Source organism: Notolepis coatsorum (assembly GCF_963971535.1).
Source record: "Notolepis coatsorum genome assembly, chromosome: 8".
Taxonomy (NCBI): domain Eukaryota; kingdom Metazoa; phylum Chordata; class Actinopteri; order Aulopiformes; family Paralepididae; genus Notolepis; species Notolepis coatsorum.
Window position 1 is genome coordinate 152,426,560 of NC_140172.1, and position 144,179 is coordinate 152,570,738.

A 144,179-nucleotide genomic window follows, 5' to 3' on the forward strand; every position below is an offset into this window, starting at 1 on the left:
TAAGGAGAAAAAGTGGCAGTTTGTTTATTATTTGACATAATATAAATACAAATTTAATTTATTATTATTATTATTATTATTATTATTATTATTATTATTATTATTATTATTATTATTATTATTATTAAGAGTGGTTTTGCAGGTCTCAAGCTGCAGCAGCATGACATCAAATGTCATGCAAATCCATCAAAAGGGCATCAAATCACAGTACTGCAAGTGTTTAGCCGTTACAGCAGGTACAGTAATGTTAATAAACAGATGGATGATACTTGGCATAGTGAATATCCCAGGAGGATTCATTAATAAAGGACTTGAGTTGACTTGAAAACGACCACAATGTCATTGGATAGAATGTGCCTAGTAGTATCACTATGGAATTTGCGAGTGAATAGTGATTATTATTTAGCTCTTATCCTTATTAAGAGTCATAGTCCTAAGTGTTTATTATTAAGAGTGAAATAGTCATAACCGTTCTCAAGTTCACCAGCCGTTAGCCCTCCAGCAATTGGCATGTCTTCACTCTGAGTCTTCACTATTCGGACTGTAATGAAATGACATGTTTTCAGTTTGAGGACATTGGTCGTGGAGTTACTTACCTCGCCTACATTAAGTGCAGTTCGCTTGATTGTCCAGCTGGGGGAGCCAGGGCTCCTTGTGTATCTGCAACGTGAGAGAACATAACAGAAAAACAGGGAGAGATTGGATCGTAAAGTCAATTTGATGTCACTCGCTGATCGCTCGGTTGAGGTTATTCGTTTCCTTTGTCTATATGATTTAGATTCGTAGAAAATATATGCAACTCTTCCTCTTTTAGGTGTTTTTGAGTTTAGATATTTAGCTCGTATCCTATTGGAGGGTGGTTGCCACGTGACGCGGATGTGTGGGAAGTATACTTGAATAGCGTTACATTGTTCTTAAATAATTCCTCTACGGTTACATTTGTATAAATGTAAACATATCCATATATCGGGCGCTACACGCATGTTGCCTGGGAGTATTTATCTCACACGTTAAGAGATATTATGCATCATCTCTGCATAAACCCACCACGACCGAGAGTGAGTTGTCTGGAAATGACCTGGCTCCGCCTGAGAGTGTTTCAGTATGATCGCCCGCGCTTATTTTTTCGTAATCCAACTGGATTATTCCAATTAACAATTTTTGGAGCAGTTAACAACTGCGCATCATGTCAAAAATCAAGAACTTCCTCTCCCCCACCGCCCTTAAGTTTCATATTTGTTTATTATTTGCCAAATAAAATACCAGTACTTTAAGATTCATGCTTGTTTCTGTCTGAGCCCCTGAGTGTGCTACGTGCAGTATAAAAAAAGAAAGTAAGTAAAGGAATGTTCAGTCAATATACAATACAGAGTAAAATGAGTAACAGTGAGGTACAATGCAGAAATTTGTCATCATGCTAATTTTCTCACGACTGGACTGGTGTAGCGACTACATTATGGGTTCGTGTTCTCCTTTTACTGTGTTGTGTAGTGGGAGGGAACTACTGATCTGGCACTGCGGCCAGAGGGGACGTTTATTGCGGTTGCACTTCCTACAACAGTTCTGGCGATCTACATGTGCTCATGTTCTGGAAGTGACTGAAGTTGTTTTGTGGATTAAACAAGCATTACGTTGCCTACTTTATTCCTTTTTCCTCCGGCACTACACTACTGCAATTCCCTCTACTCTGGTCTTCCGGACAAAACCATCTTCCCCCTCCAGCGTGTTCAAAATGCTGCTGCCAGGCTGGTCTCCGGCACCAGAATGAGGGACCACATCTCCCCAGTCCTTGTCTCCCTCCATTGGCTCCCAGTGAGGAAGATAATCAAATTCAAAACCATGCTATTCACCTACAGCCCTCAATGGTCTCGCTCCGGCCTACATTGAGGAACTCTTGGTCCAACCCGTCAGCTCCAGGTCCCTCAGATCGAATGACCAACTATGTCTGAGGGTCCGGTTGGCCAAACTGGTGACAAAGCGTTTCCGGGCCTTTGCAGTGAAGCTCCCTCTCAACATCAAGTCTGCCAACACCGTACAGACATTCAAGGCCTTGCTTAAAACCCACTTTTTCACTCTGGATGATCACTAAGTTACTTTGCTGTTGTGTTGTGTGTCTGAGGTGTACTTATGTTCCCTGTCTCCATTGTCCTGTCCATTTATTCATATTATCCCCCCCCGGGGGGGGGGGGGGGGGGGGGGGGGCATTATAAATGAAAATATCATATTATATCATATCATACCAACTGAAGAACACAGCGAGAGCCCACAGTTTATATACTGGTACCAACTGAAGAACACAGTGAGAGCCCAGTTTATATACTGGTACCAACTGAAGAACACAGTGAGAGCCCAGTTTATATACTGGTACCAACTGAAGAACACAGTGAGAGCCCAGTTTATATACTGGTACCAACTGAAGAACACAGTGAGAGCCCAGTTTATATACTGGTACCAACTGAAGAACACAGTGAGAGCCCAGTTTATATACTGGTACCAACTGAAGAACACAGCGCGAGCCCAGTTTATATACTGGTACCAACTGAAGAACACAGCGAGAGCCCAGTTTATATACTGGTACCAACTGAAGAACACAGCGAGAGCCCAGTTTATATACTGGTACCAACTGAAGAACACAGCGCGAGCCCACAGTTTATATACTGGTACCAACTGAAGAACACAGCGAGAGCCCACAGTTTATATACTGGTACCAACTGAAGAACACAGCGCAAGCCCACAGTTTATATACTGGTACCAACTGAAGAACACAGCGCGAGCCCACAGTTTATATACTGGTACCAACTGAAGAACACAGCGCAAGCCCACAGTTTATATACTGGTACCCTGGTATACTGGTTGCTCTCGCGCCTTTTAATCAAATCAGAACATAAAGTGATTGGGCACAAAAATACCCAATATGCCACACATGGTAACAATTTATGAGCCAAATGTTATGATGGCAATATATAAAAAGCTGTCACGAAAATATGTAACATGTTGACATACATTTTCATGATCAATCACCTCTAATATGAAACACCATCTTCCTGACTGCTATTATGGAAAAATCACATGTTCTTCCTTGTGCAATATTTAGTGTAATATACCTTTACCCTTTAAAATATTAGGGACTCAGGTCCTGCTAGCCAGATCCAGTTTATCAGTATTCATCCCACACCGTTATCATATGAGAACTGCCTAACTTTTTTTCTGTATGCAAACCCTTGATTTATTTTCCTATAAGGCTGAAAGTATCCTTGGCCTCGTGGCTCACTTCTCAGATTGTCTACCGCTCTCTGTATCGAACTGAGACTATGTGCACAGAATAAACTATCTTTTTTCCTATCCGTTGACTCTATATTGACTGCCCCGTAGACTGCTTCATTGGTACACCTTCATTTATAAAGCAATTATTGGTCAGCTCCCTTTTTACCTCGGTTCATACCTCACCATCACATCAAACCCATCTTACAGCCTACGATCCCAGGACTATTTATATGCCTCAGTACCCAGAACCCGCACAGAGTTTGGGAAAAGGGCCTTCATGCTCTCTGCTCCCTCTGCCTGGAATGGACTTCAAAAAACGTTGAAACTGCAGGCCCTCACTACCATATCTGATTTTAAAGTTCAAATTAAGGGCATTTTAAAGAATGAGATGGGAGAATGTCGATGCTTCACTGCATAATGTGGTGTTATATTTTATACTTTTAACTTGACCTTCTCTGCCCCCAGCGACCTCCTGCGGAGCCTCACCTTCCATCCTCTTTCTACCTTTTTACCCCACCCTCCAATCTCCCCCCAATCCCATTCAATCTTGTTTGCTGCAGCTCAAATGTATCACCTTGCCCCACTTTGCCTTTTTATGTCTCTGTCTGTGTTTTGTGTATTTGTATGTTTGTTTTTGTTTTGCTGCCATTTTGGCCCAGGTCTTGGCCGAAAAAGAGATCTTTGATCTCAAGTGACTACCTGGTAAAATAAAGGTTAAATAAAAATATCAATTTCTCTTAAGTTCACCAGACTTGGGGGGGTTCCATACGGGGGGGGGGGGGGTCCTTTGGAACAGTTTGGAATTGACCACTGTGGTTCATACTGTAACTTGAAGTCTGACCAGATGGATTCTTGCGTGATCTCATGAAGCTGCCATGCAAGGTTAGGGGGGAGGGGCACCACACAGTACAAAATAAATAGATTTGACCCTTATTGACAACACATTGTGAAATGCTGTTGTGATTGACAACACATTGTGAAATGCTGTTGGTTGTGATTGGTGCCCGACCATCTGAGAGCACCACAGTCCGTTGAGGTTTTTAAAAGGGGCCTAAACACATTTATTTTTAACAAGGCATTTGCCTGAATTATTATTTATATATATATATATATTTTTTATTATTTATCTGTATGTTTCTTCCATTTTATTGGTTCTTTTATTCATTTAATTTTTTATCTTTATCTCCTGTAGCATGTTGAGATTGTCACAAATATAAAGTGCAGTACAAATTTTATTTAATTAAATTTATTATTATTATTATTATTATTATTATTATTATTATTATTATTATTATTATTATTATTATTATTATTATTATTATTATTATTATTATTATTATTATTATTATTATTATTATTATTATTATTATTATTATTATTATTATTATTATTATTATTATTATTATTATTATTATTAAGAGTGGTTTTGCAGGTCTCAAACTGCAGCAGCATGACATGCAAATCCATCAAAAGGGCATCGAATCACAGCACTGCAAGTGTTTAGCCGTTACAGCAGTAATGTTAATAAACAGAAGTATACTTGAATAGACTTACATTGTTCTTAAATAATTCCTCTACGGTTACATTTGTATAAATGTAAACATATCCATATATCGGGCAAGAGATATTATGCATAATCTCTGCATAAACCCACCACGACCGAGAGTGAGTTGTCTGGAAATGACCTGGCTCCGCCTGAGAGTGTTTCAGTATGATCACATCAAACAAGAGGTGGACGCGGGCAAATACTGCGGCATGGTCATGCTGGACCTACAAAAGGCCTTCGACACTGTCAATCACACCATTCTGATTGACAAGCTAAAAGCAATTGGTTTTGATAGTCTAGCAGTGAGCTGGATGCAATCCTACCTGGAGGGGAGAGAGCAGATGGTGGAGGTAAACGGTACCCTATCCCCCCCCCCCCTCACAGTAAACTGTGGTGTTCCACAAGGAAGCATACTAGGTCCGCTACTGTTCCTAATTTATGCAAATGACATGTCGTCAGCTTGTGACTGCAACTTGTTCCTGTTTGCGGACGACTCAGCCCTGCTGGTCTCTGACAAGAACAAATTACAGGTTGAAAAAACCCTCAGCTCAGAACTAAGCAAAATCTGCATATGGCTCGCTGATAACAAACTATCATTACACATGGGCAAAACAGAGTCCATTCTCTTCGGTTCAAATAACAAACTCAGCAAGACCGACGGCTTCTCAGTTACAGTGGGTGACAATATTGTCACAAGGAAAGAAGATATTACCTACCTGGGTTCCATCCTAGAGGCAAATCTTTCCTGTGACAAAATGGCATCCAATGTAATAAAAAAAGTCAACCAACGAACTCGTTTCTTGTACCGGATCTCCTCACTGGTAAACAAGAATACCCTGAAGACTCTAGCAGGAGCACTCATTCAAGGGTACTACGACTATGCTTGCACCTCATGGTACCAAAGCACCTCAAAGGCGCTAAAAACAAAATTACAAACATCTCAAAACAAACTGGTCAGACTACTGCTTGACCTTACTCCTAGAACCCACCTCACCCCTGCCCACTTTAACAACCTAGGATGGCTTAGAGTAGACGACAGAGTACAGCAACTTGCAATGGGCCTGGTCTACAAGATACACTACACGACCAAGGTACCCATGTACATGACTAAATACTTCCCAAAGGTCAGTGAATACCACGATCACAACACCAGAGGGAGCTCCACAAATCATGTTAAACCCAGATTCGGCTCAAACAAGGGACTAAACACGTTTCGCAATTATGCCACATCAATGTGGAACGCCCTACCCAAAGCTGTAAAGGAATGTGAATCACTACCCACTTTCAAAAACACTCTCAAAAAACACCTAAGGGAGACTGCAACTCGAAACTGGCCCCTGTAAATGTCCGAACACAACCCCCGCCAATGTACAGTAAATTACCAAGTATGGTCTTGTCAATAATCCAATGTACAGTGTTGTTTGTACAGTTGTACAGTGTCCCCCACCCACCCCTCCTACCCACCCCCCCCCCCACCCAACCACCTCCAATGTACAGTCCCCACCCACCCCTCCTACCCAACCCCCCCCCCCCCCCCACTCCTACCCAACCCCCCCCCCCCCCCCCCCCCACTCCTACCCACCCCCCCCCCCCCCCAACCACCTCCAATGTACAGTCCCACCCCCACCTACCCAATCCAATGTACAGTTTCTACGCCTAATGTATATACTCTTTTCTTTCTGGACTCTTTTTGTATCACAAATACAGTACTGTAATTGCAAATCTGGTATGTCATAAATGTATAGATGTAGCAGTACTGTCTATCTGTATGTCATGTATGTCATATATGTTACGATGAATTGGAAATGGGGGACCCTGGTGTAAACAAGACGAAAGTCTTTCTCTGGTCTGCATCCCCTTAACAATTGTATGTATTGAGCTGTACTGCACTGTACCCATTCTGCAATCTGTTAATAAAGTTTTCATTCATTCATTCATTCATCGCCCGCGCTTATTTTTTCGTAATCCAACTGGATTATTCCAATTAACAATTTTTGGAGCAGTGAACAACTGTGCATCATGTCAAAAATCAAGAACTTCCTCTCCCCCATCGCCCTTAAAGGGGAACTCCACTTTTTTTGGAAATTAGCTTATTTAACATCTTCCCTGGAGTTAGACAAGAAGATGCATACCTTTTTTGTCTCTGTGCGTGCATTTTAGCTTTGGGAATAGACGCTCCGTTAGCATAGCTTAGCTTCATCACTGGAAGTGAGGCAGGACAGTAGCCTTACAGTGTATTGCAAGGTCTGACATTGACCAAACTTGATATGCATGACCTTGGTGGGCTCTAGGTTAACTCCTGAAAAGGGGGTCAATGTCAGACCTTGCAATCAAAAGTTAGGGGGCGCACTGAAATTATGGCAAGGGTTATTAGCCCCCTAACTTTTGATTGCAAAGTCTGACATTGAGCCCCTGAGTGTGCTATGTGCAGTATAAAAAAAAGAAAGTAAGTAGAGGAATGTTCAGTCAATATACAATACAGAGTAAAATGAACCCGCACAGAGTTTGGGAAAAGGGCCTTCATGTTCTCTGCTCCCTCTGCCTGGAATGGACTTCAAAAAACTTTGAAACTGCAGGCCCTCACTACCATATCTGATTTTAAAGTTCAAATTAAGGGCATTTTAAAGAATGAGATGGGAGAATGTCGATGCTTCACTGCATAATGTGGTGTTATATTTTATACTTTTAACTTGACCTTCTCTGCCCCCAGCGACCTCCTGCGGAGCCTCACCTTCCATCCTCTTTTTACCCTACCCTCCAATCTCCCCTCAATCCCATTCAATCTTGTTTGCTGCAGCTCAAATGTATCCCCTTGCCCCACTTTGCCTTTTTATGTCTCTGTCTGTGTTTTGTGTATTTGTATGTTTGTTTTTGTTTTGCTGCCACTTTTGGCCAGGGCCCCGTTCCCCGTACCTGGATAACTGAGTTAGCCGGATAACTTTCGGTTAAGTCTGACTTAAGCCGGACTTTCCGGCTCCCCGTACCTGGATTGTCCAAATCACCATGACAACAGATCCAAAAGTTTGAGCCTGGTCGAAAGCAGGGTTTAAGTTCAAGTTAGCCGGATGAAGCACAGCCACGCCCCCGCAAAGAAAGTGACAGCGCGTTTCCTGAAATTATTCCCACAGTCTAGGATCTGCTTTATACCATTCTGAATTACGTTTTTGTGCTCCATTCTTCCAGAGGGGGCTTTTGAAATGTAAAATAGACCCAAAATGCTGATACTAAATTCACTTTGTCCTAAATAATGCACGTTATATATACCGTGGCGCTCGCTCGGTGCGATGTACACATTATGTGGTTATTTTAATTGTAACTGGGATTAAGATGTCTGATGAGATGCGCTGTTTGACGGATTTGAGAAATTGAATGAGCCGTTGACGTCACATTAATGAATGAGGATAAAGAGAGAAAACTTCATTCAAAATAAAGAATATTCTAAACACGGGTCTCTCGTTCATTAATGTATAAACAATGAATTTATCCCATCTGGCACAGTGGCGCAGCGGTAGTGCTCAATCCTGCCAACCCAGCGACCGGTGTTCAAATCCCCGTGTTTCCAATATAATTTTTTGGAATATAATATTAATGATTATAAGCCAAAGTAGCCTAGTTGTAAGTTAAAATATTATAAATCTACATGCATTGAGGATGTCATTCTTTATATAGCTCTCAACGTGCACCAAATTGAATTATTCCTACATCGCAAAAAGAAGGAAAAGACCGGGTTTCGAACCCCGGTCGTCTGCGTGAAAGTCAAAAGAAGAACCTGTTAGACCACAGTGGAGATAAGTAAAAGATCGACCATACATCAATCAATGGGAAGAGAGCCGTATCGTTATTCTGTATAACAGTTCAACTAATTATTTTCGCTAGCAAGATCTCATTTGATTATTCAATCCAGCAGGCAAGTTTAAAGAAATATAATCTGATTGATTGAGGTAATGAGGGACTTAAAATTAGCCTATAGATAACGCATTTAACTTGTCGGCGAGGCGATTGAGCCGTACTGCAATATGTTACTAAAGTTTTAAATCAATTAATCAATCAATGCCGCTAGAGAATCAGGATCTCTGCTCTCGACACTTGCTGCCTTCTCGGCTGAGGCGGGCACGCGCACTTATCCTGGGTCTCAAGTCTGGCTTGAGTTAACGAGACTGAATCCACCTTCGAGGAACAGGAAAATCCCGGCTTCAAACATCGGGTTAACTGAATCTGGATAATGACATCTTGATCGACTTAGTTGAACCAGTGGCGGCCGCTGGGTACTTCGCCACTAGGGGCGCTATACCAAATATTTTGTGAACATGTACAGTACAGTACTGTACCACGCAAGACTCATGGCAAGACGTGAGCGATTCGACTCACGCTCACGGCAATGAATCGGCTCTTATGAACGAGTCGCTCAGCTGTTACTACAACAACACACAACCAGTCAAATAAAGTATAGTCTAGACTCTAATTCACAACTTGAAACACAATATAAATAGAAAAGTTGGAAACAAAACTCGCCCGTCTCCAAACACAGGCAGATCTCTCCCTCTCTCCTTCTCTCTCTCACACACAGCGCGACGTGGAATCGATTCGTTACACAATCAGACCTATTATATACCAAGAATAACTTCAGTATGAGTACAGGGCTGTACACATATTTTGCATATTGTTAAACGAGCCAAGGCTAGCTATTAAACTATCGATATGAATCGAAAATCTGGGACCCTGATGTAAACAAGACAAACGTCTTTCTCTGGTCTGCATCCCCTTAACAATTGTGTGTATTGAGCCGTACTGTATTGTACCCATTCTGCAATCTGTTAATAAAGTTCTCATTCATTCATTCATTCAAACATAGACGATATTGAACAAGCCATAATCCACGTATTTTCAATCCGAGAGAGCTGCAGTAGTTAAATCAATGAGCCATCGATAAATAAACAATCAGCAATGTCTCGCTTCATGAATGGCCAGCAGTAGTACTGCTCCTAAAAAAACTATTTACAACCGTTAACGTTAAGAAGAGAGAGAGAGAGAGAGAGAGAGAGAGAGAGAGAGAGATTTCTTCAACCTCGAACCTAAATTCCTTAGCAACCCGTGTTACCAAGTAAACAAATCACAGAACGATAGCCAGTTAGCCCGCACCAGCCTAGTAGTACTACTAACGTTAGCTCCCAGAACGATAGCCAGTTAGCCCGCACCAGCCTAGTAGTACTACTAACGTTAGCTCCCAGAACGATAGCCAGCTGCCTAGTACTACTAACGTTAGAGAGAGAGAGAGAGAGACTCACTGTTTAGTTGAAACGTCCAGGGCAGGAAACGTGTATAATCCGCCATATAGCTTGTTAGCCAAGTGTTAGCTCAGCTGAGCTCGTCGACGTTAGCACAACACTCAACAAGTACATTCCTTTGTCCATTTCCGCTCGAACAGACTGCAAACTACCTGGCGTTCTATCGCCATGCTCTAAGACAAACTCTAACCTTAACCAACTTTGAAAGAGTGCCTAAGCTTAACAGTCTAAAGAACTTGCAGTCACAGCACGGCACGCTCTAAGACAAACAACAGTCCTAGTACCAGGAACCAAGCTAGAAGCTAGAATTGGAACATTAGAAATTGGATTCGGCCAATCAGAGATCGTCTCTGTGAAATTCTGCCATAGAAAAAAATACTGGCGTCGGCCAATCAGAAATGCGGCTATGGAAATTCTCACGGAAGTTCACGCTGCTTTCTAGACCGCTTCAAATCGCGCTCGGATTCCAACATAATAGTCATATTTCAACGCACAACGCCGTATGCACTGATTGGCTGTGACGGAGACAGCGATCAAACTGTGACGCGCAGTCAGAGCGCTATCGCTTCTTGCCCGGGCGAGAAATACGAAAAAATAAAAAAAAACGTCACTTCCTGCCCATGAAAACGCTGTTTTTTTTTATTTAGATAATAACGTTATATTGTGCATTGGAAATACAAACATACTTAAAATGAGTAAATATTATTCATTTTAAACATGTTTATATTATTTATAGGGCTATAAAACAAAAAACAACATTTTTATTTTTTTTCTTCTTCTCTCATTTAACAGGTGGGTCGGCGCCCTAGCGCCACCAGTGGCGAGCCGCCACTGAGTTGAACCAGGTACGGGGAACGGGGCCCAGGTCTTGGTAGAAAAAGAGATCTTAGATCTCAAGTGACTACCTGGTAAAATATAGGTTAAATAAAAATATCAATTTCTCTTAAGTTCACCAGACTTGGGGGGGTTCCATAAGGGGGGGGTCCTTTGGAACAGTTTGGAATAGGGATGGCACTTGGGATAGTATCTTTGCCCGTAGCCACCAGTAGTTCCTCAAATGACACTGGTTGGTCTGAACCACTGTGGTTCATACTGTAACTTGAAGTCTGACCAGATGTATTCTTGCGTGATCTCATGAAGCTGCCATGCAAGGTTAGGGGGGAGGGGCACCACACAGTACAAAATAAATAGATTTGACCCTTATTGACAACACATTGTGAAATATATATATATATATATATATATATATATATATATATATATATATATATATATATATTTTTTTTTATTTTTTTTTTTAATTATTTATCTGTATGTTTCTTCCATTTTATTGGTTGTTTTATTCATTTAATTTTTTATCTTTATCTCCTGTAGCATGTTGAGATTGTCACAAATATAAAGTGCAGTACAAATTTAATTTAATTTATTATTATTATTATTATTATTATTATTATTATTATTATTATTATTATTATTATTATTATTATTATTATTATTATTATTATTATTATTATTATTATTATTATTATTATTATTATTATTATTATTATTATCATTATTATTATTATTATCATTATTATTAAGAGTGGTTTTGCAGGTCTCAAGCTGCAGCAGCATGACATCAAAGTTCATGCAAATCCATCAAAAGGGCATCGAATCACAGCACTGCAAGTGTTTAGCCGTTACAGCAGGTACAGTAATGTTAAAACAGATGGATGATACTTGGCATAGTGAATATCCCAGGAGGATTCATTAATAAAGGACTTGACTTGAATTGAAAACGACCACAATGTCATTGGATAGAATGTGCCTAGTATCACTATGGAATTTGCGAGTGAATAGAATAGTGATTATTATTTAGCTCTTATCCTTATTAAGAGTCATAGTCCTAACAGTGTTTATTATTAAGAGTGAAATCGTTATAACCGTTCTCAAGTTCACCAGCCGTTAGCCCTCCAGCAATTGGCATGTCTTTACTCTTCTTCACCCATTCGGACTGTAATGAAATTACATGTTTTCAGTTTGAGGACATTGGACGTGGAGTTACTTACCTCGCATACGCTAAGTGCAGTTCGCTTGATTGTCCAGCTGGTGGAGCCAGAGCTCCTTGTGTATCTGCAACGTGAGAGAACATAACAGAAAAACAGGGAGAGATTTGATCGTAAAGTCAACTGGATGTCACCCGCTGATCGTTCGGTTGAGGTTATTCGCTTATATGATTCAGATTAGCAGAAGATATGCAACTCTTCCTCTTTTAGGTGTTTTTGAGTTTAGATATTTAGCTCGTATCCGATTGGAGGGTGGCTGCCACGTGACGCGGATGTGTTGGGAAGTATACTTGAATAGCGTTACATTGTTCTTAAATAATTCCTCCACGGTTACATTTGTATAAATGTAGACATATCCATATATCGGACGCTACGCATGCTGCCTGAGAGTATTTATCTCACACGTTAAGATATATTATGCATCAGCTCTGCATTAACCCACGACCGAGAGTGAGTTGTCTGGAAATGACCTGGCTCCGCCTGAGAGTTGCTCGGTATATGAATGAATGAAACTTTATTTTCATCAATTTTTGTAGCAGGGAGATTCAGTCGGTGTTATTCACAGCACTTTGCACTGTTTCCTACAACTGCGCATCATGTATACAATTAAGTCATTCCTCACCCCCAGCCGCGTTATTTTTAAACCTAGCCGCATTTTGCGGAGACGCTCTCTGATTGGCCACTGACATGTTTGCCCAATCGCGTGACAAGCTGTGTCTTTGCCCGTTTCCGGGTCTAACAGCAGCAAACCAGAGCCCTTTAATTGAGAGTTGCGACACGCTTTGATCTCGCCGACAGGATATCACGTGGTTCACGTAGCTACCTGTAGTTCCAATTTGACCTTCCTGTCAACTTGATATCAGCGGGACAGAACGGCAGAACTAATTATACGGCTCTGCTACTACTGTTACAGCCATTTTTGGTACTTATTAATACAATGTGCATTGATCACTGTTGCGATATATCATTTACATATCTGCTACTTTAATATTTACATTATATCACTAGGCGATGATGGCAATTTCGAACGTTAAATGCTAGCTGTGCTAGCTGACTTATTTTACATGAGCCATATCACCAGTTGTTACACAATCAAGCATCATTGTATTAATCAGCCCACATTATATGTGGGCTATTTATATTCAATATATATAATAGCATTTCAGGTGAGTGGCAGAGAGACTTGTGCTTCTACACATCCTAATGCTATCTATAATATAAGTATAGTATAAGACATTCATACATGCACATGTGAAAATGCAGTGAATATCATATCAAGCTGTTTACTCTGCATTTCTTAGCATTTACATTTCATACTGTAACCATTGATACTACTCAATTAAGCCAAGAAAGAAGTTTGGTCAACAGTACAAAATATACAAAGCAACCAATTGCATTCCACACATTTTTTATTATTATAGGCCTATAATATGTCCAATGTCCATGTAGAGGTCCAGTCTTCCACTCCTGTTGTTTGTAGTGCTAGGGCCTTTCTGTCACGACTGCTGCTCACCTCAGACTGGACACATGCACGTCATTATAGTGGTAATTTATCCTAGAAAACAAAACAGGGAGATAGTTATGGAGTTGCTCATGCACTCTACAACAACACACATCTTGTGCATAATCTTTCTATGGCCATAAAAACAGATAATAAACTATTCTATTTTTGATACAATTTGACTCATCTGAATGTCTACAGTTTCACTGTTTGACTCATTTAAAATATTCCACAACAGGTTCAATGTGTCCGGGTTCTTTGCAACAAGTGCTGGCCTGAAATTCATGGTGGAGCAGGAACAACGACCTCCATCTTACCAGACAACAGCATGGCTCCTGGAATTAATGAAAACTTTATTTAACAGGTTGCAGAATGGGTACAATACAGTACGGCTCAATACACACAATTGTTAAGGGGATGCAGACCAGAGAAAGACGTTTGTCTTGTTTACATTTTTATTTTTAAAATTGAGCTCACCACCTACAAGGCTTTAAAGGGTGAAGCCCCAAGCTACATTGCTGAGCTTATAACCCCTTACTGCCCTAATAGGGCTCTCCGCTCCTCCGACCAAGGAGAGCTCGTCGTCCCCCGGACCAAACTGAAAACCAAGAGTGACCGGGCTTCGTAGCACCCAAGCTATGGAATCAGCTACCTTATGAAATCAGGTCTGCTGTTAGTGTGCAGTCTTTTAAACAAGGTCTAAAAACCTTTTTATACAGTGAGGCTTTTAATTGATCATGTATGTGGTATAACGTGTGTATGTGTGATTGTATTTTACTTCATTTATTTTTTGAAGTATTCTACAATCTTGTATATGATGTAACATGTGTGGTTATTCTATTCTGATTAACCTTTTACTGCCTGTAAAGCACTTTGTGATTTTAATCTGGAAAAGCACTATATAAATAAAATTTACCTTACATCAGGGTCCCCCATTTTCAATTCATATTGACATTTATGACATACACAACATACATACACACAACATACTAGAGGCAAATCTTTCCTGTGACAAAATGGCATCCAATGTAATAAAAAAAGTCAACCAACGAACTAGATTCTTGTACCGGATCTCCTCTCTGGTAAACAAGAATACCCTGAGGACTCTGGCAGGAGCACTCATTCAAGGGTACTATGACTATGCGTGCACCTCATGGTACCAAAGCACCTCAAAGGCGCTTAAAACAAAATTACAAACATCACAAAACAAACTGGTCAGACTACTACTTGACCTGAACCCCAGAACCCACCTCACCCCTGCCCACTTTGCCAACCTAGGATGGCTTAGAGTAGACGACAGAGTACAGCAACTTGCAATGGGCCTGGTCTACAAGATACACTATACGACCGGGGTGCCCATGTACATGTCAAAATACTTCCCAAAGGTCAGTGAATACCACAACCACTACACCAGAGGAAGCTCAACAAATCATGTTAAACCCAGATTCGGCTCAAACAAGGGACTAAACACGTTTCGCAATTATGCCACAACAATGTGGAACGCCCTACCCAAAGCTGTAAAGGAATGTGAATCCCTGCCCACATTCAAAACCGCCCTTAAAGAGCACCTACGGGAGGCTGCAATTCTAAACTGGCCACCGTAAATGCCCAAAACCCCCACCACCTCCTAATAGACAGTCTCCTCCCCACCGCATGTATATATTCCCTCCCCGCCGTATGTATATTCCCCTCCCACCCACCCACCCCCTCCTAATGTACAGTCCCCTCCCCATCATATGTATATACTCTGTCAGGATCTAGGGGTAACAGTACTGTATATTTGAATACCGCCTATGTCACAAATGTATCAGTACTAAATACCTATATGTCCCTATGCCATAAATGTCATGTATGTTATGTATGTCATAAATGTCTATATGAATTGAAAATGGGGGACCCTGATGGAAACAAGACAAACGTCTTTCTCAGGTCTGCATCCCCTTAACAATTGTATGTATTGAGCCGTACTGTATTGTACCCATTCTGCAATCTGTTAAATAAAGTTTTCATTCATTCATTCATTCATGACATTTATGGCATAGGGACATACAGGTATTTAGTACTGATACATTTGTGACATAAATGGTATTCAAATATACAGTACTGTTACCCATAGATCCTGACAGAGTATATACATATGATGGGGAGGGGACTGTACATTAGGAGGGGGTGGGTGGGAGAGAAATATACATACGGTGGGGAGGAGACTGTACATTTCTACTAATAATATACAACCTACATATCTACTAATAATATACAAACTACATTACTACTAATAATAATCAACCTCACAACTCCAAATGACTGGGACACGTCTCTCATTAGAGTCAAGACCACGAGAGGAGAGCTAGACAGGTCTGTATCCACTGTGTTATTGTCTATATATTTTATTATGTAACCTTACTGTACCTTATATGAAGACCAGTCTATCTCGTGTCATGTGTTATTGTCTATATATTATAACCTTACTGTACCTTATATGAAGACCAGTCTATCTCGTGTCATGTGTTATTGTCTATATATTATAACCTTACTGTACCTTATATGAAGACCAGTCTATCTAGTGTCATTGTCTATATATTATAACCTTACTGTACCTTATATGAAGACCAGTCTATCTAGTGTCATGTGTTATTGTCTATATTATAACCTTACTGTACCTTATATGAAGACCAGTCTATCTCGTGTTGCTCACTTTAACAATAAATCTAATAAACAATGATAAACTAATGAAACCAATATAATAACTGCAAATAATTTGGTAAATATAACGTTAGGCCAACATCACGTCAGTATGGTAACGTTCTTAACTGCATTTAGAATCTAACAAGCTATTGATTGATTGATTGATTGAAAACTTTATTAACAGATTGCAGAATGGGTACAATACAGTACAGCTCAATACACACAATTGTTAAGGGGATGCAGACCAGAGAAAGACTTTCGTCTTGTTTACACCAGGGTCCCCCATTTTCAATTCATCAGGACATATATGACATACATGACATACAGATAGTCAGTACTGCTACATCTATACATTTATGACATACCAGATTTGCAAATACAGTACTGTTTGTGATACAGAAGGAGTCAAGAAAAGGGAGTATATACATTTGACGTAGAAACTGTACATTGGAGGAGGTTGGGTGGGGGGGGTTGGGTACACTGGGATATTGACAACCATACTGGGTAATTTACATTGGAGGTGGGTGGGGGGGGGGGGGGGGGGCACATTGTATAAACAAGCAAAACTGTACATTGAGGGGGGGGGGGGGGGGACTCTGTACAAACAAACAAAATTGTACATTGGACTATTGACAAGACCATACTAGGTAAATGACTGTACATTGGAGGGGGTTGGGTTAGGATATTTACAGGGGCCAGTGTTGCATTGCAGTCTCCCGTAGGTGTCTCTTGAGAGAGGTTTTGAAAGTGGGTAGTGATCCACATTCCTTTACAGCTTTGGGTAGGGCGTTCCACATTGATGTGGCATAATTGCGAAACGTGTTTAGTCCCTTATTTGAGCCGAATCTGGGTTTAACATGATTTGTGGAGCTCCCTCTGGTGTTGTGATCGTGGTATTCACTGACCTTTGGGAAGTATTTTGCCATGTACATGGGTACCTTGGTCGTGTAGTGTATCTTGTAGACCAGGCCCATTGCAAGTTGCTGTACTCTGTCATCTACTCTAAGCCATCCTAGGTTGTCAAAGTGGGCAGGGGTGAGGTGGGTTCTAGGAGTAAGGTCAAGCAGTAGTCTGACCAGTTTGTTTTGAGATGTTTGTAATTTTGTTTTTAGCGCCTTTGAGGTGCTTTGGTACCATGAGGTGCAAGCATAGTCGTAGTACCCCTGAATGAGTGCTCCTGCCAGAGTCTTCAGGGTATTCTTGTTTACCAGAGAGGAGATCCGGTACAAGAATCGAGTTCGTTGGTTGACTTTTTTTATTACATTGGATGCCATTTTGTCACAGGAGAGATTAGCCTCTAGGATGGAACCCAGGTAGGTAATTTCATCTTTCCTTGTGACAATATTGTCACCCACTGTAACTGAGAAGCCGTCGGTCTTGCTGAGTTTGTTATTTGAACCGAAGAGAATGGACTCTGTTTTGCCCATGTGTAATGATAGTTTGTTATCAGCGAGCCATATGCAGATTCTGTCTAGTTCAGAGCTGAGGGTTTTTTCAACCTGTAACTTGTTCTTGTCAGAGACCAGCAGGGCTGAGTCGTCCGCAAACAGGAACAAGTTGCAGTCACAAGCTGACGACATGTCATTTGCATAAATTAGGAACAGTAGCGGTCCTAGTATGCTTCCTTGTGGAACACCACAGCTCACTGTGAGAGGGGGGGATAGGGTACCGTTTACCTCCACCATCTGTTCCCTGCCCTCAAGGTAGGATTGCATCCAGCTCACTGATAGACTATCAAAACCAATTGCTTTTAGCTTGTCAATCAGAATGGAGTGATTGACCGTGTCAAAGGCCTTTTGTAGGTCCAGCATGACCATGCCGCAGTATTTGCCTGCGTCCACCTCTTGTTTGATGTGGTCATTCAAATAGAGAAGGCATGTGTCAGTGGAGTGGGATGTTCTGAAGCCAGATTGGAATTCGTAGATTAGATTTTTTTCCGCTAGGTACTTTTCGACCTGTTCGTAGACTATTTTTTCCATGACTTTCGAGATGGAGGTGAGAATAGAAACAGGGCGGTATTAACTTACGATCAACATTAACTAAAGCTTGCTACATAAAATACCAATATTGACTAAATCCATGAGTGGTCTGCTAATGCGTTAAAATGTACAAAGTAGTAAAAGTAAAGTAAACTTACAAGCGAGTGCCGCTCGGCAACAATGAAAATGCATGGCGTTGAGCTGAGACTTGAACTACGGACCACCCCTGAGGCGCTTTACTTCCGCATTCCACGATAACAACGAAAGTGGGTCGGAGTGGCGGAACTCTTAATTAAAGGGCTCTGCAGCAAACTACCTAACGCCTAGTTTATCACCGGTTAAGCTTAGGCGACTCTTTCGAAGTTGGTTAAGGTTAGAGGTTGGAATCAATGCTGGTGCTCTATCGCCATGCTCTAAGACAAACTCTAACCTTAACCAACTTCGAAAGAGTGCCTGAGCTTAACCAGTGTAGGAACAGGCGTCGGCCAATCAGAGAGCGTCTCCGCAAAATGCGGCTAGGTTTAAAAATACACAATAAAGTTTCAAATTTGTTTATTATTTGACATAATAAAATACAGAATACTTTATGATGAAATGCTTGTTTCTCTATGAGCCCCCGAGAGTGTGCTACATACAGTTAAAGTAGTAAGTAAAAAGTAAGTAAAGGAATGTTCAGTCAATATACATATATATACAATATACAATACAGAGTAAAATGAGTAACAGTGAGGTAGAATGCAGAAATGAGTCATCATCATGATAATTTTCTCACAACTGGACTACTGCAATTCCCTCTACTCTGGTCTTCCGGACAAAACCATCTTCCTCCTTCCTCCTGCACGATTACATTTGTATAAATGTAGACATATCCATATATCGGACGCTACACACATGTTGCCTGAGAGTATTTATCTTACACGTTAAGAGATATTATGCATCATCTCTGCATAAACCCACCACGACCGAGAGTGAGTTGTCTGGAAATGACCTGGCTCCGCCTGAGAGTGTTTCAGTATGATCGCCCGCGCTTATTTTTTCGTAATCCAACTGGATTATTCCAATTAACAATTTTTGGAGCAGTGAACAACTGCGCATCATGTAAAAAATTAAGAACTTCCTCTCCCCCACCGCCCTTAAGTTTCATATTTGTTTATTATTTGACAAAATAGAATACGAGTACTTTAAGATTCATGCTTGTTTCTGTATGAGCCCCTGAGACTGCTACGTGCAGTATAAAAAAAGAAAGTAAGTAAAGGAATGTTCAGTCAATATACAATACAGAGTAAAATGAGTAACAGTGAGGTACAATGCAGAAATTTGTCATCATGCTAATTTTCTCACGACTGGACTGGTGTAGCGACTACATTATGGGTTCGTGTTCTCCTTTTACTGTGTTGTGTAGTGGGAGGGAACTACTGATCTGGCACTGCGATGCTTCCAGCTGCAGCACGTCAGACCGCAGCGCTTACAAGCCCCGCGCTTACAAGCCCCGCACATAGCGACCCCTCGCTTCCATTGGCTGATTTTGGTCACGTGATTTGGGTCCCACCCAATGGCTGAGGTCCCCCGCGCTTAGATACCCCTCGCTTCCATTGGCTGATTTGGGTCACGTGATTTGGGGACCCAATGGCTGAGGTCCTCCGGCCGCTCGCTTCCATTGGCTGATTTGGGTCACGTGATTTGTGCAACCAAAACATTACGTGAAACTAAGTGAAGAAGAACACTAACAGATATAAAGTTTATAAACAAAATGGGCGCATCTTTCAACACAGTCTTTGGGTAAAGGAGTAACCTTAGCCTCCTTCCATCTCTTTGGACATAGTCCCACTTGTATACATCTATTAATAATATGACACTGGACTTGCTATGATCGTAGCAGTAATTCTCAATAATTTACTATCCAAGTTGTCTGTGCCAGCTAACTTGCTGTCAGGTAGAGCCTGGATTAACCTTTCAATATCACTAACCTCAACCTGTTGAAAATCAAATGTACACCCTTTATCTTTCATTATGATATTCTTAATTATGTCATTTGATTTTGTATTGTTTGAGATGTGCATTCCCTGCCTGAGCTGAGATATCTTACTTGCATAAAAATCATTAAAATGGTTGGCAATATCACATGGTTTGGTTAGGACAATTCCATATGACTCAACAAAAGGTGTACAGACATTGGATTTTCTACCCATAATTTGATTTAAAACATTCCATAGATTTTTACCATCATTTCTCACATCATATAACCATGGTTTAAAATATTCCCTTTTTCTCACCTTATTTAACTTTGTGACTTGATTACGTAAGGAACGGTACTTTTGTCTGTCATCTGCAGAACTGGAACACACTGATGCTTTTTTGGCTACAGTATGTCTCTCTCATTCATTAAAATTCATTAAAAGCTACTATCTATCCATGGGGCTGATTTGTTTCTGACATAAATAAGTCCAGTGCAACCTCTGGGTCATCCTCACAACATACCTCCTCCCAGTTTATACCCAACATTTCATTAATAAAACCTTCTACATTAAAACTCTTATATGACCGTGAGTGAAATTTCAGGGGAGCTCCCACAGACCGTAGTACAATATATACATACATGAAACACATATAACACTGTACATAACAGAATATTTTAAATAAAGTGCATGATGAGTGGTAACAGTGATTATCAAGTCCAGGTAAGTGCATGGTGCACGTGAGGGGACAGTCAATGAGCGTTTAACAGTCTGACTGTTTGGGGGAAAAAGCTGTTCTTAAATCTTGAACTCTTGGCATGTATGGACCGGTATCTCCTCCCTGGGGGAAGGAGCTGAAAGAGGTGATGTGCTGGGTGAGACTGGTCCTTGATGATACACTTGGAGCGGTGGAGGCAGCGGGAGGTGAAGACGGAGGTGATGTTTGATAGAGGAGTCCCGACAATCCTGCCTGCCGCCTTCACCACCCTCTGTAGAGCCTCTTGCTCTGCCTTTGTGCAGCTGGATAACCACACAGACTTCACACAGACTGTCTGTACAATACTGCTGTAGGCCTATAATACTTATGTAAATAAGTAAGGCAATTGAAATATATCTGCAGTACAGCTCAATACACACAATTGTTAAGGGGATGCAGACCAGAGAAAGACTTCCGTCTTGTTTACATCAGGGTCCCCCATTTTCAATTCATCATAAATGTACAGTTCCCTCCCCCTTGTATATATTTACTGTATGTCACAAATGTAACAGTACTGCATGGTCTGCATCCCCTTAACAATTGTGTGTATTGAGCTGTACTGCATTCTGCAATCTGTTAATAAAGTTTTCAATCAATCAATCAATAAATCAATCAATCAATCAATCAATCAATCAATCGGTCACTGTACCCATTATACAATCTGTTAATAAAGTTTTCAATCAATCAATCAATCAATCAATCAATCAATCAATCAATCAATCAATCAATCAATCAATCGGTCACTGTACCCATTCTGCAATCTGTTAATAAAGTTTTCAATCAATCAATCAATCAATCAATCAATCGGTCAGGTCACGTGTACCCATTCTACAATCTGTTAATAAAGTTTTCAATCAATCAATCAGGGCCTGTGGTGGTCACGTGTACCCATTCGGCAATCTGTTAATAAAGTTTTCAATCAATCAATCAATCAATCAATCAATCAATCCCGCAGTGCAACGTGACCCAAATCATACGGCAATCTGTTAATAAAGTTTTCAATCAATCAATCAATCAATCAATCCCGCAGTGCAACGTGACCCAAATCAGCCAATGGAAGCGAGGGGTATCTAAGCGCGGGGGACCTCAGTCATTGGGTGGGACCCAAATCACGTGACCAAAATCAGCCAATGGAAGCGAGGGGTTGCTATGTGCGGGGCTTGTAAGCGCGGGGCTTGTAAGTGCTGCGGTCTGACGTTCTGCAGCTGCATACTATTGGCCAGAGGGGACGTTTATTGCGGTTGCACTTCCTACAACAGTTCTGGCGATCTACATGTGAACACAGCGCGAGCCCAGTTTATATACTGGTACCAACTGAAGAACACAGTGAGAGCCCAGTTTATATACTGGTACCAACTGAAGAACACAGTGAGAGCCCCAGTTTATATACTGGTACCAACTGAAGAACACAGCGAGAGCCCACAGTTTATATACTGGTACCAACTGAAGAACACAGCGAGAGCCCACAGTTTATATACTGGTACCAACTGAAGAACACAGCGAGAGCCCCAGTTTATATACTGGTACCAACTGAAGAACACAGCGAGAGCCCACAGTTTATATACTGGTACCAACTGAAGAACACAGCGAGAGCCCAGTTTATATACTGGTACCAACTGAAGAACACAGCGCGAGCCCAGTTTATATACTGGTACCAACTGAAGAACACAGCGCGAGCCCAGTTTATATACTGGTACCAACTGAAGAACACAGCGAGAGCCCACAGTTTATATACTGGTACCAACTGAAGAACACAGTGAGAGCCCCAGTTTATATACTGGTACCAACTGAAGAACACAGCGAGAGCCCACAGTTTATATACTGGTACCAACTGAAGAACACAGTGAGAGCCCAGTTTATATACTGGTACCAACTGAAGAACACAGTGAGAGCCCAGTTTATATACTGGTACCAACTGAAGAACACAGTGAGAGCCCACAGTTTATATACTGGTACCAACTGAAGAACACAGCGAGAGCCCACAGTTTATATACTGGTACCAACTGAAGAACACAGTGAGAGCCCAGTTTATATACTGGTACCAACTGAAGAACACAGCGAGAGCCCACAGTTTATATACTGGTACCAACTGAAGAACACAGTGAGAGCCCAGTTTATATACTGGTACCAACTGAAGAACACAGTGAGAGCCCAGTTTATATACTGGTACCAACTGAAGAACACAGCGAGAGCCCAGTTTATATACTGGTACCAACTGAAGAACACAGCGAGAGCCCAGTTTATATACTGGTACCAACTGAAGAACACAGTGAGAGCCCAGTTTATATACTGGTACCAACTGAAGAACACAGCGAGAGCCCACAGTTTATATACTGGTACCAACTGAAGAACACAGCGAGAGCCCACAGTTTATATACTGGTACCAACTGAAGAACACAGTGAGAGCCCACAGTTTATATACTGGTACCAACTGAAGAACACAGTGAGAGCCCACAGTTTATATACTGGTACCAACTGAAGAACACAGCGAGAGCCCACAGTTTATATACTGGTACCAACTGAAGAACACAGCGCGAGCCCACAGTTTATATATTGGTACCAACTGAAGAACACAGTGAGAGCCCACAGTTTATATACTGGTACCAACTGAAGAACACAGTGAGAGCCCACAGTTTATATACTGGTACCAACTGAAGAACACAGCGCGAGCCCACAGTTTATATACTGGTACCAACTGAAGAACACAGCGCGAGCCCACAGTTTATATACTGGTACCAACTGAAGAACACAGCGCGAGCCCACAGTTTATATACTGGTACCAACTGAAGAACACAGCGCGAGGCTCCGCGAGCCCACAGTTTATATACTGGTACCCTGGTATACTGGTTGCTCTCGCGCCTTTTAATCAAATCAGAACATAAAGTGATTGGGCACAAAAATACCCAATATGCCACACATGGTAACAATTTATGAGCCAAATGTTATGATGGCAATATATAAAAAGCTGTCACGAATATATGTAACATGTTGACATACTCTAACATGAAACACCATCTTCCTGACTGCTATTATGGAAAAATCACATGTTCTTCCTTGTGCAATATTTAGTGTAATATTCCTTTACCCTTTAAAATATTAGGGACTCAGGTCCTGCTAGCCAGATCCAGCTCATCAGTATTCATCCCACACCGTTATCATATGAGAACTGCCTGACTTTTTTTCTGTATGCAAAACCTTGATTTATTTTCCTATAAGGCTGAAAGTATCCTTGGCCTCGTGGCTCACTTCTCAGGTCAGACGCTGGGTATGTTCAGCAACAGACATCTGGAGGCTGTCGAGTTTAGACTCAAGCGAGGCGGCGGACGCTCTGAATTTGAGGGTAAGAGATTGTTTGAGCTCTTCTATTAGCTTAGCAATGGGCACTATATCTGCAGGAGCATCATCCTTCTTGGTGTCCTTTCTTAATTTTTTTATCTACTTTTTCTCCTTTTTTCTGCGATTTTTCTCCTCATCCCAATTTACCTCTCGTGCCAATTCTCCCCTCCCCTGTCTTGAACGTTGCTTGCATATGACCCCCACTGGTCGGTTGTAGGGAGGATAGAAGCCTTGCATCACATCCACATGTCACCTCCAATACATGTGGAGGCAGCCTGTCATATCTTTTCACCTGCCAGCGCAGACTCTCATTGGCGAGGTGTAACGTGTGGGAGGCTCACACTACCCCCGCCACTTCCTGTTTCTGCTGTGCAGGCGTCCCCCAACCGACCTGTAGGAGTCGCTGTCCACAACGTTCAGATTACCACCCATCGACTTCCACCCGCTAACTCTGCCAATGAGTTAGTATGACGGCCGGCCCAAGCCGACAGCCGGAGTCGAACCCGGTGTCTTTTGCGTTGGTGACGAGCGCAATGTCCGCTGCGCCACCCAGCCGCTCTTGGTGTCCTTTCTTGATGATTTCGAAGCCATTACGCTTATTGGAGCCAAAATTGCATAGGTACAAATGTGTGCTGTCAATAGATTAAAAATAATTAACTAATTAATCTCACAATTTTCTGTAATTAATCTAGATTAAAAATAGCATTTTTCTACTTGAGGCCGAAGCTTGTAACAGATATTTACTTGAGTAAAATCATGGAATTAATGTAAAATCAACACAAAGAAAGTATATTTAGATTCAAAGACTATTTTAATAGCTTTCTTTGAATACAGGTTCTCTCCTGTGAAATACAAATGTTCAACAAAACCATCAACATTGACTCAGCTAGACCTCTCTCTTATATCCACAGCGCTAAGATTGAAGATTTTTCACTCCATAGATTAATTCATTTTAATGCTTTAAATAATTTAAATTAATCTCCAAAGTTAAAGCATTCATTTTGACAGCCCTAGTAAAAATATAAAGACTGTCAAAATAGTTGAACTGAATTGAAAGTATAAAAAAAATTGGCTTTTAGCGCAACATTTTAAAGTACAGGAGTTACATTGTGGTGAAGAGCGACTACTCCATCGGCGACCCGGAACCTGTTGTTTATTTTTTAAAGGAGAGGGTTAACGGACTCTTACGTTGGATGTCACATATCTCCGGCCACTGTGTCTGCTCCTCCAGCGTGTCCTTGAGCTTGGTGCACAAGGTGACGTGGTCTGTGTAGTCCAGCATGATGCGCACCACCAGACCGGACATGTGCTTGAGCACTACAATGGTTTTGTTCCTGGCCGCCATCTCAGCCTGTTGCTGTACACACCTGGTACAAGGTGCATCAGCAGGGCATCAACACAACATCCCTGGCCTGACCTGTGATGCCAGGGCCCAGGGAGAGACCACCACAAATGTATGTAGTTCTTACCTTGACTTTTTGTTGTTGCAATTATTTTGGCTTTTCTTGTACAATTTGTTGTAAATAAAAGAAAAAATGGATGTATGTCCATTGTTAACTGAATATGCCAGTCATTATTGGCTTCTCATCTTATTTCAGTATTTGCCATCCCCCTTGTTGATTACACCTCATCTCTATCATTAGGTAATCTACCACAGCTACTGTAGTCTTTGGTGTACTAGGCTAACCATCACTGGCTTTCTTTTCATGTATTACTTGTGCTAATGATGACTGCTCAACTGTTATGTGTATTTATCTGTTATCCGATTATCTACATGCTGTTCTCTTGGTCATGGTGAGTCATAATTATTTATTTTCATTTGCGGGGGGCGCGGCAGGGGTATTCTACCCACAGGTTTCATTGCCAATGGGGTATTTTCAAGACGGGAGCCCCATCATAATGGCTTAATTTAGTTCATTTCCCATGGGGTAATTCCAGATGGAGTCTAATTAGCCTCTTAAGCTGCAACGTTCCACATATGAGACACCTTTTGCAACCGTCACTTTGGCGACCCCTAGTGGCTCGGCTGTGCATATTTTGTAATACAATATATATATCGAATTGAAGGATTATTTGTTGCCTGTCGATAGCGACAAAATCCGTTCAGCGGTTCTTGAGTTACATGCCGGTATTTGAGGCTTGTGCAAAGTACACGGTATTGCGCAAAATACCACTCCCTACTCAGGCTGCAGTAGTTCCGTCAATCTAGATCCGATCTAGAAAATTATTGTGGATCGTTGTAGCCAATGAGTGTGGCTTCCAATGATACCCCATGTGGGGATGTGTGAATCAGGGATCTAGGTGAACTACATTCTTTAACAGAAAGCCAAATTAATTGAAGTTTATGAGAAAACTGAGTTTTTCTTTGTAGTTTACAAAATCACTCCTAATCACTCATTTCTGAATGGATATTTATGAAATTTGGATATGTACTACATAAGGCTTCAGGCTATGGCTCTGTCTGGATTTGTAAGCCATACCACCTTCTGGGGAAATACTACCTCTGGACTACTAACTACTACAGAAAAACTTGAGTAACAAGTCTTTTTTTAAACTCAAGTTCAGACCTATGGTACTCTATTACGTTAGCACTAAAAGTGAATTTTTCTTCTGGAATCAGAAACTTCAGAATGTCATCTTTCAAAAGAGACCAGGCTTCAAGAGACCAGGCAACGAAAATGGCCAGGAGACTCATTGCAGGTTAACTTTTATATTGCAATGTAATGTTATTCATCCATCACCAACATATTTTGTTCTCCAAATTGTTATTAAATGTTGTCATTCTGTCCATTGATATGCAGAGGAATGAATCAGTTAGCATTTGTATAAAATTACTTTAATGAGTATAAAACACCCCTTACTCCACAAACATATGTCAACCAACCATTGAACAATATAATGCAAAAATAATCTGTGAAAATACATAGTGAAAGGGTTAACCTTCCGTATTGTCGCAGTGAAAGGGTTAACCCTTTGGTAGTGTGGCAGTGAAAGGGTTAAGGTAAAAATATAAATGAAACTAAACTAAAATATCACCTCTTCACATCTGGTGTGCATATTTTCTGTGAGTTTCACATGTACACACATTAAGCATTTTTTTGCAGGGCACTGTGATTGATGGGCCTGGAACAATAACAAGACAACCTTTTGTGAAATCAAACTAATTACAATATGAATCTAATCTGGACGGGTCTCAGGGCTTGTTCCTTAAACTAAGACAATAAAATAAAAGACAATAAAAAGCCAACCAACCCAACATCCTTATTGAAGTGAACGGTATTTTGTGAACACAATATACTGAGTGATATTGCTACACTATCTCAACCAACAATTTTGAGCTAAACTGAACTTTTTACCATTATCTCGTAAAAAGCAGTGCCGCAGCCCCATACATGGGAGGGGCCTGTACTGTGCGTTGGGGGCCTGTACTGTGCGGTGCACTACTGCGCATGCGAGAAACATAGTAAAGTAATTCTAATCTAGTCTAAGGGTTAAGTTTAGGCCCTCATCCAGAAGAGGTTAAATTTAAAGCAGGGGTGGGCAATTACTTTTTACAGTCAGGGCTGGTAATCCAATTGATAAAAATTCTAGTCTATATACAATTGGTTGCATTGAATGCTTTATTTGGTTACTCCTAATCCAATTGATATTCAGTTTAAGATTTTTAATTTTTTTTGGACATTAGGTCCTATTTTCCGTATGTTACTTTATGTTCTGTATGTTACTTTATGTTTCTAGTGTCGTATATTATATGTTACTTTGTTTCTTGCATGCGCAGTAGTGCACCGCACAGTACAGGCCCCTCCTATGTATGGGGCTGCGGCACTGCAGTTTTACCCTACTCCACGTGGCCCTAAAACATCTGACAACCACTGGTAAGGGTTCTTAGGAGAATTCTCTTCTCACAAACTCACTGGTTATGGGTTATTAGGAGAATTATCTTCTCACAAACTCAATGTTTTAAGGGTCCTTAGTTTCTCTTCTCACAAACTCAATGTTTTAAAGGTTCTTAGGAGAATTATCTTCTCACAAATTCAATGTTTTAAGGGTTATTAGGAGAATTATCTTCTCACAAACTCAATGTTTTAAAGGTCCTTAGGAGAATTCTCTTCTCACAAGCTCAGTTTGGGCCCCATGATGAGAACGTTGAAGAGCCCAGGGGGTTCTCCTTCCTCTCTCTCATGAGAACGTCTTTGATTTTTAGTAAACAAATGGTGTGATTCTTGTGGTAGGTTGGTTGACCTCTCAGTTTGGTGAGCACCTTCCTTTGGCACATCTTCAGTCAAACACAGGGGACCAAGAACCACAGTCTCTCCTTCCTCCACAGTCTGTAGGGCTGTCAATATCTTCCTCCATCGCGGACTGCTCTGCAGAGGTATTGATCCCCATCACAGACTGGTCCTCAGTGGTATTAGGTTCCTCCTGGGGTAGAAGAACCACTCTCTCCTCTCCCTCCTGCATCCCATCTCTGGGTGGCATCATGAGGTCCAGACAAGTTGTATATTGTTGGCATCAGCAGACTCAACTGTTGAATGAAACACAATATGAGCATTTATGTCAGCGTCTAAATATTCCTTATAAATGTCATGGTATAATGACATTTGGTTTTCCAGTACCTATTGTAATATTATATATTTTTGCACATTACTGCTCAAGTGCACAGCCCTGTTAAATATTCCATCCCACTATTTATTGTAATTAGTGTATATTAAGGCTGAGACGATATGCCATTTGGAAGAATCGATAAATCGGGACAGAATTATCAATAAATATCGATATTTGTATTAAAACAATTTTTTTAGTTTTATTATTATTTAAACAACACATTTATGTTTATTTTGCAGCAATTCTTTGTCGTTGCCACCATATTTAGTGTTACAGATTTCCCCATTCAAAACTACCACAGTGATCCTTCTCATTTTATAGTCGGTGGTCTCTGGATGTGATGGAGGAGTGCACTGCATATTGAATGTGTAACGGATGGTACCGCGAAGCCCAGTCACGAAGAACTTCGGACGTTGTGAAGTGGCTGTGGCACGGTAGCGGTACCAGGAAGTAAAAACTCACTCCCCAGAGGCATCCAGACTGAGTGCTTAGAAGTGAATTCACCTCTTGATACAGAGGTCTGTGATGTCGCCCGCGGTGCGGACGCCCGGGGTTCGACTCCCACTCATGGCATGTTCAGATAGGAACCGGTTACAAATGCACAGTGCAGAGTTGCAATTCAACTGAATTTACATGAAATGGGGATGGTTTAACTAAAACATGCCACAAGACCTAGTATTTTAGTATAGTATAATGTATAAAAAATATAAAAAATAAACACATGCAAATAAATCGATAAGTGATTCCACTTATCGATTTCACAGTTATCGATAATTATCGATAAATCAATAAGTGGTCTCAGCCTTAGTGTATATACTTGACCACATCTTGCACAATTGTACAGCCCTGGCCTATTTTATTTTATAATTATATTACGCTTTTATTTCAATTTAGTTTATATTCCATTTTATTTTATTCTACCATAATTGTCTGTCCGTTAACACTCTGAGGTCCCAAGCTCCCGTCGGCGGGAGAACAATAGGCCTAAGAAGGTGTGAAAACGTCCTCATGTCGCCGAAAATGTTGGGATTCAGAATTAGGTAAAAAAAGAAAAGAAAAAGTATATTCGCAATTTCTAGTGCTTTGCAATGTTCTCTATCGGTTTCCTTATTTGCTAAATGTAATACGACTTGTAAATGGGTTAATTCTTGGTTAGATTGTATGGCTGTATTTCTCCGCAGTCTATCCAGAGAACTACAATGTCGAGGGGAGGGGTTACATTTCGCAGTATCGATGGGGGAGACGACACTCACCTAAATGTAAATGTATGTGTGTGTGTGTATGCGCCGGAAAAAGTGACCATATCGCAGATTCCGATTCCGATATGACGTCTTTTGATGTGCTTCTGTTGCAAATGCAACATCAATGTCATGGTATTAATGAATTCAAAATGGATTCAGACACCTTGCCACAGGGTTTTGGAACCGTAGTTAGCCCCATTTCTTACTTACAGTACCAATCACTACTCCCTCTGTACTCGCTCCGGCTAGTTAGCCACAAACCAATGCAAAGTCAATGGGGACGAGCTCCCATCTGTACTAGTTGACAGAGGCTCACTGAAATGTACTCCAGTCCACGCTGCACACAAAGTAGGTTTCCCCACGAATACAACAGCCTTTCAAGTAGGGATGGGCATGAGTAATCGATTACTCGTAGGTATGAGAAAAATCGATCATAAATTATTAATAATTTTTATTCATTTTTTTGTATTACATTTTTTTTCTACATATTTGTTTCACATGTATGTGTAAGATTATACCTGTTTGTTGGTTTCCTTAAACATATACGTGAATAAACAAAAATAAGTAAAAAAAAAACTCAAGTAATATATAGCATGCGATCAATCTATGTGGATTCTTCTTAAAAATGCCCATCCCAGGGGAGCTCCAGTAGCTCACCACGTACCTCGAGCGCTATTTCGGCGCCGGGGACAACCGTGCTCGTCACGGATCTGGGGTTTAGCGAGTTCGAATCCCGGACTGCAGCCGTGCCTTTCCCAGAGTGTCTTCCCCCCCATCTTAACCCTTTCAGCCTGTTTCTGTCGGTCATCCTTGACCAGAATAAATGCGATAAACGTATAAAAGAGCCAGGGGAATGGCCAAAGTTAAAAAAAAAAAAAAAATGCCCATCCCTACTTTCAAGTGTAGGTAGATTAATAGTTGTAGTTTACTTTTAGGTGTTCATCAAACATTATGTAACTCCCAATCCAAGTTAGATGCTGCATATCGATGCCATTGACAGAAATAAGTGAAAGTAAGTGTGATTTTTTACAACAAAAGGATGCAACATCTCTACTGCACAGTAGGGGCAGATTTCTTTTTTCTTTTTTGAATGATCTTTTTCCCCCTTCTTTTTCCATTTTTCTCCCCTCCCAATGTTAGTCGTTATGCCAATTCCCAATCCCCTTCCTGGTCATTGTGCACTCTACCCCCTACCGTCGGTCCGGGAGGGCGGAGACTATCACATGCTTCCTCCGACACATGTGTAGCCAGCCCACCGCTTCTTTTCACCTGGCAGCGCGGACTCTCACTGGGAGAGTGTAACGTGTGGAAGGTCACACTACCTCCCTCCAGATCCTTCCCTCGCTGTGCAGGCGCCCCGACCGACCTGTAGGAGTCGCTGTTTACAACGACCCGGACCCACCCACCGGCTTCCCTCCCGCTGACTCTGCCAATTGAGCCAGTAGGACGGCCGGCTTCGATACCAGTGTCTCTCGCGTTGGTGACGAGCGCTTAGGGCCTGCGTCCACCAATCTCACAAAAACACTGGCAGTGCGCCGGCAGTGCTGGCATGAAGCGCATCTTGTAGATGACAGAAAGAAATCTACAGCCATCCTTTTATCGTTTTTTCCTGCCGCAGTTTTGCACATATTATAGCATATTTTAATAACTTTATTGTATATTAATTATATATATAGTTATTGCCTGACACCACAGTTCGGCCTTTGCTTTTTATTAGCTTTTTAGTAGTGTATTCGTGTAGTTATTATTATTAGTGTATTTGTGTTTTGTCGCGAATCTCAATGGCCCGTCTACTGTGGGAGACAGCCAAGACAGGCAGGCAGCTCTGGTGTCAGGTTACAAACAGAGTGGTAGATATGAATGGCTGTGATTGGTTGTCTGAAAATGAGCTCAGCGCATCGCTCTGAAAGTTCAGAAAGTTTCAACTTTCGGCCGCACAAAAAAGCTGAAAAAAGAAGCCGACTGCAGCGCATTTCCTATAGGCGGCGCATGCGGCCGCATACGCTCTCTCCCCATTGGGATACATTGAAAAAAGACGCGTGCGGTCATAAATATGAGGCAGGTGGATCCGCGCCCTTAGTCCGCTGTGCCACCCAGCCGCCAGTAGGGGCAGATTTCTGAGTAAGTAAGTAAGTAAGTAAGTAAGTATTTATAAAGCACCTTTCATACATGTCATGTAGCTCAAAGTGCTGTACACAAACATAGGCATATATAACGATAAAAGCAATAAAGTCACAGTGATCAGTGACATGATTGATCATGTGATAAACATGATCAATGTTTAAAAAAAAAATTATAATAATAATAATAATAACGTAAAAATTAAAATAACGTAAAAATGAAAACATGAAAACAGTCATTTGCTTACCAGTTTGGGAGAACAGGTCCGCACAAACATGTCCGCTCAGTAGCAACCGGAAGTAGGAAATGCACTAAACCAATGCACTTGTACGGTAGTTAGCAATGTTAGCTCTTATAACGCTAGTGTAGTTACGTTTTTATTAGTGGTCAGAGTTGGGTCCATAGGACTTATCCAAGCCCCATGGATCCATCAATGGCAGTGTATTGTGTGCGTATGTACCCGTTCCCTCATCTAAAGAGTTGGGTCCATAAGGCTTATCCAAGCCCTACGGATCCATCAGTGGTCGTGTAGTGTATTGTGTGCGTATGTACCCGTTCCTAGTAGGGTTAAATAGTGGGGTTTAATAGTAGAGTTTAGTAGTATGGTTAAATAGTGGGGTTTAATAGTAGGGTTAAATAGTGGGGTTTAGTAGTATGGTTAAATAGTGGGGTTTAATAGTAGGGTTAAATAGTGGGGTTTAGTAGTATGGTTAAATAGTGGGGTTTAGTAGTATGGTTAAATAGTGGGGTTTAATAGTAGGGTTAAATAGTGGGGTTTAATAGTAGGGTTAAATAGTAGGGTTTAGTAGTAGGGTTAAATAGTGGGGTTTAATAGTAGGGTTAAATAGTGGGGTTTAGTAGTATGGTTAAATAGTGGGGTTTAGTAGTATGGTTAAATAGTGGGGTTTAGTAGTATGGTTAAATAGTGGGGTTTAATAGTAGGGTTAAATAGTGGGGTTTAGTAGTATGGTTAAATAGTGGGGTTTAGTAGTATGGTTAAATAGTGGGGTTTAATAGTAGGGTTAAATAGTGGGGTTTAGTAGTATGGTTAAATAGTGGGGTTTAGTAGTATGGTTAAATAGTGGGGTTTAATAGTAGGGTTAAATAGTGGGGTTTAATAGTAGGGTTAAATAGTAGGGTTTAGTAGTATGGTTAAATAGTGGGGTTTAATAGTAGGGTTAAATAGTGGGGTTTAATAGTAGGGTTAAATAGTGGGGTTTAATAGTAGGGTTAAATAGTGGGGTTTAGTAGTAGGGTTAAATAGTAGGGTTTAGTAGTATGGTTTAATAGTAGGGTTAAATAGTAGGGTTAAATAGTGGGGTTTAATAGTAGGGTTAAATAGTGGGGTTTAATAGTAGGGTTAAATAGTGGGGTTTAATAGTAGGGTTAAATAGTGGGGTTTAATAGTAGGGTTAAATAGTGGGGTTTAATAGTAGGGTTAAATAGTAGGGTTAACTAGTGGGGCTTAATAGTAGGGTTTAATAGTAGGGTTAAATAGTAGGGTTTAGTAGGGTTAAATAGTGGGGTTTAATAGTAGGGTTAAATAGTGGGGTTAAATAGTAGGGTTTAGTAGTAGGGTTAAATAGTAGGGTTTAATAGTAGGGTTAAATAGTAGGGTTTAGTAGTAGGGTTAAATAGTATGGTTAAATAGTGGGGTTAAATAGTAGGGTTAAATAGTAGGGTTTAGTAGTAGGGTTAAATAGTATGGTTAAATAGTGGGGTTAAATAGTAGGGTTTAGTAGTAGGGTTAAATAGTATGGTTAAATAGTGGGGTTTAATAGTAGGGTTAAATAGTAGGGTTTAGTAGTAGGGTTAAATAGTGGGGTTAAATAGTATGGTTAAATAGTGGGGTTAAATAGTATGGTTAAATAGTGGGGTTTAATAGTAGGGTTAAATAGTGGGGTTAAATAGTAGGGTTTAGTAGGGTTAAATAGTGGGGTTTAATAGTAGGGTTAAATAGTAGGGTTTAGTAGTAGGGTTAAATAGTGGGGTTTAATAGTAGGGTTTAGTAGTATGGTTAAATAGTGGGGTTTCATCAACCGAGTCTCCCGTTGGTACAGCAGCCCCTCTAGGAGCTCCGATGGGAAAATACCGCCCCCTATCATCTATCCCTGTGTAACTGCAGCCCATTCGATTAGACTGGTGGATGTGTGGGGGGGGGGAGCCTACTGGCTCCACTATGCTGGCGAGCCGTCTGATGAAGAGGGAAGTGATCACGAGATGGAAAGCAGCCTGAATATATATTTACAGCAGCCAATAATCAATCAATAAACGCGATCGATATTTGGAATGGCAATCAGGAATTGGAATAATCTTTTTGGAGAACATCTGATCTAAGGTAAGGAGTCTATGTTACCAGTTTTAGGATAATCAGAGCTGTTTTCACTGAGATAACAGCGTGTCCCGTATGTGTATATGTGTGTGTGTGCTGTTGAGGAAATAAGAGAATCGATTTCTCAGCTCGCTTCTATAGCGTGCATAAGTACACATATACTATCGATAATCTAGCGTTTATTTGAAAACTATTCATAAATAGGCCGACAAATGACAACGTGTCTAGTGTATTCGAGAATATTCCAATAAATGCCTTTTTTGACGGAATCTTTCTATTTTCCTGAAATTTCAGAGAAAACGATAGCTTTTCGAAATGCTATAAAAAGGATATGAACCGATTAAAAAACAATCCGTTTCGACAATGTTGACTGCAAACAAGTCATTGATAAGCGACGGGCAGATTAGACACATAGCCATCATTTAAAACATAGATTATGCGTTTTTAACGCTATCATTGAAGTGGATGCTGGCATCCAAGGACATTACCGGTAATCAACGTTAATGGCCGGCACTGAAAGTGTTAATAGTAGGGCTAAATAGTGGGGTTTAATAGTAGGGTTAAATAGCAGGGTTTAGCAGTAAGGTTAAGTAGTAGGGTTTAGTAGCTTCTATCTCATTATGGAGGCACAGGGATCTCAGACACATCCATGGATGTTTTGCTGCCCTAGTAGGGGTGTAACTGTACACAGAAGCAACGGTTCGGTACATACCTCGGTATTGGGGTCACAGTTCGGTACGATTTCGGTACAACAGAAAAAAAATATTTATAATAGTGAGAATAGTGTGTTTGTTGGCGACGCGTGTGTGTGTCTTTCCATTGGTTTCATTTGGTTGACATTATTGGGGCGAACAAGAAAACGCTGTGCACTTTCGCCCGCTCTGAAGTCGGACTCGGTGTGCCGCGCGCTGTTCTCACACGGACACGGAACCCGCGAGTGCCTGCATGCGCGACCGGTGTGTGTGTGCGCGCTGTGAGGCGTATTCTTCGTATGGCTGCGCGTACCGCAACGTGACTGCCGTACCGTAAATTCGCGGACGAATACACATACCGTTACACCCCTATGCCCTAGTGGTGATGTCAGCAAAGTCTGTACATCGGTACTCTGTACTTTGCTGTGTCTGAAACTCCCTGTAGTACAGTCTCTTCAGTACAGAGGTTCAGTATCTTAACTTCATGATGGTTTAGTAGCAGTACAGTCTCTTCAGTACAGAGGTTCAGTATCTTAACTTCATGATGGTTTAGTAGCAGTACAGTCTCTTCAGTACAGAGGTTCAGTATCTTAACTTTATGATGGTTTAGTAGCAGTACAGTCTCTTCAGTACAGAGGTTCAGTATCTTAACTTTATGATGGTTTAGTAGCAGTACAGTCTCTTCAGTACAGAGGTTCTGTATCTTAACTTCATGATGGTTTAGTAGCAGTACAGTCTCTTCAGTACAGAGGTTCAGTATCTTAACTTCATGATGGTTTAGTAACAGTACAGTCTCTTCAGTACAGAGGTTCTGTATCTTAACTTCATGATGGTTTAGTAGCAGTACAGTCTCTTCAGTACAGAGGTTCAGTATCTTAACTTCATGATGGTTTAGTAGCAGTACAGTCTCTTCAGTACAGAGGTTCAGTATCTTAACTTCATGATGGTTTAGTAGCAGTACAGTCTCTTCAGTACAGAGGTTCAGTATCTTAACTTCATGATGGTTTAGTAGCAGTAGTCTTTTCAGTACAGAGGTTCTGTAGTGTAGGTACATGGCTCACCGTGTCGGGCCCCGAGGTTATGAATCCCACACGCCGGATGAAGTTCAGTCCGATTCTCTCTCCCCGCTGTGAGATTGACCGGTTGTCTTTGACCTGTTGTGTGAAGATGAATATTAGTGAATGCTTGAGAATGGTACTTCATACAACAGTAGCTGTGAAGCAACTATTAAAGTGATTAGAATGGGGGGGGGGGGGGACATGCTTATCTGAATATGAATATATATTTAATTGGGATCATCATCATACACTATAGTATGTAGCATGGATAAATCATACAATACAGTACGTAGCATGGATAAATCATACAATACAGTATGTAGCATAGATAAATCATACAATACAGTATGTAAGATAAGATAAGATAAGATATTCATTTATTGATCCCCTTCGGGAAATCCAGGCATCATAGCAGCATGGGGGGAGGGGAGGTACAGGTAGTCAAAAGCAGTGTAAACAATGTAACAAAGCAATATACTTAACATAACATAATTAACTCTGGACATGTGCATAATGGTCAACAAGGTGCGAGATGAGGGTACCGTAATTCCTCTAATAGTAACCGGTATTCAATTAAAAACCGGGTCTCTATTAATGACCGGGTGCGCTCTTGAGCTAAGCAATTATAAGCCGGCCTCCTAATACAAGCCGGGTTTCATGTATATTAGAGGAATTACGGTATTTCCCTCAACGGATTTACCATAGGCAATATATTTAGTTATTGTTGTCATATGCTGGCCTGGCTGTGCAGTAAATACCATATAATGGTATGGTGTTAATGTTTACCAAGAGAGTAAGCCTACCTCAGAATTGTATAAAACAAAGTTATTATTATTATTATACCAGTATTGTGATTGCACTAATTTACTTTATTTGACTTTTTTTGACCACCTGTAATTGCACTGTTTACTACCGTATTTCATACAGTACTTGGTTTCAATAAATGAACCCAGTACATTTTACTGGGTTCAAACTGACACAAAATGTTGATTTATTCATTATGATCGGTTTGAAAATTAGAAATATAGGCCTCTCTCTTATACATGCCTCCTCCTAATACAAGCCTGGGCCCTCATTCATCAACGTGACGTGGAAAATGTTCTATTTCCACACGTAAGCACAGAATTTAGAATGAGTGCACGCACAAAATAAACGGGATTTACCACACGTGCGTACGCAGGTTCTACGCACACCTGTCATGATAAATATCACCTTGGCCCTGCGCCGAGGCTCGTGCACACTTTCACGTATTTGCATACCAGAACCGCCCCGATTAACCATATACGGTAATGGACCACCCCCATGAAATGTGGAAAAGTGGACTAAGCCGAGGGTGTTGTACACTGTCGGATATTATATCTATTAACTTCCTAAAAGACCATTGCTGCCTGGACACCGCAAACACTAATAAAGACCATTAACCACTGTTTTGCCGTTGCCCGTTAGTGTCATTAATGCATGCTGGAATAAGAATGCCTTTCTTAATTTATTTTTAATATTAATAATTATTATAATACAATAAAAGACAGCTCCGTCTTTTAATACACATATATTGTACAGTAACGTCAAATAAATACTACAGTCCCCGCTGAAATAAAGGTTCTGCACGCACATACCAGCAGTGATCTACAGCATAAAAGATAGCCACTTTATAATACTATTCTGAGTAGATAATTCATCTGTATCGCAACAGAGTCACGGATCTGGTCGGGGCAGGTAGCATTATGTCGGGAAAATCTTTATGAAATAAACAAAAGTGAATTAAGGAATTTAAAACGAAGTTTAGCATATTAAATCGTTTTATAAGCTTATAGCTTTTTTCGTGCTGATTGGAGAAGGGTCCAGCTGCAGAGCCGGAGAGCAACTCTCAGGGCCAAGATAGCACTTATACTATTTTGAGAGAGACAGCAGAGAGACAGACAGCAGAGAGACAGACAGACAGACACTGTTACACAGTGTGTGTGTGTGTGTGTGTGTGTGTGTGTGTGTGCGTGCGTGCGTGTGTGTGTGACTACTAGTCTAATAGTATAGACTCAGCCCCCCCCCTCTGGACCACCTCCTAGTAGAGACTTCTCTAGGAAGAAGACGAAGATGAGGATTAAGGCGAGACACTGCAGGTGAATAGGCAAATATACTTTTTTTGTTGATTTTGAGATTTTGTTATATTTTGCTTCCTAAACATGTCTTCTATGAAACTAGTGACAATAAAACGTCAATAACACACATTTAGTTGTTCATTTTACTTCATTTTGCCTTATTGCATCCATAAATGTCCACATATTTAATGGGGAAGTGCCTCATTTGCATATATAAACATAAATTTCAGAAAACTTGTCTCTACTAGGAGGTGGTCCAGAGGGGGGGGTCTCTACTGGGAGGTGGTCCAGAGGGGGGGGGGGGGGTCTCTACTAGGAGACTAGTGGTCACACACACACACACACACACTGTGGAACAGTGTCTATCTGTCTGTCTGTCTCTCTGCTGTCTGTCTCTCCGGCTCTGCAGCTGGACCTTCTCAAATAAGCACGGAAAAGCTTTTAAGCTCATAGCTCCAATTTGGGTCCCAAATTGCGGTACAAATGAAGGAGGTGTCTCGGGTAGTGGACTCTAGTTAATATTATGTTCTCTCTGCAATTAGACTGCCCCTCATTCATTCATTCATCCCTATCTGATGCTATCTCTGAAAACAGTTCCTGCGAGCGCAGTCAGTGCACCCGATAACGCTATATATATAAACCTGCATTCATTCCGAGAGAAAGACCTATTCCACATGCTATTTAGGGTTTGACAATAATTACACTAATATCGCTATTTCACAATGAACTATAATGAATTACGGGGGTCATACAGAACACGCGCCAGTGTCTTTATTTCCGCGTTGAAACGAATGCATATACTGAGGAGTGCTTGTGCCGTAGTAACGATATTCTACCACTGGGCGTCAGCTAAGTATGCTCAGAGCTGTGCGTACACATAAGCACAAAGTCAAGTTCAAGTTGAAATTGATGAATCCCACTCTTTGCTTAGAAATGGTCGTACGCACAGCTTAAGCACATATCTGTGCGTAAGTCACGTTGGTGAATGAGGGCCCTGGTATCCGCTACAGTTGAAACAAATACAAGCCGGGGTTACTATTAGAGGAATTACGGTATGTATGCATATGTAGCATGGATAAATCACACAATACAGTATGTAGCATGGAGAAACCATACAATATAGTATGTAGCATGGATAAATCATACAATACAGTATGTAGCATGGAGAAACTATACAATATAGTATGTAGCATGGATAAATCATAAAATACACAGTATGTAGCATGGATAAATCATACAATATAGTATGTAGCATGGATAAATCATACAATATAGTATGTAGCATGGATAAATCATACAATATAGTATGTAGCATGGAGAAATCATACAATACAGTATGTAGTATGGAGAAACCATACAATATAATATGTAGCATGGATAAATCATACAATACAGTATGTAGTATGGAGAAACCATTAGGGCTGACCTTCGAAGCTTCAAGATTTTTTTTTTATCTTATCTTGTGGGACTTGTACAGCACTTTGGTAAACTTTGTTGTTTTTAAATGTGCTCTATAAATAAAGTGGATTGGATTAATTAATTAAGTAGCCCCTTTCGTGACTGTGACGCAGCCAACAAGGTTTCACTCGGCTGCCCTGCCTGGGTGCAGTGGGGCTGCTCTCACAGCCAACGACATGACATTACATAATTATGTTGCAACCTTCGTCTATCAAGCAAACAATTATATAAATATTTATATGTAGTTGATAGCAGTGATGGGAATAACGGCACTATAAGTAACTTCGTTACTAACGGCGTTCGTTTTTTCAGTAACGAGTAATCTAACGGATTACTCTTCCAATCTTAATAACGTCGTTACCGTTACTACAAAAAAATGCGGCGCGTTACTATGAATGAACCTGTTTCTTTCATCAGACATATCTCTGCGCCGAGAGGCAATAATAATGTTCTTCCTTGTTTAGTGGACAGTGCGCGAGCCAAGCATACATGCTGACGATTGGCTGAGGTTGAATACAATGTCATGGTAAGCCAATCAGAGGTGGAGGTGGGCGGGTGTCTAAAGCATCCAGAGTCTGACACACAGCGCGACAAGACAAGCGATCACTGATCAGTCAGCATGAGACCGCGGTCCGTGTAGTGTACGTTTTGAGCTCAAAAACGAATCCAACGAACAACACAATGTCAACATGAGACCGCGGGTCCTTGAGCGTTTTGTGTTCAGTGTTCACTCTTTGCAGCGCAGGGCACTGAGTGGCTATACTGCAGTGCTGACAGCCTTATCAACAGTGCTGCACTTCCTGGTTTAATAGCACAGGCTTCAGCTGCTCAGAGATATATATATCTCTGTATGTCATGCATGTCTTAAATGTAATGATTAGATTAGTTTAGATGATTCGATTAGATTCTTATATCTGTATGTTGTGTATGTCATTGATTGATTGATTGAAAAGTTTATTAACAGATTGCAGAATGGGTACAGTACAGTACAGCTCAATACATACAATTGTTAAGGGGATGCAGACCAGAGAAAGACTTTCGTCATAAATGTCATGAATTGAAAATGGGGGACCCTGATGTAAACAAGACGAAACTCTTTCTCTGGTCTGCATCCCCTTAACAATTGTGTGTATTGAGCCGTACTGTATTGTACCCATTCTGAAATCTGTTAATTAAAATGTTCAATCAATCAGTATATATTTGTTATTTATTTTTGGTATAGTGCTTAACAAGCATAATTTTATTTTCCCCAGTTGTGGCCTGTTGAATAAATATCAAAATTCCAAAACATCTATTGTGGTATTTCATTTGTATCGATTCACTATATAAACATAGTAATTATAATAATATACATACATGGCATTTGATTGGAGGCTAGTCTCACTTTGTCCCACAGCAACATTAAAATAGTTTAGATTTGTGTACATTGTTTATGTTAATAATGTATTGTATTAAGTTTTCATTATAATATTTAGATTTATCATAAATAATTGAACATGCACATGTATTTTATGTTCCGTTAAAGAGGGGTGGAGGTCGGGTCACATTTGAGCAAAATTTTACTTGAAAGTAACTTAATAGTTACTTTCTGAAGTAACTAGTTACTTTTTGAAGAAGTAACTAGTAACTGTAACTAGTTACTTTTTGAAGAAGTAACTAGTAACTGTAACTAGTTACTTTTTTAAAGTAACTTGCCCAACACTGGTTGATAGAGACAAAGGCAGAATTCGACTTAATTAAGCACGTTTTATTAAGACATATTTTTATATGGGTCGGGACACGGGACACGTTAAAAAAGCAGCACAATGAACACAAATCTGTCCGACATAGTCTTAAATAACAAACGGCATTGCTTCGCTTCTTCGTCGACATGTCTGCTGCACATGTCCTTGTTGTTTTCCAACACAGATAATCTCCACGTGCTAGTTGTAGAGAGGTGGAGTCGAGGCGCCGCTTACTTTCGTTTAATTGGAATGGAGGCGGGAAGGCGCCGCTTACTTTCGTTTCATTGGAATGGAGGCGCAAGATTTGGGAGGCAAAAAAATAATTAAAATTTTAAAAAAATTTAAAGGGGAACTATCTTATAAATGGCCTTTTTGAGTGTTTAGCATTGTTTCCTAGCTATGTGAACTTATATTAATATGATCTATGTCTCAAAATTCTCATATTGGCGCATTCTTCCAATTCTCCTCTCACAATATTCACCCTCACTGAACTGAGTCATTTGAAAATGTGCGCGATATGTGATGTCAGAGAGACACTGCTGCATGTTAATGTTCAGGCGACGACGCCGCTGCGCAGTGGTTTAGGAGCCCAGGCTCAAAACGGCTCGAGATCTTGAGGTAGAAAAATGCTGTTTTTGAGGACTTGATTAGAAATACAAAACAATGAATAAAAAAAATATATATATTACAGAGGTGTTCCATAGACTCACAGGAATTGTGTAAAAGTGCCCAAATAGTGAAAGAAATAGTAAAATAGTTCCCCTTTAATATATATATATTTTTTTTAAGTTTAAACTTGCTTTGTTATAGTTTACACTGCTTTTTACTACCTGTACCTCCCCTCCCCCATGCTGCTATGATGCCTGGATTTCCCGAAGGGGATCAATAAATGAATATCTTATCTTATCTTACATAATGTATTGTATGATTTATCCATGCTACATACTGTATTGTATGATTTATCCATGCTACATACTGTATTGTATGATTTATCCATGTTACATACTATAGTGTATGATGATGATCCCAATTAAATATATATTCACGATTTTTTTTGTAATGTTCGAAGCTTGTGCCATCGAACGAAGCTTCGAAGTATTTAAGACAGCCCTAGAAACCATACAATATAATATGTAGCATGGATAAATCATGCAATACAGTATGCAGTAGGGCTGGGCGATTCTTGCTAAAATGTGAATCACGATTATTCTCTCTAAGAATTGAGATCACGATTCTCTCACGATTCTTATTTTTTCAATAAAATCATTTAAAAAGTAAAGTAAAAATTAAATTAAAATAAAATAAGTTTAATTAAAATTATTAGTTTTTTAGAAATGAGATTGCATAGGTCTATGAATCGAGATCGCGATATTTTTTTCCGGTTAATTGTGCAGCCCTAGTATGTAGCATGGAAAAATCACAAATCATACAATACAGTATGTAGCATGGAGAAATCATACAATACAGTATGTAACATGGATAAATCAGAAGCAGTCCATGTGTATAGTTACTTTTAATCTCGTGCGCCGGATGAAGTTCAGTCCAATTCTCTCTCCCCGCTGTGAGATTGACCCGTTGTCTTTGACCTGTTAAGATGAATATCAGCGAATGCTTGTGAATGGTACTTCATACATAGTCAACAACAGTAGTAATAATTAAAGTGATTAGAATGGGGGGAAAAAAACAACATGCTTAGCTGAAAATAACTTTTTTTGGGGATGTACAAATTGTTTCCCCATCTTTCACAGAAGCAGATGACCATCAAAGTCATATAGTGACATAGGGCGTGGATCCACCTGCCTCATATTTCTTGGCGCAAGCGTCTTTCTTCAATGTATCCCAATGGGGAGGGAGCGTATGCAGCCGCACGGCCGCCTATAAGGAAATGCGCTGCAGTCGGCTTCTTTTTTCAGCGCCTTTCAGCTTTTTTGTGCGGCCGCACATAGCGTTTAAAGTTGAAACTTTCTGAACTTTCAGAGCGATGCGCTGGGCGCATATTCAGACAAAGGCTCGCGCTGTGTTTATTTTTTTCTCACCACAAGCGCCTCCCCCCCAGTACTACCGGCGCACTGCCAGCGTTTTTGTGAGATAGGTGGACGCATGCCCTTAGTAAAGTAAATATTTCTTTGAATAATAATAATACTTTTTATTGTTGGGGTCTGGTAGTTGGAAGGTTCCCGGTTCGGTTGAGAATCATCGGTCTAATATTTACCTTAAAACATCCACTAAGCTTGGGCCTTACTTCTGAGGATTCCCGTTCCACTTCAGTATGCGGGATGTGCTGGTCTGATGATGGTTGTTCAGTTTGCAGCATGTGCTGGTCTGATGATGGTTGTTCAGTTTGCAGCATGTGCTGGTCTGATGATGGTTGTTCAGTTTGCAGCATGTGCTGGTCTGATGATGGTTGTTCAGTAGGCGGGATGTGCTGGTCTGATGATGGTTGTTCAGTATGCGGGATGTGCTGGTCTGATGGTTGTTCAGTTTGCAGCATGTGCTGGTCTGATGATGGTTGTTCAGTAGGCGGGATGTGCTGGTCTGATGAAGGTTGTTGTTCTTCAGTATGCAGCATGTGCTGGTCTGATGATGGTTCTTCAGTTTGCAGCATGTGCTGGTCTGATGAAGGTTGTTGTTCTTCAGTATGCAGGATGTGCTGGTCTGATGAAGGTTGTTGTTCTTCAGTCATGGTGTGGAGGACGGTGTTCCCTCCCTCACCGGTCCACCTGAACCTTTGCTTCTTTCCAAGTCGTCTGGAAGTAAGCTTGGGCCTTACTTCTGAGGATTCCCGTTCCACTTCAGTATGCGGGATGTGCTGGTCTGATGATGGTTGTTCAGTATGCGGGATGTGCTGGTCTGATGATAGTTGTTCAGTTTGCAGCATGTGCTGGTCTGATGATGGTTGTTCAGTTTGCAGCATGTGCTGGTCTGATGATGGTTGTTCAGTACGCAGGATGTGCTGGTCTGATGATGGTTGTTCAGTTTGCAGGATGTGCTGGTCTGATGAAGGTTGTTGTTCTTCAGTTTGCAGGATGTGCTGGTCTGATGATGGTTCTTCAGTTTGCAGGATGTGCTGGTCTGATGAAGGTTGTTGTTCTTCAGTCATGGTGTGGAGGACGGTATTCCCTCCCTCACCGGTCCACCTGAACCTTTGCTTCTTTCCACGTCGTCTGGAAGTAAGCTTGGGCCTTACTTCTGAGGATTCCCGTTCCACTTCAGTATGCGGGATGTGCTGGTCTGATGATGGTTGTTCAGTTTGCAGCATGTGCTGGTCTGATGATGGTTGTTCAGTTTGCAGCATGGGCTGGTCTGATGATGGTTGTTCAGTTTGCAGCATGGGCTGGTCTGATGATGGTTGTTCAGTTTGCAGCATGTGCTGGTCTGATGATGGTTGTTCAGTTTGCAGCATGTGCTGGTCTGATGATGGTTGTTGTTCTTCAGTCATGGTGTGGACGGTGTTCCCTCCCTCGCCGGTCCACCTGACCCTTTTCTTCTTTCCACGTCGTCTGTGTCCTACAGGCAATTCACTGTGTCCTGAAAGTGATCCACTGTGTCCTACAGGCAATTCACTGTGTCCTGAAAGTGATTCCCCGAGTATTTCTGCTTCACCATAAGCCCTAAACCCCTGCAAATAGTTTCTCAGATCCGAAATCCCTGCAAAAGTCGACGGACAAGCTTTGCACTGGCGTTTCCCGCTCTTCTTCAGGTGCCCGACTAAATGCCTCTTCATGCCAAGCGGTCCTCGCAGGACGCAACCACAAACGGGGCATCGCCTCAGGTTTGGAGTACAGTGAGCGTTAGTCATTTCGTGATATTTGAGATCCGGGTGCGTCTCGAAGGCACTTCCGCAACTAAAACACTTGAAAGGGGATTCTGCGTGGACGCTCTTAAGGTGCGAGATCAGCGCTGTTCCGTCGGAGAGCTCCGCGTAACACACGCGGCATTTCTGTTGCACGTGTTTGGGCGTCTGCGAATTGTAGATGAGATCAGAGTCTGGTAAGCAAGACTCACCATCTTTGCCTCCTTCGTCTGCACCTCCGCCGTCCGCCCCGCCACACGCGGACGGAACGTGCTCTTCCAGGGCAACGCCGTCCGCCCCGCCACATACGCGCTCTTCCAGGGCAACGCCGTCCGCCCCGCCACGTACTCGCTCTTCCAGGGCAACGTCGTCCGCCCCGCCACGTACGCGCTCTTCCAGGGCAACGTCGTCCGCCCCGCCACGTACGCGCTCTTCCAGGGCAACGTCGTCCGCCCCGCCACGTACGTGCTCTTCCAGGGCAACGTCGTCCGCCCCGCCACGTACGCGCTCTTCCAGGGCAACGTCGTCCGCCCCGCAACGTACGTGCTCTTCCAGGGTGACGGAACTTTCAAATTCTTTGTTCCACCGAGAGGAACACAGAGGAAAGCTTTGGTCGTCGTGCGTCTGCAAATGTTTCTGGAGGTCCAACTTGTCGATGAAAGTCTTGCCGCACTGAGGGCAAGCCGGGTGCCAATCCTGCATGTGCTGCTGCAGTTTCTCGTCCTCTCTGTAAAAGCACGGGCAGTGGCGACACTTTTTGATTTGGAAGGGCTTGGATGACGGTGCTGCGGAGAGCAAAAAAGGAGAATTTTTAAGGTTACTACGTCGTTGTGAATTGTTAACAAACATCAACTCTACTAAAGGAATGGAAAGCAGGACGGCACTACTTATGGTCATAGAAGAAATGATGATGCATAACTAACCAAAACAGGGAAATGTAAACTTACCAGATTTTCTGGCTTTTGGAAGAGCGCTTACAGGCTTCTTGTGCAATGGCTGTTCAGTACACCTGGAATCTTCCATTATGGTTTCACCATCTTATAGAAATGATAATTCAACATTCATCTTCAGTTATTCTCAGACATGGACATTTAGTCTTAGAGAACTTTCACAAAACCTATCTACCACATATCTCTCATCTACTTGCCTCACTGATATGGTATATTGACTTGAGGGAAACTGCATTTCATAACCAATAGGTCTGTGTATAGAAACTATATGCAAAAGCCTTGTGTACTTTTTAGCAGCAGAGTGGGTTTCAGTGCTAAATAAGGAACCATACTAGAGACAGTTGCATCAGATAACAGCAGAAAACAGTCAACCAACCCCCACTAACAAATGTACTCGGTAGGGATGCACCGAATGGGAAATTCTTGGCCGAAACCGATACCGAAAATAGGAAACAGTTGGCCGAAAACCGAATGCCGAAAGGCCGAAAATGATTCATAGAATACATTTGTTTACCAATGTTGTGGAACATTATGATTATGGAAAAATATATGATTATGGCAAAATTTAACTTAAATAATAAATAATCACTATTATGGGTCCATAAAACATTTATTCAGCACTTCTGAATGCATACAGTACATTAATTCCATCTTTTCTCTGGCTGCCGCGGCGGACATCTGTGCTCTACTGAGCGCACCTTTCTAGTCCCCAGATGAATGTGCTCTCTTGACTCGGCACAGTAGACGCGCGACGTGTATGCTCGAGAATGATAATAATAATGCTCTTCAGATTATATTATCAACGACAGACAGCGTCAATGTGAGAAACACAATCCCCCCCCCTCTCGCTCTGAAGAATATGCATATTAGATCACTCAGTGATTAACCGCGACGGGCATATAGTAAATAAGGATATAAAGCATGTTAAAGACGCATTTATTGGACGCGTTGCGCGAAGAGTTTACATAGAAACAGCGCGACTCCCGACAGCGCGACATCATCACAACAACACGCGTTAGGTTACAGGTTGTTTCTGTTTCGGTGATATATTTTCGGTGAAAAAACTCTTTCGGCCGAAAGCCGAAAGGCAATTTTTTGCCATTTTCGGCCGAAAACCTTCGGTGGCCGAAATTTCTGTGCATCCCTAGTACCCGGTACCCAGAACAAAGGGACTAAAATGTCACACCCAACTGTTAGCAAATTCAGCAGAGACAGCTGACAGGAAGAGCAGATACTGGCTCTGATAGTAAGACAGGAATAAAGATCATTAATCAATAAGACATGTTTCAAAGTGGAATGAAAAAGCATGATACTTGATTGGCTTTGATTGGATTGACAACTCTAAAGAAACCAAGAAAAACATCTATATAGATATTTAGAATTAAGAATCCTGGTATATTTATCACAGTTATATTACAAAGGTTCAGTCTGGTAAATACACGTATCATGATATCCTTAATCACTGTTTGGTATCAAAAGGTAAGCAAAGAGTAAAACTGTGATAATACTGGAAGTATGTAATTCATATACACGGGAGACACATCTTGTAAATGTCTATTGGGATATCCCTCTGTGGAAGAATGCCACAGCCCGACGGGGGCCATGGGCCCCCCCCCCCGTTGCTGCAGGAAACCACACGACGAGGAGGTCTTTGGGGCAGACAGCCCCCACAGAAGAACCTTCTGTTTTTAGAATCAAGACAACCAATTGGAACAAAACTCCATATATAGAATGTAACTATGATTGGTTGATGCAATAAGTATAAAAACCAGAACGCATTGTTAGAAAGGCCAGGCCAGACCCCACCCGAGGTCTGCGTCTCCAATGTTCTGCCAGAGCAAATGCTGTTGCCATATATGTGAGTAAATCATGGAACGCACTGTTGGTGTCGTTTAGTGTAAAATGTAAAGATCCCTATCTTTGACCAGGTTTAACCATGTATATTGCTCAGTATATTCTCTTTCCATTGACACAAACATGACTACTGTTTTGTGTACAGACTTGTTTGATGTGTAAATCTCAACAATCCTTTTGTACAGCATGTTTGATGTAATATGAAATAATCCCTGTATGTAAATAACCTTTTCTACACCTTTGGGCCCTGAGGCAATAAATATATGAGTTTGAATTAGAACTCTTGTTGTCTGACTACACCATTATTTCTCTGCTGGCTATTTGGAGTCAGATGAGGACCTTTTCTATCATTCTGCCTTTTTCCCTCCAGTTAGCAACCTGTGTGCACTGTGGCTAATCTAATGTATTGACTTAAGATACGACACTGAAACTTTGTGCACAGGAAGAATCAAGCTTTGATTATTGGCTAATTACTACTGAAACTTTGAAGCCCAAAAAAGTGGTAATTGGGACTGAGCCTAAATTAGGATATATAGTGAATTGTGGGGTACACAGGTGTATCATTATTTCAGTATGTACAAAAATAGTATGTTAAACTTGATCATCATAGAAATGCATTTAATTTATACAGATCATATAGACATCTGTAATATCGGTTATCGTCATAACAGAAATGTTCATATCGGTTATCAGTATCGACGAAAATGGATGCATCCCTACTTAAATATGTGGTAAATGTAAATGTATTGATGTATTGTATCACTGCACATATTATACTATATATATATCACAATTGCAATATCTGCTAAAATAATTTCAATATAATATTTAGTTTAGACCTTTTCTCATTAATGTGATAACTCCAATAGCTTTCATTCAAATCCTGTCAAATGTGCACATTAATAACCCTTGCAGGACAAACGCTATTGATTTTGGTGAACCCTCTAGCGCCACCATCAGTTCAAAACTCCAATAGCGTTCATTCAAATATTTTCAAACTAGTGTCACCGTCAGGCCAAACCTTACATTTTGGAATAAGTATCTTGAATACCCTTGGTTTGAATCTTTTAAAATTTGCAGTGCACATTAATGACCCCTAGAGGAAGAAGCCTATTGATTTTGGTGACCATGTGACCTTTCTCTAGCACCACCATCAGGCCAAATATTCAATACTCAATATTCTGATCTGATTTTCCACCAAACGTTGACTAATATTATGCCTTACCACAGCAAGGAGGACTGTAAGGTTCTGAGTCATCTGGCCTCATGGTGGCGCTATTCTCATCAAACTAAACCATTACCTACTCCCCAACAGCTTGAATTAGGGGCATGGTCACAAAAGGTGGATTGAGAATTTGGGGATATATGTTAGTCACCAACAGTACATTTGGATAAGGCCTTGAGAAACATCTTACCAGAACGTTCCCCAGTGATGATATAAAGGTCCTCTGCACCAGACCTGTTGGAACATTGAGTTACATCAGAAATGTGTATTCATATAAAACAACGTGGATCTTTAATCCCCTTGGGGAAATTCTAGAGTCATAGCAGCACAGAGGAGAGTAAGGGGGTACAGGCAGGGTAATAGAAATAGAAAATATAATAAAAAGTATAGTAGATAATAAAAAGATAAAAATAAAGATAAAGGTCTGATCTGCTGAACAGGTGAGACATTGATGTTACTCTATTTATAATATCACTATGACAGGTGAGACATGTTACTCTATCAGACAGGTGAGACATGTATACTCCATATGGATAATATCACAATGCATGTACGTACAAGCCCACCCTGGTATAATATACAGGTTCTATCCTAAATCAACCCCATGTACAAATATATATATACATAGCTAACCTAAATCTACTCTGTACAATAATCCATACGGAGCCTTAGTCTACCCTGGTATACAGAAACAAGATTAAGCGGATTATCAATACATGTAAATGTGAATAGACAAATAAAATGTAAGATGCTAATAAATAGATGATTGATGTTTGAGTCCTTGTGCAAAGTGTGCCAGAGTCCGTGCAGGATTCAGTAGTTAAGAGTCAATCAGTTCTAACAGAGTCCATGCAGGGTTCAGTAGTTAAGAGTCAATCAGTTCTAACAGTCTGTGCCGGGTTCAGTAGTTAAGAGTCAATCAGTTCTAACAGAGTCCGTGCAGGGTTCAGTGGTTAACTCAGGCTCTGGGTAGCGGACAGTGATGTGATTGGCTCTGTGGTTGTAGCTAATGCCTGCCCACAATCTACCTAGACTGACTACACAGCGAGTGGAAACCACTTCCTCATACTGCGGCAGAGTGAAAACCCACCTCTGCATGCACTCTGGAGGGAGAGAGAGAGAGAGAGATAGAGAGCATTCTGGAGCACTTGGGGGGGGGGGACCTGCCGCACGGCACACACCCCCTAACGGGAGAGAAAAAAAGAAAGGAAGAGAGAGGGAGGAAGGGAGGCCCCCCCCTCCCCCCCACAAGCTGCCGCAGCACACCAGAGAGGGAAAAAAGAAAGGAAGAGAGAGGGAGGGAGGGGAGGGAGAGAGGGGGCCTTATCAATAACGGCCTGCCTGTCTGTGCTCTCTCTCTCTCTCTCTCTCTCTCTCTCCAATAGACTCACAGGAATTGTGTAAAGTTGCGCAAATAGTGCTAGGAATAGCAACGCATGTCCCCTTTAAGAGTCAATCAGTTCTAACAGAGTCTGTGCAGGGTTCAGTAGTTAAGAGTCAATCAGTTCTAACAGAGTCTGTGCAGGGTTCAGTAGTTAAGAGTCAATCAGTTCTAACAGTCCATGCAAGGTTCAGTACCCTTAGGAGTCACGCTGGAGCTTTGAACCCGTCGGCGGACAACAAAAGAAATTAGAATCCCTCTTAAATGCTGAAAAAGGACATCTTTTCAGAAATCGATAAAAATAGAAAAATGGCCATTTCTAGTGCTTTGACATGTAAGGTATAGGTCCCCCAACTTGCTAAACCTAATACGACTTGTAAATACGTTTAATTCTTGCTAGATGGTATGCTTGTAATAATCTCCATTTGCGATAAGAACTACATCGCGCGTCACCAAGCGCACATACATGGGGCGCGCACACACAAACAGCGCATAGGTGTTAATCACTGAGTGATCTAATATGCATATTCTTCAACGCGAGAGGGGGGGGTTGTGTTTCTCACTGTCTGTCGTTGATAATATAATCTTAAGAGGTCCTGCATTATTATTATTATTATCGAGAATACACGGGACCCGACGGAACGTTAATTTATGTATTAAAAGTAGTCTAACATGCTTTCATCCTCGCCCGTGTATATACCCACGTCGCGCTAAAACAACATAAACTACTGTATGGCAGACAGAGTGCGTGTGTGTACGAGTTATGAGTTATCTCGCAGTTCATTCAAGCGCGCATCACAGTGATGACAGCTCTAGAGTAGAAAGGTGCGCTCACAGGGGCGTAGCTGGAGATTCTGGGCCCCATGAAAGAATCAATTTGTGGGCCCCCCAATCTATTAAAAAATGTGGGGCCCCCAATCTATAAAAAAAATTGGGGCATTTGCTGGGCCCTTGGAATCATCCTAACCCCCCCCCCCCCAGCTACTCCCCTGCACACACACACACACACACACACTCTCTCTCTCTCTCAAACAGAGAAATCAAAAGAAATCAGTACATGTGTGTGTGTGTGTGTGTAAAAAACTAATTAATAATATAATTATTATAAATGTCTCTCTGTATATATCTCTGTATCTCTTTCTTTCTTTCTTTCTCTCTCTCTCTCTATTACTATACTATTATATATCTATATATATATATTAGTGCTGTCAAACGATTAAAATATTTAACTCGATTAATCGCATGATTGTCCATAGTTAACTCGCGATTAATCGCAAATTAATCGCATTTTTTTTTTTTTTTTACCTTAAACAGATCTTTTTCAAGTTCCAAGTTTTAATACTCTTATCAACATGCAAGTCAACAAATGCTTGCTTTGTGCAGCCATTTAACACAAGGATGACCCTCATGCATTGCAAATTTGCATCAAATTCAAAACAGAGTGATGCACAAAATAACTTAAAAGAAAATAATAATTTAAAACAATAATAGGGGAAAGAAAACGTTAGGAACACACACAAGGGCTGATTAATCACACACCCCCCTCTCTCCCTCACACACACACTCTCCCAGCTCTTTTTCTCTTTTGCCCCTTCCTCATCTCTCTCACCCCCCTCTCTCTCTATATCTCACACACAGGGGAGGAAACTAACTTTTTGGCTTACCAGCCAACTGGCGAGTATCTGATTTTTTTTACCAGACAAACTGATTTTTTACCAGCCCAAAAAAATCGCTAATTGTGATAATTACTTCTTTGTATGTCTTTGTCTAAATTGATTTTCAATCATAGTAAAAATCACACCGTGTCTCTACTCTTTAAAATATTTATTAGCATAAAACATTAATAACAGTCTCTACTCTTCACAATATTAGCATACAACATGTATTAATCACACTGTCTCTACTCTTCAAAATATTAGGATATCACATATTAACATGAAAGAGGGAACTATTCTGGACTGGGTTGGGCTGAACTAGGCAGTGAAAGATGCTGGGCTGGACTGGACTAGGTTGGACTGGTCTAGGTTGGACTGAGTTGGGCAGTGAAAGAACCAAGCATTTCACTGTAATGTAATAGCTAAATAAAACAACTTGACTTGTTACATTTGCACTCTGGTTGGATGCCAAATGTATTCTGGTTGTACTGTACTTGTGCTGTAAGATGACAATACATTGGAACCGAATCGACAACGCTAGGGGTTCAGCAGGTGTATTCTGAATGCCAAGTATGACAACATCACCGTTGTGAAGGGCATATGGGCGAGTGGTGATATGGGGGGAAACCCGGTAATAATAAAATGTCACTCGGCTGCATTTAAGCAAAGCCGCTCAGTATAGTCCACTATGTTGAACGCGCGTTATGGTAGCTTGTTACATGGTAGGTAGCTAGCCGGCTAATGCTGGTGCCTGGTTGACTTGTCATTCTCATCCGACTCGAAGGAGACGCGTCGCATGCTATTGTTCGCCCCCATGTCAGACCGCACTGATATCCGAAAGCGACGACACTACATGTAATTATTTTCATCCACTGATGTGTTTTTGTCTAAGTTTGTCTACGTTGTCAAGCCGGTGGCAGGAGTCTGTAGGTCCGCGCGCAGTGATCTGTCCACTTCCCCTAGATGGGCGGCATCTTCTAGAAAATGAGTGTTCATTGGAGGAGCTTAGAGCGCATCTGTACAACGATGATGTTCATTGGTTATGGTTGGATTGAGGCGCAAATGGGAGGAATCAAGGGGGGAGTCAGAGTTCGGCTTGTGCCAGTGAGCGAATCAGCAGATTGCAGAATGATTTTTTTGTTTGTTTTGTAATTACAAGTACTCGCCAGACTGGCGAGTGCTCTTCATGAATTACTCGCCAAACGTAAAAAATACTCGCATTTGGCGAGTAAAGTGGCCTAATTTCCTCCCCTGCTCACACACACACACACACACACACACACACACACACACACACTTCAGAAACAAACATAGTATCAATGAGAGCATCAATAATACACCTGAGTGAAGTCTAGTAAAAAAAAAAAAAAAAAAAAAACATTTTTTTTTAGTTAATCTTGAGTTAAAAAAAATTAGTGGCATTAATAGAATCAGGAGTTAACGCGATATTAACGCGATATATTTGACAGCCTTAATATATATCTAAATGTCTAAACCTCTGTCTATCTAGTGTGTGTATACACCAGTATCACTGACTACCACGGCAAGCCCATAGAAAATGATTCTATTTAATAATAATAATAATAATAATTATTATAAATGTCTCTCTCTCTGTATCTTTCTTTCTTTCTTTCTTTCTTTCTTTCTTTCTTTCTTTCTTTCTTTCTTTCTTTCTTTCTTTCTTTCTTTCTTTCTCTATTATATATCTATCTAAATATCTAAACCTCTGTCTATCTAGTGTGTGTATATGCATGGCATCAAATCAAAGTGTGTGTTGCCTGTATTGATCAGTCACACTATACCCCCATTCAGCCGTAATTGTTCCCTGCTGGGCCTTTGTTTCATGGTGTGAATTAGTCATTGAAATTAACATTGACATCACATTGCATTCTGGGAAGGAGTGTAGTTCCCGTATCATTAGCTGAATTCACTGAATTCTCTTCAGAGCCTCCTGCTGCAAATTGGTAATGACTGTACCAGAATGTTTGATAGGACATTGATTGAAAACTATCGTCTCAAATTTGACAATTGATGGCTTATTTTGAAGGTATGAATCTGTAATTGTACATTATGTAACAAAAAAAAAAGAGAATATTCTGAGAAGGTGGAGCTAGAAACTCTAGACCTCAGGGGGTTAAGAGTCAATCAGTTCTAACAGTCTGTGCAGGGTTCAGTAGTTAAGAGTCAATCAGTTCTAACAGAGTCCGTGCAGGGTTCAGTAGTTAAGAGTCAATCAGTTCTAACAGGTGGGTTCAGTAGTTAAGAGTCAATCAGTTCTAACAGTCCATGCAAGGTTCAGTAGTTAAGAGTCAATCAGTTCTGGCGGCTAGGTGGTGTAGTGGGCAAGGCACTCGCCACCAGTGTGGAGACGCTAGGATTCGCGTGTTCGAATCCAGCTCTCCACATTGTTTTCAGTTTAGCTGGTCGTCCGCAGTAATACACATTGGCCGTATTACGGGGAGGGAAAACTGAAGGGTGGGGATCGAACGTTGTGAACAAGCGACTCCTACAAGTCGGTTGGTGCGCCTGCGCAGTAGAATCAGGAAGTGTCGGGGGCAGCGTGAGCCTCCCACGCGTTACTCCTCGACACTGAGAGATCGAGCTGCGCAGGTGAAAAGATGCGACTGCTGTTACCTCAAGTACCGGAGGGGACTTGTGCTATGTATGACTTAGTCCACATTGCAGCCGGCTTGTGGGAGGCAAGAAACAGCGTTCGTGACAGGGGAGGGTTGAATTGGATGATACGAAATTGGGATGGGAGAAAATATAGAAAAATGGGAGAAAAAGTGGATCAAAAAAAAATAGTCAATCAGTTCTAACAGAGTCCGTGCAGGGTTCAGTAGTTAAGAGTCAATCAGTTCTAACAGAGTCCGTGCAGGGTTCAGTAGTTAAGAGTCAATCAGTTCTAACAGAGTCTGTGCAGGGATCAGTAGTTAAGAGTCAATCAGTTCAGGGGTGCTCCAGTAGCACACCATGTTACCGCGCTCGCGCGGGACTCCGTGCTGCGTCACGGATCTGGTTGACTCCGAGTTCGATTCCCGGACCCGCCGTCATTTGCCGAATGTCTCCCCCTGCTCTCTCTCCCGTTTCACCCTGCAACTGTCGGTCATGCTTGACCAGGAAAGCGATAAACGCTAAAAAAAAAAGTAAAAAAAAAAAAAGAGTCAATCAGTTCTAACAGAGTCCGTGCAGGGTTCAGTAGTTAAGAGTCAATCAGTTCTAACAGTCCGTGCAGGGTTCAGTAGTTAAGAGTCAATCAGTTCTAACAGAGTCCGTGCAGGGTTCAGTAGTTAAGAGTCAATCAGTTCTAACAGTTCTCCAGCAGTTAGCCCTTGGGTTGTGGAGCCCGATGGCTACTGGCACAAAGGACTGAGCAATTTGTGGTGTGTGCTCCTCGTCTTAGCTAGCTCCTCATAGAGGGGATGAGTCTACGGCTGAATGGGCTCCTCGTCTTAGCTAGCTCCTCATAGAGGGGATGAGTCTACGGCTGAACGGGCTCCTCGTCTTAGCTAGCTCCTCATAGAGGGGATGAGTCTACGGCTGAACGTGCTCCTCGTCTTAGCTAGCTCCTCATAGAGGGGATGAGTCTACGGCTGAACGGGCTCCTCGTCTTAGCTAGCTCCTCATAGAGGGGATGAGTCTACGGCTGAACGTGCTCCTCGTCTTAGCTAGCTCCTCATAGAGGGGATGAGTCTACGGCTGAACGGGCTCCTCGTCTTAGCTAGCTCTTCATAGAGGGGATGAGTCTACGGCTGAACGTGCTCCTCGTCTTAGCTAGCTCCTCATAGAGGGGATGAGTCTACGGCTGAACGGGCTCCTCGTCTTAGCTAGCTCCTCATAGAGGGGATGAGTCTACGGCTGAACGTGCTCCTCGTCTTAGCTAGCTCCTCATAGAGGGGATGAGTCTACGGCTGAACGGGCTCCTCGTCTTAGCTAGCTCTTCATAGAGGGGATGAGTCTACGGCTGAACGGGCTCCTCGTCTTAGCTAGCTCCTCATAGAGGGGATTAATCTACGGCTGAACGGGCTCCTCGTCTTAGCTAGCTCTTCATAGAGGGGATGAGTCTACGGCTGAACATGCTCCTTGTTTTAGCTAGCTCTTCATAGAGGGGATGAGTCTATGGCTCACTATGTGCTTTTTTTTTTTTTTTTTATCCCACTGTTAGTTGTTATGCCAATTCCCAACCCCCTTCCTGGTTGTTGCGCACCCCCCCCCCTACTGTTGGTCCGGGAGGCCGGAGACTGTCGCATGCTTTCCTCCGACACATGCGCAGCCAGCCGGCAGCCAGCCTGGCAGCGCAAATTCTCACCGGGAGAGTGTAACGTGTGGAAGGTCACACTACCTTTCTCCAGATCCTACCCTCGCTGTGCAGGCGCCCCGACCGAACTGTAGGGGTCGCTGTCCACAACGCCCAGGACCCACCCACGGCTTCCCTCCCCCTAACTCAGCCAAACGAGTTAGTATAGCGATCAGCCCAAGCCAAGGCAATGCTGACTCTCCGGGAGCACTATGTGCTAGGGGTGGACGGTATGGTCTAAAATTTATATCACGGTATAATTTGAAGCATAGACGGTAACGGTATATATCACGGTATCTGTTGTGAAGGATCAGATTAAACCGAATATATATATTTATTTATGGATATATATTTAATAGTATTTGTATATCGTTTGATATCCCCTGTATATTCCTTGTACATATACACTGAATATCCCTTTAGTCTACTAACAGCCCATAATAGTTTCATTCTACCATTGGACGAGAACCTGGCGCCAGCAGCCAAGCCCCTTGGTTCAAGTTCAATCGTGCCGACGAACATGTCGTTACAAGCCCAGTTCCGCGTAGGAATACGTCTGGCGAAATACGAATGGTACTATTTGTTCACAGCGCATATATATATGGCGCAAGTAAAGTAGAACTTTCTTTTAGTCCATTAGTCCTTTACCCTCCAACCTAGTAACAGACGTGAAGCCTCACCCACGACGCACGCGTGGTGCAGTATGGCCTACTTGGCCTCAGAATAGGCATTGAGACATCGTGTGGATTAATAGTTGAATTGTCATAGTTTGGCACTATACCGTCGAGTGGGACGTATTTCTATTAAGTTAATAATAGTCTATTATGTATGGTGCATCGTTCGGTTAGAGTTATAAAGTGAGCAGTACCCCCATCGTTCCTGACGTTATCTGGAGTCTTAACCAGGCTGGGCAGACCACGTGTGGTGCTTGCATCCGAGGAGCTCCGGGCCAGGACGAGTGGACCTGTACATTGGATTACTTCACCCGGACGACGTCGAGCCCTACACGGCTTGGATTATCTACGTGCTTTGGGTGCTTTGATTATGCCATGGATAACGGCCAACACTGCTGAGTGTTGGAACTACCCCCCGAGAGGAGTCCAGGTGAGACGGCGCTCTACCCCGAGTGAGGTCGCCTCACGTCTCTTCGTTGTGGACCGGCAGCTACCATCCACCAGAGGGCCCAGCTGTATTCATCTGCGGACCGAGGTTCTGTGGGCACCGTGTTCAGCACTCTGAATTCTCCCAAGAAATCGTCGGCCAGATGGGATACCGCCAGCGGCTCTCCTAACCCCCCCCCCCCCTACTGACTTACAACCAGCGGGACCCCCCCTTTAGTGTATCCAGCTATAATCATTTAAGTACCATCGCTATAGTTCCCTAAAGAACCAGGTTGTATACTTGCTCCCTGCGTAACCAGAGATTGGACATTCAATGTTGATTTACCTACGAATACTCATTTGCCTTACAAGTGCATTTCAAATCATAAATGTCATTAAGTGAACGTTGTATATGAATGAATGAATGAATGAAAACTTTATTTAACAGATTGCAGAATGGGTACAATACAGTACGGCTCAATACATACAATTGTTAAGGGGATGCAGACCTGAGAAAGACGTTTGTCTTGTTTCCATCAGGGTCCCCCATTTTCAATTCATATAGACATATATGACATACATGACATACAGATAGTCAGTACTGCTACATCTATACATTTATGACATACCAGATTTTCAAATACAGTACTGTTTGTGATACAGAAGGAGTCAAGAAAAGGGAGTATATACATTTGACGTAGAAACTGTACATTGGAGGTTGGGTGGGGGGGGTTGGGTACATTGGGATATTGACAACCATACTGGGTAATTTACATTGGAGGTGGTTGGGGGGGGGGGGGGGGGGGGGGGGGCATACTGTATAAACAAGTAACACTGTACATTGAGGGGGGGGGGGAGGAGACACTGTACAAACAAACACAATTGTACATTGAACTATTGACAAAACCATACTAGGTAAATGACTGTACATTGGAGGGGGTTGGAATGATTGGGTTAGGATATTTACAGGGGCCAGTGTTGAATTGCAGTCTCCCGTAGGTGTCCCTTGAGAGAGGTTTTGAAAGTGGGTAGTGATCCACATTCCTTTACAGCTTTGGGTAGGGCGTTCCACATTGATGTGGCATAATTGCGAAACGTGTTTAGTCCCTTATTTGAGCCGAATCTGGGTTTGACATGATTTGTGGAGCTCCCTCTGGTGTTGTGATCGTGGTATTCACTGACCTTTGGGAAGTATTTTGACATGTACATGGGTACCTTGGTCGTGTAGTGTATCTTGTAGACCAGGCCCATTGCAAGTTGTTGTACTCTGTCGTCTACTCTAAGCCATCCTAGGTTGTCGAAGTGGGCAGGGGTGAGGTGGGTTCTAGGAGTAAGGTCAAGCAGTAGTCTGACCAGTTTGTTTTGAGATGTTTGTAATTTTGTTTTTAGCGCCTTTGAGGTGCTTTGGTACCATGAGGTGCAAGCATAGTCGTAGTACCCCTGAATGAGTGCTCCTGCCAGTGTCTTCAGGGTGTTCTTGTTTACCAGAGATATACCCTTTGCTATATAAAATATTCGATTTATACATTTGTGTGGACTTCGTTTCATCAGGTGGGAAAGTGTTCATCATATCTATATCATGTACTGGATGGCCAGAAGTTAAAGTACAAGCGGTAGTGGTTTAATGATACCATACTTATCAATACAGTCAGGGAATTGTACCCCTCAGTTACAATTGGTCCTTCGAGCCGGATGGTAACTAGTGTAATATTAATATAGTGTTATTAATATTGAAATGGCCTATGATGAACACTCCACGAAACGGTCCTCCTAACGTAGAACGCCCGCAGCGCAGACGACAGCCACCTCAGTACTTAGAGGATTACGCTGTCAGTCAACTACCTAGCCTTCGACAAACGGTAAACGCGGTAAAAGTAGAAAGTAAAATTATGTCTGACCTTAACGACCAGGTTTCCCCGACCACAGAGGCCCTAGTGGGTTCTAATGTAACTGACCAAGCTCACGGTGGGGACCAGGAGGGAGCTGACATGCCTTTACCCCCCGCCAATACCGAAGAAGTAGTCCCCGACCAGCCCCGGGAGGAAGACAACCCTACAGAGAGAGAACTCTGCACGGAAGAAGAGGAGGAGAGCGCCGAGGAAATAGAGCTCCAGGACTCCCCAACAAGTACAGCCAGGAGCGGCTCACCCAGGAGCGGCTCACCTCTACAACCGTCTTCCCCCAGCGAAGCGGAGAGGATGCTATCACAGGCGTTCCTCGTCAGCCTGACAGCCGCTACCGAACGCGATCGACTTCAGGGTGAACGCGATCGACTCCAAGCACAGATGCTTATCGAGCGCGAACAACTCCAAGCGCAGCAACGGAGCGAAGAAGAGCGCATACGCCTGGAGATGAGACGCCTTCAGACGGAAGAGAATATGGCAAGAGACCGGGCCGACGCCCAGCGCGCCGCTGCCGGTGCCCAAAGAGAAGCAGATCTCACCAAGCGCGAAGCCGAGCGCGACAAGTTACAAGCGCAACTAATGGAGCAGCTGATCCTCAAGGCAACACCCTCTCCCTCCGCCAGGGGTTCAAGGAACTCGTCGAGACAACAGTCAAGGGCAGCGTCTCCTAACCGAGCAAGCGACCCTGAACTTGACCAACAGACCAAGCCTATACCCCCCGCAGACCCCCTTCCCAGACCGGTCCGAGCGAGACCCAGCTACAAGGAAGGAGCGGCATACACTGCGGAGAAGCTAAATAAACGACTACAGGATCTAGAGGACCTGATAGAAGAAGAAGAGGAGGAGAACCAAGCCCGACGACAGCACAGTACTCCACCGGACCAGGAGGTCCAGTACAGCCCAGGCTATACCCCCGCGGCGCGGCGCTGCGCTACAGACCCCCGACTCTATTCACGGGTGAGCATGACGCACGACCAGCCCCGAGGAACAGCACCTGGACCAGCGGGCCATGGTACCCTGCCGGTACCAGCCCACAGAGAGGCGCAAGAGGAGACTCGCCTAGGAGGTCTCTCCCCCAACGCTCGCCGATGTATCAACCATCCACGGCGTCATACATTGCCATGCCGACGTTTCCAGACTTCACCTATGAGAATCGAGCACAGTACACGGAGCTCCGGATGTGCTTAGAGACAATGATGGTGGATGTCGCCGATGAACGCCACAAGTATGCAATATTACTGAAGCACCTGAAAGTACCGCGAGCGCACAATATAGCGCTAGCCTATGCCACCTCTACGACCCCATACACCGCGGCTCTAGCAGCGCTGGACCAGAGATATGGACGTATATGGGATTACGTAATCCAAGAGATAAGGCATATTGATCGCCTACCCCCAGCAACAGACAATCGCTCATTAGACGACCTGTCTATAAAAGTGCAGTCCCTGGTAGGGATGCTGGGAGCGCAACGGGAAAAGGGCATGCACGAGCTATACGCCAACTCTAACGTCGAGAGGATTTTAGAGAAGCTGCCACCCGCCAGACAAGAGCGTTTTAGGCGGCAGAGAGACCACCGTGATCCTAACGGTCCCGAACCATCCCTCCTCGATCTAGCCGACTTCCTGGCGAGAGAAGTCAGCAGCTTACGACTGGATACGTTCGTGCGGAGCACGCCAAGCTCCAGAGAGGGACCCAGGAGAATAAACGATGGAAGAAGATCGGTGACTGTCATGCACCAATCAGAGTCAGTACCGAGCAGTAAGAACCACAGTACCCCCTCGAGAAAAGAGAAGTGGAAGATGGTGTGCCCCTACTGCGAGAAGGAACACTGGCTGTCACAATGTGACCTGTTCACAAAGATGAATGCAGAAGAAGTGAGTCAATGGATAAAGTCCAACAGGCGCTGTTACCGATGTGCGCGCAGTCACATGGCAGCCGAATGCCGCCTAAAGAAGAGGTGCAGTCGGTGTGACGGAGCCCATCTAGATATACTACACGACAGTAACAGAAGAAGGCCTGCACCTGCACCATCGAGCGGCACCAGGGCAAGTGTCATGTACATTGACCCCGCCAGCAGCAGCGGCGCCCAAGTGCTCTTAAAGGTAGTCCGTGTGACATTGAGCTACCAAGATAAAGTCATGGACACTTACGCCGTCCTTGATGACGGGTCAGAGAAGACCCTTCTGCTCGCGTCCGCTGCGGCCCAGCTGGGACTGCGGGGGAGCGAGAACCAAATGACGATTCGGACAATAAGAAGAGATTTAAAGACGATAAAGGGCGAGAATGTCTCCTTCACTATCGCAGCAAGCGGGCAGCCAGAGCGACGGTATAGGATTACAAATGCTTTCACCAGCCAAGAAATAGGACTATCGCAGTACACCTACCCCATCGCCAAGCTGATGGATAAATATGTGCACCTGCGTCAACTACCTATCCCGCTCATAGACGGCGCCACCCCGACCCTGCTGATAGGCTCCGACCATGCAGACCTCATCGTCCCGATAGACCGGGTCCATACAGGACCCCGAGGCTGTCCTGCAGCAGTCGAGACCCGCCTAGGGTGGACACTACAAGGCCCCCTCGCTAAATCTCTCAACCGAACAGCAGCCACTAGCTGCCTCCACTCCAGAGCGACAGAAGAAGACACCACTCTCCTGCAGCATGTCGAGAGGCTATGGACACTAGAGACAATGCCCTTTAAGAACGAAAAGAAAGACATTCGTTCTAAAGAAGACATTTACGCCATCAACCTCCTCGAGCAAGGGACAAAGAGAGTCACAGTCGGCGGAGTGATGAGATACGCAACTCCACTCCTGAGGCGAGAAGGAATGCCCACCTTTCACGCAAAGAAAGACGCCACGGAGCGGTATCTACCTAGCCAAAGACCCCGCTCAAGAGAGTGTGTACCGCGCTGAGATTGAGAAGCTAATCACAGCGGGACACGTGACAAAGATTGACATTAAAGAGGCCGATCAGACGACCGAATCATGGTACGTGCCGCACCACAAGGTCCACCACAACGGCAAGGATCGCATTGTGTTTAACTGCAGCTACCAGATCGGATCCCAAAATCTGAATAAAGAGCTCTTGCCCGGCCCCACACTCGGCCCCTCTCTACTAGGCGTGCTACTACGCTTCCGCCAGGACAAGGTGGCTATCAGAGGGGATATCAAAGGGATGTTCCTGCAGGTGAGACTAGTGGAGGAGGACAAGCCCCTGCTGCGGTTCCTATGGAGAGAGAGGATCGGAGATGAGAACCCAGCCATCTACCAGTGGGAAGTCCTCCCCTTCGGAACCACATGCAGCCCGTGCTGTGCTACATTTGCACTACAGAAACACGTCGCAGAGGACCCAGCAGCAGATGAAGAGGTCCGACACAGTGTGAAGAACAGTTTCTACGTGGACAACTGTTTACAAAGCGTTTCGACTCAAGAAGAAGCCGAGGCTCTCCTAATCAAGCTACGCGCCTCCCTGATCAAAGGCGGCTTTGATCTCAGGCAGTGGGCCAGCAGTGACCCGCACGTATTGCGCAGCCTCTCCCCCGCGGACAAGGCTGCCAGCAGCGAGACCTGGATGGCGACCATCCCAGGAGAAGCCCAAGAAATGACACTAGGACTAGTCTGGCGCTTCAAAACAGACTCGCTCCACTATAGACACAAACCCCTGACCACGGAGCAGGGAAGGTCGACGGCGATACCGACCACCAGACGGAGTGTGTACAGAACACTCGCCAGACAATATGACCCGTTGGGATGTATTCTACCTTACACCACCAGGGCAAAGATGATTGTACGAGCACTATGGGACAAGGACCAGGGCTGGGACGACCCAATACCCGCACACCTTGCCTCCACATGGAGAGAGTGGGAGACGGAGCTCCGCTCACTCCCAGGCGTTAATATACGCCGCAGCTACTTCCCACCCACGGTGAGGCCAGAGACATGCAAGATGGATCTACACGTCTTCAGTGACGCCTCCGAAGTAGCCTATGGATCGGTGGCCTACTTGCGTGCCCAAGAGAAGGGAGGAGAGATACACACTGCTTTCATCCTGGCTCGCTCAAGAATAGCCCCACGAAAGCAACAATCTATCCCGCGTCTAGAGCTCTGCGCAGCCCTAGCAGGAGCGCATCTAGCCACGTTAATCCAACGTGAACTCACCATTCCGGTGCACAGAACAATCTTGTGGTCAGATTCCACGACAGTACTCACATGGATCAAGTCTGATTCATGCAGATACAAGGTCTTCGTGGGAGTCAGAGTCACCGAGATTCAAGAGTTAACAGAAGCAGCGAGCTGGCGGTATGTGGACACCAAACACAACCCAGCTGACGTAATCACCCGGGGAATGTCCCTGGATGACCTCACCCGTCGCAACATCTACAGTGACGGACCAGAATTCCTCAAGCTCCCGGAAGAAGAGTGGCCTACGCCCACCCCACGGGAAGCAAGTAAAGAGGAGGCTGAGAACAATAAACCTATGTTCTGTGGACTGAGCACAGTCGCCTCCACAGACCCCAACATAGATGATTGCATTACCCTACAGAGTGCGCAGCTAAAGACATTCCTGTGGCACCACCCAGAGATCCAGTCCACCACTGACATTTCAGCAGCTGACTACGAAGAAGCAGAACTTCTTCTACTACAACGAGCCCAGAGAGACTCGTTCCCCGATGAGCTAGACTGTCTACAGGGAGGAAAGCCCGTCCCATCAGACAGCAGATTGCTCCACCTGGCACCCGAGAGCGACGCCCATAATCTCATCAGAGTGGGTGGTCGTCTGCGGAGAGCCCCCGATCTACCGGATGACGTTAAGTACCCGATAGTCTTGAACAGCCGACACAAGGTCACAGAGCTGATCATAAAGAAATACGACGAGGACGTACACCACGCAGGAGCAGAGACAGTCTTCGCGGAGATCAGACGTCGCTATTGGATACTTCAAGGAAGAGAAGCAGTGCGACACTTCCAGCGAACCTGTCTAGACTGCCGAAAGTGGCGCGCGCAGCCCAGCATACCCCGGATGGCTGACCTACCTCCCTGTCGCCTCCAACTCGGCAACAAGCCATTCCACTCCACAGGCATGGACTGTTTTGGCCCGTTGTATATAAAGAGAGGAAGAGGAACCGAGAAGCGGTGGGGTATTGTATTCAAATGCATGACCACCAGAGCGATACATATCGAACTCCTTCCGACCATGAGCACAGACTCATTCCTTATGGCCTTCCGAAGATTCACATCACGGAAAGGAAAACCGTCCACATTGTTGTCTGATCACGGGACAAACTTCATAGGCGGAGAAAGAGAGCTGAGAGAGAGCTTCCAAGCTATGGGCCCAGAACTTAAGACCCACCTCGCTCCATCCCAGATTGACTTCCAGTTTAATCCCCCGAACGCACCCCACTTCGGTGGAACCTGGGAACGAGAAGTACGTTCTATAAAGACAGCCCTGTACGCCGTGCTTGGGGCCCAGACTGTGGCGGAAGAAGTCCTAATGACAGTCCTCACGGAGATCGAGGGAGTATTGAACTCAAAGCCCCTCGGTTACGTCTCCAGTGATGTAGCAGATGTCGACCCAGTCACCCCCAACACACTCTTGATGGGGCGGCTAGACCCCGCGCTACCCCAGACAATGTACAGGCCTGAAGAAGCGAACGGCCGAAGAATGTGGAGGTACAGTCAAGTACTAGCTGACAAGTTTTGGAACAGCTTTCTACTCCACTACCTACCGTCTCTACAGACCCGCCAGAAGTGGGTAAAAGAGAGAGACAATTTGACAGAAGGAACAGTCGTCATGATTATCGACCAGTCACTACCCAGAGCTATGTGGCCGGCTGGCCGCGTAAGCAAAGTGATCACCGGTGCCGATGGCAAGGTCCGAGCAGCTGAAGTACTCGTCCAAGGGCGAACTTACACACGACCCGTGGCGAGGCTAATAGAACTGCCCAGACTCCCAGACACTATCGATGACGACCATGACCCCATGACTTTGTGAGTTGACTGACCCTTACAGCGGACCTTGAGTGGTAGACAGTGCGGTTAATCTGTCTCTGCTTAGCTAATTAGGTGGGACTAATTAGGGGGCGGCTGTTGTGAAGGATCAGATTAAACCGAATATATATATTTATTTATGGATATATATTTAATAGTATTTGTATATCGTTTGATATCCCCTGTATATTCCTTGTACATATACACTGAATATCCCTTTAGTCTACTAACAGCCCATAATAGTTTCATTCTACCATTGGACGAGAACCTGGCGCCAGCAGCCAAGCCCCTTGGTTCAAGTTCAATCGTGCCGACGAACATGTCGTTACAAGCCCGGTTCCGCGTAGGAATACGTCTGGCGAAATACGAATGGTACTATTTGTTCACAGCGCATATATATATATGGCGCAAGTAAAGTAGAACTTTCTTTTAGTCCATTAGTCCTTTACCCTCCAACCTAGTAACAGACGTGAAGCCTCACCCACGACGCACGTGTGGTGCAGTATGGCCTACTTGGCCTCAGAATAGGCATTGAGACATCGTGTGGATTAATAGTTGAATTGTCATAGTTTGGCACTATACCGTCGAGTGGGACGTATTTCTATTAAGTTAATAATAGTCGATTATGTATGGTGCATCGTTCGGTTAGAGTTATAAAGTGAGCAGTACCCCCATCGTTCCTGACGTTATCTGGAGTCTTAACCAGGCTGGGCAGACCACGTGTGGTGCTTGCATCCGAGGAGCTCCGGGCCAGGACGAGTGGACCTGTACATTGGATTACTTCACCCGGACGACGTCGAGCCCTACACGGCTTGGATTATCTACGTGCTTTGGGTGCTTTGATTATGCCATGGATAACGGCCAACACTGCTGAGTGTTGGAACTACCCCCCGAGAGGAGTCCAGGTGAGACGGCGCTCTACCCCGAGTGAGGTCGCCTCACGTCTCTTCGTTGTGGACCGGCAGCTACCATCCACCAGAGGGCCCAGCTGTATTCATCTGCGGACCGAGGTTCTGTGGGCACCGTGTTCAGCACTCTGAATTCTCCCAAGAAATCGTCGGCCAGATGGGATACCGCCAGCGGCTCTCCTAACCCCCCACCCCTACTGACTTACAACCAGCGGGACCCCCCCTTTAGTGTATCCAGCTATAATCATTTAAGTACCATCGCTATAGTTCCCTAAAGAACCAGGTTGTATACTTGCTCCCTGCGTAACCAGAGATTGGACATTCAATGTTGATTTACCTACGAATACTCATTTGCCTTACAAGTGCATTTCAAATCATAAATGTCATTAAGTGAACGTTGTATATACCCTTTGCTATATAAAATATTCGATTTATACATTTGTGTGGACTTCGTTTCATCAGGTGGGAAAGTGTTCATCATATCTATATCATGTACTGGATGGCCAGAAGTTAAAGTACAAGCGGTAGTGGTTGTCGTGGAATATATTATCATGTCATTATGAGTCTCTGTTATTTTATCATGTCATACAGCTTGAGTTTCAGTCCAACCAGATTTACTGGTTAATGTGTGTATGTCTCTTTAAGATTACTCTATCATTCTCTCAGTCGTAACGAAGTTGCTGTTTCTACCAGCCATAGAGCCATAACCCAAGGTCATGGGAACTGTAAGATGGAGCTGTTTTCCTTCCAGGCTTAGCCATAACATAGTCGTATTATTAATTTCTCTAACCAGCCATTTTGTTTTCTTCTACGTAATTTCATGTATTCAATTGTATGTCTGACCAGGCCTCTAGGTCAGTCCCTGTCAGACGCTAGTGGGTAAACATGTCTGTCTCTGGCGGGTGACTGGCCTGGCAGCGTGGCCACGCTGTCATGAACTTTCTTTATTAAATAAACCTTCTTATTATTATTAATAATGACTCAGAATGATTAATGTAAACGGCTCATCGTTTGTCCTTTAATAATTCCCATTACAGATGGCGACGAGATGTTTTTTTAACCGATGGGTGTCGAGGTCGGCCGCCAAACGGACTCTGCAGAAAGGGTGAATCCTGGAATTCCGGGGGAGTGCTGTCTCGAGGCTCCTCCGTGCGAGACACCGAGGGGAGAGAACCAGCTGCGCCGTCCGCTTGGCTGTCACCTCCGGCATGAACCTTGGGGACGCGTGATGAGGAACACTCGGTGAGCTGTTGACATTCTGATTTCTGTTTAAAACATTTTTTGTTTTTAAATTTATAATTAGAGGTCTAAACTAGAACATGGTGCCGGTCAGAGCTATTTTTTAAATGTATATTACTATGTGCTCTGCAGTGGTTATTTTTTTCATTGTATTGGTGTATTACTGTGCTTGGTAGACTGGCGATGGTTTTTCTATAGTTTCTCAATCTTGGTACGTCCCGAATGTATTAGGCAGGGATTAGGCTCGTGCCTTATAGACGGGGTGCGGGGGCCTACCACGAGTATAATAAAATATGTTGACGACGAGAAGAATTATGGGGTATTTTTTTAAATTAGGTTAATATATATTTTAGAGCGATGGGGGTCGAGTTGGCCGCGAGCCGAGGCGCTATGCGGGCAGGTTGAAATCTTGGGTTTCAGGGAAAGCGCTTTCTTCTCCTCAATACTCCCCCACACATGGGAAGGGAGTGAGGAACCGCCTGATAGCGTCCGTTTGGCTGCCAACTACGGCTAGAATCCATGGGAGCGCGTGGGGGAGATATAAAGTGGCCATTCTGTTTAAAAGCGGTTATGTATAAAGTAGCCATTCTGTTTAAAAGCGTTTTTTGTTTCTATCTATGAAGTAATTATGCGAGTGGGGTATTGAATATAGGATAATGTGTGTAACCCCCTGTGTTTCCTTGAGTACTGTGATTTAAGGGGTATGTTCTGGCTGTACGCTGTTTACAGAGCTTTTTATCTCCGAGTGCTCAGGAGGAACCAATTTTTGGGGGCCACATAACTTGTACATAGTATTGTTTTTTTTGGGTACCTTTTTATGGTTTTCCTCTGGACACTTTAAATTAAGAGGTATGTTCCGATAATTAGGCGTGAATAAATGTACTGTGGTTATAGTGGAAGGGGAAGTTCATGCGAATAGTTTTAGGCACTGATTCTGGGTTTTTTGGTTGTTTTCCTAACAAAGAGGCGGGAAGTTGGACCGTGCGTGGGATGCCAAAAGATAGGGGGACAGGGGCTTATGTCGTGTGATTAGTTTTCCACTGCCTTATCTGGTCATACTACAGTTTTTCTGAAAAGAAATAAGATAGGGGCATTGTATCCGAAATAACAGGCGTGATACGCTACTCCACAGAGCTTTTTTCTCGAAAGTGTTCAGAGGAAACGATTTGTATGCCACATATTTTATTGTGGGCTTTTATTTTTTGTTTGGTTTGTGTTTACCTAGAAAATGGAAAATGTGGACAGTTTGGAGGGGCCAGAAAGGGGGGCCTGTGGGGTCATGACGGGAGAAGCTAAGAATCTGTTTTTCTGTCTTTTCTCCCACGGTGTGCCCGGGGCTGGATTTTGGGCTCGGTGTCTTTCCGTGTGCGTCACCGCCACCGGCCGTCCCGTCTCCTATCCGCTGGTCTCGCCGGCGACCATCAACTGCGGTGCGCCGGGCATTGGTATAAAGACTGTGCCTATAAGGAGGTGTTTGAGGGGAAAAAAGCACAATGGCGTGCGGAGGTGCAGGACGGGACGGGCCCACAGCGCATTGGCTGGACGCACGGCGGGGAGACATCGACCTGAGCTCAGGCAAAGTATAGCGCACACTCACATGCACGCACACAGATCGATAGAGATACAGGTACAGCAATATATTAAGGCCATGTGAACAAATCACTGACAATGGGCCTTCTGAAATTTGTATTAGTAGCTCCAAAGTGATCATAAAGTGTATAGGGTTTAGGTATACCTTTGAGACTGGGATTTAAATACATTTCAATATATACCCTGTTTTGAATCAACATAAAAAAAAAAGAGAGCAGCCATAAAGGCACAAATATGGGTAATTATTTTTATTAAATGCAGGATAGAATAGAAACAAGTGCATACTCAAGTTCAAGTTCTTTAATAGTTGTCATACAGAAGTACAGAATACTTTCATACAAAATGCTTCTTTCTGTTACGTAGCACAGGCTGTGCACGCTGTTATATTACATAGAAATATTTTCCTCTGTCTGTGTAGGCACACACACACACACACGTTTACATGCACGCACGCTGTGATAGGGGATAAACAATTAGCTATTTTATCTGCATCGTTTGTGTTTATCTGCATCGTTTGTGTTTATCTGCATCGTTTGTGTGTGTTGACATTGCCATGGGTGAATTTATGTCAGTTAGTATCTTGTTATTGACAGTAGAGCTGGACTGTTTTTGCTCATCATCACATTGTATCAGCCACCAAAATACTCATCAATATTTACATAGATTGACACTTGTGTCTGTGATCAATACATAGCTACTGCCGGAGAAATTGGGCTGCTAAATGAGGATTAGAGATCAGTAACGTTTTGGTGGTGTTCGTTCAGTGATAACAACATTGGCTAAATAGCTAACAAAATGAATACAACATATAGCGTGGCTAACGACACAGAATAACGTTAAAACAAGTGCATGCATGATTGTTTACAATAAGCGGGTGGTCAAAGGACTGACATAACGGGTAGATTGCCTGCACACCACGGGGCACACAGGGGTTCCGCGAGGTGCCTGATGGGAATGTTTCTTTAAGAACAACTATTGAACTAAACAAATAGTCTATCTAGTGCTTCATGTGTATACAATAAGGGCTTAATCTAATAACATGAACTAAAAAAAAAGAAGTCGATCAAAATGTCTTCACACGTTTCGTAAAGTTATTATAGGAACTTTATCAACTTGACGTCCGCGGCAGGCGTCATTGCTTTTACCAACAGGGTTCCCAACGCGGCTCTGGTTCGTTATCGTTTACAAGGGAATACAAAGCGGCTGTCGTGATAATCACACAACAATACTTCCGGTCCGGTCGGTGGGCTTCATAATAAAAGTCTAGAACACCGGAAAAGACGGAGCGGTGGGCTTCAAAATAAAAGTCTAAAACACCGGAAAATAAGTTTATTTTGTACAGCGTTTTCCTCCACGAGTACTCGAGTACATCATGTGATCAATCGATCTGGATTATTTTTGCCCATCCCTAGTTTATCCTGTGCTGAAGTCTCCATTCCAATAGAGATAGTGTATATTTTGGTCTTTATTTTGCTATACATTGCAGCAAGTCATATTGTTTATTGGTGAAAAGGATCCCCATTAGCTGTCGCCTAAGTGGCGAGGGGAAGCCACTGTATATATATATATGTATATATATATGTTATGTGTGTATATATATATATATATTGGGGGGAGAGACAGGTATAATGGGGGGGGCAGAAGGAAGGGGCTTCACTATGGAAATGTGCTTGGAAGACACAAAACATAACAACATGACAATCACAATTAACAATGTAGACATCATTATCAACATCAGCTCACATATTTAAGTAGTGCATTCTTAGGTGGTATTTGAAAGACACTTTACTATTCAATTTACTTATGTTCAGTGGGCAGTTATTCCAATGATTGATGGCACGATGAACAACAGTCCTCTTTAAAGATTTTGGTATTGTATGAGAGGGCGCTGTCATCAGATATCAACGTAGTATGTGCGTTTCTCTTTAAGAGAGGCACACATTAGCCAGTCAAAACAATTTGGTTATGATCTATGTTGATCCTTGCTATAAGGCCATAAGTGACATTGTTATGGGATCCGCTCTGTTTTCCTTATAGGCAGCCATAATAGTGATTTCAGCCAATCCTCTGGTGATGGTGTTGCAGCTCCTTCCACGTCGTATGTGTGTATTAACTGTCTTGCCGAACGAAAGATCGCTCTCACTTGGTGATCGGACATTTGTTTACATGGTCTGATTACCAACTGCGCATTCCTTATCAATTGATCAATGTGAGGAATTAAAACTATCTTCTATTCCTTATTTCAAACTTTGGCCTCAGAACAAGTTATTGCTCATAGATCCGTTTTGTTTTCCTTGTAAAGCAGCCATAGTAGTCAGCCTTGCCCGCAGAACAGTACATTTGTTCCTATAATTTGCCTGAAAGAAAGCCAATGTTGAGGGTCTCCAGGACGAACAAGGTCATCTAAAAAATTATTCGTTGATAAAAGATTTAAAATTCCTCCTTAAAACTGTGGGGCAATGGTCACTTAGGCCTAGGTAGAGAACCCCACTAGCTGAGATCCTGTCATATTTATTGAAAAGGAAAAAAAAAAAACTATCAAATCAATAAGGCTAGACCTAGAGTAATTTTTAAGGTTTGGTCTGGTGGGCTCAGTAATGAACTGGGAAAGCAGCACCACTCAACCAGTCAATATTAAAGTAGATTTATTGGGGAGTCAGAATCAGATTTCTTCAGCCAGGACAAGTACAGTAGGGCTCAATACACACGGTGATCGAAATGTGTTGGCTTAGCAAAGGGCGATAGAAGGAGTGGTTCAGAGGCAGGATGTTTAGCACACTGCCAGCGAGAGTGGGGTTTTATTTTTTGTCTTTTATTTTTTTTGTTTATTTGGTTTGTCCAGTTCTATTCATATCTGATTTGGCATAGTATGGAATTTTGCCATAACAATGACTGAATGGAGTATATTCTGATTTATGGAGTGATAAAAAGAGATATCCAAAATCCCCTTTGGCTCTAATATGTCGACAAAATGGAGCTATAATTTTGAAAATGGCTTTATCCAATGTTCAGATTTCTGTCCTGGAATTATATGCAAATTAGTGCATATTTAAGTAGATCAGGCCTCATGTGCATGTTTGAACATACAATTGTGATAAAAAAAAAAAAAAAAAAGTAGTGTCTTAATGTAAGTAGTGAACTGGGGAAGTTTCAGTGTGATATATATTAGTTCACCTGCAGTGTCTCCCCTTTAAGTTCAGTTCAGTCTTAGACCTGTCCTCTGGTAAGGAGGTGAGAACTACAACATGTCACCCCTGAGTGACAGTGTGATTGAATGACCTTCGTCCAGCTTCAGAATACAGTTTTTTTTATTATTAATTCTTTATTTTCTTTCTCTTTCTTTAATCTTATTCGTATGTCACAGGAGTGCACGTGATTGTGTTCAGTTGTGTTTGAGCCATGTACTGATAACATTACAAGTTATTGCTCATATTATATTATAAATCTCCCATAACAATAAGTATCAGAAAGCCTAGGTCAAAAACCTCAGTTGTATTTGAGCTATGTACTGATGGTTTTTTCTTTCTTTTTTCTGTGGTGGGGTCTCGCTGAACGGTCTCTTCACTCTCCTTGCGGTCCGGGCACCCATCTCTGACCAAGAGGAGGACGCGCAGAGGACCACTGTCTGTACCAGGCTTCTGCAGTTACAGCGGTGACACATGGACAGTACTCCGTGACCATCAGATCTGTGAGACGGTTTCCAGCAGAACCTGACGGGGGAACCGACTACAGCTGATTACGGGGAGACAAGCTGGCCCAGCTAATCTACTGGACCAGAGCTCCACTCTGCAGCTACAGCATGGACACTGAGACAGTTTCTAGCAGGCCTGTTCCATCAGGGCCACAACCAAGGGCCTGAGTGGGGGGACCGACTACAGCTGGTTTCTGTGAAAGTAAGCTGTCCCAATCTGCTCCAGAACTAGGAGGCAGAGGGCCTATCGGCTAGTGAACGATGGGGCGCTAAGACCATCAACCGACAGCTGACTCCAGTCTGATAGGATCAGTGGTCCTGAGATAAAGATCTTAGAGACAGTTTCCAGCAGGTCTAAGCCATTCACCGGACAGGCTCCTTGCATCGGAGGGGAGGATCATCAGGACCGAGCCACGGCATACATGGACTGCAGAGGGGGGTGCTTGGACCAGCGACCGGGGGAGGGAGAAGAGACCGTTTCCGGGATGAGGCAAGTTTTACCCACAATGCTTAGGTTTGAACCACAATACATGCAGATATTACAGTATCGTCCTAAAAGATGTTAGGTAATGATGTAATGAACTTTCTTTGATTCAGGTGGAGATTTTTTAATATGTTGTGCATTGCAATAGTAACCAGTTATTTTTTTCATTCTTTGTGAGGAGTCTGCAAATTGTTTTTGTTTTGTTTTGGCTATCTCCCGGAGAATGCAGTCACGTGTATTCTGTTTTCGCTATGTTATATTTCGTGAGCGCAGTCTATCTTGCAAGGTACTGCCCTGTGTTTTCTTTTGTGATTTCAATTTTTCAGCTTGGTGGTGGGAGAAGTATGGCCTTGACAAAACCAGAGGCTGGACTGTACCCTTGAGTCCTGCAACCACCGTCTGGGCATTTGCAAAGAGACGCTAATGATGGTTGCTGTTATGACAACTTCTCTTTTGCACGTGACACGGGGTCTATGCAGAGGACCTTTTGTTTTTTAGATAATAAAAATAGTTTTTGCTGGGTTATTATAATCTGTGTTTGAATGATAATATTTTTTGTTGTCTTTATGAAATGATAATGATTGTGATTAATAATTATCAAGAGGAGGGAACTGTCGTGGAATATATTATCATGTCATTATGAGTCTCTGTTATTTTATCATGTCATACAGCTTGAGTTTCAGTCCAACCAGATTTACTGGTTAATGTGTGTATGTCTCTTTAAGATTACTCTATCATTCTCTCAGTCGTAACGAAGTTGCTGTTTCTACCAGCCATAGAGCCATAACCCAAGGTCATGGGAACTGTAAGATGGAGCTGTTTTCCTTCCAGGCTTAGCCATAACATAGTCGTATTATTAATTTCTCTAACCAGCCATTTTGTTTTCTTCTACGTAATTTCATGTATTCAATTGTATGTCTGACCAGGCCTCTAGGTCAGTCCCTGTCAGACGCTAGTGGGTAAACATGTCTGTCTCTGGCGGGTGACTGGCCTGGCAGCGTGGCCACGCTGTCATGAACTTTCTTTATTAAATAAACCTTCTTATTATTATTAATAATGACTCAGAATGATTAATGTAAACGGCTCATCGTTTGTCCTTTAATAATTCCCATTACATGGTTTAATGATACCATACTTATCAATACAGTCAGGGAATTGTACCCCTCAGTTACAGTATCAGTGTTTCCGTTAGAATTTTTTATTTTTTTTGCCTGATAGGCAGGCTATATAAAGAATGACATCCTCAAAGCATGTAGATTTATAATATTTTAACTTAAAACTAGGCTACTTTTGCGTATAGTCATTATATTCCAAATAAAATAAGTCCCGAGTCGAGACTCCGTGCTGCTCCCAACGAATCCCAATAGTATGCAACTGCAGAGCCGCAGAACTTTCAGGTCCGGTCACAGGCCCACTCAACAGCGCCCCCCACCCAACGGCTGAATTGCCAATGGCTGAATTGGAGTATTGCACTGTGCAGGCACAGCGGCCCCGCTCTGCGGCTCTGCAGCTGCATGCTTCTCGCAAAATCCAGCATCCAGCTCGCGCTGCCCAGCCAGAACACAATCAGAACACTACACATATCATAATGTTCACAGCAAACTGTAGTTGATCACCAGGTATGTTTTATTAACGTAGAATAATTCATATAAGAAAAACAATAGGGAAATCTCTTACCTTTCTCCACTGGTTAAAAATGCCAGGAACTGAAAATTGAAACTTGCTGTGCGCCGCAGTGATATGTGTTTATTATGAAATGACAATTGCGTGTTGACACGCCCACTGCGCGAAGCCTCCTAAATAACTTTTTCCAGTTTGCACATATCTATTATCTATGACTAATTCTATCTATTTTTAGGGGCAAATGAGAGTGAAATAGTCGCGCTGTGGTTACATGACGTCATTGCTATTTTCGAGCTGCTCTACCGGTTACAAGGTATAGTCAAAATCCATACCGTAGAGCAAATTCATACCGTTTATACCGTATACCGTCCACCCCTACGCATGTGCTTCTTTGTCTGAGGGATTCAATTAACAGAATGGACACACCAATGTGCCAAACAAGGTGTACTTACTCGGTCTCCGAGTCCTGTATGGTTATGATGGTCTCCTCCATTTTGGAGGCAAGGCCAGAATGTTGCGGTTCTTCCCGGTCGGCCAGGTGACTGGTCTGCAGCGTCTCCTCCTGGCGACACGTCTGCAGCGTCTCCTCCTGGCGACACGTCTGCAGCGTCTCCTCCTGGCGACACGTCTGCAGCGTCTCCTCCTGGCGACACGTCTGTTGCTTCTCCTCCTGGCGACACGTCTGCAGCGTCTCCTCCTGGCGACACGTCTGCAGCGTCTCCTCCTGGTGACACGCCTGCATGTGCTGCTGCAGCTTCTCCTCCTCTCCGTGGAAGAAGTACGAGCAGTGGAGACACTTTTTAATCTGGAAGGGAGTGGATGATGGTGCTGAGGAGAGCAAAAAGAAAAAAAGAAAAAAAACAAATATTAGGGCTGTCAAAATGAATGCGTTAACTCTGGAGATTAATTTAAATGATTTAAAGTGTTAAAAAAATGATCTAGATTAATCTATGGAGTGAACCATTTTTGTTGAACATTTGTATTTCACAGGAGAGAAACTGTATTCAAAGAAAGCTATTAAAATAGTCTTTGAATCTAAATATACTTTCTTTGTGTTGATTTTACATTAATTCCATGATTTTTAGGGCTGACCTTCGTCATTTTTTTTGGCAATTGAAGCTTCGGGGCCGAGCTTCGATTTTAATTCGAAACTTCGAATTAAAAAAAAATTAATACATTTTTATTTTATTTTTTATTATTTTTTTTAATCTTATGTTGTGGGACTTGTACAGCACTTTGGTAAACTTTGTTGTTTTTAAATGTGCTCTATAAATAAAGTGGATTGGATTAATGAATTAAGTAGCCCCTTTCGTGACTGTGACGCAGCCAACACGGCTGTGTGATTTAATTCAAGGTGGATCGCTGTTGTCGTTTGAACAACTTCAGATTTCATGGGAACTACCAATCCCCCAAATCAAGAATGTTTAAGATGAATGAAGTAAGATTTTGATTATTTGAAATATGGCCTGTGTAGACTAAATTATGCACAGAATTATGTCAGTCTACAAGGTCCGGCAATGTAGACCTTGTAGACTCCACTACAGACCAATTATCAGTGAATGTTCATGCATTTTTAAGAAGGGCTACTTCCACAAAAAAACAAAGAACTCACCAAAACATCTCAGTAGCACCTTATCTAAATGTTCTATTTCATATATGGAGATTCATATTTATTTATGTATTGCATGAATTTCTACATTTTATTTCCTATTTTGTTTATTCATCCCAGTATCTTTCTTTCTTATGTGTGGAATTCTACAAGGCATTTACATTCACATTTACATTTAGTCATTTAGCTGACGCTTTTATCCAAAGCGACTTACAAGTTCTGTACGACAGGTCATCAGGAAGGATACAACTCTATCAGCTGAGTAACAATATTCATCAAAGTGTTGCGTGTTACAGTGTAGGTTAGTTTATTAAGTGCATGACAGTAAGGTTAGTTAGGGTTCGATTTATTTAATTTTTTAAATTTTATTTCAGATAATGGTTGAAGTGCGTCTTTAGTCGACGGCGAAAGATTGGACGGGATTCGGCTGTCCTAACTGGGGTGGGTAGTTCATTCCACCATTGTGGGGCAAGGACTGAGAATAGGCGTGTAGGTGGTGTATACGTGTTTGAGGATGATATCCTTCAAACAGGCAATAGTGATGATATAATTTGGGCAGTGCTGAGCTGGGTTACTTTCCTCCAGTGTATTTTTCCCCCGGCCCCACCCAATGGCCCCATTCACACACACACACCGAAGTAAAAAAATAATAAAAAAAAATTGATTTTTTTTTTTAAACTTCGATTTTTTTTTAATGTTCGAAGCTTGTGCCATCGAACGAAGCTTCGAAGTATTTAAGACAGCCCTAATGATTTTACTCAAATAAATATCTCTTACAAGCTTCGGTCTTAAGTAGAAACATGCGATTTTTTATCTAGATTAATTACAGAAAATTGAGAGATTAATTAGTTAATTTTTTTTAATCTATTGACAGCACAAGTCTCCCTCTGTAATTTTTCGGATCTTTACAGATTATGAAAGTACAGAATGTAAGCTTTCAAATGAAGATGTGCTTATTTGAATCTAGTCAAGTCTCTCAGAGCAGAGAAAAACTGAGAAAATCCATTTTAAAGTTTGGCTGTATTTTTTAACACCTTGGCAGTCAGGTACTAGGTGTCACAAACTGCCTTTTTTAAACAAAGTTTTTTATTTAATTTTTTTACTATTTAGAGATACTATAACTCTTAGCTGTTACACTAATCTTACACATTCAAACTGTGATAATAGGACAAATATATATATTTCAAAAATGTTCTCGCAATCTGACTGACTCTTTCCGCTGGGCACGGTGACACAGACACAATCATATTACCTGTCAACCCTCCCGTTTTTCCCGGGATTCTCCCTTATTTCAACCTTCTCTCCCGCCATCCTCCCGTTAAAATATTTTCCCGTATTTTTATTTATTTATACAAAATGGTTGCAATTCGCCTCCGTGACGACAGGTGGCAGCAGTGTAGATTACAGGGATTAAAGCAAAAAAGAATCTCCTGACTGAAACTTTTTTTCAGGCCAAGTCATATTCTTATTTTAACCTCCACTGTTTTTTTTTTTTTTTTTTTTTTTTTTTAAATAGCATTAGCGTTTTAACACATTCCCTGCCACTGGTTCTATCCATCAATATAGCCAGCCTGCCACCACTCTAAGCCTATGGAGATGTTCACCTTCTTTGCAGGGCTATAACTTTTTAAATTGTATTGCTAAATTGACATTACTATGGCCCATTCAACATCGATTATCTATCGTTCATGATGTAGGAACGTTACTTTTTCATTCAAACATTCATATGAAAATACCTTCTAGAATATAAGTATGTTTTTATCGTTTTCTGCAGTAATTCCTAGAACGCTAGTTATAGGCCTAAACGCATATATAGATTATCGATTGCTGTTTATTCCCGATACACGCTATATTAAAAAATGCAACTGTATATGATCCTATACGTTATGCCTCATCATGTGCGGATGAACGGGGGGGGGGCGTTTATAATTCCGTGATCGTCAGTAAATGCTTTATGTAGTATGGGTGATATATAGATCCGATCGGTTTGCAGTGAAATGAATAAACAATTGGGATGAAAATAGCGTCAGCGTCCTCTTACCGTGCGTCAATGAGACTGGCGGTGGTATAGGACGTCGATCGCCTAGGTCCATTTCCGGTTTGTATGTCGCAATAAACGCCGAAATTATATAGATTATTAAATTTATAAAGCGGTGCATTATGTACATAGTGTCTGTCGGGAGCCTTGCGACAATATCTGATGGCCGGATGAATTTAATCGACGCACAGCAGCCATATCCTGTTTACCAGTGTAACTCGCCCGACCATCCACCAGGCGGCGGTATTGAGCCGTCGTTGTATTGAGCCGTAGGGTCCAGCTTCAGCGCCGGAGGTGTATATATGGATTATGAATGCCATGGCGAAAAAATTAAATATTGATATCAATAACGCTGTACAGCGTGGTCTGGCAGGCAACGCATGGCCGGCAATAACGCTGTACAACGGGATTGGCGGGGAATGTGTTAAGGGAGCCTACTGTCCTGACTGTGACTATAGACCCTACTGTTGTGGTTGTTGTGCCAGGCAGGGAGGCTGTGTGCTGGAGAGCGTGAATGCAAGTCTTGTGGCTAGCTTCTGATTGATGGCGAGCTAGCACCCTTTTCCCATTACTTTGAACCATGAACTAAAAGGCTTGTTATCATACAAACAAGGGACTAAACACGTTTCGCAATTATGCCACAAAAATGTGGAACGCCCTGCCCACAGCCGTAAAAAAAATGTGAATCATCGGCCCCTCTAGGGGGGTCCGGTGGGCATGCCCCCCCCCCCCCCCCCCCCCAGGATTTTTTTTTTTTTTTTTTATGTTTTAAAGTTAAATGCATCAATCTGGTGCACTTTGAGAGCAAAATTAAGAGGCTAGAACTTTGTGCTCAAACCACAAAATCGACTAGACACTAGAGCATACATTTGAGCCATCAAAGAAATTAAGCAAAAGTGGTTACCTGTGTTGAACTAGTTTATTTTTTAGAAAATAAAAAAATAGACTGGATTACTATTACGACTACTACCTCTGCCAATACTACTGATACATCCCTATTGGCAAACTTCATATTAAAAAAAAATTTAAATAAATTATTTTTTATAAATATAAATCAAAATATTATATAAATATAATCAAATTGACGGAAATCCGTCTCAAGACGGAACGCTTTAATGCCTGAGATTAGAACATTAGCACAGGAAGTCAGACCGGAAGACGGTTGGCAAAGTGGGGTTCTTCTTCTTCTTTATGTTTTCCGGCAGTGGCGTATTACTGCCCTCCTCAGTTCTATACTACGCCCACAATTATAATAATAACTAAAATAACATTATATCCTCTGATACAACTCTGACTCATGCAGAAATGTCATCACTGCCTCTGTGATCAGCTGGTGATTCTCATTATTCAGGCCAAAGAAAGATTTTAGAGAAAGAAGAAACTCCCAATTCTGATAACCTTTTATAAAAGATGTCCCCTTCTTTCCTATACCTGTCACATTCTAGGAAAGCATGCTTGACCTTTTCAGGCTCTCCACATTCACACCGCCCATCTGGATGTTTTTCCACAATTCTTAAGGTACTGTTCAACCCACAATGTCCCATCCTCAATCTACACATCTTGACCCTATCGCTCCTAGACCCATATCCAGCCACGTTGATTTTGACTGGCTGCAGAGAGAAATAGTGCATCCCCTTGGTCCCCCTTTCCCACTCAGCCTGCCACTCAGCCTCTACTCCTTTCTTAATCTTCTCTCTGAGTTCAACTCTTCCCATTGAAATGCCTATCTCTTCTTCCCTTTCCAGGCTGTGTTTGGCAAGGGAATCAGCTGTCTCATTTCCCTCAATCCCAGCATGCCCCGGAACCCAGCAAGGCTCCACTGAACAGCCTGCCTTCTCAATCCTATATAAAACTAATATTATTTCCTGAATGAGATCAGGCCGAGCTTTGGACCTACCTGCAGTCACAGCCATCAGTGCAGCAGCTGAGTCAGCACATAATCACCTGGCTTGTTCCCGGAGAGCTCACTCTCGGCCGTGGTTTCTCAGTGTATAATGTATGGTGCTCTCCCTCAACATGTGAGTAGGGTGAGACAACACCATTCTTTAGTCCAAATAATACCCTACTTTATACTATATTATTGTCATTCGTTTAATGTAAAGTCAGTCTTACATTGGCTCTGCTTTAACGTTGCATTTACCTATAATCCATTAAGACCCGTGTGCCAGTATAACTTTTGTAAAGTAATGAAGCGCAAATGTAAAGTTAATCAATACACAATGAAACAATATCTTTATCTATATCACATGTCAAAACTACTTTAATAAAACAAGATTTCCGTTTTTCATTTCTACTCATTCATCCAAAACAAGACAGCAATTCTACTTCTGCATGCACCGGGAGAATTTAGCTAATAGCACAGATTTGGAGTTGATAGAATGGACATTGCTGTTCTAGGAAATGTTGCACATGGTGGAAATAATGGAATTAACATGTCTAACATAATTAATAATGTGCGCCATGGCAAGCTCTCTCTCTCGCCCTCTCTCTCTCTCTCTCTCTCTCTCTCTCTCTCTCTCTCTCTCTCTCTCTCTCTCTCTCTCTCTCTCTCTCTCTCTCTCTCTCTCTCTCTCTCTCTCTCTCTCTCTCTCTCTCTCTTCTCTCTCTCTCTCTCTCTCTCTCTCTCTCTCTCTCTCTCTCTCTCTCTCTCTCTCTCTCCCTCTCCCTCCTCCCTCCCTCCCTCCCTCCCCTCTCCCTCTCCCTCTCCTCTCCCTCTCCCTCCCCTCCCTCTCTCCCTCTCCCTCCCTCCTCCTCCCTCCCTCCCTCCCCTCCTCCCTCCCTCCCTCCCTCCCTCCCTCCCTCCCTCCCTCCCTCCCTCTCTCCCTCCCTCCCTCCCTCTCTCTCCCCCTCTCCCTCCCTCCCTCCCTCTCTCTCCCTCTCTCTCTCTGGACTGCCCAGTAGTAAAAAGCGATAAACGCTAAAAAATTAATCTTTAGTATGCTATTTATTCAACAACAGGTGATTGTATATATTTGTATTAGTATCATTAATCAATGAGTAGTATGGGGCTGCAGCACTGCAGATATACCCTACTCCAATGATCCACACGGACATTATTCGTTGCTGCACTTGCTTCCAGAAGGCTCCGTTGAAGTGCAGAGGATCTGTTGTGATTTTTGCACAATAAATATTCAACATTCTCTTTTGAGACTCCGCCTCAGACTCTTATGATTTGGCACTAAAAGCTAAACATTGTCACGATATGGCTGTCCGCAACATGTCATTATTGTGTACGCGAGGTGGTTCAGTGACAACGCTAACGTGAGCTAGGTTAGCTAGCATGAGCTACCGGGAGATGGAAAGACTGTAACGTTACTGGTGAAATGTGATTTACGTTGGAATACTCCTTTGCCAACTTGCTGTACTTTGCTTGCAGGTCTGCAGCCATTATTGCTGGATTATGAATAGCCCCAACTTTAGCCAAGGTAACGTTATGGCTAAACCTTTAACGTTAGTTAACGCTAGCTTTCGGTTAGCTGTTCAATGCTAATAACACCACCAAGCGAACCCATCAGAGCTCCCCGTCAACACCGCTCTGTCGGACGATGTGGCATTTAAGAAAGTATCTGCTGTTAAAATGACAAACAGCATTGACACTTTAATTCACGGTCGGTTAAACACACGTTTGTTTTATAATGCTCACAGCAGACCGCAGTGTTGTTGATAAATTACGTGGGGCCGGGGGGATTTAAGTTCTGCAAAAAAGGTTCCATACCGTTGCAATCGCTCGGTGCACAGCGCGTACTGTACCGGAAGACCACATTGAGGCGGTACAGTACGTATCCGCGTACCGTTACACCACTAATATATAATATATATACAAATATATACATACGAGGGGGAGGAGACTACATTGGGAGGGGGCGGGGGAGGGGGGGGGCAATGTACTGTAAGATAAAGAAAGGAGTTGAGGCTGAGTGGCAGGATGAGTGGGAAAGGGGGACCAAGGGAAGGCACTATTTCTCTCTGCAGCCTCGGGTCAAGATCAAGGTGGAGGGATATGGGTCAAGGAGTGATAGGGTGAAGATGTGTAGACTGAGGCTGGGACACTGTGGGTTGAACAGTAGCTTGTGCATTGTGGGCAAACATCCAGATGGGGTGTGTGAATGTGGAGAGATTGAAACTGTCGGGCATGTCTTCCTAAAATGTGAAAGGTATAGGAAAGAGAGGGAAATCTTTTATAAAAGTCTGGTAGAGCTGGGAGTCTCTTCCTTCTCTCTTAAATCATTCTTCGGCATGGATAATGAGAACCACCAGCTGATCACAGAGGCAGTGCTGACATTTCTGCATGCTTCAGAGTTGTACCAGAGGATATAGCGTTAGTGTATGTATTAGTATTGGACAGGCAAGAGGAGCAGAGAAGAAGGAGAAAGTGTGAGTTGAAGAGGCCTAAAGATGGCACACCACTAGTGTAGTATAAGAACTGAGGAGGGAAGAAATACGCCAAGAAAGAAGAAGAAGAAGAAGAAGAAGAGATCATCAAAAGAAGTGCGGAGGGCAGTAATACGCCACGATGCGTCTACACTGCCGGAAATTCAAAAGAAGAAGAAGAAGATGTTATCGATACGATTCCATTATCGATTCTGCTTATCGATCCGATTCTTTATCGATTCCCTTATCGATTCCTGATACATTTATAATTTACATAAATAAATTGGAAATGCAACAGAACTAAGCTGGTTAGAATAACAACATGCAACTTGACATTTCTGATTGTCATTTATTGTTGAGCCCCCATGTCAGATTTCTTTATTGTTGAGCCCCCATGTCAGATTTCTTTTTTTTAACTATAATAATAATAAAATAATGTATTTGAGATTATCTTAAAATCTATTTATTTTTAGAATTTTTTTTATTCTTAAACTAATTTAATCTATTGAATAACGTCCTGTTGAATGTAACTACAGTTCAATATCTTAAACTAATTTAATCTATTGAACCGTAGTTGCATTCAACAGGTGTGTGAAAGACCAGGGCCCTCATGCATCAACGTGGACGTAGAACTTGACCTACTTCCACACGTAAGCACGGAATGTAGAACTAGCGTACGCACAGGGAAGTCGGCATTCATCACACATGCGTAAGCAGGCTCTATGCCCTGCCGTGTTGATGAATACCACTTTGTTCTACCGTCAATGCTCGTGCATGATTATCCATATATGGTCATGAAAATGAGGAAACACCCCCCATGGGATGTGAAATAATGGACCGACCGACCCGAGCGGGACTCCGAGAAACTCCACGGAGAATTCACTGCTGTCGAACCAAGAAGACACTATCGCGTATTATGATTTATGGGATAAATAAAAGGCGGACTTGTAAACGGTGATGTCAGATATCAACGGCTCCCTAAGACCATTGCTGCAATTCTGCCTGGACAGCTCAAAATACTAATAAAGACCGTTCGTTGACCACTGTTTGGCGTTGGTTGTGTGTCATTATAACCGTGCTGTTATATGAATGCCTTTATTAGTTGTGTTCGATTGGCTATATGATTTTTAGAGGCATCTATTTTGTTGTCGGCTAATAAAGACCGCGCTGGAATATGACTGCCTTTTCCCGTGTTGTTTGATTAATACCCACGGATTAAAGTTCTCCTCAATTCTATTCCAAATCGCGATGGATCTCCCGTCAATTTTCTACCTGCTGCATATGATTTCTAGAGGCATACTACAATCTATTTTGATGTCAGTATTGGGTAGCCTATATAAACAATATAATACGAGAGCATATACAAGAACAATGAATCTCACTGCATGTATGATGTATCCTGCCTTTCAATACATGAACTTGAATTCCATCATGTTTGTGTGCGGGACTCAAGGCTGCTGTCACAATGGGTGGTACCGCCGTACAGTAATAATAACAGTCCACACAATATCACGATCCATGCCATAGCCTATGTTCCATTAGGACATGATCTGTGACGACAAATGTTCTAGAATGTTTGATTAAGATATCATACTCTGACAGCATGCCTATGACTATGAGCAACAAAAACGCGAACTTGAATCCCATCATATAGTCTGTCCACTATCTGCATGGTGTCATTGCAATGCGTTTTCTATTCTTTCTTGTACAGTAAAAAGGGGGAAGAACACTATATTCATATGACTTATTCTGCTTACAGCTTCGAAATTCCACTTGTTTCGTTTAACGTAAAGCCTTTTAAATATAATCAAAACGTTCCCGTGTTTCGGCGGTCTGTGCGCAAAATAATAACGAGTTGAGCTTTATGATTTATGATGAATTGAAAATGGGGGACCCTGATGTAAACAGGACGAAAGTTGGTCTGCATCCCCAATTAACAATTGTATGTACTGAGCTGTACTGTACTCATTCTGCAATTTGTTAATAAACTTTTCAATCAATCAATCAATCAAGCTACGCGGAGCGCAGTCAGTCAGTCAGTAGCCTACACCCCGTATATTCCGATAACGCTATATAAACCATGCTGCATTCATTCTGAGAGAAAGATCTATTATTCCAAATGCTATTTCTAGGGTTTTGACCATAATTACACTACTGTTGCTATCTTACAATGAACTACGGTTCATACAGAACATCCAGTGTTATTATGCACAGAAGCTCATTTCCTTGTTGTAATAATATATTCTACCACTGGGCGCGAGGTACGCCAGGTCTGACCTGTGCGTAGATGTACGCACGAAGTCAAGTTCAAATTGATGAATCCCACTCTTTGCTTAGAAATGATCGTACGCACGGGTTACGCACAGATCTGTGCGTAGAACACGTTGAAAACACGTTGATGCGTGACACACACACACACACACACACACACACACACACACACACACACACACACACACACACACACACACACACACACACACACACACACACACACACACACACACACACACACACACACACACACACACACACACACACACACACACACACACACACACACACACACACACACACACACACACACACACACACACACACACACACACACACACACACACACACACACACACACACACACACACACACACACACACACACACACACACACACACACACACACACACACACACACACACACACACACACACACACACACACACACACACACACACACACACACACACACACACACACACACACACACACACACACACACACACACACACACACACACACACACACACACACACACACACACACACACACACACACACACACACACACACACACACACACACACACACACACACACACACACACACCTCCCCGGTCCCCGCTCGCCCGTCCTGTAAGGTATTGGCTTGTGTTGCTACACGGACATGTTTGTATGTTGCACGGTACTTCCTGACTTAACGTTACCTACTAGTAAACAGACAGTCAACGTGATCACACGCTCTCCGTCTCTTATTATATGTGAACTAAAGAGTACAAGGTTTACACAACAGCCCCCACCCCTGTTTTTATTGTATTTGTACCTGTACTACCTGCTGTCAGCTGTTATCTCTCTCTGTGAGCTTGATTAGCTAGCATTAGCTAGCGTTAGCTCCGCGGCTAATCTTAGGTTACCCTGAATTAAATCAATGACTAGGTTCTAAAACATTAGAGTAGTTTTCACTGCAGATAGAAACAGCCAAACAGCGGGAGCATATGACCAAAACCCAGGCAATTTCGAGCCCTTAAGGAATCAAATAGTCTGCCATGGCTACATGCGTGGCGCTAATGTTATGCGCAACTGTAGGAAAAACCTGGCATCGATAGTCACGGAGGCATGCAATTCCAGGAATCGGACAATTAGGAACCGGCTCCCAACGGGAACCGGTTTTCGATTCCCATCCCTAGTGTAACACCCTCTACTGCAATGATGACTCAACCTGTTTTTGATCTTTACTGATTGGCTTTATTTCCGTTCGAAGAGAACATCTTTATTCCGAACCGTAAAACTGTGAAACATACATGAAATACAATAAATCACTTATCAAACCATAACAACAATCTACTTGTATAGGAGTGGCACCGGTCTTTGCATTCCCTCCTTCTCCGAGCTTCGATTCGCTACTGATAAATAGTAAAGTTAACCCACTGAACTTAACCTACAAGCACATTACGGCCCCAAACGTACCTTGTTGACTGCATGCAATACGAGAGGAAATTTAGGAGCTCTGGTGTCGGTGTGTCTCGGCTGATGGTTGTGGAGGAGTGAGGGATCGACCCTTGTAACTTCTCTCTATTTATACACTGTGGAGCGAAGTTCTGGAAGGTACTGCTATGACATCACTGCGGCATCCTCAAACTTCCAGAACGTTCTAGCCTGTTCTAACCGGTACTACTATGACATCATACTGAAGCGTAACTTGAATTACACTGTGACACGCCTGCAGTTACACCTAGTATATAATATATACACCTTGTCGAGTACCCCAATATTAACATATGGACCCTTAAAAAACGTTGAATAAAATTTTAATGACTAATAATTAGAGCTGTCCTCGACTTAAGAAATTCTTAAGTCATGGCATTTTTTTCCATTCATCGGTTAGTTGATTTAATCAACAAATCTGTAATTGCATAATGCAATCATGCAGAATTTACATTTAGTGCAAAAATGCATAAAAAACTAATCTACTAACACATTGTTTGTCAATGTAAGATCAAATGGGACGATTATATATATATGTGTGTGTGTGTGTGACCGAGCCCAGCAGCTCGTGGCACAAGTCTCCCTCTGTAATCTTTCAGATCTTTACAGATTATGAAAGTACAGAATGTAAGCTTTCAAATAAAAATATTTTAAGATATGCTTATTTGAATCTAGTTAAACATAAAGTCTCAGAGCAGAGAAAAACTGAGAAAATCCATTCTAAACCAAATCAAATCAAATGTATTTGTAAGGCCCGACAACACACGTTAATGTCCCCATGGGCCGGACACGTCTTCTTTAAACAAGTCAAGAAGAAACATCACAATAAGTCAAGAACAAAACAAGAGCACCATAAAGTCCAAAACATTTAAGATAAATGCAAAATAAATCAATTCTAAAGTGTGGCTGCAACACCTTGGCAGTCAGGTACTAGGTGTCACAAACTGCCTTTTTTAAACAACAGTTTTTACTATTTAGAGATACTATAACTCTTACACTAAATATGTTGTCAATGTAAGATCAAATGGGACGATTATATATATATATATAATTTTTCCAATGCGAGTGAAACGCTGTAGAGTCCTGGCTTTAGACAGATATCACCAACAGTGGTTTAAGAGAAGTTGTTTGTATTTCAAATGCGATTCATTCATTCATTGCAAATTAGTTTGATGACATGTTGCACATGTTATGACTTTCCACTGCGAAGACGGCACATACTGTAAGTAATGATGGTCATGAATATGCGAATCGACGAAATGTCATGAAATAAAATTTCGACAATTTGCATATTCATGACTCATCGATGCATAGATCGAGAGGGGGCTAAATGAAATAAATAAATGAGAAGGTCAATTTACCAGATTTCCGGGCTTTTGGAAGACCGGCAACAGACCTGGAATCTTCCATTGTCGTTTCATCACCTTTGCCTGAAACCAAACGGATGAGGTCATGAGGGACACACTACCGGATGAGGTCATGAGGGACACACTACCGGATGAGGTCATGAGGGACACACTACCGGATGAGGTCATGAGGGACACACTACCGGATGAGGTCATGACACACTAGAAAGCATTCAAACCTTTATTCATAGAGCATTTATAGAGTCAGCACCATCGCATTTATAGAGCACCGGTTTCAACTTGACAATATGAACATTGTAATGGACCCATGTTTATTTCCTGTTTCAGTGTTTGCTAATATCAATAGCTGAATAGGAAATCCATTACATTTACATTGAGTAATTTCGCTGAATGCTTTTACCTAATAAGTCAGCAGGAAGAGTACAACTCTGGCAGCTAAGGGTCAAGTAAAATTGTTCAGTTACAGTCTCGAGTGCATAGTAATATAGACAATATTAGCATAGTAGGTAGTAGTATAGACAAAGTAGATATAAGCTCCTAAGTAGCAGAGTGCAGAATAGTAAAAGACAGTATGAAGGTTGGTATTTTTTTCTCTCTCCAGATATTGACTGAAGAAATGTGTTTTTAGTCGACGGTGGGAAATTGGGCGGGTTTCAGCTGTCCTGACTGTGGTGGGAAGTTCTGTCTAGATCAGACTAGATCAGTGGTGCTCAACCAGGGGTCCATCAATCTCACCATATGGGGTCCTCAACACAGAACAGGTTGAGAACCACTGGTCTAGATAAATGCCTACTGTACTGCACTGTATCACAGTCGTTATGTATCACAATCATTATGCATCACAATAGTTACATATATATATTAATATCGGCTAAAATAATCGCAATATGACATTTTGTTCAAATCATTGTAAATACATTTTTCATACAAACTTAAGGAAAATCTTACCAGAACTTCTGCCTGGAATGATGTGAAGGTCCTCTTCACCAGACTTGCTGAAATATTGAGTTAAAACAGAAATATGTATTTATATATATATAGATTGGTGCTTGAAGATCAGGAAAAGGATTAATAGAAAACATTGTGATATCAACCCACTCTTCATCCTGATTTAAGGATCGAATGATAGATTAATAGTATTTTCAGTCTTAAGATGGTAGATTAGTAACTGTCGGTGTCATGGTGAGGTAATATACTCACTTAGAGTCATGGTGAGGTAATATACTCACTTAGTCATGGTTACAGTAGGTAATATACTCACTTAGTCATGGTGAGGTAATATACTCACTTAGAGTCATGGTTACAGTAGGTAATATACTCACTTAGAGTCATGGTTACAGTAGGTAATATTAGTGATGCACGATATATCGGCCGCCGATATAATATCGGCCGATATGGCCGTTTTTTTACACATCGGTATCGGTCCGATATCAAGATAGGGCCGATATGGGCCGATATTAAAAAAAAAAAAATTTGCATGTTTTGGCCTTAACACTGTTTTGGCCACGCCGTGTTTTCCTTTTTACCCCCTTGAATGCCACAGTCCACTCCCAATGTTAACGTTAACACTTTGGTCGCCAAAAACGCCTTACCACGTCATTCCCTGCCATGCTCATTCTGCCAAAGACGCCGTACCACGTCTTTGAGATCAATATTTCTAAAATCTGTGATCGCAATCATATTTCTCCCCCGGAGACTTGAGATCTACTGTTGATCCCCTCTCAACTCTCCAACGGTTCAAGAGCGCCATCTGGTGGCCGATCGGCGGATCAACTCAAACCGGAAACCGGAAACGGAAGCTGGTGCTCATTCCAATTCGGTCCGATCACTCGCTAATAATCCCCGGGACTCAAGCTAGACACAATGGATAGCATATTTCAACATCCCATAATAGGAATATTTCTGCTCCACGCTCATCGCCCAACGCTACGAGGAAGCTACGGTTAGTTTCAGCGTTATTTTTTAACGTGTTCGATACAAACTGCTCTAATGATCATATCACCCACACTAGATGAATCATCTAACGTTGGCCACGGAATTATAAACGACCCCCCCCCCCCCATCCGGTCAACATCAGATGATAAGTAGTAACTTTTAGAAGCACGTGCACTTGAAATTTTTTATCTCGCGCAGATTGCTATCAAACTGTATTTGATCATCAATATAATGCATTTGGGGCTATAAATCACGTTCTGGAGAATGCTGCAGAAAACGATAAAAACATACTTATACTTTAGACCATATTTTAGTATGAATATGTGAATGAAAAAGTATAACGTTGCTACACCCTGAACAATAGATACTTGACGTTGAATGGGCCATAGTAATGTCAATTTAGCAATACAATTTAAAAAGTTATAGCCCTGCAAAGAAGGGGAACTTCTCCATAGACAAATAGAGCTGGCGTGGGATGGTTTATTATGAATATAAGCCTGGCGACCAAAGTGTTAATATCGCCTAATCTATGTTTTAAATTATGGCTATGTGTCTAATCTGCCCGTCGCTTATCAAAGAATAATTTTCCAGTCAGTTTTGTCAAGGCAGATTGGTTTTTTATCGCTTCATTTCCGTTTGAGAGCATTTTGAAAAGCACCCGTTTTCAGGTGAAAAACAGCCCATTCTGTGATAATCGCCTTTTACTGGAATATTCCAGAACGTTGATATTTGTCGGCCTATTTATGAATCGTTTTCAAATAAACGCTAGATGATCAATAGTATACGTGCACGCACGCACGTTCGAGCCGCGCGCTGATAATAGCTGCTTTCATTTCCTCATGGATTTTACAGTGAAACAGCTAGAGCACATTATCACAAAAAAGCTTATATCTCCTCGAAAACGAGTCTGATTATCCTAACACTGATAACATAGATTCCTTACCTGACATCAGATGGTATCCAAATGGTATATTCCAATTCCTGATCACCATTCGAAAAAATCGATAAGTATATTGATCCAACGTGTGTACAGTATAACCCATGCTCGCCGCGGCTCAGAGGATCCAGAATGAACTCTGGTAACTCCGGCTGCATCAGTGGACTGGAAAATGTGGACTGGAATATTTTTTTTCCCCCATCCATTTTCATTGAGTCCATTCCAAAAGGGTGATTTACCATCTGGGAGACGATAGGGGGCGCTATTTTCACATCTGATCGCCGGCGGCCCCTGGGTAGGCTAGGGTAGGCTCGCGTGATGCAATATGATTTTAGATCGCTAAAAAAAAAAAAATCAGAGAAAAGCCGTGACGTGGCTTTCAGCGTAACTATCGTAAACCCGAGAAAAGCCGTGATGTGGCACTCAAAGTGTTAGCACTTTCAGTGCCCATCACGACATAACTCGTTTTATCAGCCCAACGCCTGAATGCCCATCACGACAAATATCGCTTTATTTCTTTATTAGCGATCTGAATTCATATTTCATCAACCGAGTCTCCCGTTGGTACAGCAGCCCCTGTAGCAGCTCAGATTTGGAAAAAGCGCCCCCTATCGTCTATCCTGTGTAACTGCAGGCGACTGACCTGGGATCAGTCGATATGTAGAGGCGGAGCCAGCTGGCTCCTTGAGCTGGCAAGCCGTCTGATCATCATGGCAGTGATCGCGGGACGGAGATCGGCCTGGAATATGTAATTACAGCAGCCAATAATCAATTGATAAGCGTGATCGATATTTGGAATGGCAATCAGGAATTGGAATAATCTTTTTGGAGAACATCTGATCTGAGGTAAGGAATCTATTTTACCAGTCTTGGGATAATCAGAGTTGTATTCGCTGAGATATAAGCTTTTGCCCTATGTGTGATCTGTCTGTCTGTGCGCGATCGCTGATGAGGAAATAAGAGAATCGATTTTCAGCTCGCGTCTCTAGTGTGCATACGTACACATATACTATCGATAATCTAGCGTTTATTTGAAAACGATTCATAAATAGGCCGAAAAATGTAGTTTTTGTGTATTCTAGAATATTCCAGTAAAGGGCGTTTATCATGGAATCTTTATATTTTCCTTGAAAACGAGGGCTTTTCAAAATGCTATAAAATGAAAATGAACCGATAAAAAAACAATCCGCTTCGACAATGTTGACTGGAAAACGAGTCATTGATAAGCGACGAGCAAATTAGACACATAGCCATAATTTAAAAACGTTTTTAACGCTAACATTGAAGTGGATGGTGGCACTCAAGCACTAAATCGTGCGCCCCACTGCGGGCACTGAAAGTGTTAAATGGGAACTATCTTATAAATGGCCTTTTTGAGTGTTTAGCATTGTTTCCTAGCTATGTGAACTTATATTAATATGATCTATGTCTCAAAATTCTCATATTGGCGCATTCTTCCAATTCTCCTCTCACAATATTCACCCTCACTGAACTGAGTCGTTTGAAAATGTGCCTATATGTGATGTCATATAGTCACTGCTGCATGTTAATGTTCAGGCGAACACGACGATGCACAGTGGTTTAGGAGCCCAGGCTCAAAACGGCTCGAGATCTTGAGGTAGAAAAATGCTGTTTTTGAGGACTTGATTAGAAATACAAAACAATGAATAAAAAAAATATATATATTACAGAGGTGTTCCATAGACTCACAGGAATTGTGTAAAAGTGCCCAAATAGTGAAAGAAATAGTAAAATAGTTCCCCTTTAAATAGTTTCAAAATATCAGTCATTTCTGAAAATAAGTTACAAAAGTAAAATAATTATGCGTTTGGGAAAATAGCTCTTTATTTGATTATCATAAAAAAGTGTTTTCTATACAGAGATATCGACATCGGTAAATATCGGTATCGGCCAGAACAGCAATATTAATATCGGTATCGGCCACAATTTTCACATCGGCGCATCACTAGGTAATATACTCACTTAGAGTCATGGTTAGGGAAGCTCTCTCTCTCCGTTTCCTTTTCTTCTTCTGCACTGTCCTCTGCCCCGCTGTCCTCTGCCCCGCTGTCCCCTCTTCTTTGTTTCTTGACGTCGACCGACAACCGTACTTCCTCAGTCAGAAGTCTTTTGGGCCTTTGGAATACGTTTGGCAGGGCTGAGGGCCTATGGCAAACAATTGGAATACCACTGAATTTCAACATTGTATGTATTATGCAACGGTCGTGACATCGTCACCTTAAACTCCGATGCCCCGAGGGAGTTTCGAACCCGGGTCTCCCACGCCGCGGGCAACAGCAGAGACCGCTATACCAAGACGTGAACTCACTGTCTTTTGAGGATGAGAGTGAGTTTAACCCATTAGCACCGCTACTCACTTCACAACATCTGAAGTCCTTCGTGACTGCGCTTCGCGGTACCATCCGTTTCATATATATAATATACCGTAATTCCTCTAATAGTGACCGGTATTCAATTACAAACCGGGTCTCTATTAATGGCCGGGTGCGCTCTTGAGCTAAGCAACTATAAGCCGACCTCCTAATACAAGCCGGGTTACTAATATACTGAGCTGCATACTGAGCTGCTAAGGTAAAGTTACTTGATTTCACTTTGAAAACGTTGAAATTACCAGTGACCACCTGTAATTGCACGGTTTACTATTTCATACAACTTGGTTTCAATAAATGAACCCAGTACATTTTACTGGGTTCAAACTGACACAAAATGTTGATTTATTCATTATGATCCGTTTGAAAATTAGAAATATAGGCCTCTCTCTTATACATGCCTCCTCCTAATAAAAGCCTGGTACCCGCTACAGTTTAAGCAAATACAAGCCCGGGTCACTATTAGCGGAATTACGTTAGTACATATTATTCCTAAACCCTAGAAAAGTATTTCACTACAGTCTCTCAAATACAGAAATGAGAGAACAGTGTCTTGCAGTGGCAGTTACAATATTGCCGTTAGAAGAATGATTTCCCACCAGTATTAAGGCACAACACAAGTGATGGCACAGAAATATTTTCCCTCAAGCCATTATTGGAGGATTCATTTTTTAAATCATTATTCAGGACAGACTTAGTTAGGACATAGTTGGCTGGGCTCTACTGGAGAAAAGACTGACCCAGACAAGTTCAATTTAAGAATTTTTAAGACCTTTTTAATACCAATATACCATACTAGCAAAAAAAAGCTGCACTTGCGTGCCAATTTAAATGATCACGCATTCCATACAAGCTCTCGCCCAATGCACCAAGCTCCCGGTATCCCCGCAAAAAAGTTGAATACAAAAACGGTTCAAATATTTTATATTATTTAATCTCAGTGGCTGAGTGGCGCAGTGGGCAAGGCGCTCGCCACTAACGCAGGAGACGCTGGTATCGAGTCCAGCTCTCGCCGTTGCTACCGGCTTGGCCGGCCGTCATACTAACACAATTGGCAGTGTTAGAGGGTGGGAAAGCCGGTGGGTGGGGATTGGACGTTGTGGACAGCGACTCCTACAGGTCGGTTGGGTGACGCCGGTGCGGCGGAAACAGGAAGTAGCGGGGGCAGCGTGAGCCTCCCACGCGTTACTCCTCGCCACTGAGAGTTCGAGCTGCTGCGGTGAAAAGATGCGACAGGCTGCCTCCTCGTGTACCGGAGGGGACACGTGATGCAAGGCTTCTATCCTCACTACAGCCGACCAGTGGGAGGCATAGTCTAGCAACGTTCAAGACAGGGGGGAGGGAAGAATTGGATAATACGAAATTGGGATGGGAGAAAAATAAGGAGAAAAAAAGTGAAAAGAAAAATAATATTATTTAATCTCCCAGCCGGGCTGCCCCCCCCTGGAGGGTTCTCCCACCCAGCTACCAGGTCGTTATCACCAGTGGTGCGACCTCATAATTCTACTACTGTACAAATATGACCAAACAGAGCAAAAATAACAGCTTACTTGGCTTGTGCAGAATCCGGGGAAGTCTTTTCAGTCTCTCCCACTTTCTCCTTTTTCCGAGGTGGGCCTTTTTTACTTTTACATTCCCAGACAAAAAGGCAAGAAAGAGAAAAAGGGAAATGAGAGACAGAAAGAAAGAGACAAGGAGAAAGAGAGAGAAAGACAAAGAGAAAGAAAGAAACGGAGAGAAAGAGACAGAGAGAGACAGAAAGAGGGAGAGAGAGAAAGACACAGACAGAGACAAAGAAAGAGACAGACTTAGTTAGGACATAGTTGGCTGGACTCTACTGGAAAAAAGTCAAGACCCAGACAATATCAACAGGGTATCTTCAACAAGTTCAATTTAAGACATTTGTGCGTCACCAGTGGTGCAACCTCATAATTCTACTACTGTAAAAATATGGCCAAACAGAGCAAAAAGAAAAGCGTACTTTTTCCAAGGTCGGCCTCTTTTACGTGGTACAGGTCCAGGGACCAGAACATTCTCAGCCAGCGTTCCCAGAGGCAACGGTGGACCGGCGATATCTTCTCGACACTCTTTATGTTTCCCACCGACCGGAGCGTCCGCAGCCAACACGTCTCTCTTCCTGAGCCTGAGCGTGCGCGTCTCCGGCAGCGGCAGCCGGCCGGTGATGTCCTGCCTGGACTTCCTTCTTTTATGTAATAAAATCATTTAAAAAATCATTTATAATTTAGAAATGAGATCGCATAGGTCTATGAATCGAATATTTTTTTTCCCATCGTGCAGCCCTACCTCAAACTGAACCCAAGCAAAACAGAATTGCTTCACCTGCCAGCCAAATCCTCCCCCCTGACCGACCTTTCCATCACAGTCGAGAATATAGTTGTGGTGGCTGCGTCCCCGACCGCCAAGAACCTTGGTGTTGTCCTTGACGACCGTCGACCAGCTGAACTTCTCCGCTCACATCACAGCGACAACCGGAACCTGCAGAGATTCCTCCTGAGCAACGTCAGAAGGATCCCGCCCCCTTCCAACCACTGCCGCCAAGCCTCTTCAACTCATTCAGAGCGGAGCGGCCCACCTGATCTCAAACCTACCGAAGTCAGCCCATGTCACCCCACTTCTTAGGGACCTGCAATGGGCCCCCATTGCTGCACGAATCCGCTTCAAGGCCCTGGCTCAACCTGGCATATCGTGCGGCGAAGAGAACGGCTCCCGCCTACCTCCGGTCAATGGTCTCTAACTACACACTTTCAAGACCCCTACGCTCTGCATGTTCTGGCCGTCTCAGACCTACTCCTATCCGAGCTCCGGGAGGGTCATCAAAGAGAAGCCGCCTAATCCCGGTCCTTGCCCCACAATGGTGGAACGAACTTCCCACCAGTTAGGACAGCCGAAACTCGTCCAATCTTTCACTGTCGACTAAAGACACACTTCTTCAATCAATATCTGAAATGAAGAAGAAAAAAACCTAACTAACCTTACTGTCATGCACCTAATATACTAACCTACACTGTAGCACTCAACACTTTGATGAACATTGTTACTCAGCTGATAGAGTTGTGCCCTTCCTGATGACTTGTCGTACAGAACTTGTAAGTCACTTTGGATAAAAGCGTGTCAGCTAAATGACAAAATGTAAATGTAAAGTCAAAATCAAAAGTAGCCAAAACATTGAAAATAGCCCAAGACTCCACAGGGTTATGGCCTTAAATTAATTGAGAATTATGAATTTAATACTTTTAAGACTTTTTAATACCCCACAGATACCCTGATCAAGTTTGCCATCAGGCCTTCCCAACAATGTGGTGTACCACAAGGTTCTTCCACCCAGCTACCAGGTCGTTGTCACCAGTGGTGTGACCTCATAATTCTCCTACTGTAAAAATATGACCAAGGGGAGCTCCAGTAGCTCACCGCATATCTCGGCGCTATTTCTGCGTCGGGGAAAACCGTGCTGCGTCACGGATCTGGTGGACTCGAGTTCGATTCCCGGACCCGCCGTCATTTACCAGAATGTCTTCCCCTGATCTATATCCCGTTTCACCCTGTATCTGTCGGTCATGCTTGACCAGAAAAAGCGATAAACGCTAAAAAAATAAAGTAAAAAAAAAAAAAGAATATGACCAAACGGAGCAAAAAGAAAAGCTTACTTGGCTTGTGCAGAATCCGGTGAAGTCTTTTCAGTCGGTCCCACTTTCTGAGTTTTCGAAGGTCGGCCTCTTTTACGTGGTACAGGTCCAGTGAGCAGAACGTTCTCAGCCAGCGTTCCCAGAGGCGACGGTGGACCGGCGCCATCTTCTCGACACTCTTTATGTTTCCCACCGACCGGAGCGCCCGCGGCCAACGCGTCCCTCTTCCTGAGCCTGAGCGTGCGCGTCTCCGGCAGCGGCAGGCCCGTGATGTCCTGCCTGGACAGCAGCACTCTGTACTTCCGCAGCCGGCACAGCGCGGCCATGCGCTCCGGGTTCATCCCACTGCGGGTTTTGGGAAAGAAGACGGCGGCCTCCTTCTTCTTGTCCCGACGCTTGGCGGCGGGTTTCCGCGGCACGGCGACCTCCTCGGGGTGTTCGACCTCGACCTCCACAGAGCTGAGCTCCGGGGTGTTCGACCTCTTGGGCGGGACCTCCGAATCCGGGACCAAGACCCACCTGCCGGGTTCGCGCTCTACGTACATGACCCCCGGTGCGGGTTCCGTCTCTTCGTCTTCCGACGAGAGGGGACACCCCTCGGCGGCGACACTTTTCTTGGCCCACGTGACGGGGGACAGTGCTGAGAAGATGTCCTTATCCTTAGAAGATGCTTGCACTGCAAAAAAAAAAAAAAAAAAAACATTTGTTACAATTTGGATTCTTCACACTGAAGGAAGGGTGTGCTGCGTTTACAACACAAGACAGTATGAGAGCAATGCAGCACAATAATCGCTTATCTCGATTATCTTGTAAGGAAACAAGATTATTTTTTCCCCCATTTAATTTCAACCTTTATTTAAAATCGTAAGCTTCTGAGGTTTCCCTCGTTTACAGAAACGACGATTGTACAAAATGTAAACAGTACATAATACAAGCATTATTCACAATTTCCCTCGTTTACAAGCAATATTCACAGAAAATTAAACACCAGAGTAAAAATAAAAACCTTTTAAAGATAATTTAAAAAGATCAGCTAAAACAGTTACAGGTAGTCACACAATGGTCTGAAATCATACGTTTAAACATACCAAGGGAAGGGAGAACCTCCAATTTCAGAGTTGAAGGACATACCATGAGTTAGAGGCATCAAAGGAAAAATCTGACTTCCCTAGATCAGAACAAACTTGAGGGACCCTAAGAACCATCCAGTCATTCGATCTAGTTTTTAATTTATTTTTAAAATCCCCCCCCCCCCTCCTTTTTCCGATTTTTCTCCCATCCCACTGTTAGTCGTTATGCCAATTCCCAACCCCCTTCCTGGTTGTTGCGCACCCCCCCCTACTGTTGGTCCGGGACATGTGCAGCCAGCCGGCAGCCAGCCTGGCGGCGCAGATTCTCACGAGAGAGTGTAACGTGTGGAAGGTCACACTACCTTTCTCCAGATCCTACCCTCGCTGTGCAGTCGCCCCGACCGAACTGTAGGGGTCGCTGTCCACAACGCCCAGGACCCACTCACGGCTTCCCTCCGCCTAACTCAGCCAAACGAGTTAGTATAGCGATCAGCCCAAGCCAAGGCAATGCTGACTCTCCGGCAGTCGAGACCGCAGCCTCTTGCATTGGTGACGAGCACAATCTCCGCTACGCCACCTGGCCGCATCATTCGATCTAGTTGAATAGGTTCCAATATTCCAATCTAACAGTAAAGAGATATAAACAGGTCGTTACGGTTTACAAATAAGGGCTTAAAAAAAATACCAGTGTTTGTTGAGCCTTTCTGTAAGAGAAGGCCAACCCACCCGATAATACAGGACACAATGGTGAGTATCATATCTGTCACCAGTGAAGGAAATCGATGATTTGCATTTGGTTTATAACCTATATAGATATGAGTTTTAAGAGGATAATATCATCATCATCATCATCATTTTCAGCATGTATGTCTGTCTCCAGCCAAAACTGTGCAGAGGGCCGTTATCAGCTGGGTGGAACAGAGCAGAGAGGGAGTGTGTTTACAGGCAGTTTGTCTCCACAGCGAGCAGGGTGTGCTTCAAGGGCATCCGTCATCTTGATAAGGTTTGCATTAGCAGAATGGTCAGAGAGAGACACCACTAGAAACAGACGTTTAAATGTGTGTGAAGGGTGAACAGCAGTTGCCATGACAGCGCGTCACATGGCAACAAGTGTCGTTGCTATGGCGGAGATAATATAATGTGAGTTTCTTCCGGGTACAGTTAGAATGAGAAACGAACCACACCGAAGAGTGCACACGTTGATCAGAGACTTTCATCCCTCTCCACCCTCGCTGGGTGGGGGAGGGGAGTGACACCTCATCATTAGCTTCGCCTAACAGAGAAGGGTTTTGGCTAACGACGAGGCCTCAGCCACCATTGGACTAACAGCAGACAAGACAATAGAATAATTAATTTAGTGTTCCATCAAAGACTTTTCAAGGACAATACGAGATGGGTAACATCTGAGGCTTTTGTTTATGTAATAAACAACGGGTTCCAAGAAAGGTAACATGTCTGACGGTGTGAATTATTATGATTACGGATTGCATTAAAAGGGGAATGACCACGATGTACAACCAGTATGAGAAGACGTCGGAGAAATAAAACACAACGCAGAGACTACACGGGCCAACAGATGAAGAAGTGATAAGGGGCTGATTGTGGTTTGCCAGAATCCAACACCAGTATCATATCTGTCACCAGTAATAAACCCAAGAGCTGAGTGATATGCAGAATCCAGAGGTTTAAGAGTTTAATCAAGATAAGCGATTATTGTGCCACGTTGCTCTCGTTTTGTCTTGTGTTGTAATTGCAGCGCACCCTTCCTTCACAGCGGCGCACTCCGCCCCTCTCCCGAACAGTAGTTTCAGCCCGTCTGGAGGGGGAGGAGGGAGCCACGGTGCGTTTCTCCAGTAATTTTGAAAGATTTTTGCGATAATCAAGCAGCCCTAATATGTCCACCATCTGTGAAGCTGTCAATGGTTGCATTTGGGACCATACATCAGACATCCGGCAGGGCTCTACAGTGAGATTATTTCACTCGCATTTGCCCATAAAAATAGATATGTGCGAACTGGAAAAATAATTTAGGAGCACACTGTGCGAGTAATAGCTTTGCGTAGTGGGTGTGTCAACGCGCAATTGTGAGAGCAGAGCGGACACAATTCTGTGTTCCGAGATAACACAGATAACATTAATGACTACACGGAGACAGTGCTGGACTTTGTTTGTACTTTGGTGGAAGAAACAATCCCCACTACCACAATTAGAGTTTACCCAAACCAAAAGCCCTGGGTAGACAAATCCGTCCGTGAGGCTCTGAAAGCGCGCACCTCAGCATACAACGCCAGGCTTGTGGCAGGCAACATGAATGACCACAAGGTGGCGAGATACAACGTCAGGAGAGTAGTAATAGAAGCAAAGAGGCACTACAGGGATAAAATTGAACTCCAATATGAACAGGCTGACTCTAGAGCTATGTGGCAGGGCCTCAGAACGATGACAGATTAAAAAGGCACCTCCCTCAAGCTGAACAGTGACATCTCCTTAGCAAATGATCTCAATACCTTCTATGCGAGGTTTGAGGCTGGGAATAACAACACCAGCCTACGAACCACTGCAATGGAGGGGGGGACACTGCTGATGGAGACTCAGTGTTCAGGGTAACCAGGGAGCGAAATTAACTTTTTGACTCACCGGCCAGTGGCGGGTAGATGGGAAGAGTCTACCCGCCAAGCATATTTCTTACCTGCCAAAATCTTTTTGATTAAAAAAAAATATATATTTTATATAAAAATTTTTTTTTTAAATAAAATATATATTATATAATCATACTTGTAGTTGTATTATCTGCGAGACATCGCCACCACGCAATAAGTCAAAATGCTTGCTATCTGCAAACAGCTCCACTGTCTGTGTGTATACTTGAGTAGCCTCCAGCTCCAGCAAGGATTCTCCGGCCCTGCAGCTAGACCCTATATTCAGCTACACCCTACATTCAGCATGCAAGGATTCTCCGGCGATGCAGCTGGACCCTATTTATAACGTTACGGTTCATTTGTCAAATCACATTCAACATGCCCTCAGCTAGAATACGCATTCAATCAATGTTATAAGACATTGATATCAGGAGCTATCTGTAGCTACTGCTAGCCCGGTAGATAACGTTAAGACAATTTAGTTTACTGGGACAGATGGATCTAAGTGAGCTAGCTAAGCTAGCTAACGAGGGAACGGAGGTATTATGCACTCGAGTAGACTATTGCTGGAGCATTTGTTGATATCAGCAGCTATCAGTAGCTAGCCAGCTAGATACCGTTAGACAATGCCTCGTCATGTATTAAACTAAAAGTGAATAGTTGACTGGGTCATTGTTTAAACAGTAACGTTAGCTCATGGGGTCCGATATAGACTAGAGCAGACGGAAGTAAACAAGCCAAATGATAGCTTCCGATTGGTCATTTGCTTTTTTTTCTCATGAAACCAGTTACGTCACTCTACTGTGATTGGACCGTTGACTTGAGTGCGATGTGGGACTTGTAGTTTTTTAACGATCTTGCGGCGGAGAAAAAAAAGACGAGCGGCTATAATCTGTACTCGCACAAGAGTATCGTTATGAACTACACGTCTACACGCCACACGGCGGGCAGCCCTCTAAGTGTCATGCGCCAAAGGTAAAAACACACCGCCCCTGGCAGGCTTTAGTTTCGGTCCCTGAGGGTAACAGAACATGAGGTGAGGAGGACCTTAAGAAAGTGAATATCAGGAAGGCAGCAGGACCGGACGGTATCCCCGGCCGCGTCCTAAAAGTCTGTGCCGACCAACTGGCCCCGGTATTCACTGACATATTTAACCTGTCCTTGGAACAGGCTGTCATCCCCACCTGTCTGAAGAAGTCCACTATTATCCCTGTACCCAAAAAATCCAAGCCTGCTTGCCTCAACGACTACCGCCCTGTAGCTCTCACCTCCATAGCCATGAAGTGCTTTGAGAAGCTAGTAAAGGGCTACATCTGCTCCTCCCTCCCCATCAACCTGGACCCCCTGCAATTTGCATACCGCTCCAACAAGTCCACGGAGGACGCCATAGCCCATTTGCTGCACACAGCAGCATCACACCTGGACAAGAGGCAGGGGAACTATGTGAGAATGCTGTTCATCAACTACAGCTCAGCATTCAATACCATAGTCCCCTCCAAACTAATAGCCAAGCTCAGGGACCTGGGCTTGAACTATGACCTCTGCCAGTGGGTCTTGGACTTCCTGACAGGCAGACCCCAGGTGGTGAGAGCAGGCAACTGCACCTCCTCATCCATCACTCTCAACATAGGGGCCCCCCAGGGCTGTGTTCTGAGTCCCCTCCTCTACTCCCTGTACACACATGACTGTGTGGCACAGCGGAACAACACAATCATCAAATTTGCTGACGACACAGTAGTGGTGGGCCTGATCTCTGCAAACGACGAGAGGGCCTACGTGGAAGAGGTCAAGGTCCTAGCGGGATGGTGTCAAGAGAACAGCCTCTCCCTGAACGTCAGCAAAACAAAGGAGATGATTGTGGACTTTAGGAGGTCGGGGGTCAGGGACTACAGCCCCCTCAGCATCGACGGGGCACCGGTTGAGAGAGTGAACAGTTTTAAGTACCTCAGAGTCCACATATCCGAGGACTTGACATGGACCACACACATCGACAGTGTTGTGAAGAAGGCACGGCAACGCCTCTACTTCCTCGGGCGCCTAAGGAAGTTCCAAGTCAGTCAGAAGATCATTAAGAACTTCTACTCATGTACAATAGAGAGCATCCTGACTGGCAATATCACCTCCTGGTTTGGGAATAGCGCCACACAAGACCGTAGCAGACTACAGAGAGTGGCCCGTTCAGCCGAACGCACAATTGGAGGGGGGCTTCCCACTCTCCAGAACATTTACTAGAACAAGCGGTCCATGGGTAAGGCTAAGAGAATTATCAAAGACTCCAGCCACCCAAACAACTGCCTCTTTGAACTGCTGCGGTCAGGCAAGCGATACCGGAGTCTCATGGCAAGCACAGAAAGACTCATAAGAAGCTTCTATCCCCAGGCCATCAGGATACTCAACGAACAATAACACTATGTAACAACCATCAAATGCACTCACAGTACACACATCCACACGCACACAGTCACTTTAAACAAACAACTCACTGCAGCACCCACTTTACCCACTTTAGAACACCTAAACACTTTATATTTATTGGTAAAGAATTTGCACTACAACCCATACCTCATTACACCTTACTGTAAATTGTACCTCATCCCATTTCTGCTTGGCACTGTATAGTATATTAGTATATTGTATAGTATATTGTATGGTAACTCAGTTACTTCTACTCTGCATTGAACATTGTACATACTGAACACTTGTGTCTACGTCAGGGGTAGGCAACCCTAGGCACGCGTGCCTGCATAGGCACGCGGGGGCATTTTCATAGGCACAGGGGGCAGCATAAAAAAAATATGAAATATTATAGTGAAATATTCTGCACTGTTGTCGCATTTATCTTGTTTAAATCCTCCCACAGGTTCTTTTTACTACCACATATTTAATTGAGACCCTTTATTTGTTTATTATTTCAATTTAGCTGGAAATACATTGCTACAATACAAATACAGTAACATTTGCAGAGCCTTATAACAAAAACATTATTACGGTCACCATTGTGACCAGTGGGATTAATCAACAAATTTTATTATTTATTTTTCTATTTCATTGAACATTGCACATGTTAAAGGCCATTTTTTTTTACTCAAGTCAACTTGTGTTCTTAAAACAATGACAATAAACAGTTTTATTAGGTTGAAATAATGTGGTTGTGTACTTATTTTTCTGTTAACTTATTATGGATTGAAAACTGAAAAACTTAATGCACAGTAACTGAACTCAATATTTTTAAGTTCTGGTAACTTATTATTATTATTATTTTTACAGTGTAGTTTGCAATCAATCAAAACTTATTTACACAATATACCTCACATTCACCCTCCATTCACATCCTGGTGTTCTCCTGGTGTTCTCCATTAGGCCTGTAGGTGGAGCTATGACAGCACACGTACAGTACACACACCGATGTGTGATGTGTCCAAAAATGAATGGGCAAATGTGAGTGAAATGGTCGCACTGTATGCAGCTGTTTGTCTGCATTGCATCCCCCCCCCCCCCCCCCCCCCCCAACTCAGATTTAGGGTTGATACAACCATCATAATAATATTGTTAATAATAAAAATAACAATAATGATGTAATAATGTAAAAATTATCATTAAAAAGACCTGATTGAGAAAAAAAATTACGATGCATGTAATATTGTTGAGGCACACTAGTTACAACTATATTTCAAACAGGCACTCTATGTCAAAAAGGTTGCTGACCCCTGGTCTACGTACTGGACTTCTATTTTATACTTGCTATACTTATTTTATTTTATACTTATCTATTTTTGTCTAGCACAGTCCCTGGAGCGTAAGAGAAAGAAGCATTTTGTATAAAAGTATTCTGTACTTCTGTATGACAACTAATAAAGAAACTTGATGTAGGGGGGGGGGGCAGGCTGTGGAGGGCTTTGAAGGTGAGGAGTAGTGTTTTGAAGTTTATGCTGTGTTTGATCGGGAGCCAGTGGAGAGAGTGGAGGACAGGATGATGTGTTCACGGGACCGGGTGTTAGTGAGGAGGCGGGCGGCTGAGTTTTGGACCATTTGCAGTTTATGGAGAGAGCGGGAGGTGATGCCAGTGAGGAGGGAGTTGCAATAGTTCAGGCGGGAGGAGATGAAGGCGTGTATGAGGGATTCAGCAGCAGGGGGGGGGAGAGGCAGTGACGGATTTTTAGCAATGTTGCGGAGGTGAAAGTATGATGTTTTTACAATGGAGCGGACGTGGGGGTCAAATAAGAGGGTGGGGTCGAGGAGGACACCAAGGTTTCGGACTAGGGGGGGGGGGGGGGGGGGGGGTGATGGTGGAGTCATTGATGGTGAGTGTGATGGTCCGGATCTGGTGAGGGTGGTTTTGGTGCCAATGATGAGAAGTTCCGTCTTGTCACTGTTTAATTTGAGAAAGTTGTGAGTCATCCAGGTTTGGAGTTCAGTAATGCAGGATTCGATGTGACTGAGGGGTGGGCTGTGGGGGGGATTGTGTACTGATGTAGATTTGGGTGTCATCAGCGTAGCAGTGGAAGTTGAGCTGGTATTTACGGATGATGTGACCAAGGGGGAGACTGTAGCAGATGAAGAGCAGGGGGCCGAGGACTGAGCCTTGGGGGACCCCCTGTGTGACTGGGGAGGGGGAAGAGGTGTGGCCGGAGAGGGAGATGAATTGGTCCCTGGGAACGCTCAGAGGCATCCAATAGTGAGGGAAGGGGGGGCTGAGTCTCCCCCCTCTCTCTCTCTGCCTGCTAACAATCCTGATTCAATTCTTGAACCCATTTCATTCAAAAGGAAGATATTGGACATTAGCTATAGTATATAGCTCAGCAGCTGTAACAGAATCATTTTATTATTTACGTTTCAACAGCATCAAAATATTTATTTAAATTATAATAATTAAAGAATTGTATAAAGATTTGTCCATGTTCTGTCATCTAATCATATATTCCATTACCTTTCCTATCGGTATCAAAGTAAAAATGTTGGTATCGTGACAACACTACAACATACAAAAGCAGCTGGGCATCTAGTAGGCGTGGGCCAATGTGTGATTTTGGTGGTATGTGCTATTGCACAGATGTGTGTCCCTTAGTATGCACATACATGCACAGTATAATATGCATGTAATAAATAGTTTGTTAATAAACTCAAGATTTTTCACTGTGCTTAAAAATGTCTTTGTGTGTTCCTAAATGTTTTCATTCAGGAGCACATGTGCTCCTTGGGAAAAGGGTTAGCGTAGAGCCCTATCTGTGTACTTTTTTCATGGTCATGTCTATTTTTGGTGAAATACACAAGACGCCATTCCCATTTGTATTTGTATCCATTGTATTGGCTGTTGGCAAAGATGCTTACATTGAATTGAAATGTTTGTTTCGTTCGTGCATCAACTTAAGTCATTACTTTCCAACAGTGGCCATTGAGCGTTTGTGATATTGTGAAAAGTTATGTTTGTTATCTGCAGGCCCCTTCAGTCAGATGGTATCTCCACATTCAGCAGCAGGACATTACTAAATGGTAAACGGTGCATTTATATAACAGCTTTGATCCAAAGTGCTTTACAATTTTGTTCCTCAAATTCACCCATTCACTCACACATTCAGACACCGTTGGCGAAGGCGACCATGCAAGGAGCCAACCTGCTCACCGGGAGCAGTCAGGGCATTAAGCGTTTTGCTCAAGGACAATTCTTTTTTGGATTACGTCATAAAATATGACGACAGACATTTGAAGCTTCGTTCGAATACTTCAATAGGAGCTTCGAATGTTAAAAGATTACAGTCGGTACAGCCCTTCAAGCACTACCCTGGAGGATATGAAGAACCATGGCCCAGCGTAGGGCTGGGCGATATGGCCTAAAAATGTAATCTCAGATTTTTTCACACCACATCCGATTTACGATTTTAATAGATTTATTCTCTCTTAAAAACTACATATGCCAAGGAAATCATTCAAATAAGCTTTGTTTTTATTTTACACAATTTCAAACCAAGATACATTTCCCTATTGGGATTGAAGTGCAAACCTAACTTTCACCAATCTTCACTTAATTTTTTTTTATTATAATATATATATATATAAAAGGTTACTCTTGATCAAACAAAGATGAATGTCCCTATTGGGATTAATAGTGCAATAACTTGCTTTTTCACCAAACTTCACTTAAAACAAATAAAAGGTGCCTCTTGATCATCAAACAAGAATGAATTTCCCTATTGGGATTAATAAAGTGCAAATCTAACTTTCACCAAACATCACTTTTTGTAAAATAAAAAAAATGTGTGTTGAAAATCTTCCTAAATCATGGATTCTAATTAATCGATTAAATCTATTAATCGCCCAGCCCTAGCCCAGCGTTAACACTTGACCTACCTGTGCATTTGAAGCGACTCTGTCCCTTCTTGTGATATTCCAGGAGTCCCCTCAGTGGCTCAGGATTAGCTACAGACTTGATACATTCAGCTATGACCGCAGGGGCAGGACTGAACCACAGCGCGGTCTGCAAGAAGACAGGCGTCATTTACACTGGATACCATCATGTGCAAAACTGGAGAGACTGTAAAAGTCCTATGAAAACAGATTCATACTGTGACAACCAAATAAACAGATGGAATAGCCTGCAGAATGAGCTTAAACTCCAGGACCAGTTACTCTGGGAGCATGTCTATGTTCCCCGGGTTCTATGTTCCCGGGGTTCTATGTTCCCCGCTCACGATAAAAAGGGTCCCATGTTCCCCGGGTTCTATGTTCCCCGTTCCCGCTACCGAAAAAACGACAGAGTTGTGTAAGCGTGCTGGCTACCTAGCTACGGTTCAGCTAACTAGCTACATGCAGCATTTAGCGTGCTGGCTACCTAGCCGGGATTCAAAGCCAACTAGCCGGCTAACCCAGCTCGCTAAATGCTGCATATAGCTAGTTAGCTGAACCGTAGCTAGGTAGCCAGCATGCTAAATGTAGCTAGTTAGCTGAACCGTAGCTGCTAGGTAGCCAGCACGCTAAATGCTGCATGTAGCTAGTTAGCTGAACCGTAGCTAGGTAGCCAGCATGCTAAATGCTCCGGCGCAGGGCTGGCGCTGGTTGAACTGCCTGGGCCGGTCTGTCTGTCGAAGACCGAGGGAACCGCATCGGGCTTCAGCTGATTAGTGGTCTTCTGGACAAACCTCCCATCCTCTTCAAAGACACCCTCAAAAACATAATCCGAGGCAATGAAGTGTTCGCTGCAGATCCTCCTTCCCTGTCCAACAGGCGGATCGCGCCGCTTGAGTGCAGCCAGCCAACGCGCCAACAACACTGTTTTTTTCACTGGTAGTTTGTGGAAATGAACCAACTTTCCTCTCTCTTTCACGCGGTAACATTTGTTTTGAACAGCCGGGAGCAATACAAAAAGAACCACTGCGGTCCCGTTGTTTGGTAGGTAACGTTGCATTTACTGACTGACCTTCAAGACACTCCATGTTTATTAGCTATCTAACCAGCAGTGTAACCCAGGAGCCAGACCAAACCATCACCATGACGTCACCATCTAGCTTACTCTAAAATGCCGCCGCCCATGGGGAAAACAGGGAAATTACATTTGCGTTTTCAGACAAATAAGCAGGATTTCACATTTGATTATAGGACCCCGTCTTACCCAAGGTACACAACAAACAAACTAGGATCATATTGTTCAACGCTTCATCTCCCCTTTAAGCGTGTTCTCCAAGGATGCTGCGGGCCAGCTGGATGTCTTTGGGCATGATGGTCACCCTCTTGGCATGGATCGCGCACAGGTTGGTGTCCTCAAACAGACCGACCAGATAAGCTTCACTGGCCTCCTGAATAGCCATGAAGTCCTGGGCGATTTCTCTGACCAGACGCTGGAAAGGCAACTTAACTCTGTGGACTTCTGTACCGGGCCTGTAACGATGTGGATTTTTCACGCCGCCGGTAGCCGGTGTGCTCTTACGGGCAGCCTTGGTGGCGAGCTGCTTCCTTGGGGCTTTGCCACCGGTAGACTTACGAGCGGTCTGCGGGACCGGGGAACATAGAACCCTTTTTTCCCCGGGAGCGGGCGGGACCGGGGAACATAGAACCTTTCCGGGAGCGGGGAACTTAGAACCCCTTTTTTTTTTGGGGGGGGGGAACATAGAACCTGGGGAATATAGGGATGACCCTGTTACTCTTAATTCATCATGTTAAAAACGGGTCACAGAGCTGTATTGATTGTGTATTAGCAGAAACCGACTTGGTGGATTTATATATTAGAGTATTAGAATTCATATCGTTTAGGCTATAGTGTCTTATTTATGTTTGAACACTAGGGGGCTCACCACCTCCATTACAGCCCCATTTCTATAAGTAACCTAGGGGATCACTGCAATCTCATGCACCTGCTGAGGATTTACTTTCAAACCTGTCTCACTGTTGGAACTGCTTATCCGTAAACAAACAATTGACAACTGTTCTGTTCATCATCATCCACTATCATTCACCTTTGGACAACAATAAAACCCTGTAAACCGTACCAGCTGCAACTTGGACATTCACCTCATTTAACATCCACAACTTTGGTACTGAGTAAAGAAGTAATTGCGGGTGCATCGTGGACGCTGTCAGCACACCCAGGAATGACAGTTGGCCACTACAGATTGCCTCCAGTCTACCTGAAGCAGAACTACTTCAAAAGGTGATCGCTGTCACTTCATGAAGTAGTTCTGGGGAAAACTATGATTTCATTTCATTTCATTTTATTTTGTTTCGCACATGGTAGTGTATTACAGTTCATTACAAATTCCTATAATTCATTTAGTTATTATAATCAAATACACCCATAAGCGAAAAGGAGCAGGAAGAAGAATAAATTCGTATTAATACCTGCCCCCTATCCAATTAAATAAAGTAAATCTGATGGTCTGCGCATACAACCATTACTTGCACTAAAGTGCAAATTTAAACAAATCCAAAACTAGAACAAAAACGAGCAACAAATGAACAGCGCATACAACCATTCCTTGCACTAAAATGCAAATTTAAACAAATCCAAAACTAGAACAAAAACGAGCAACAAATGAACAAATGAATGTAGAAAAGCAAAAAATAAGCAAAAGATAACTCCAGAGTCTAATCCTTTTCGTAGTCTTCATATTGTCTAATTATTTTCATCTTATAAAATTTTTTAAATTGATAAATATTTTTACATCCCTTTAGGTCATTGTGGAGAGAATTCCACTTTTTTATTCCTATCACTGAAGGACACATCTGCTTCTGAGTGGTCCATGCAAACTGATGTTTAAAATCAAATTTTCTCCTGCTATCCCCACTTTCTGAACAACATAGATATACACAACATAGAACCCTTTTTATCCGGGACCGGGGAACATAGAACCTTTTTTTCCGGGAGCGGGGAAATTAGAACCCCCTTTTTCTTTTTTTACAGGGAACATAGAACCCAGGGAACATAGGGATGACACCGTTACTCTTAATTCATCATGTTAAAAACGGGTCACAGAGCTGTATTGATTGCCTCCAGTCTACCTGAAGCAGAACTACTTCAAAAGGTGATCGCTGTCACTTCATGAAGTAGTTCTGGGGAAAACTATGATGCTTGTGTTCATCACAATGATTAATTATACTGACCAGAACAAACCGTACCGTTCTGTGACTTTGTTTTAACATGATGAATTATACTGACCAGAACAAACCGTACCGTTCTGTGACTGTTTTAACATGATTAATTATACTGACCAGAACAAACCGTACCGTTCTGTGACTGTTTTAACATGATTAATTATACTGACCAGAACAAACCGTACCGTTCTGTGACTGTTTTAACATGATTAATTATACTGACCAGAACAAACAGTACCGTTCTGTGACTTTGTTTTAACATGATGAATTATACTGACCAGAACAAACCGTACCGTTCTGTGACTTGTTTTAACATGATGAATTATACTGACCAGAACAAACCGTACCGTTGTGACTTGTTTTAACATGATGAATTACTGACCAGAACAAACCGTACCGTTCTGTGACTTTGTTTTAACATGATGAATTATACTGACCAGAACAAACAGTACCGTTCTGTGACTTTGTTTTAACATGATGAATTATACTGACCAGAACAAACAGTACCGTTCTGTGACTTTGTTTTAACATGATGAATTATACTGACCAGAACAAACAGTACCGTTCTGTGACTTTGTTTTAACATGATGAATTATACTGACCAGAACAAACCGTACCGTTCTGTGACTTTGTTTTAACATGATGAATTATACTGACCAGAACAAACAGTACCGTTCTGTGACTTTTTTTAACATGATGAATTATACTGACCAGAACAAACAGTACAGCTCTGTGACTTATTTTAACATGAATTATACTGACCAGAACAAACTGCTCTGTGACTTGTTTTAGGAGCTCTGTGGCTTGTATTTACCTCTCTGAGCCCAGGGACTGGAATGAGCTTCTCCAACCTGGCCAGAAACCTCCACAGAAGAGCCTGCAGAGCCAGGTTATACTGATGACCAAAGTGCTTAGGGAACACCTCCTGTTGGAAGAGACGGCCCATTATGAAAACCATGCAGACAAGTCTTACAAGATTTCTATACGGTCTGAATCCACATAGCATTCTTACAAGGAGATGAGAGAATCTGCCACGTAAGGCTGTGCAACTAACAATATAACATAATAGGACATGGACAACATCAACAGTTTGCTGTTGGCTAGCGTTAGAGCTAACATTAGCTACCAAAGGTTTTAGCTCATGTCTGTTACAACATTATATAGCTATGGCTAGTTAATGAAAGATGGTCTTTGATCCGGGAGGGTCATCAAGGAGAACCTGCCTTTTCTCAGTCCCTGCCCCACAATGGTGGAATGAACTACCCGCCCCAGTTAGGACAGCCGAAACCCGTCTAATCTTTCGCCGTCGACTAAAGACGCACTTCTTCAACCATTATCTGAAATTAAATTTTAATTTTTTTTAAAGAAATCTAACCCTAACTAACCTTACCGTCATGCACTTGTCCTAATAAACTAACCTACACTGTAGCACTCAACACCTTTTTTTTTTTACCTACTTTTTCTGTGATTTTTCTCCCATCCCAATTTTCCTCTTGTGCCAATTCTCCCTCCCGTCCTTATCGTTGCTCGGTTGTGCCCCCCACTGGTCGGTCGTAGGGAGGATAGAAGCCCATCACATGTCCCCTCCGATACATGTGGAGGCAGCCAGTCACTTCTTTTCACCTGCCAGCGCGGACTCTCATTGGCGAGGTGTAACGTGTGGGAGGCTCACACTGCCCCCGCCATTTCCTGTCAAGCCAACTGAAGAGACCAAGTGATCGCCGGCCATCAGAACAGCGTGGATTATGTATTTACAGTACCAACACTGTAATCAATAAGTGTGATCGATATTTGGAATGGCGATCAGGAATTGGAATAATCTTTTTGGATAACATCCGATCTCAGGTAAGGAATTTATTTGACCAGTCTTAGGATAATCAGAGCTGTTTTCACAGAGATATAAGCGTTTGCCCTATGCGTGTGTGTGTGTGGCTGTGATCGCTGATGAGGAAATGAGAGAATTGATTTTTCAGCCCGCCTCTATAGCGTGCATAAGTACACATATACTATCGATAATCTAGCGTTTATTTGAAAACGATTCATAAATAGGCCGAAAAATGACAACGTTTTTGTGTATGCTAGAATATTCCAGTAAATGCCTTTTATCACGGAATCTATATATTTTCCTGAAAAACGAGGGCTTTTCAAAATGCTATAAAACGGAAATTAACCGATTAAAAAACAATCCGTTTCGACAATGTTGACTGCAAACAAGTCATTGATAAGCGACAGGCAGATTAGACACATAAATTAAATTAAATTAGCCATAATTTAAGACAGAGATTATGCGTTCACAACGCTATCATTGAAGTGGGTCCTGGCATTTAACCATGTTTCCCATGTTAATGGCCGGGCACTGAAAGTGTTAACTGCAACATTTGGTAGACGACGTGACATTATCTCACTCTAACTTTTGGTAGCTAATGTTGTCGTTATGCCAATTCCCCCCCCCCCCCCCCCCCCCCCCCTACCTGGTTGTTGTGCACATGTTCCTCCTACTGGTCGGTACAAGGGAACCCTGAAGTCCACCACATGCTACCTCCGACACATGTGGAGACAGCCAGTGGCTCTTTTTTCACCTGGCAGCGAGGACTCTCATTGGTGAAGCGTAACGCGTGGGAGGTCATGCTGCCTTCACCATTTCCTGCCTTTCGCTGAGCAGGCGCCCAGACCTGACCTGTAGGCGTAGCTGTCCACAACGCCAGATTACCACCCACGACTTCCCTCCCCCTAACGCAGCCAAACGAGTTAGTATGACGACCGGCCCAAGCCGCAGGGCAATGCTGACTCCGGGAGTCGAGACCGCAGCCTCTTGCATTGGTGACGAGCGCAATCTCCCCTACGCCACCCGACCGCCCCTTAACAGCAAAGGTTTGACCACTAAAATAATGGAAACCAAAAACTGGCAAACCTGGAAGAAGACGTCCTTCTCTTTGGAGTCGACAAGGAGGGTTTCAACCATCTTACAAAAGTTTGTCACTGTTGCCTCCACCTTTGGATCTGAAACCTACAGCAAGGAACAATAGTGAGGTCAGTGGCTGCTGGTTGAGGGTCAGAGGCAGGCTGCTGGTTGAGGGTCAGAGGCTGCTGGTTGAGGGTCAGGGGCAGGCTGCTGGTTGAGGGTCAGGGGCTGCTGGTTGAGGGTCAAAGGCTGCTGGTTGAGGGTCTGGCTCTGCTGTGTGTTTTCTTGATGTAACGTTGCAGTATCACGCCAAGGGACGCATCACCATCGTGTATCACTCTGACAGTCAATACCGGCGGTGACAGGTGTGTGATTTTGTGGGTCTAGCTAATGTGTGTGTTTACTTAATTGGCGGGACAAAACCTCATAACTCCAAAAACCCAACTTTTCAGCAGATGAAAAAAACGAACACAGATTTGAGGGTGAATAGAGTTACGAGGTTTAGACAGATGATTGGTTTAATGCTTTCCCATTGTGTAGACGTTGTAAAACCACACACACATGGAGGATGATCTACTGAGTTGATAAAAAATATTAAAAAAAAAATATATATATATATATGGAGTTAGGAGGTTTTGTCCCGCCAGCAGCGTTATGCTTCTTGCCACTGCACAAATGGCCTTCTGTGTTTGTATTTGATTTGTATGTTTTTTTGTAATGTACTGTATATTCTATATGCCCTGTTTTTATGTTGAAACTTGTCGTGTGCCGTGTCGGTCAGGACTCCCTGGAAGAAGAGATCTTGTATCTCAATGGGACATTCCTGGATAAATAAAAATACTGCTTCATACAGTAAAAACGTTAAAGAATAAAGACCAAACACTATACAAAATAGAAAATATACAATATACAAAACTAAGATGTACAAAAATGCAAACATGAGGTAGAAGAGGTAGTGCAAATGTGTACGAATAAATAGATCAAATACGGTGTAATGTTTATAATATAAAGTATAGAGTGTGTTTACGTGGAAACCGAAGACATGCAAGTCAGGCTACAGGAGAGATGTTTGTGGATTCAGTCTGACCTCTCCACTGGAGAGGAGACTGGAGACGCGGCTGCTGATGCGGGCCAGGTGTGGCTGGATGATCTTAGTGCTGGCCAGGTGATCACTGCGACAAAACTCCAGAACCAGCTGGCAATACACACACCCATAGAATTTATCGATACGACACACCCATAGAATTTATCAATACACAGCCATAGAATTGATCAATACACACACCCATTGAATTTATCAATACACACACCCATAGAATTTATCAATACACAGCCATAGAATGTATCAATACACACAGCCATAGAATTTAGGCATAAAAATAAATATTGTTTGTTTCCTGTTGGTTGTCAGTTAAGGCCATGGGTAGGTAGGGAATTTATTTTATTTTATTTTTTATTCTTTCCCACGGCGACTATGGATAGGGAATTTCTTTATTTAATTAAAATGTTCACAACAACATGGATGCATGTACTCTGCCAGCATGTTTAATATCCATAATACTAAAGGTTTGACTAAGATTTCTATGGAACGTTATTAAAAAAAAACTTTTTTAAAACTCATTAAATATATTGGGTCGCACCTAAATCGGCAGGGTCGGTCGGCAACCGGAAACAAACCATTATTTTTTTTAGGCCTTATCAATACACAGCCATAGAATCTATCGATACACACACCCATAGCATACACACACACAAACATAGAACAGTATCGGCCATTGAAAACCCCCTATGGGGTGGACTGCTAGTATGTTGTTGTACCTGAGCCCGTAGTCCCATGGTGAGCTGAACCTTCTCTCTGAAGCTCAGGAGGTGAGGGACGACCTCCAGCACGGTGGCCACAAACTCCTCCACCAGGCCGTAGTCCATGACCGTGTGACTCTCCACCACCTGCCACAGGGCCAAGCTCACCAGGCGCAGTGGTGGCACCGACAGGTGCAGCGAGGCCACGGAGAGGGGGTGACCTGCAGCGACACAGAAGAAACGTGCAGGAACAGGGTGTAGAACGTAGGGCTGTACCGAATAGTTCCTCAACTCTCTGAGCCTGGTGTTCCATTACAACTCTGAAGTGGAATTGGTCTTGAACTTTGGGTGCTTTCCTTTAAATTATAATCTGAAAGTTGAGGTAAATTTATATAAAACATTTGGGGAAATTTATTTTGAAATGCCACATCAGAATGTACTGAAAGTTTCTGGGTGACACTCTGAGGTGTTGGCCTTGAACTATGGGTGCTTTCCTTTAAATTATAATCTGAAAGTTGAGGTAAATTTATATAACATTTGCGAGGGCTTTTATTTTGAAATGCCACATCAGAATACTGAACGTTTCCGAGGGCTTTTTTTCCCTTTCTGAATGTAGCGCTTCATGTCACACTCGTCGTGTATACGATATGAAATATTAATTTGTAACTGAACATAACATCTCTTGCTAAATCGTATGAGATTCAAAGGGGTGAAGGGGAAACAGGATGGCAACGGGCAACTGGCTTAAGGTAACGTTAGCGTGAACTAAATACCTTTTTACCGTAATAAGGCAAGTGTATGCGCAAACGAAAATAAACGGGTGGACCACTTGACTGTGATATCCGAATTGCAGGCTGGCTTGACCCCAGTCCCATTCACACACCTTTTTCTTTTTGTTTGTCTCTCAGTCTCACCTCCAACCCTGTAGTTTCTTCCCCCTCAAATGTATATACTCTCTTTCTTATTTGTATCACAAACAGTACTGTATTTGTAAATATGGTATGTCATAAATGTCTAGATGTAGCAGTACTGTCTATCTGTATGTCATATATGTTATGATGCATTGAAAATGGGGGACCCTGATGTAAACAAGACAAAAGTATTTCTCTGGTCTGCATCCCCTTAACAATTGTGTGTATTGAGATGTACTGTATTGTGTACCCATTCTGCAATCTGTTAACACTTTGACTGCCATGAAACGTGTTTTGACGTCATTGCGGGCCATGCTCAAGTTGCCGGAGGACGCTGTACAGCAGGGGTGTCAAACTCATTTTCACAGAGGGCCACATCAGCATTATGGTTGCCCTCAAAGGGCCAAAGACCGTATAAATGTTAATGTAATGTAAAATAAATGTAGCTACACATTTACATATTGTTAAACATGGTGTTTCTGTATTTATTACTTATTAAAGTTATACATATTGCATATTCATTTGCATAAATGTAAAAATATATGTTAGCTTATGTTATTTTAACAAATCATTTTAGTTTATCAGAACCCCATATTACTCCACCAATCAATGATCAAACCATTCAAGTAAATAACAAAGAAGAATATCATCAAATACAAGCTATGACATTAAGTTTGTTCAAAACCTTTTTGTCACAGTCAAGATGGGCAGAACTAACAACTGTGAGCTGCAAAGAACACGTAGGACAGATGTAGCAGATGTTACAAAAACAAATGGCTGCACACAACCTTGCAGAGGCCATACATCCAACTAATGGAAGATAGTTTAATTAACTTTAATTAACAGATTGCAGAATGGGTACAGTACAGCTCAATACACACAATTGTTAAGGGGATGCAGACCAGAGAAAGACTTTCGACTTGTTTACATCAGGGTCCCCCATTTTCAATTCGTAATGAAATTGCTATTATGTGTCTGCATGAACACACAACTGTAACTGTACTCAAAAATAACAAAATAATGGTTGTCTCAGTTCACAACTATATTGGTCAAGTTTTGGGTGGGACTTGTTTGCGTCCCTACAGCTTCTTATTCAATTGAGCGAGATGCTCGGTTATGTCACACAGCCAGTTTGCATCTGACAGTTCAGACAATATTTCTTCAACCCTTTGTTACCTATTCCGCCTGGATCTTTTTTGTATTTTGGGCTGTAAAATTGTCAAAGAATGTCTGAGGAGTAAGTGCTTTTGGCTTTTTTCCTTTGTTACCTCAGATGTTCAACATACATGTATGTGTAAGAATGTGTAATAACTAAGGCTGTCAATGTTAAAGCTTTATTAACGCATTAACCCACAATTATTTTAACACTGCTATTTTTTAACCCAATATTAATGTAAAAAAAAAAAAAAAAAAAAAAAACGTTTTTTTTTTTTTTTTTTTTTTTTACCTGAGCTCTTGGGGGGCCACATCAAATGACGTGGCGGGCCGGATTTGGCCCGCGGGCCGTGAGTTTGACACCTATGCTGTACAGCGTCCTTATATCAATATTTCAAAAATCTGCGATCGGATTCATATGTCCCCTCCGCTGGCCTGAGATCCATCAGCAGGACCCACTGAGCTCTCTGGCGGTTCAGGAGCTCCATCTGGTGGCCGATCGGCGCAATCGCTTTAACAGGAAGTGGCATAGAGGTTGTGCTAGACGTCCGTAGTACTTCCGGGTGCTCGCTATAGGTCCCGGGACTCTGGCTCGTCACGCTACACAGTGATCGATTGCCAATAACTCGATAAACAACATGATTTGGACGTATATACCATTATACAAGCTGGAGATGGACCGGGTAAATTTACATCCCATAATGATAAGATTTCAACTCTACGATGATCGCCCAACGGCGCGCGGAGACTGGGGTGAGTTTCAGCGTGTAACGTTACCGTCTTCGATACTAACTGCTATTATCAACATTTGACCCACATTAGATGATTGGTGTTGTGAAGGGCCAGATTAAACCGAATATATATATTTATTTATATATATATATTTAATTGTATTTGTATATTCTCTAATATTCCCTGATATCCCTTGTATATTCCTTGTACAATATGCATTGAATATCCATTCTAGCCTACTGAACATCCCATAATAGTCTCCATTCTACTATTGGTCGAGACCTTGGTGCCAGGCTGCCATACCCCTCAGACCCAGTTCAAACGTACCGCTCGACATGTACGAACAAGTCCTAGTTCCGCGTAGGAATTTGGCTACCGCACCACTAATGGGACTATTTGTTCATAGTGCGTATATATACTGCGCTACTAAAGTAGGACTTTCTTTTCAGTCCAGTTTCTTACCCTCCAATAGAGTCACAGACGTAAAGCCTCCCCGCGATGCCACGTGTGGGAGTAAGGCCAAGTTCGGCCTACCATCGGTATTGAGACATCGTGTATATTAATATTTGAATAGTCATATTTGGCACTATATCGTCGAGTTGGACGTAGTCTATTAAGCTAATAATAGTCTGTTAATATATAGTGCTTCGTGCGGTGAGAATACTACCGTAGTCAGTACCCCATCGTTTCGGGCAGAGAACTGGCTGCTTACCCAGGGTGGTTGACCCTATGTGAAGCTGCACCCGAGGAGCCCCAGAGCCGACGAGCGAGTGGACCTGTATACCGGATTATTCTACCGACGACAGCCCGCCTTCCCAGGCACGGATTATGCTTTGGATACTTTGATTATTCTATGGATAAAGACCCCCGACACTACCGTGTGTTGGAACCCCCCCCCCTGGAGAGGACGCAAGGTGAGGAGACGCTCTGCAAGACGAGGTCTCTCCACATCTCTCCCCCGTGGACCGGAGAGAGCCGGCCCACAAAGAGTCCACCTGCTTTCATCTGTGGTCCAAGGATCGCCGGCGCATTGAACGGCACTACAGTGGGTTCACCTGGGATACCCTTGGCCGGACGAGGCAGCTGGATTCTACCCCCCCCCCCCCCTCCTACTCCTGTCGGCTTACAAGCGACCGGATTAACCCCCTCTAGTGTATCCAGCCTATAATCATTAAAGTATCATTGCTGTTATTCCTTAACTATTCCAGGTCGTATATTTACCACCTGCGCCTTCAGAGATTGGACATTATCTATTGATATACCGACGAATACTCCTTGCCATAAAAGTGCATACTATTTCAATTCATAAATGTAATTAAGTGATTAAGTGCTTATTCTACACACCATCGCTGTGTAGGAAATAAAGACCTGTTTCTAATTCGTACATTTGTGTTGGATCCGTTTCATCTACGTGAGAGTGTTCATGATAATATATTTATGCCGTGTACTGGGTGGCCGAATATTAAGTACAAAGGTAGTGGTAGTAAGTATCATATCTAGTAATAGTCAGGGAATTGTACCCCTCAGTTACAATTGGTATAACGCTGCCCACGGAATTATAAACGCCCCCTAGCCCATCCGGTCAACATCAGATGACGTGTAGTAACTTCTAGAAGTACGTCTAGTTGGAATTTTTTATATCGCGCTGATTGCCATAAAACTGTATTGCATCATCAATATAATGCATTTGGGGCTATATATCACGTTCTGGAGAAAGCTGCAGAAAGAGATGAAAACATACTTATACATTAGACCATACTTTACTATGAATATGTGAATGAAAAAGTTTAACGTTGCTACACAATGAACAATACATATAGGACTTTGAATGGGCCCTAATAATGGCAATGTAGCAATAGAATTTAAAAAGTTATAGCCCTGCAAAGAAGGGGTACTTCTCCATAGACAAATAGAGCTGGCAATCTATGGTATATCATGAATTTAACCCAAGGCAACCAAAGTGTTAATACAGTTTTCAATCAATCAATCAAAACACACACAAGCCCCGAAGCCCCGCCCAGACGTTGGGCTTGCGGCTCTGCAGATATACCCTACTCTGCGGGCTCTGCAGATATACCCTACTCACACCATCCACCGTTTACTTTACAAGTTCATAGTGGAAAAACGTGGCGGTTTGGGTCTCGTGAAACTGGTCAAACGGCGCAATGGCACCTCAACTGAGACAGCGTGAAACAGTGTGAAACAAGGGCATCTCAACAGGTGTGTGTTAGGAAAACTCAACAGTCTGTGTTTATTTACAATCACTACGAATTTAGAAAATAGCTGTTCACGTTGTTACAACACACCCACCCAAAAACATGCTCGCGTTACAGTGAGCACAGTGCATTATTAGCTCACTGCAGTGAATACCTAGTTAATAACTGATGTTTGAAAGCATGAACCAAGTCCGTATTATTCACCAGAAGAAAGAAACGCTCAAATGAATATATGTCTCACCATTTTCTTCGAGTAATATGTCCATGTTGATGTTTTGATTCTTTCTAATTGCATTGTGGCGCCGCTATGCGTCATCAGCGTCTGCTGTCTCTTCTTCTCTGGTGCTTCTTCTTCTTCTTTGACCGATTTTAAAGCAGTTGGCAAACAACCTCTCATGCATTATACTGCCACCACGTGGAGTGTAGTAGACTAAGCACAACAGGAAGCTAAAACAAAAGGCCAGGATAAAGGAGCTACAGTATATCAAATAACAATCTATTCTGTCTACCAATATATTATAAATATTATAATAGGCACTGAAACAAAAAGGCACTAGTGACCCATGAGAAGCTTCCTATATACCTGTATGTCATGTATGTCCCTATGCCATAAATGTCATGATGTCGTTGTGTATGTCATAACACTGAAAATGGGGGACCCTGATGTAAACAAGACAAACGTCTTTCTCTGGTCTGCATCCATTTAACAATTGTGTGTATTGAGCCGTACTGTATTGTACCCATTCTGCAATCTGTTAAATAACGTTTTCATTCATTCATTCATTCATTCATTCATTCATTCATTCATTCATTCATTCATTCATTCATTCATTCATTAAATAAAGTTCTCATTCATTCATTCATTCATTCATTCATTCATTCATAATAAGTATGCATGGGGGGGGGGGGGGGTTAGAGCGGAGAGCTACACTGAATATAATTAAATAAATAAATATAAATAATAAGAAGAAGAATACATACACTTTACAATTTGTTCCTCACATTTGACCCATTCACTCACACATTCACACACCGATGGCAGAGGGGCAACCATGCAAGGTGCCAACCAGCACATCGGGAGCAATTAGGGGTTAAGTGTCTTGCTCAAGGACACTTCGACAAGCTGCCTGGGAGGAGCGGGAATCGAACCGGGAACCTCCAGATTACCAGACGACTGCTCTACCTCCTGAGCCACTGTCACCCCAAAATAATTATTGTAACGTCCTCGGAAACGGATGACTCACAGAGGCTGTTGTGTTATTTCTTACTTATGTCTTTATTCAACACTTAGGCATGGTTCTCTGTACACCAGATGGGGTGCATCACCTCTGCTTGACATTAGTAGACTCATCTCCATAACTTCCCATACACCAAGAGGGCACACCCTCAGGTGTAACGCCCTCTTATACCTTCCCACGGGTCAGCCCCTGCCCCTTCCCCTCTACCAACCCCGGGCTCGCGCGACCAATAGCGTCGCCTGCCAGCCCTAGGTTGGTAGAGTGCAGAGTGACAGCTCGGCTGACCAGTCACCCACATTTTGTGGAGGGCAGGGGTGATGTGGTCAGAGTGGCGGGTGGAGGTTGTGGAGGGCAGGGGTGATGTGGTCAGACTGGTGGGTGGAGGTTGTGGAGGGCAGGGGTGATGTGGTCAGAGCGGCGGGTGGAGGTTGTGGAGGGCAGGGGTGATGTGGTCAGAGCGGCGGGTGGAGGTTGTGGAGGGCAGGGGTGATGTGGTCAGAGCGGCGGGTGGAGGTTGTGGAGGGCAGGGGTGATGTGGTCAGAGCGGTGGGTGGAGGTTGTGGAGGGCAGGGGTGATGTGGTCAGAGCGGTGGGTGGAGGTTGTGGAGGGCAGGGGTGGTCAGAGCGGTGGGTGGAGGTGAGCATGTGGGCAGCAGCGTTTTGGACATATTGGAGTTCATTAAGGATGTTGTTTGATGAGCCATAAAGGTTAAAGCCACAAAAAAAGGTTTTTAAGCCATAAAATTGCTGTTAAGTATAAGTAAGTCATATAAATATATACTGTCATGGATCCATATCACCCAGCCATAGCTAGAATAACAAAGTATTCACTGCCATGATTGTAGGATGTGTACAAATACTTAGTCTGCTCCATTGCCAGACTGAGTAGAATTAGCCTCCACACACACACACACACACACACGCGCACGCACGCACGCACACACACACACACACACACACACACACACACACACACACACACACACACACACACACACACACACATACACACACACAGTCACACACATTATTAGGGTGCATTTGGCTATAAAGATATTCTAGAATTCTAGATTAGATTATATTCAAATGTATTGTCATTATACAGCACAAGTACAGTACAACGGAAATAGGTTTGGCATCCAACCAGAGTGCAAATGTAACAGTAGAAGTGCAATAGTAATATACAATGTACAGGTGATTAAACTGGATATAAAATATATGAATTAGTATTACTGAGTTATAGTGCTAATCAGTATGTACAGAGTTGTAGCATTCATTTTCTACCTGTTGTGGTAGAATAAGAGTCAAATAAGACAAATAAAACAAAGAATTGGCAAAAACACATGACATGAAGATATATGACATATATGTCACTTGTTTGAATTAATTAACACCAGGTAACGTTACTAGTATAAACCTAGAACTATTGGATCAACAGGCACCAAGGAATCTAGGAAGACATTTTTTGTACTTTTTCTTTTAATAAATCTTTATTTCAAATTGTCAACATACACAGACAGTATCAAGAAGACATTAAAAACCATGTGTATACATGAAACATAGAGAAAACTAAGCAAAAAGCAGTAACAAACAGAAAAAGACAACAAAGACCACACCAATTTCATGTAAAATAAATAGAAATAAAGTTAATACAAAAATGTTTTAAACTATTGCATTCCTTCATTGTTTTGATTGCTTTTTTGTTTTGTGAGGTACATACTGTAATCGTTGACACATATTGTTCCATTTCCCCCAAGGCTCAATCCTTGGCCCCCTGCTCTTCATCTGCTACATTCTCCCCCTTGGTCACATCATCTGTAAATACCACCTCAACTTCCACTGTTACGCTGATGACACCCAAATCTACATGAGTACACAATCCCCCCACAGCCCACCCCTCAGTCACATCGAATCCTGCATTATTATATGATCACATCACCCCAGTGGCGTCGCGTGGGTAAAATAACAGGGGAAGCCAAAAAAAAATTATTAAAAAAAAAATTATTAAATATTTTTATTATTATTTATTTTTTTTTTAAAGTCAAGCAGTCACCATGTACACTACAGTATGGCTCGGCGGCCAGTCAAACGTTCTTTTTATTTATTTAACAGATTGCAGAATGGGTACAATACAGTACGGCTCAATACACACAATTGTATAAGGGGATGCAGACCAGAGAAAGACGTTTGTCTTGTTTACATCAGGGTCATTAATACTGCTGGAGCATTGGTTAATTGATGATCACCCCCACCCTCAGATCCCTTCACTGGCTCCCCGTGGAACACAGGGTTGAGTTCAAGGTCTCCCTCCTCACTCACCAGTGCGTACACGGTGGTGCCCCTGCCTATCTCAAGGAACTCCTCACCCCCCAGTCCTCCTCACGCTCCCTCCGCTCCGGCACAGCCTACCTCCTCAAAGCCTCCAGGACTAAGCTGCACAACATGGGCGATCAAGCCTTCTGCTCTGCCGCACCCAGACTTTGGAATGCTCTCCCCATCCACCTGAGAGCACCACAATCCGTCGAGGCTTTTAAAAGGGGCCTAAAAACATTTCTTTTTAACAAGGCTTTTGCCTGAATTTTTGTTTTACTTTTATTTTTACTTCTATTCATTTTATTATTATTTAAATTTTTTACTCTTATGTTCTTCCATTTCATCGGTTGTTAGTCATTTTAATTGTTTTTATTAATTTTAATTGTTAATTGTTAATTATTATTATTATTATTATTATTATTATTATTATTATTATTATTATTATTATTATTATTATTATTATTATTATTATTATTATTACTGAACTCCAAACCTGGATGACTCACAACTTTCTCAAATTAAACAGTGACAAGACGGAACTTCTCATCATTGGCACCAAAACCACCCTCACCAGATCCGGACCCATCACACTCACCAACTCACCATCAATGACTCCACCATCACCCCCTCCCCCCTAGTCCGAAACCTTGGTGTCCTCCTCGACCCCACCCTCTCATTTGACCCCCACGTCCGCTCCATTGTAAAAACATCATACTTTCACCTCCGCAACATTGCTAAAATCCGTCACTGCCTCTCCCCCCCTGCTGCTGAATCCCTCATACACGCCTTCATCTCCTCCCGCCTGGACTATTGCAACTCCCTCCTCACTGGCATCACCTCCCGCTCCCTCCATAAACTGCAAATGGTCCAAAACTCAGCCGCCCGCCTCCTCACTAACACCCGGTCCCGTGAACACATCACTCCTGTCCTCCACTCTCTCCACTGGCTCCCGATCAAACACAGCATAAACTTCAAAACACTACTCCTCACCTTCAAAGCCCTCCACTGCCTAAAATATTCTAGAACGTTGTAATTTTTCTGCCTATTTATGAATCGTTTTCAAATAAACGCTAGATTATCGATAGTATATGTGTACGTATGCACGCTGGTGCCGCGAGCTGAAAATCGATTCTCTTAGTTCCTGCTCGCTCGCACAGTCAAACAGCCATATCACACATAGGGGAAAAGCTTATATCTCCGTGAAAACAGGTCTGATTATCCTAAGACTGGTAAAATAGATTCCTTACCTGAGATCAGATGGTATCCAAAAAGATTATTCCAATTCCTGATCGCCATTCCAAAAATCGATCCTTTTATTGATCCAATGCTACGTACTGTAAAGACATATTACACGCTGTTCTGAGGGTCCACAATGAATCTGATCGGCTCCGGTTACATGCGTGAGAAGTAAAATGTGGATTCCGGAGTTTTTTTTTCTCATCCATTTTCATTGAGTCCATTCCAAAAGGGTGCATTACCATCTGGGAGACGATAGGTGGCGCTTTTTTCACATCTGAGCGCCTGGTGGGGCTGGTTTACCAACGGTAGACTCGGTTGATGAACTATGAATTCAGATCGCTAATAAAAAAAAAATCACGCTAATTGTCGTGATGGGCATTCAGGGGGCGGACTGTTAACACGTGTTATGTCGTCCGTGGCATCCAAAGTGTTATGGGGATGCAGACCAGAGAAAGACTTTCGTCTTGTTTACATCAGGGTCCCCCATTTTCAATTCATCATAATAACAAATATGACATACATGACAAATACAGATAGACAGTACTGTTGCATCTAGACATTTATGAGTATGACATACCAGATCTACAAATATACAGTACTGATTGTGAGTACAAAAGGAGTCTGAAAAGAGAGTATATACATTAGAGGGGGAAGAAACTGTACATTGGAGTAGGTTGGGTAGGTGGGGTGGGTAGGTAAACAAATGACTCACTACTAGTTAGTATACTCACCTCATAGGGAGACTTGACCAGCAGCATCCTCCTCATCACCTAAACACTCACATCACCCACGACCACGCGTAGCACCATGATCAGACCGTCCGTTTGTCCAATCAGAGAAGAGAATAAACGAGGAAACACAATCTCATTGGCTGGCAGCAGCGTGACGCGTGTGGGCGTTGCGTCTAGAGGGCGGCGCGGATTGGCTCGTTTCCTCTCATAATAACACTCTTGTTTATGGGACACGGACAGCTGCGCAGGTACAGTGACATTACTTTACTAATAATAACACAGTGTGACCATATTACTATATACTACAGTTATTATTAGCCTACACATTGTCTAATGAACTGGGGGACCCTGATATAAACAACAAGACAAACATCTTTCTTTCAATGTACAGTTTCTTCGTCACAATGTAGTTTCTTCGTCAAATGTATACTCTCTTTTCCGGACTCTTTGTATCACAAACAGTACTGTATTTGTAAATCTGGTATGTCACAAATGTATAGATGTAGCAGTACTGTCTATCTGTATGTCATGTATGTTATGATGAATTGAAAATGGGGGACCCTGATGTAAACAAGACGAAAGTATTTCTCTGGTCTGCATCCCCTTAACAATTGTATGTATTGAGCTGTACTGTACTGTACCCATTCTGCAATCTGTTAATAAAGTTTTCATTCATTCATTCATTCATTCATTCATTCATTCACTCTGGTCTGCATTGATTGATTGATTGAAAACTTTATTAACAGATTGCAGAATGGGTACAGTACAGTACAGCTCAATACATCCCCTTAACAATTGTGTGTATTGAGCCGTACTGTATTGTACCCATTCTGCAATCTGTTAAATAAAGTTTTCATTCATTCATTCATTCATTCATTCATTCATTCATTCATTCATTCATTCATTCATTCAACTGCAATATTCATGTAGCATTAGATACTGTAGATATTAGTATTCGTTTTAAATATATGCTTACACCTTACAGGCATTAGAGATGCAGACGTGTTGTTCATCATACAGCGCAAAGTTTTAGACACGGTCTGTCACTTCTAATGCGCTATTAAAACTGGTAAATATTCATAATCAGGATGATAGTCAACACAACACCACCGATTTCTCTCATGATATTTGGCTCATTGTGGTGCACATTTGATCAGTTCAGTAAGATGTGATCCCTTGCCGAATGTCTGTGAAGTTGTCTTTGGCTACCGGTGTGTGTCTTAATAAAACATGTTCAGGTCATTTCGAGCAATCATTAACTAGCTTGCTGCTATAGGCGTATTACTGCGATTAACAACGCTGGTCTCTTGAATGATATTTAGTTGTCTTTAACTATCTAAACGAGTCATCATACAAACTGTTATGCAAATCAGATAACCCCGCTGGCTCCTTCCACATACCTATATCATTATTATTATTCCATCAGTTAATTCTATCATTCCCACTATAGGAACAGACACGGTTTATTAATCGACCTTAATCATATAACATTCCTCAAGCAAGGGGATCAATATCATATCTTTATCATAAAGTTAAGTCGGATGAATTGGGGGAAAGAAACACACACTAAAGATGGCAGCAGATACTTGATTGATTGATTGATTGAAAATGTTATTAACAGATTGCAGAATGGATACAATACAGTACAGCTCAATACACACAATTGTTAAGGAGGGGATGCAGACCAGAGAAAGACTTTCGTCTTGTTTACATCAGGGTCCCCAATTTTAAATTCATCAGGAGTCCTGATTCAGCACATATATGACATACATGACATTAGGGATGGGAATTGATAGGATTTTATTGATACGATTCCATTATCGATTCTGCTTATCGATTCGATTCTTTATCGATTCCCTTATTGATACCTGATCAATTTATAATTTAAATAAATAAATTGAAAATGCAACAGAACTACATTTAGTCATTTAGCTGACGCTTTTATCCAAAGCGACTTACAAGTTCTGTACGACAAGCCATCAGGAAGGGCACAACTCTATCAGCTGAGCAACAATGTTCATCAAAGTGTTGAGTGCTAAAGTGTAGGTTAGTTTATTAGGACAAGTGCATGACAGTACGGTTAGTTAGGGTTAGATATATTTTTTTTTATTCAGATAATGGTTGAAGAAGTGCGTCTTTAGTCGACGGCGAAAGATTGGATGGGTTTCGGCTGTCCTAACTGGGGTGGGTAGTTCATTCCACCATTGTGGGGCAAGGACTGAGAATAGGCGACTTCTCTTTGATGACCCTCCCGGAGCTCGGATAGGAGTAGGTCTGAGGCGGCCAGAAGATGCAGAGCGTAGGGGTCTAAGCTGGTTAGAATAACATGCAACTTGACATTTCTGATTGTCATTTATTGTTGAGCCCCCATGTCAGAAAAATACAAAAACTGTAAAAAATAAAACATTAACTATAGCCTACACTTAAATAAAATAATGTATTTGAGATTCTCTTAAAATGTATTTATTTTTTTATTCTTAAACTAATTTAATCTATTGAATAACAGGTTGTTATTCCTCTGACTTCTGTCTCTCACTCACACTCTCTCTCTCTCACACACACACACACACACACACACACACACGCACACACACACACAGAGAGAGAGCTCCCCGGGCCCCTGTCCTATAAGCTATTGGCTTGTGTTGCTACACGGACACATTTGTATGTTGCACCACTGTACTTCCTGGCTTACAGTCTTGTAAACAAACATTCCGTCTCTCATTATATGTGAACTAAAGAGTACAAGGTTTACACAACAGCCCCCACCTGCTGTTTTATTGTATTTGTACCTGTACTATCCGCTGTCAGCTGTTTATCTCTCTTTGTGAGCTTGATTAAATAGCGTTAGCTCACGTTAGCTCCGCGGCTAATTTTAGCTCAGCCTGATCTAAATCAATGACTAGGTTCTAAAGCATTCAAGTAGTTTTCACTGCACATAGAAGTAGCCAAACAGCAGGAGCATTTCGGGAGCATATTACCAAAACCCAGGCAATTTCGAGCCATTAAGGAATCAAATAGAGTCTGCTATGGCTACATGCTAACGGCTAACATTATTGCGCAACTGTAGGCAGCGATAAGGGAATCGAAAGTCACGGGAGCCACACGGTTCCAGGCATCGGCCAATTAGGAACCGGTTCCCGTTGGGAACCGGTTTTCGATTCCCATCCCTACATGACATACAGATAGACAGTACATCTATACATTTATGCAGGGGTGCAGTCGTAATATGGGCGGAGGCCAAACGGTATCCTATTATTATGCAAAGTCTAGGCACTTATCACCTAGACTTTGCATAATAATAGGATGCGCGCACTTCGAAGCCCAAACGCCGTTTGACCACGGTTGCCCAGCACTGCACCACTGCATTTATGACATACCAGGCGGGGTGGGTGGGGGGGTAACTGTACATTGGATCATCGACGAAACCTTACTTGGTCCCAAGAAGAGGGTCTCGCGTATTAGGGTCTCGCAGAACTACAGTTCAGCACTCACTGGCATTTAACTACATCTCATACAACAGGTGGGGGACAACCAGATGTATGTTGATCTTAGAGCTGTAGCATGTAGCAGTGCACCAGGCTGAGGAATAGCTTCTTCCCGGATGCTGTGAGACGACTGAACAGTTCATCGCAGCTCATCACTGCCATGCCTCTGCACACGGCACCGTAGCACTTTATGGCACCTATTCTCTCTTTTATTAATTAATCAGTGAGTCAAATTAGTTTTATTGAACTAAATCAGTTTTGATTGAATTAGACTAGGTTTTTACTGAATGGGTTCGTTTTCTATTGAATCGATTCGTTTTTATTGAATGATTTGTTTTTATTGGATTTTTCTATTGAATCAGTTTGTATGTGTATCATGAGGATCAGTATTCATTTTAGTATTTATTCTAGTTATTTAGTATTTAATGGCTATAATAACCGAGACCTTATGTATTTTGTGCTTCCATGTCACAATAAACACGACTTTGACTTTGACCGTATGGCATGTGGAACTCTGGACTTTGAAGTGTAGCCATACCTCTCTCCACTCTACATGTACCAAGTTGTGACTACAGGGTATCTTGTGTATATACTGCACCTTGTGTATACTGTTTACTTTTACTCTTACAGTACTCATAGTATATATTCAGATTAAAATAGCCTATATTTATTGTAAGATATAATATATAACCGATAGTGCAGACAGACCCTCATCTGCACCTTTGTTTCCACTGTTTACTTGATCTCATATTTTATATTCAGATCTAATGTAACTTATTGCCTATATTTATGTCTTCCTACTATTACCCTGCCCCTATACCTGTAACCCCCCCCCCCCCCCCCTGTAACCCCCCCCCCCCCCCATGCTGCTATGACGCTCGAATTTCAATAAAGGAATATCTTATCTTATCTTACATGACACTACATTAGCGCTGGAGAGAGGTCCAGCTGTGGACCATGTTAACATTCTGCTCTAGGGGGGCTGAACGCTCTGGCTTGTTTGTATTTGTTTAAACCAATCACAAACTTCCTGGGCGGAGCTAAGCCCAGGATGCAGCGGCGGTGCCCTATAGTGTCACAGATAGCGGAAGGGGAGGAGAATTCTGACTGAAATAGCCGACCAATGGCAGCTTATACCCACAGTCTATATCCTGTGATTCAGACTACTTTATCATCAATGTACACAATGTAAATTAAATTCATCTTTATGAATTCATCTTTATTGCACAGTCCCCCACACATTCCAATGTACATTCCAATGTACAGTGTAAAATGTGTGTGTGTCCCCTACCCCCCCCCCCCCCCCCCCCCCCCCCCACCTCCAATGTACAGCCCTCACCCAACCCACCCAACCCCACCCCACCCATCCAACCTCCTCCAATGTACAGTTTCTACGCCAAATGTATATACACTCCTTTTCTGGACACTTTTGTATCACAAACAGTACTGTATTTGCAAATCTGATATGTCATAAATGTATAGATGTAGCAGTACTGTCTATCTGTATGTCATGTATGTCATATATGTTATGATGAATTGAAAATGGGGGACCCTGATGTAAACAAGACGAAAGTCTTTCTCTGGTCTGCATCCCCTTAACAATTGTATGTATTGAGCTGTACTGTACTGTACCCATTCTGCAATCTGTTAATAAACTTTTCAATCAATCAATTCAATCAATCAGAGAGCACAGGGCACAGGCCCCAATAATACCATTTTCCAGCTCATAATCGTGTCAGTGCCGGGGATCGAACCAGCACATTTTCAGTTACCGGTCAGCTCTCTGTACCAGTTGGCTGCTCTGCCTGCCCATCCTGGGTTTAGGAATTGGCCATGTCTGATCCAAACCCATTCACCTGGTGGGAATATACCTCACTCACAACCTGTAGGAGCGTGACACAGAACAACCTTGTTTACATCAGCCATTTGGGTGTTTATAAAATGTGGTGTTGTCTCGCCATCTGGTGGAATTGCAACGGAATTGCACTTGACAGAAGAGGCTAAATGGAAAGCACTGAAATTAAGATCATAGCAGCATGGGGGAGAGGGGAGGTACAGGTATGGGCAGGGTAATAGTAGAAAGACATAGGCAATCAAATGTGATCTGAATATAAATATATGAGGAAAAATAAACCATGTAAACAATTAAATTATCTCTGAATATAGAGATATGAGAAAAAAGAAACAGTGTAAACTCTGACATAACTCTGAATTATCGACACACTATAGAGACACGGAATAATGGAGAAGGTAGTGCGTGACACACAGGGTAGAAAAGCTATTCATTTCCTCAATGCTTTGACAATAGCTTCTCATTAATGGTGTGTGTTTCTCTCACCTGTCCCCCCCCAAATAACTCTTAAGTAATAAGTCTGTCTCCGTCCTGTATTTCGCAGATTCAACCATGGATCTTGTGCTGAATGTGGCGGACCACTACGTCCTGACGCCGTACGTCTACCCGGCGTCGTGGGCCGAGGGCGGCGCGCTGCGTCAGATCCTCAGTCTGCTGGTGGTGACCAACCTGGGAGCCGCCGTCCTCTACCTGGGCCTGGGCGTCATCAGCTACTTCCTCGTCTTCGACCACAAGCTCATGAAACACCCACAGTTTCTAGAGGTATGTTAAGTTGTTCAGTTAAGCCTAGACAACAGTGCTAACTAGGGGTGGGAATCGCCAGAGACCTCACGATACGATACTATCGCGATACTTGCGTCACGATACGATAGTATCGCGATACTAAATACGTACGCTGAGTATTGTGATTTTTTCTTTTTTCTTTTTCTTCTTTTTTTTTTGGATCAAATTTAATTTATTACCTTTTTTCAACTGCAAAGTAAAACTTTGTCAACATGTTTTATCTAATAAAATAAAGTTCAGTCTGTTCATCTCACTTCAATCATTTTTATTGCAGAACATGGTATTTTCTCAAGCAGACAGATGTAAACACTGTAATCTGTGTTGCATGTACCTGACAAACTGAACTGTTTGTATTACAGTCATATTCCAACTTAACTGAATGCACATGTGTGTGTGTGTGTGGACTACTGTACTATTACAGGTATTGAAATGAACAATGCAACTTCCTTATACAAAAACACTTTTTTTATTATTATTTTTTATGAATAATTAAATATCGATACTTGGCGTCCCTGTATCGATACAGTATTGCCACGCAAAGTATCGCGATACTACTACGTATTGATTCCCCCCCCCACCCCTAGTGCTAACCACCGTGCCACCCAATGTGGTTACACTGGTTAATTATTATTATATTATTTATACTGTAATATTTCTCATATTTCTTTCCACTATTACCCGGCCCATACCTGTACCTCCCCTCTCCCCTCCCCCATGCTGCTATGATGCCCAGATCAATTAAGGAGTATCTTATCTTAAGTTAAGTCTAGAGAACGGTGCTAACCACTGCCCCGCCGTACCGCCAAATGTGGTCTGTTTGTTCCAGTTCTTCTAAATGAAGAGTGGGAAAGTCCTCTCCTCCTACATTACCTGGCAGCAAGATAGCAATAGATCTAGGGGCGACAGCGACTCAAGAGCAGTGATGCCAGTAACTAGTTACTAAGTAACTAGTTATTCTAATCTGATTACTTTTTTCAGTAAATAGTAATCTAACTTGTTACTTTTTACAAGCCAGTAATCTGATTACAGTTACTTTTCCAAGTGGCTGTGCGTTACTATTTAGTTACTATCTCATAATGCTGATGATAAGAGAGCCAGCTACAGTCAGCTAGACCGGAGACGGGGCGCACGCACGCACACACACAGCCACACACACATGTTTACGTTTATAGCTGATTTTAGAATAGCTTCAGCATGAAGTTAAATCAACTATCCAGTTCGTTTTATAGGCTACTTGAGAGAAAGTGAGAGAGAGAGATTCATGTTACGCACGACTTGCAGAGTACGCACTGAGTCCGTTGTCTCAGAATGGATTTGGTAGAGAGAGAGAGAGAGATAGAGAGAGAGACTGGATAACTTTATCACTTACCTAATGAGACGGGTGATGTTGCTTCGCAGAAGCAAAAAAGACGACGACTTCGTAACCTAGTTACGATAATCAAGTAATCAGTAAAGTAACTAGATTACTTTTTAAAGGAGTAATCAGTAATCAGATTATTTTTACAAGTATTCTGTGGCATCACTGCTCAAGAGGTAGAGCGGTCGTCTGGTAATCAGAAGGTTCCCTGTTCGATTCTGGCTCCTCCCGGGCAGTGTGTCTTTGAGCACCTTGCCACTGTCGGTGTGTGAATGTGTGAGTGAATGGATGAATGTGGATAAAAGCGCTATATAAATGCACTCCATTTACCATCTATTTTGGGGATTTAGTTCCCCTTGAAGCATACGCCAGCCATTGGATTGGATTCCGCAAAGGGCTGCAAGCCCAGTTTAACATTGTTGGTAGTAAGCTATTAACACTTTCAGTGCCAGGGACGTCATAACTCGTTTTATCAGCCCAATGCCTGAATGCCCACGACGTTTATTAGCGTTTAATTTTTTTATTAGCGATCTGAATTCATATTTCATGTGGAAAAAACCGCCCCCTATCGTCTCCCAGATGGTAATGCACCCTTTTGGAATGGACTCAATGAAAATGGATGAGAAAAGAAAAATCCGGAATCCACATTTTACTTCTCGGGCATGTAACCCGAGCCGATCGGATTCATTGTGGACCCTCAAAACAGCGTGGAATACATATGTCCAGTATGTAGCGTTGGATCAATAAAAGCGATCGATATTTGGAATGGCGATCAGGAATTGGAATAATCTTTTTGGATAACATCTGATCTCAGGTAAGGAATCTATTTTACCAGTCTTAGGATAATCAGACCTGTTTTCACGGAGATATAAGCTTTTTCCCTATGTGTGTGTGTGGCTGTGTGGCTGTGAGAGCGATCAGGAAATAAGAGAATCGATTTTTCAGATTACCTATATAGCGTGCATACGTACATATACTATCGATAATCTAGCGTTTATTTGAAAACTATTCATAAATAGGCCAAAAAATTACAACGTTTTTGTGTATTCTAGAATATTCTAGTAAAGGGCGATTATCACGGAATCTTTATATTTTCCTTAAACGAGGGCTTTTCAAAATGCTATAAAACTAAAATGAACCGTTAATCCGTTTCGACAATGTTGACTGCAAACAAGTCATTGATAAGCGACGGGCAGATTAGACACATAGCCATCATTTAAAACATAGATTAGGCGTTTTAACGCTATCATTGAAGTGGGTGGTGGCACTCAAGCACTAAATCATGCGCCCCCTGCTGGCACTGAAAGTGTTAATATTTTTAAATTATTTTTTTTATTTAACCTTTATTTTACCTAACATTTTACTTGAGATCAAAGTTCTCTTTTTCGAGCAAGATGGCCAAAATGGCAGCAAAACAAAAACAAACATACAAAACACAGACAGAGACATAAAAAGGCAAAGTGGGGCAAGGGGATACATTTGAGCTGCAGCTAACAAGATTGAATGGGATTGAGGGGAGATTGGAGGGTAGGGTAAAAAGGCAGAAAGAGGATGGAAGGTGAGGCTCCGCAGGAGGTCGCTGGGGGCAGAGAAGGTCAAGTTAAAAAATCTAAAATATAACACCATTTTGCAGTGATGCATCGACATTCTCCCATCTCATTCTTTAAAATGCCCCTAATCTGAATAAAAAAATCAGATATGGTAGTGAGGGCCTGCAGTTTCAATGTTTTTTTTATATATATATATATATATATATATATATTGATCCCTGCTCTTTGATGTGCTTCAGAACCAGGTGAGGAGGGAGATTCAATATGCCATGACCTCTCTGCCCTGGATCAGTCTCCCCACTGTTGCCTTGTTCTTCGCTGAGGTCAGAGGTTACAGCAAGCTCTACGACAACGTCAGTGAATCTCCCATGGGTAAGTTAACCCTAACCCTAACTTAACTGTTGAACCTAACCTAACTGTTGAACCAAAACAAATTGGACAATTGGCTGCTCAGCTGTCCCACGGCCAGTACCGAATTCGGTACTTTTAAAGGTACTTACCGAAACACGTCGGTTATACCGAGTATCGATTCACGTGAGATACCGTACTTACCGGAAACACTTTATTTATATATATTTTTTTTCTTTTTTCTTTTCATGTCAATGTCCACACGCACAATATACGCTTACCTAGGATTTGACTTGATTCAACAACAAAGCAGTCGGGGCAATGGCAAGCCGAAAACGGTCGAAAGTGTGGTTATTTTTTTTTACAAGTTCAAGTTTCAAGTTTCTTTAATAGTTGTCATACAGAAGTACAGAATACTTTTATACAAAATGCTTCTTACTGTTACGCTCCAGAGACTGTGCTAGACAAGATAGTATGAAATAAAATAGTATAGCATGTAAAATAGAAGTAAAAAAAAAGGTCACAGTGTTCAGTATAGACGTATGTACAATGTTCGATGCAGAATAGAAGTAACTGAGTTACCATACAATATACAATATACTATGCAATGTACTAATATACAATACTATATAGTGCAGAGCAGAAATGGGATGAGGTACAATTTAGGTACAATTTACAGTAAGGTGTACGAGTTGTAGTGCAAATCCTTTACCAATAAATATAAAGTGTAAAGTGTGTTTAGGTGATCTAAAGTGTGGAGAGTGGGTGCTGCAGTGTGTTGTTTGTTTAAGTGAGTGTGTGGGTGTGTGTGCTGTGTGCATTTGATGGTTGTTGCATAGTGTTTATTGTTCGTTGAGCAGCCTGATGGCCTGGGGATAGAAGCTTCTTCTGAGTCTTTCTGTGCTCGCCTTAAGACTCCGGTATCGCTTGCCTGACCGCAGCAGTTCAAAGAGGCAGTTGTTCGGGTGGCTGGAGTCCTTGATGATTCTCTTAGCCTTACCCCTGCACCGCTTGTTGTAAATGTTCTGGAGGGTGGTAGGTAGATAAAATTACAGAATTACCGATTAAAGTACCGATTGGGTACCGGTATCGATTCACAGGTACCGGTACCGGTACCGTATCGGTCAAATGTGAACGGTACCCATCCCTAGTTATTCCCTCATTATTTCATTTACAAGGAGCAGATAAAAGGTCTAGAGTTAACTTCTAGTGTGGTATTTGCATTTGTTATCTGTTACTGTGAACTCTGAGGTCCAAAGAGCTATTAAAGAGCAAATTAAAGTTGAACGTTTAATTTGTATTGTTCATTTGCACATGCGGGTCAGTTCAGGGGCATGACCAGTTCACACTGGAATCTGATATTGGCCACATTTGAAAAATAAAGTGCAAAATAAATCATCAATCACCATGCAGATTGATTGATTGAATGAAAGTTTTATTAACAGATTGCAGAATGGGTACAATACAGTACGGCTCAATACACACAATTGTTAAGGGGATGCAGACCAGAGAAAGACTTTCGTCTTGTTTACATCAGGGTCCCCCATTTTAAATTCATAATGAATTGTAAGTAAGGGTGCAACTTGCTCCGTGCAATCCATTCTTTGTGGATCTATTAGTGTTCAATTCAGATTTATTGCTCAGATCTGATTTCTTTGTTTGGCTGTTCACTTTATTTTTCAAATGTGGCCAATATCAGATTCCAGTGTGAACTGGTCACGCCCCTGAACTGACCCGCATGTGCAAATGAACAATACAAATTGTGACAAATGTCAATCTAGAGTGACGTAAAAGTCGCACGAAAGTCGCATGACTGTTCAGACTGAGGTCGCATTGCAAAATAATCTGTATCTGTATCTGATTTAGGACCACATGTGAAAGTGGCCCAAATCAGAATTGAAAAGGGAATCAGATTCCATGTGATTTGTGCTGTTCACGCTGAGATCTGAGTCACATGAGCAAAGAAATCAGATATAAGGGCCACTTTCGTCTGCAGTGTGAACGTAGCCTGTAATGAATGTCTGTAGCGTGGTTAGCACAGAGGCGACACTCCTGAATTCAGCATTCAGTTCAGAATTCAGTTAATGCTAGTTCAGTGAGTATATCACAAGTCTGCTCACTCGATAAACGGCACTCGATAACTCGATGAACGGCAGCGAGACCTGACCCCCTTCTACACGTGCAGCCATTCAGTGGTTTCTGCCTTCGTTTTTTAAACCTTTATCTAAACTCGAAAGGCAACTGAGGTTTTCCCTCATTTACAGTCACGTCGAGTGTACATACAGAATTAAGGACGAAAAAAAAAACGGCATATAAAATCAAGTTACCATGGTAACCACTCACTGTTTTGAACATCTTCTGTAGGCTGGTCTGGGGTGTTTATCGGCATGGTGTCCTTCCTGTTGTTCACCGACATGTGTATCTACTGGATCCATCGCTTCCTGCACCATAAGCTGATCTACAAGGTAAGTGGATGCTCTATTAAAAGAACACAGCAACATTTTGGGAAATTAGAAATTAGTCTTCTCCAGAGAGAGACAAGAAGATGGATACCAGTTTCCTCTCCTATCTGGCTGCACGTTAGCCTAGCTTAGCACAATGAATGGAAGTGGACAGGGCCGGTTAGCCTAGGCATTGTCCAACTAACGCCTCTCCTGAAGGCTAACCGGCCATGTCCATCTTAAAATATCAACCTGTAACGTTGCTGATTTTGAGTGATTGTCTATAAAAGGAAAGGATGCTCATATGAGTTGTATAAGTTAGTGACTAACTAATTAAATAACTAAGCTGACAACAAGACCATTGTTCAGTTCAGACCATTGTTATGATCAAGTTGGTAAATTATCTTAAAAGTTTGACCTTTTACCACGGAATTGGTAGAGTGAGGTGGCGTTCGAACGGCGGCAAATAGATGTTTGAACGGTATATTATATGTTTGGCGAAAAATGCAGCCGCGAGCCGGTAGACGCTCGCGAAGTGCATTGACGTGGGACGTACAGTATACGTCCCGGTGCACGTTATGAGGATTGAGTAACAAAACACATACAACAGAAAGTTAACATTCCATGGACCTTTTTCCTGTGAAGAACCCAGATAGGGTTATTTGGTGTCATTTCATGTCTGGCTGAGAGAGACTGTTTAAGAGGCAAGTGACAGCCCAGCACAACACACCCCAACATTTATCTGTTCGCAGGTGTCCCCTTCAGGACACATGTTGTCGCTTATTTGGTAGTGAGGAAGTTGGCAACCCTACTTGATATTCTCCTTGATTAGTTCATTTTGAAAACGGAAGCTCAGAGAAGTTAGAAGTGTGGGTGTCTGGTATAAAACACTTGAAGATATCTGCAACAGCAGGCAAGTCACTCACACTTAAATAATGCAGGGATTCTCTACTACTGCTGTTAAACCCTGTGTATTACTGCATGTTAAACACTCTGTACTACTGCATGTTAAACCCTGTGTATTTGCTGCCGTTTACTTTCAGTCCTTTCTTTCATCAGAACCGGTTATAGCCTGAAATATTGTTTACAGACAAAGGGTCTATATTAGGGATGTTCGATATTGTCTTTTTTACCGATATCCGATATACTGTACCGATATTGTCCAACTCTTAATTTCCGATACCGATATCAACCGATACCGATATATGCAGGGTTTCCCTCCCAAAAAAACGGAATAAATTCAGGTAATTAACATTACATATCTCTTGTCGTGGAATTAACACTACATTATGCATACTTTTGACAATAAATAAAATAAGAATTTGTTCTTACTTGCTTGCCTGGGTAAATAACGGTTAAATAAATGTAAAAAAAAAAAAAAAAAAATTGATTAAATGTAAAAAAAAATTAAGTTAATTTTTTTTTGAAAACCGATACAGATAATTTCCGATATTACATTTTAAGGCCAATATCGGCCAATAATATTGGTAGGCCGATAATATCGGACATCCCTAGTCTATATATATATAGATACATACATTATTATGATATTGTTGACTGACAGCTGTGCCTATCCCTGTGCCCCGCCAGCACTTCCACAAGCCGCACCACATCTGGAAGATCCCCAGCCCGTTCGCCAGCCACGCCTTCCACCCCGTGGACGGCTTCCTGCAGGGCCTCCCGTACCACATCTACCCCTTCTTCTTCCCGCTGCACAAGGTGCTCTACCTGGCCCTCTACGTGTTCGTGAACATCTGGACCATCTCCATCCACGACGGAGACTACCGCGTCCCCGGCCTGCTGATCCCCATGATCAACGGCTCGGCGCACCACACCGACCACCACCTGTTCTTCGACTACAACTACGGGCAGTACTTCACCCTCTGGGACCGGCTGGGAGGCTCCTACCGCCACCCCTCGGCCCTGATGGGGAAGGGGCCCCACGACCTGATCAGGAAGCTGGAGGCAGAGGGGAAGCTGAGCGCCGGCGGGCAGACGGACGGTCGGGCTAACGGGGGAGCCACGAGGAGTAAAGAGGAGTAGCGGAAGGGTCGAAGGGTTCGTGAAGGTGGAATGGTGGTGAGACAAAGCTAGGCGTCGTCGGGTTTCGTCGTTAAATCTCACCCTGTCTTTGTAAAGAACTGAATCGGACTGCTGTTCTTTGGACCCCGGTTTAATTTCATCCTGGAGGAGTGTGTGACAACAATAGGTGTTTTCGGACCAAACTGTCCTGGGGACTCCCTGCGAGGAACTACCCAACGGGACCTTTTTTCTGTTTGCACTGACGCAGCCAATAGGAACGCTGAAGTGATGCTAGCCGACCGTGCTTCTGCCTTCCTCCCCGGAGAAGGACAGTGGCCGGGTGTGTAGTGAGAAAAATCTTTTCTGTGCATAAATCACACTAGATTGAGCATGTCCTGGTTTAGCGAACTTTAAATACTTAACCTACAAATACGAGGCTGTTCTGACACAATATTGATCTAACTAATAGATTCGGTGGGATTATTATTATTATTATTTTTTAAATCCAGGTATTTAAACAGGAGGTTGACCCTGTCTCTCCAGCCCCATGCACTGCACTGCGCCCAGTAGAGCACAGCTGAGCACACTTACGCCTGGCACCAATAAACCTGATGTCTGGACCAATCACCATATACACTTGCATCACTCATGGTGCCTCTGTGCTGGGAGCCGTGAGCTAAAAATCCCCTCAAAACAGGTTTCAGGAACTATGATTGTCCACAGTTCCTGCAGTGTGAACACAACAAAAAGGGGGTATTTCCACCAACAGATCCTGAACTATGAAAAAGTCCCTCGGTTCCGAAAACGCCTAACAATCTGTACCCATACTAAAATCGTACCATTTTTTTAAACTAACTCAAGTTCCTATACTACTTGCCAAACCTAAATGTGTAGCAGAATAGCCATTCATGAAGGTTAGCAAGCCTAATATATATCTCCCCTTTAGTTGAGCGGTAGATGTTTCACACCCCACGCGGGAAACCGCGGGTTCGAGTCCAGGCATATTTCACATGGTCATGAGATTTTAATTGCTTATTGCTAAAGGATGACGTGCATAAAGATATATATATATATATATATATATATATATATATATATATATATATATATATATATATATATATATATATATATATATATATACCGCCTCCTGGTATGACATCAAGTCCTCCCAGACCATCCCACAATGCAGTGCTCAGCGTAGCGTTTGTGTGAGGGTTTGGAACTCGTGAAAGTGATTGGATGCACGCTTTGCACCATGGGAAATACAAGAGGCCTTGCAAGGAATGTTGCTGTAGTTCTCTTTCTTATATGGCTGCCTGTAACCATTGGTAACCACTTTCGAATGCATAAAGTAATTACTGTGCAGAGGTGGAGTTGGTAAAACACTGGAGAAGCAGGATTTTGCTGTTATTATACTGTGACCTTTTTACAAGATACAGTAATAATAAGACACCAACTTATTCAAATTTTGTTGATATATTTCTCATATATCAACACATATCAACTGTTGTTCTACACATACAGTACAGTAGCAAACATTGTTTCTTCAAACGAGGACATTCTAAACATTCCATGAAAGGCCTCTTATTACCATCACTGTTGTGTACAATTGTATCAAGATGAATAATTTCCTTCCTTACAATTAGGGATGAATCCAATCAGGGTTTCCGTTAGAAAAAATTGTTGCCGGTCTCCGTGACCTGCAAGATTTCAATCTACCGGACAAATGAGATTAATTCCGGTCATAGTTTATTGAGCTTTAAAACAATTGATAGGCAGGCTATATAAAGAATGTCATCCTCAAGGCATGTAGATTTATAATATTATTAGTAAAAACTAGGCTACTTTTGCGTATACAGTCATTAATATATTCCAAATAAAATAAGTCCCTCGATACTCCGTGCTGCTGCTGACTTGAAATAAAATAGACCGCGTATGTGGGCAGTCGGTCCGACACTAAACAGCAGTCTGTTATAATCAAATTTTTATGAGCTAACGAATTCCGTTATATTGGACATTTGTATTAATTATATCAAGCGAAGAACTGAGACATTTTGCAGAGAGAGACGGCAACATTATCGTGGGTTTGCGTGATGTATATCTCCACCTCCCAACGACTTGGTGCTGGTCATAATGTCCGGTGAAAACAACTCCCTCCAAGCACAACTTGACCACCCGAACCGTACCAAAACAGGCCAAAATTAAATAGCCCATGCGACGAACGATTCATTACATTCGTTTCATCGTTGCTCCACCAAGCAGCCGGTCCAACAATGAAAGCTGTTATCAGCGCGAGCCGGCCGCAGTTAGTTTGCAAGAAGCATCCAGCTGCAGACCCGCAGAGCAGCTTTCCAGGTCTGGGGACCGCACTGTGCCAGCAAAGCTGGTGGGTTCTGTGGGTCTGCAGCTGCATGCCTTCCACAAATCCAGCAGCAAGCTCTCGCTGAGCGAAGCAACGACAACAAACGCAATGATTGTTTCGTTCATCGCATAGGCCACCCAACTCCAGCCCATCCAAATACAATTCAAATAATCAAACTGTGCCCAGAGGGAACTATTTTCACCGGACACTATGACCGGAGAGATTAAATATGTCGGACTTCAACAGATTTTGCCGGTCAAATACCGGTAATTACCGGCTAACGGAAACGCTGAATCCAATACCAAGAACCACATGTACCAATGTCAGAAATCAAAGCAAAAGTGACTACATTTTCGTAATTTCTTTGGATAATGGATCGGTACTCAGAATTGACGGATACTGAAGGGCTTAACTGACCTATGTCAAAGCCCACCCTATTTTCTTGGGGTTTGAGATGGGTCAGTTGGTATCGGCGATGAAAAGGTCTTATCATCAGTATATTCCTATTTAAATAATCTCTGATTATGAACTCTGCTGTGAGAATCCACCCTGAACATAATTCAAACGTTATCCCTTTAATCTTTAATAAACATGGGAAAGTCTCACTCGGAAGGTAAAAATGAAAGCTACACTCATTACCAGCGGAGCAGCGCCAAAGGGTGTCTCGCTCATCTCTCATCACACATACGATTCTTTGATTCAAAGGTTCTTTGGGTTCTAGTTTTAAAGCCCCAATTCCTGATTTGTGGAGAAACGGCGGCCCTTGTACATTTCTGCCCCAGTTTTTGTTTTGTTATTGTACACATTAAGAGCTGGAGGAGCTACAATTGTCATCCACACGATGAAAGTGAGAGAACACGCGAGCAAGGAGAGCATATCTAAAGACAAAGTGAGCTAAGGTACCCATTTGTGATAATGGCAACACAATTATTTTGTGACTATATTGACAATAAACAGTTATTTAGCCAGTACCTCCTCTGGCAGACAGGTGGAGACATTTTGCAATATGTGTTTGTTGTTTGACCAACAATCAGATATTGGGGCTTTTAACTATTATTAAGATATTGATGAAACTATTGAAGATGATTGGAATGACTAAATGCTGTGCAGATTCTGTTTAAAGATGGGAGTTTCCCTTTGAAAGGGAGGAATGTATATAACATGTTTTCAATACTGCAAATTATAAGACTGATAGAAGTGAACCTTGTCTCTCTGGTTTTACATACAGTAGCCTACTGCAGAATACTGGCTTGAAATAAACTCTTGATTTTCAACTTTCTCAATTCCATTTTTCTAAGAGTGATTAGGGATAGTGCAACATCCGTGTTTAAAGGGGCACTTCACCAAAAAACAATGCAGATTTATTTTGCACATAATCTCACGCACATCCAAAAGCCCTCAACAGTGTTGCACACATTAATTTAGTTTGACAGTTATTGAGAGTAAATGAGGTTGAATAATGGCCACCAGTGATGTCATCGGGCACATTGAATCCTTGTGTTGTGTTAATTACAGCTCTATGATATTATGTACAGAAATAGCAATACATTGTCTTATAGGGACTGCTACTGTACCTTTTACCATTTTATTGAGCTGTAATATATAATAATATAATATATATATATAAAACATATATTTTTTTAAAGGGGCATTTCACTGAAAACCAAAGCTGATTTATTACACAAATTACTTTTTTGTCTGACAGTAAGAGCTTGAATTTGTCCTCCAGTGATGTTGTCAATGGCGAGCACTGAATCTTTGTGTTAAATACAGCTCAATTAAATTATGTAAATTAAATATTATTATAACCTAGAACTATGTGGATGGATAATGTTAGTAAAATATAGTTTAAAAGTTTTATTTATTTAGCACATGTAGAGCAATGCAATGCACTTTACAAACATCACAATAAGGTCCAAGAAAGATCAGTGACGATACATAAATGGCTGTCAAAGTTAACGCGTTAACGCACAATTATTTTAACGCCACAATTTTTTTAACGCAACATTAACGTACATTTTTTTTTAAAT

At 42.6% G+C, this 144,179-nt stretch overlaps 2 protein-coding genes across 2 annotated transcripts; one reads left to right on the plus strand and one right to left on the minus strand.

The window, feature by feature from the left end:
* Positions 1-27,217: 27,217 nt before the first annotated feature.
* LOC311233840 (uncharacterized protein) lies at positions 27,218-120,724 on the minus strand. Its single transcript, XM_084320880.1, has 19 exons — positions 120,664-120,724; positions 115,427-115,629; positions 114,696-114,803; positions 113,618-113,713; positions 111,521-111,631; positions 107,473-107,599; positions 97,440-98,094; positions 95,756-95,977; positions 95,325-95,399; positions 93,368-93,550; positions 89,461-89,507; positions 88,507-88,575; positions 75,820-76,195; positions 49,696-49,739; positions 46,424-46,513; positions 43,926-46,261; positions 43,195-43,269; positions 36,409-36,501; positions 27,218-28,881 (listed from the first exon to the last, which is right to left on the minus strand). Exons 1-19 carry the CDS (start codon positions 120,686-120,688, stop codon positions 28,768-28,770), a joined length of 5,049 nt encoding a protein of 1,682 aa, XP_084177006.1. The 5' UTR covers positions 120,689-120,724; the 3' UTR covers positions 27,218-28,767.
* A 5,437-nt stretch (positions 120,725-126,161) lies between these two features.
* Positions 126,162-140,853, plus strand: sc5d (sterol-C5-desaturase). Its single transcript, XM_084320882.1, has 5 exons — positions 126,162-126,191; positions 131,828-132,045; positions 135,213-135,345; positions 137,686-137,786; positions 139,353-140,853. The coding sequence occupies exons 2-5, from the start codon at positions 131,836-131,838 to the stop codon at positions 139,803-139,805; spliced, it is 897 nt and encodes a 298-aa protein (XP_084177008.1). The 5' UTR covers positions 126,162-126,191; positions 131,828-131,835; the 3' UTR covers positions 139,806-140,853.
* The last annotated feature ends 3,326 nt before the right edge of the window (positions 140,854-144,179 follow it).

Coding starts and splice junctions, on each gene's coding strand:
- sc5d (XM_084320882.1), top strand. CDS start 131,836: ATGGATCTTGTGCTGAATGTGGCGGACCACTACGTCCTGACGCCGTAC. Junction 132,046..135,212: donor AACACCCACAGTTTCTAGAG/GTATGTTAAGTT, acceptor GATGTGCTTCAG/AACCAGGTGAGGAGGGAGAT. Junction 137,787..139,352: donor ACCATAAGCTGATCTACAAG/GTAAGTGGATGC, acceptor GTGCCCCGCCAG/CACTTCCACAAGCCGCACCA.
- LOC311233840 (XM_084320880.1), bottom strand. CDS start 120,688: ATGGACATATTACTCGAAGAAAATG. Junction 95,978..97,439: donor CCGGATTCTGCACAAGCCAA/GTAAGCTTTTCT, acceptor ATTACATAAAAG/AAGGAAGTCCAGGCAGGACA. Junction 76,196..88,506: donor TCCAAAAGCCCGGAAATCTG/GTAAATTGACCT, acceptor TGCTCTCCTCAG/CACCATCATCCACTCCCTTC.